This window comes from Neoarius graeffei, chromosome 2, assembly GCF_027579695.1.
Source record: "Neoarius graeffei isolate fNeoGra1 chromosome 2, fNeoGra1.pri, whole genome shotgun sequence".
In the NCBI taxonomy this organism is placed as follows: domain Eukaryota; kingdom Metazoa; phylum Chordata; class Actinopteri; order Siluriformes; family Ariidae; genus Neoarius; species Neoarius graeffei.
Window position 1 is genome coordinate 45895994 of NC_083570.1, and position 113091 is coordinate 46009084.

General features: G+C 43.1%; 2 protein-coding genes across 3 annotated transcripts; one reads left to right on the plus strand and one right to left on the minus strand.

Moving 5' to 3' along the window:
• The first annotated feature begins 277 nt into the window (after positions 1–277).
• Positions 278–51753, plus strand: tm7sf3 (transmembrane 7 superfamily member 3). Its single transcript, XM_060914318.1, has 12 exons — positions 278–551; positions 16630–16784; positions 21488–21638; positions 23044–23164; positions 24668–24839; positions 32924–33101; positions 34896–34982; positions 35375–35455; positions 42257–42409; positions 42532–42629; positions 47480–47642; positions 50087–51753. Exons 1-12 carry the CDS (start codon positions 476–478, stop codon positions 50338–50340), a joined length of 1689 nt encoding a protein of 562 aa, XP_060770301.1. The 5' UTR covers positions 278–475; the 3' UTR covers positions 50341–51753.
• An 8870-nt stretch (positions 51754–60623) lies between these two features.
• On the minus strand, positions 60624–79207 carry fgfr1op2 (FGFR1 oncogene partner 2). 2 transcript variants are annotated; one of them, XM_060914319.1, is made up of 6 exons: positions 79141–79207; positions 78633–78769; positions 66118–66235; positions 63174–63316; positions 62500–62613; positions 60624–61186 (listed from the first exon to the last, which is right to left on the minus strand). In XM_060914319.1, exons 2-6 carry the CDS (start codon positions 78765–78767, stop codon positions 61040–61042), a joined length of 657 nt encoding a protein of 218 aa, XP_060770302.1. In that variant the 5' UTR covers positions 78768–78769; positions 79141–79207; the 3' UTR covers positions 60624–61039. The 2 variants fall into 2 exon arrangements, with proteins under 2 accessions (XP_060770302.1, XP_060770303.1); XM_060914320.1 differs by lacking the exon at positions 62500–62613.
• Between the last annotated feature and the right edge of the window lie 33884 nt (positions 79208–113091).

Genomic DNA, 113091 nt, shown 5'->3' on the forward strand with positions numbered 1-113091 from the left:
GTCCAGGGTGTACCCCGCCTTTCACCCGTAGTCAGCTGGGATAGGCTCCAGCTTGCCTGCGACCCTGTAGAAGGATAAAGCGGCTACAGATGATGAGATGAGATGAGATGAATGGCAATGAGCCGTTTTGGGAATCGAAAGAGTCGACTCTGAATCGTGAACTGAGCGCCCCCTGCCGACCAGCCGTCAGTAATTAACACGCACCTCTCACGTGATGTTGCGCGGGCGAGTGAAGTCGTATAATGGGAAGTGTGTTGAGCGCATGCGCAGTGTACAGTACAGTGTTGTGCCGTGTGCTGCAGGCAATCTGTGGTCGGAGGTGTGAGAGAGAGAGAGAAAAAAAAATAGAGAAAGTGTGGCGCAGTGCAGCGGCTTCTGATGGATACAGTGTCAAAAAATCTGTAGCGAGGTGGAGGAGTGTTTACTTGCAAACTCGTGCAAGTGAAGGGAGGAAGGAGGGAAGGAAGATAGGAAGATGTGTGGTGTGTGGATGGCGTGTGCTGAGCTGGTCCTGCTGTGGTGCCTGGGTTTAGTTTGGGCGCAAAATGAAAGTAAGTTTCTGTTTGGGTTTTTGTTTACACGTTAAGCCTGTTATGAAAACAAACAGTCAAGGTGTTTACTTTATAAATGCATTAAAGTAACCATAATGTGAATTTGAGTCTTCACTAACAGTGTAATGGCTGTATTTCCATAAAACATGGACACTGAAATGTATTTGTTTGTTTTTGTTTGTTTCCTTCCACTGATATTGTATAGTAGTCTCTGATCTCCTCAACTTGAAAATCAACAATTTGTTACAAAACTTGCAGTTTAGTGTCTAATGTGGTTTAACACCACTCACAAACACCTGTTTTTAAATTTCACTTTTTTTTTTCTTCTTACACACGTGTTTTTTTATATATATATATATATATATATATATATATATATATATATATATCATTATCTGTAGCCGCTTTATCCTGTTCTACAGGGTCGCAGGCAAGCTGGAGCCTATCCCAGCTGACTACGGGCGAAAGGCGGGGTACACCCTGGACAAGTCGCCAGCTCATCACAGGGCTGACACATAGACACAGACAACCATTCACATTCACACCTACGGTCAATTTAGAGTCACCAGTTAACCTAACCTGCATGTCTTTGGACTGTGGGGGGAAACCGGAGCACCCGGAGGAAACCCACGCGCACACGGGGAGAACATGCAAACTCCACACAGAAAGGCCCTCGCCGGCCCCGGGGCTCGAACCCGGACCTTCTTGCTGTGAGGCGACAGCGCTAACCACTACACCACCGTGCCGCCCATATAAAAAAAAAAAAATTAAGGTGCATCAGTTGCCCTCACTTTCATAAAATCTGATGCATTTTTGTTCGGGTGTTCCTTTTCACCGATAAAGACATCCTGTAAAGTTTTTTTGACCATATTCAAAAGTGGCACCATGAGGTTCATTTTTTGCCAAAAAACGCTTATTTTATGTTTTCGTGTAAGGTTTGAATCACAATACTGGACTCCATTTATTGATTCCTTGTGAGCCAGAGATCATGTTAAGAACCTTTGCAAGGGATTGAGAAGCATTAATGTGATTCATAATACATTTTATATTGTTTAAAAGTAATTGAACAATGATTCAATGAACAGCTAAAACTCAAACTGTGCTTGATAATATATTTAGAATATGCACTAAAAATGTGTATCTAAGATATTTGGTATACTCTATAAGGTGCCATAATGTTTCATGAAAAGTGATTGAAATTTTGTCATAAAAGTCATAAAATAGCAGCTTTTTCCATAACTTTGAGCTCCTGGTGCCACCATTAAACTTTTGAATTTTGTCAAAATATTTCACCCAGTGTGTTTTCTTACCAAAAGGAACATAAAAACGAAAATGCATCATGATCGGAGGAACTTTTCATTTTTAGGGGGCAACTGATGCACCCTTATATATTGTGGTTCTGCAACCCAGGACGTTCCGCCACCCAACAAAACAGTCATATATTCATCAAATGTTCAAAGGTGATGTGCATGTTGCAAATGCCATGACTGCTTGATGGATGAGAGAGAGAGACAAAGACTGTGTGTGTGTTTCTGTGGTGTGAAAATGTACATTTATATATGTACAAAACTATACGTGTCTCCTCCTTATCTCTATCTCACGCTGTAATCTTAAGTCATCTTAGTTTTCCTGTGTGTGTACATGCAGAGTTTCCATATGTCTGCAACAAAATGCACAATGATGGTAGGTCACTATTATTGTGTGTGTGTGTGTGTCTGTCTGTCTGTTGCTAGGGCAACTCATGATCATGTCATTTTTGTACTGATCTAAGGGTTCTGAGTAAGATTCTAGCCATAAGTTCTAAAGAGTTTTTTTTTAATTAGAGGGCGCTATGAAGTCCCGGGGCCAAACGTCTGTGGCTGAGAAGCGGTTACAATGATTACTGTGTGTATCAAATTTCATGAGTTTTTGTGCATGGGAAATGCCTCAACATAAGCCAAACACGACAGAAAAATACAACCCCGATTCCAAAAAAGTTGGGACAAAGTATAAATTGTAAATAAAAACGGAATGCAATGATGTGGAAGTTTCAGAATTCCATATTTTATTCAGAACAGAACATAGATGACATATCAAATGTTTAAACTGAGAAAATGTCTCATTTGAAGAGAAAAATTAGGTGATTTTAAATTTTATGACAACACATCTCAAAGTTGGGACAAGGCCATGTTTGCCACTGTGAGACATCCCCTTTTCTCTTTACAACAGTCTGTAAACGTCTGGGGACTGAGGAGACAAGTTGCTCAAGTTTAGGGATAGGAATGTTAACCCATTCTTGTCTAACGTAGGATTCTAGTTGCTCAACTGTCTTAGGTCTTTTTTGTCGTATCTTGCGTTTTATGATGCGCCAAATGTTTTCTATGGGTGAAAGATCTGGACTGCAGGCTGGCCAGTTCAGTACCCGGACCCTTCTTCTACGCAGCCATGATGCTGTAATTGATGCAGTATGTGGTTTGGCATTGTCATGTTGGAAAATGCAAGGTCTTCCCTGAAAGAGACGTCGTCTGGATGGGAGCATATGTTGCTCTAGAATCTGGATATACCTTTCAGCATTGATGGTGCCTTTCCAGATGTGTAAGCTGCCCATGCCACACGCACTAATGCAACCCCATACCATCAGAGATGCAGGCTTCTGAACTGAGCGCTGATAACAACTTGGGTCGTCCTTCTCCTCTTCAGTCCAAATGACACGGCGTCCCTGATTTCCATAAAGAACTTCAAATTTTGATTCGTCTGACCACAGAACAGTTTTCCACTTTTGCCACAGTCCATTTTAAATGAGCCTTGGCCCAGAGAAGACGTCTGCGCTTCTGGATCATGTTTAGATACAGCTTCTTCTTTAAACTATAGAGTTTTAGCTGGCAACGGCGGCTGGCACAGTGAATTGTGTTCACAGATAATGTTCTCTGGAAATATTCCTGAGCCCATTTTGTGATTTCCAATACAGAAGCATGCCTGTATGTGATGCAGTGCCGTCTAAGGGCCCGAAGATCACGGGCACCCAGTATCGTTTTCCAGCCTTGACCCTTACACACAGAGATTCTTCCAGATTCTCTGAATCTTTTGATAATATTATGCACTGTAGATGATGATGATATGTTCAAACTCTTTGCAATTTTACACTGTCGAACTCCTTTCTGATATTGCTCCACTATTTGTGGGCGCAGAATTAGGGGGATTGGTGATCCTCTTCCCATCTTTACTTCTGAGAGCCACTGCCACTCCAAGATGTTCTTTTTATACCCAGTCATGTTAATGACCTATTGCCAATTGACCTAATGAGTTGCAATTTGGTCCTCCAGCTGTTCCTTTTTTGTACCTTTAACTTTTCCAGCCTCTTATTGCCCCTGTCCCAACTTTTTTGAGATGTTGCTGTCATGAAATTTCAAATGAGCCAATATTTGGCATGAAATTTCAAAATGTCTCACTTTCGACATTTGATATGTTGTCTATGTTCTATTGTGAATACAATATCAGTTTGAGATTTGTAAATTATTGCATTCCATTTTTATTTACAATTTGTACTTTGTCTCGTGTGTGTATGTGTGTGGGTCAAGAAGGCCTAGCCTATATATAGGCTGTGTCAAAAAGGTTCTGGGTTTGAACTGTGTGTGGAGTTTGCATTTTCCGGGTGCTCCGGTTTCCCCCACACATCCAAAGACGTGCAGTTAGGTTAACGTGGGGTGGTCTTGGGCTGAGGTGCCCTTGAGCAAGGCACCTAACCCCCGACTGCTCCCCGGGTGCTCTTGTGTGGCTGCCTACTGCTCTGGGTGTGTGCGCGTGTGTTCACTGCTTCAGATGGGTTGAATGCAGAGGATGAATCTCACTGTGCTTGAAGTGTGTATGTGACAAAGGTTTCTTCTTTTTTTTTTTTTTTAAAAGTTCATTTCAGCAGAACCTCAGTCTTCGCACACAGTGCTGTAACTCTCCAACACACTTGTGCTTGCTTATTGTTGTGGTTGGAAAAGTTGTGAAGGTTAAGCATAATGCGCAGCATTTCCTGAGAAACGTTACCTCTATCAGAGGTAAAACCAGTCAATATTTCAAAATGGTTGATGTAATACCTGTTGTCAGAATATGACATTTGTTTCATGGGCTTTTCGAGCTTCCTCATTTCATTGTTGCTGTTTTAAACAACAGAGATGTTGTTAATTTTTATATCCATCAGAGCTGGCCCAAGCCTTTACAGGGCTCTGAGCAGAACTTGATTTGGGGTCCTTCACTGCATTAGTGATGTTAATAATACTGACTCTTGTCAATGTTTTGAAAATTCACACACCTGGTCCAAATCTAACATGCTCATTATCGATTTTATTAGTTGTAGTATGATGTAAGCAACATAACTAATGTCAGACTGGCATGTTTTTATTCTTAAAAGGTAGCAAATATCACAAGACTGGTCTGGTGTTAATTTGCGCTTTAGTATTCAAGTTGATCTTGCATGTCAGTGAGTGGCAAGCCAAATCAGTTCCAGGGCTGGTTCGGGGCCAGTGCTGGTTCACAACTCGTTCAACTTGCGAGCCAGCGGAGAACCAGTTTGCTTTTCCATAGCTCGCGGTGCTAAGGGAAGCCACGTCATTACGTCGCTGTATACGTCAGTTACGTCGCTATGTTTGCATAAACCTTGGCGCGAATATCGAAGCAAAAACAACACGGAAGAAGCAGCAGCAACAACAATAATAATAATGGATGACTTCGCGTTTGTACAGCTGCTGCTTCTCGTTGCTTAAAAATGGCGATCTTTCGCTGTCTTATTGTTGTTGGTCTTAACAACTCCGCCCCCCCGCTGACGTAAGCGGTTCTTTCCTCTGGCCCAGCAGAGAGTTGGTGCTAGCCTGGAACCGGTTTTTCTGGCCCCAGAGCCAGTTCTTTGTCAGTGGAAACAGAAAACCCGGTTCCAAACTAAGCACTGGCCCCGAACCAGCTCTGGAACTGCTTTGGTGGAAAAGGGGCATTAGTCAGGTGTTGTCATCCCATTGACTGAAAATCAGGTATGATTTAGGCTACGTTTACATTAGACCGTATCTGTCTCGTTTTCTTCGCGGATGCACTGTCCGTTTACATTAAACCGCCTGGAAACGCCGGGAAACGGGAATCCGCCAGGGTCCACGTATTCAATCCAGATCGTGTCAGCTCCGGTGCTGTGTAAACATTCAGAATATGCGGATACGCTGTGCTGAGCTCTAGCTGGCATCTCATTGGACAACGTCACTGTGACATCCACCTTCCTGATTCGCTGGCGTTGGTCATGTGACGCGACTGCTGAAAAACGGCGCGGACTTCCGCCTTGTATCACCTTTCATTAAAGAGTATAAAAGTATGAAAATACTGCAAATACTGATTCAAATACTGCCCATTGTGTAGTTATGATTGTCTTTAGGCTTGCCATCCTTCCACTTGCAAGTGGTAAGTGATATGCGCTGGGATCTCACACACAGCGGCTCAGTCCCGAATCGTGGCTTGTGCACTTCACTCGCGCGCTCTGTGAGCTGCGCAGGGCCGGAGTGCGCAGTGTCCAGAGGGCACTCGCTGTTCAGGGCGGAGTGATTTGGAGCGCAGGATGCCTGCGGAGCCAAGCGTATCCGTGTATTGGTGTTGCTGTGTGCACACTAATTGCTTTAAAAACGTTAATCTGATGATCCGCTGATATGGTCTAATGTAAACATGGGCTAAGTGTCCTGTTTTTCTTTAAAGAACCGGGATCTCTTAATGTCTGATCTTCACAGCACGTTTGTGGAAATGCATCATGGTACGAATGAAGGAGATTTCTGATGACTCCTCCTTTTTTGAGTTGTTGATGCTCATCAGGCTGGAAAAGGCTACAAAACCATCTCTAAAGAGTTTGAAGGCTGTCAATCCACAGTCAGACAGATGGAGGAAATTCAAGATCACGGTTACCCTTCCTAGGAGTGGATGACTAACAAAGATCACTCCAAGAGCAGGGTTAGGGTTAGTTCACAAGGTCACAAAGGAACCCAGATTAACTTCTCAGCAACTAAAGGCTTCTCTCACATTGGCTGATGTTCATGTTAATGAGTTCACCATCAGGAGAACACTGAACAACAGTGGAGTGCATGGCAGGTTGCAAGGGGAAAGCTACTGCTCTCCACAAAGAACGTTGCTGCCTGATTACAGTTTACTAAAGATCATGTGGACAAGCCAGAAGGCTATTGGAAAAAGTTTGTGGACCGATGAAACCAAAATTGAACATCATGGGCAAGCCATGGCCTAATGGTTAGAGAAACAGTTTTGAGACCAAAAGGTTGCCAGTTTGGTTCCCTGGACCAGCAGGAATGGCTGACGTGCCCTTGAGCAAGGCAACTAACCCCCAACTGCTCCCCAGGCTGCTCTGGGTATGTTGCTAAATGTCATCATTAATGTAATGTAGTCATGTTTGGAGAAGGGGAAACCCTTCATTCCAGCATCGGACCCTTATCTCATCAGTGAAACATGGTGTTGGTAGTTTCATGGTTTGGGTCTGTTTCAGGAATGAGAATTTTCCGCGGATCTGCGGAATTCCGAGTTTTTCCCGCTGAAAATGTCTTTTTTTTTTTTTTTTTTTTTTTTGTGAAACGTGTAAATCCGTTGAGAGAATTTCGGGGGTTGGCGCGAGGCTTGTGGTGGCACAAGCAGGCAGGACTGCCCGCCCGCCCGCCAGCATCTTTCGGCAGCGCTCATCGCAAAATTAGTTGTAGCTATGATGATGGAAATCGTCATTGCCTTCTTCAATATTTATGCTAACGACAACTCACGACGATTTTTGGCGCTAGTTTCATCTCACTTCTACAATTCGCGGAGAAACAAGCTATACGTACACGGTTTTGATCACTTAAGTTCTAGTTATTTTGGTTAGTTTTCAAAGTTACTTCGCCAATATGGTGAAAGTTTTGGACCGCAAAAATGAGGATCGTGCCAGGGAAATTGATAAATCGAACGGGATAAAGAACTGTTTCCGATGGGCATGGCTCGATAGTAGCGTTACCGTGCAGATAGGGACACAAACTGTGACGACGTGCCTGACGGAACATATCCGAAAAGTGGACGTGCCGGGAAAGGTTCTGTGTATTCTGTGCTCAGATATGATCAATTATGGAAACAGAGGAGCTAGAAACATCCAGGAGCACATCAAAACAAAAAAAGCACAAAGGTACGTTTTACTTAAATTGTCAAAGATTCCTCCTGACTCTAATATATCGTTACGGTTACATCCATTATTGCTCTGTCTGTAAACGTTTTAAACCATCATTGAATTTGAAAACATATATATGTGGGAAAGTTGGCAGACATTTCAGAGTGTGGTGTTTTTTTTTTTTTTTTTTTTTTTTTAATGTCCCATTCTCATCCCTGCTGTTTTGCTGCCTTTGGGCCTGTTTTGCTGCCACTGGGCCCAGGATGGTTTGACATCATTGATGGAACAATGACTTCTGAATTATTCTACCAAAGATTGGTTATAGAAGAATACTGTGAATGTAAACGAATGGCCAAGTCAAAGTTCTGACCTTACTTAATCCAGTAGAAATGTTGTGTGAGCAGTTCATGTGAGGAAAAACACCGACATCCCAGAGTTGACACTGTTCTGTAGAGAGGAACGGGCTAAGATTCCTCCAAGCCGGTGTGTAGGACTGAGCAACAGTTACAGGAAGCTTTTGAGTAAAACATTTTGAGCACTCTTGGAAGGGAAGGGAGGGGAGGGGGGCTCTGGTGACCACAGGGGCCCTAAGCACATGCTTGGTTCCCTTATGGGTCAGGCCAGCCCTAATGTGCAATGCTCTTGACGTGTCTTGTCTCTGGAAAGAAGAAACGCTTCATTCTTGATGGTATGAAGGTGCTTGCCAAAACGATCAGCTTTTCTTGGTTTCAACAATGTAGAACTGATTTATTGTCTTTCCTGCAAAGGATGTAAACAACTCGTGCAGTAAAGTGCAACACCCCACACCCACGTGCGCGCGCACACACATCCTGTGCACACTGCAGCCTTAGATGCCTGTTCAGGAGTGGAAGCTGAATGGGGTCTTCTGCTGTTGTAGCCCATTGGCCTCATGGTTCAGCATGTGTCTTGAGATGCTTTTCTGCTCACCGCGTTTGTAAAGCGTGGTTCTTGGAGTTGTTACAGTCAGTCTGTCATCAATATGCCGTTTCCTGCTGTAGAACCCTCGCTCCCTGGATGGTTGTGGGTTGTTTTTTGGCAACATTTTGTGTGAACTCTAGAGACCGAAGAATCCCAGCAGTACTTGCAATAAATACCATTGTTGTATCTCCACCTTCCTTTGTGCTTTTCTTGCCTTATACACATCATGTCAGATGTACACCTTATGCACCCAAGTGTGTGATTGCAGTTAGAGCTACTGGTTCCATACACACCACTGTGGTCACAAACTGCTCACCACACCTGACCACCTGCTACCACTGTGACCACAGACACTGGTTTGTAGTGTGTATTTTGTGTAGCCATATTGTGCAATTACAAGTATAGAGAGAATCTGCATTTTTTTTTTCCCCCCCTATTAAACATAATGATCAAAGAGGGTGTCTTTTACTTTTTGTACTGTAGATCTGGGATCTAATTTCCATTCCAAACATGATCGGTGTAGTGAGACTGTGTGTGTTTTGAGTCGTGTATAAAAGAAGTATTTACTTACCTGTATAGTTTGATGTTTGGCTTCAGGTTGCTAACTGGGACTTTGCAAGTCGTCTTACATATTCAGTATTGATCATCTTTGGGAGCGCCTACAGACACCAACTGTAAAACACCACCACTACTGCGAGTGTAGTGAATGAACCAGGAACCAACGGAGTCCATAGCCAAGGATTTTCACCATGTGAACAATTATAAATAGTTCACTCGATAGACCACACCTCAGCCTGGTCATCCTCAACTTGTGTTCCAGTGTTCTCCAGCGGTCGTTCTGCCTTGGTAGCGCCAGCCTGGGGTGAGCTTCAGGTTCCTATTTCGCCTTTTCCGTAAATACAAAACTTGTTAATAAAGAGACTTCTGGCTAAGTGGGTTTCTCCTGCTATACGATGCATGTTCTTTAGTTTATGCTGTTAAAATAGCTGGATTTCTGTTAATGCAGAGCTCTGGGGCTTTTAATTGGTTTTCCTTCCACATAACCGATGACTTCTTTCACAATGTACTGAATGATTGATTTACCAGGTAGTGCTTACAAGACAAGCCACTGGAAGCTAAATATGGAGACTGGTTAAATTCTCATTTTCTATATTGAATACATTAAAGCAACTAACTGGGAAATTTGAGGTTACGAAGTTATGAAATGTCTTCACTATACGTTAGTACAAGATGTTCTAGATGGAAAAAAAAATTAAGCGGACTTGGCTTAAACATTTTTTAAGTTGTAACATCAGTCCGTTGGGCCATTTTCCCTGGGCGTGGTCATACTGGATTAGCAGATACATGGATGTACTAGGAGATGAAAGCGAGGGTGGTGGTGCGTGATGTGGGGTTCTGCATGACCGCATACCATATCATGCATCAAACAGATGGAAGATAAGCAAGTGAATATTTATTTAAAAATAAACTAGCCACTCTTTTATCCATACTGGCGAGTGGCCTAGTGGTTGGCATGTCCGCCTCTCGAGTGGGAGATCGTGAGTTCTGCTCACAGTTGGGTCATACCAAAGACCATCATAAAAATTGTGCCTTGCCAAATGGCAGTAGGCACCCTCACAATACAGATGGAAGTGGGGAGTCAAACTCTCGCGGTTACCAGACGACTAGCCCCCCAGTGTAACCCTAGCTATGTAATATAGGCGAGGCGCCGAGGGTTACAGAAACTGAGATCGGCGCTGCCAAACACACCATGAATGATGCAGGAAGGACTTTTATCTTGATTCCTTTTCTAATATTGCATTGCCATAATTTTGTGGCGAAATGCAAACAAATTGACTGAGAAGTCACACTAGACCATATTATACTATAGTCTAGTTGTCACAACAGAAGGACTCTCGGGAGCGCTTTGGACAGCGCGCACACCAGGAATGAGAGACCTGCATGGGATTAAGGCACAATCAGCATGCCTATATAAGGACTCTGAACGCAGACTGACTTTGCGAAGTATTGCATTGTTGTGACCGAGCCTTGTTTCCTGACCTGATTTCCTTGTTTTTGACCCTGCTTCTGTCTGCGATATCCTGTTTGTGCCTCGCTCAACCTTTTTGCCCGTTTTATCGTTCACGATGTATACCTGGTGATTTGGACTGTTTGCACTTTATAATAACGATCTTCCGCACTTGCATCTGTCTCCAACCATCGTTGACAGAATACGTCGCCCTGCTGACACTACAGCATGCACTTGTACACCTCCGCTATGCTCGTGGAAAATTACATCACGTACGATGGAGTTATGGTGGCCTCTCTGGCAAAAAATAGTCCCGTCTATTTTCATCATTTTGGTTGGTTCTGACCGGTGAGACCCTGACTGACTTATCAAATCAGACCTTTGCCACAAACACTTGCACTGAGGAAAAATCCCAATATAGTTAGTTGTGGCCATCGATGCCATATTTATTTTTGGTTCTTGTGTATGATTTAAAGCTCTGAATATGGTAGGAATGGCAGTAGAGCTCCTCTGGGCTTTTCCCAAGTGCAGACAGCATGACTGCATTGGAGTAAGGAAATAATTTTGGGATTAAAAAAAAACCCTTGGTATTTTGAAATCAGCACCCATCAGATGGTACACTGTGACTAATTGTTAAACAGTGACACCCTAACAACCCTGTATGGCTGCAGACATGACTCTGCTAAAATCGGTGATTCAGGAGATGAGATGGCACAGCCTGGAGGTTAATGTCTTCCAACTGACAAGCCTTCTCTGTCATCAGAGGAGCACAAAGACGTTGTGTTGAAAGCAGCACTCGGGAGATTGAAGCGTGCTGATAATGACCGCATAGCTGAGCCTTCATGTTCAAGCCCAGTCACAAGAATGTCTGAAGACAGGTCTGGATCCGCTATGAGCTCAAAGGCACTATGGAGAGACTTTAAAGTGCACATCACGGGTAAATTCAGGAGCAAGATCAATGTAATTCTCCTATTTTATATTAAACTTTGGTCAAATGTCTGTCACATTTTGTGCAATTTTTTTTTTTTTTTTTTACCTTGCGCAATGCCAGAAAAATCCAGTTGAAATCGAGCCATTTGAGGCGAATTGGTCCGCCTCTGAAAAAACTCGGCATTTGGATTTCCCGGCAAACATTGATTTTCGTGACGTCGCGTGCGGGACACCTCCTTCTGAATCCTACGTCGGCGCTGGTTTGTTTATGAGAAAACGACCTGGTGGTTTATGGAATCAATTTTGTGCCAAAATGTTCATACAATACTTTTGAAATGTCAAACAAAAATGACAAAATACAAAGAGTCAATTTTTTTAGACTGGCAAACAAATTATTCGTGTAATCGTGCAAAATATCAGTCTATTACTCTTCAGAAACCTTTTATTTTTGTTCTGTGTCTCAGTTTTGCTTGACGTAATTTATTTTGGTTGCGATTCCAGCTTTCTCGTTTGCGCTCCCTGACTCTTTGCTTGCAGTTTTGGCACAAACTTCACGTGTGGGTGGGTGGGCTGTCCAGGAAAGCATTCCCATTGGCTAACTTGTGTTTGACTGACAGCTACGCTCAGCCATCCCCCGGAGGCTGTTGCGGCCATTTCCTACTTGGATTCTGGCGGACTGTTTGACGAGTGACTGATCCATTGACGGTACACAAGGATCGAGTGACGACTATGATATTGAATTTACACTTTGTTGAATTAATTCAATATCATAGTCGCCACTGAAGTCCACTCGATCCTTGTTTACCGTCAATGGATCGGTCACTCGTCAAACAGTCCGCCAGAATCCGAGTAGGGAATGGCTGAGCGTAGCTGTCAGTCAAACACAAGTTAGCCAATGGGAATGCATTCCTGGACAGCCCACCCACACGTGAAGCTTGTGCCAAAACTGCAAGCAAAAAGTCAGGGAGTGCAAACGAGAAAGCTGGAATCGCAACCAAAACTGAGAGAGACGCAGAACAAAAATAAAAGGTTTCTGAAGAGTAATAGACTGATATTTTGCACGATTACACGAATAATTTGTTTGCCAGTCTAAAAAAATTGACTCTCTCTTTTTGTATTTTGATTTGTCGTTTTTGTTTATATTTCAAAAGTATTGTATGAACATTTTTGGCACAAAATTGATTCCATAGTGGTTTTCTGCAAATTTCTTCAACGTTATCGCATAATTATTAAAATGGTTAACAGATGTATCGTAGGAGGGTGTAGCAACACCAATCTTGATGGGATTAGTACTCATCGTTTCCCACATTGCGCTCGGGTGACAATTCTATATTTCAGTGCAAAATCGCTCGCTGCTAAACTTGGTCTACACAGGCTGTGCACTGAAACCATGCGAAGCTCTCGCAGCCTGCTGGCGCTTCCGCAGGTCATGTCACGAATCTGGCTCCAGACTCCCTTGGGGTTTTTCCAGACGCGTTTTATCTTATTTTTTTCTTCTGTAGACAGATGGCCTTGTGCAAAATTACCCTTCTGAATGAGTGTGTAAAGGGACATACTTTCATTTAAAACAAAAAAACCCCAATTTGGTCTGGGATGTACACTTTAAACTTGCCATCGTAGATGATCAGAATTGGCTGACATTTGCCACACAACGCCTGTTTAACTGTTTGGACTTTAATTTGCCAAGTTTTGACACATCTTGCACTTTATGTTAAAAATGCGTGTATGAATGTTCAATAAAGTAAGATATTCATCTTTGCTAATCACAAGATGCTGTAGCAGAGATGTTTTAACGGCTTTTCTCTCTCTGTAAAAAGTTTCCTTCTCTAGGAAAAGAGAGCCTCGGCTGTGCTCATGTATGGTCAATGGGCAGCTATTAGTGTTTGGGAATTCAGGCCAAATATCATTGTCCTGTGATTTAGGTCAGGAATTGTCTGGGTGGACAGACTTGTATAATCCAGCACATTCTTGGCCTGAGTGGAACTTCCTTTTAGCTGTGGTTGTTAAACCGTTTAGCAACGTCACCCTACAGTTCAGTTTTGGCCAAAAGGTGATTGCAAAATAAGAGATTTGTTCTAGTTTGAACTAACTCCAGTGTACAATGTTGAACAATCTGGTCCGAGTTGTACTTGTATGACGGTGTAAAACGATAAAGAAATTCAGTACTTTCAGTATAATGATCCTCTGTACCATACCAACATAGATCAGGTCATAAGCAGTTTGGCACAACCCATATAATGTTTTTTAAAATTTTACAAGCGTGTTAGAGCTAATATACTGTCCATGGAGAAAACTAGGAATTTACAGGGAAACTAGGGACGTTTAGGAATTGCAGCTTTTTTTTAAAAAAAAAGTCCCTCCATTTTCACAGGCTCACAAGTAATCAGACAATTAAGCACCTTGATGGCCGGTTACGGCTCATTTTCTTCATTATTTCATGACTAATTAAGGAGAGAAAACGTGTAGAGTTGATTCCTAGTGTTTAATTTGCATTTGGCAGCTGTTGATGGGAACGCTTAACATGCAGCTTTTACAAAGACAAACTGAGCTCTGTCCGTCTCAGTTGGTCGGACGGATTCCAGGCCATGTTGGCCTCGCTGGTAATGAGCAGGCAGATAATGTGGCCAAAAGAGCCTTCACCAAAGATGTCGCTGAAATGTAAAATCCTAGCCTTAGAACTTCGCTGGCTTCTTATATTTTAAGGAAGTGGCAGAATGAATTGGATCATGTCTTGAAAACAAATTGTACGAAATCAAACCAGACATGACCAAATCGCGTATATCAGGCATCGTATTGGTCGTTCAAGGCTCACACGTGGGGGTTAGATAAAGATGAAGGGTGGCACGGTGGTGTAGTGGTTGGTACTGTTGCCTCATGGCAAGAAGGTCCTGGGTTCGAGCTGAGTGGCTGACGAGGGCCTTTCTGTGTGGAGTTTGCATGTTCTCCCCGTGTCTGTATGGGTTTCCCACGCAGTCCAAAGACCTGCAGGTTAGGCTAATTGGAGGCTTGAAATCGACTGAAAGTGTGAATGGTTGTCTGTCTCTATTGGGGCTTTTCCACTACCAACGCGGCTGAGTCGGGCTGAGCCGTGCCGTGCTGAGTCGAGCTGTGTGGGGCTGTTGGGGTTGCATTTCAACTACAACCGCGCTGAACCGTGCTGGCTGGAAGTGGGTGGACACATTGGGTGGAGTTAGCGAAAGTGGGTGGACGTCACGTGATGTCGTTAGGCGGCGCAAACAGTGACATCAGTGACCTTTTAAGCGGTAGTCTCACGACCCGGATAGTAAACAATAAACTGGCTGGCCTTTCCTCACTTGGGTTGGTCTTCCATCTTCTAGTTTTCTGATCTTTGTCGTAATTCTTCTTCTTCCGGGTTTACGGTGTTTACAGATCCCGGCGTGCTCACGGGGCGTGTGTGGGCATGTGAGGACACTCCTCCTCATCAGTCAGTGCACAGGGGAATGTCTCCTCACGCCCCTAGCCCCACTCGGCTCGGTTGGGCTCACTTCAGCCCCACTCCAAAACCGTGCGAGTTTTGGGTGCTGAGTAAGGCTGAAGTGAGCTCAGTCGTGCTGCTCTGGGGTAGTCGAAATGCGAGCCATGTTGGGCTGAAGTGAGCTGAAAAAGGGTAGTGGAAAAGGCCCATATGTATCAGCCCTGTGATGATCTGGTGACTTGTCCAAGGTCTACCCTGCCTTTTGCCCATAGTCAGCTGGGATAGGCTCCAGCTCGCCTGCGACCCTGCACAGGATAAGTGGTTACGGATGATGGATGGATTAAAGATGAGCCACCATTATTCCATTACTATAGGACATCTCTGACAATCAAGCATATTTTACTGTATCTTGTTCTAAACACCACAAGGGAACAGTTTTATTCTCCAAGTACTTTGAGTGATGTTTTTAACAGTGTCACGACAAATTCTAGAATGTATTACATGCCTATCTGACACATCTCCATTGAATTATTTATGTAACTTTGTTTTATTTATGAAGGGTTTTTTTATTTATTTATTTATTTTTATTTTTTTAAATGCCCTCAATATGCAGTCCAAAGAGGTGTTGATTGCAAGTGAAGATTATTAGGCTGGAAAAATAAAACTGACCTTTTATGCCCCTTTTCCACCAAAGCAGTTCCAGGGCTGGTTCGGGGCCAGTGCTTAGTTTGGAACCGGGTTTTCTGTTTCCACTGACAAAGAACTGGCTCTGGGGCCAGAAAAACCGGTTCCAGGCTAGCACCAACTCTCTGCTGGGCCAGAGGAAAGAACCGCTTACGTCAGCGGGGGGGTGGAGTTGTTAAGACCAATAACAAGACCGCGAAAGATCGCCATTTTTAAGCACCGAGAAACAGCAGCTGTACAAACGCGAAGTCGTCCATTATTATTGTTGCTGCTGCTGCTTCTTCTGTGTTGTTTTTGCTTCGATATTTGCGCCAAGGTTTATGCAGGCGTAGCGACGTAACTGATGTATACAGCGATGTAATGACGTGACTTCCCTTAGCACCGTGAGCTATGGAAAAGCAAACTGGTTCTCAGCTGGCTCGCAAGTTGAACGAGTTGTGCACCAGCACCGGCCCCGAACCAGCCCTGGAACTGATTTGGTGGAAAAGGGGTATTAGAGAGAGCAGAAACTTTTTTAGGAGTGGCCAAGCCAACAGTTAAGAAATAAGGACTGCATTAGTGAACTCCAACACCAAAAGGCCTGGAAGACCACAGAAGACAGCTCAAGTGGATGATCGTGTAATCTTTTCCTGAGGGAAGGAAAAACCACTTTACAACATTTAGTCAAGTCAAGAATACGAGTTAGTTTTGAGTCCCTGAACATGGAGTGTTCCTGTCCATATAAATATTTATGGATCAAATTAATGTCTGTTTTTTAAGTAATGTACTGGAATTGGGTGATTTTGATGATAAAATGTTCATCTATCAAATTGTAAAAGGCTAAAATTTTCAATAATCTGTACGGTATATTTTGCAATTTAAAAATAAACACTACTGTAATGCTAAGTTTCTCACGTCTATAGCCTGATGCTACATGAGGGATTAAAAAAATGTCTCCCTGTCTCCCACCCAGACCCAGTGGTGTTTACTTTGGGAATGTTCCAGAATGTGAGCATACCAGTGAATGGAAGTGTGGAAGTGAACGTGTCCCAAATCCCAGCTGATGTGGCCTTCGTCACGTTGCAGTTTCACACTCAGCACACCAATGCCACCGTCTCGTACACAAGCGTAAGTGACCTACTCACTCACACATGTACATGCCCTGTTAAGGGTTGTTTTACAATCAGGGTCCGCAAGCTAAAAATCACATTTAACACTTCTTATCTTCAATATCAAAAGGCTCGACTAAACAAACTTGGTTGTTTATTGTAGCCCTGTGAGAGCTCTATTTACCATGCAAAAAAAAAATTGGTGATAACGTTATTTTTGGTGAATGTATGGCAATATATGTCATATTTAGCAAAATTACTCGTGTCATTTAGAAAAAGTGCTTTTTTTGACCACAGGTAGCTCCAAAAGGGATGCACTTACATCATTCTTTATACCATAAAACACATATTTGGTTCCATATCATTGGAAACATAGTTAAGTTTTAATGTTGAATGCCAGTAAGTTTTCAGACTATTTTGATCAAATTAGTATGTGATTGTGTCAAAAAAAATGTCCTCTCCGAGACGGCTAATTTTTCAATATAAAATAACATATCTAAAATGATTTTCATCCTAAAATGTGGTCAAGAGACAACTAACACAAAGCTTACAGCCTTATATTTAAAAGCACTATGGAAGTAGTGGATTCTGAATTGTCAAAAAAAATGTCCTCTCCGAGAATCACTTCATTTGTTTCTCCAATCTTATAGCAGATTACACAAAACTACCATACACACACGTCAAAAAATTACCTGAAATCTGTTCTTTAACTTGTCCTTCACTTAAAAACTGGTACAAGAACCAGTTTCAATCAATTTGAATTTTGGACCCCTGTGACACAAACTTTGTACCCTGATTGTAAAACAACCCTTAAACATTTAATATTATGCTTGCAGTGCACACACGTGTTAATGTTTGTCCAGTAGGAAATGATGAACATGTCCATGTAAACATTAACGGGTCTGTTGTTTCTTGGTTGATTTTATTACTTGCTGTAGTGAGATGTTAACTAGAATCCCGACCTCCATCTTGTAAGTACAAAGGAAAACCAAGTGACGTCAAATCAGCATGGCTGCTCACACTATGAACAATAAACACAGCAGCGATTCTTACTTTTCACTGATTTTTATGCTGTACGTATTTACAAGTACCGTATTTTCCGGACTATCCGTCGCTCCGGAGTTTAAGTCGCATCAGCCAAAAAATGCATTATGAAGACGAAAAAAACATATACGTCGCACCGGACTATAAGTCGCACTTTTTTGAAGGGTTATTCTATCCATAGAATCTGTGATTCTATCTGATAAGCGGCGCGTGGTTACTGCGCGACTGCATTGTTTATTTAATAAACGAACAGCTGAGCAGTGATAACGTGCCCTTTGCCCTGTAAGTAGCCTAGTCTGATTATTTTAAATATCTACTACTATCTTTAATACTATCACTATCGTTATTACTAATAGCCTATAGTATTATTATAACTAATATTAGTAGCCTATTACTGATGCATTAATCAGTTTGCTTTTAGAATATTTTTACCGGTAGGGCTTATTATCGCCCCATGGCTCTTTCATCTGTGTTATTAAAGCTGTAGTCATCATCGAGGAGAGTCATTCTTCATTTTTGTCGAATTTTATTTCATCAAATCGGAGGTCAAGTAGGCTATAGGTGTATCATCTCCAAAGACAGGTACGGTAGTAAAAACAACCGTCTAGTGAAAAAAAACAACAACAACCGCTTTTAAATCCCCTATTTAAATCCTTAAAATGAGTCATTTAACTCATGTCTTGTGTGATCTGATCTCCAATGGTGAAATAAACCGGTTGTGATGAGTACAGTCTGTTATTTTAGAAGATAAATGTAATATATAATTTAATATATAGACTAATAAAAATTAATATTTTATAATATAATATCACGACATATTACTGTCTGTAACTGTTTGTCACTAAAGTGTTTTCTAAGATCATAATGTCTGATATTATTATTATTATTTTACACACACAATAAGCGCATGTGCATAAAGTTATAGTAAACCATCCCCCGCCTTTTTTTTTTTTTTTTTGAGTCGCCGGACCCACCCACCTCTTGCGTTCTGGGACCTCCCACTTCACAAATTAAGCACTGCCTAAAATCACTACATAACTTATTTAAATAACTATAGGCCTATCATTAATAATAAAACACAGGTCAATCAAGTTTATCAAGCTGATGATTTCACTCCAAATCAGCAAATCCATTGAATTCCTCATCCTCGGTGTCGCTTCTGAACAATTCTGCCTCCAGCGGCAGATGAAGCGCCGTTTCCTCTTCTTCTGCGTGGCTGTCGTCAGACTCGGCATCAGCTCCAGTTATTCCGCAGTGGAAAAAAAAACAAAACAACATATATACGTCGCACCGGAGTATAAGTCGCATGGCCAGCCGAGCCATGAAAAAAAGTGCGACTTATAGTCCGAAAAATACGGTACTTTTGACGTAATTCCAAGCTCCGACAAGTTCTTCCAAGGTTCTGGATGACCTGTATCTTCTAGAAGCCCAGTTAAGTAATTCAGGTTCATGTTTCAGACCAGCAGTGCTTCGGCTCTTGGATAAACATGGATACCTAGAACAGTGTTTGCATGGATTTGCGACCTCCTGTATGAAAGTCCATGTGAATTATTTCTGCGTGAGTAGTGTTGAAATAACATGCAAGACAGGTCAGCTGTTCATCTTCACTCCGTAAAATTTATCACCACGACGTTGAATAAAATCGATATAATCATGTTACAAATCTAAATGTAAACACCTGTTGGAGTCGAGTTATATCAAGCATGAAATTATGCAGATGTTTCCTGTTGAGTGTGTCGCCATATTTTCATAACCTTGTGTGTTGAACTCGAACATGGCAGATGTTCTCAGAGTTCCTGACTAGGAATTCCAAGTCGAATGACTGTTCTGTTAGTTTTCAACATCTGAGGTTGGGTTTTCCGAATAAAACGGATTGCTATGAAAGTCGTTGTGATCAAAGCCCTTACCCGTGTTGTGATGTGATCTGCGTATTGGACTTTATTGTAAAACCTTAGATTTATTCCAGTGTTGTAGTTGTCACTAAACCCTGAGTCCAGTCTGGAGTCCCCAGTGTTCAAGTCCAAGTCATTAAAGAAAATTCCAGGTCCGAGAACAAGACTCCAACCACACCATTTGACTGTGGCTGTTGCTGCCTTTATGTGAAAGATATCTGTGAAGAATCTCAGTCATCCAGGTACATAGTAATCTGTGGTTGGTTGAAGATGGCTGCATTGTAGGTGGCTGATAAAAGATGTCTTAGACCCCCACCTCTGTTCAGTGATGGCCGTTCCACGTTGACAAAAATGAACGATCCTCTCTGGCTAAGATGTCTGCCAGTTTTCTGGAAGTCCTCTCATACTCCCGCACCAGTCGAAGGGATCTCATCCCGAAGTGCGTAGAAACATGTCTGTGAAGAATCTCAGTCATCCAGGTACATAGATTCTGATTCTATGATGATCCATGAGAGGATAAATACTGGATACTCCCTATTAGTCAGACAGAACTGAGGAAGCCTTTCGGATGAGAGGCGAAACGTTTTCAAGAATCTTCAAGCAAGTCCAGTTGCTCTCTTCAACCAACCACAGATCTTTACGTGAAAGCGTCTCTGCTACTGCGTTGGACTAATGTTACTTCTCGACTGCCTCATTTTAGTTGATGGGCAACAGATGAAAGTTTGTTCATCGCTCAGCAAGCCCCGCCCACTATCAACAGGGCAAATAAAGTGAGAGAGGGTTAACACTAGCTAGTTCATCGCTCAGCAAGCCCCACTATCAACAGGGCAATGAACATGGCATGTCACTTCCTTCTCTGGGTGGAGTCTTGCCAAATGACTATTGAAGTTGGAGGTCGTCTCCTCGATAGTTCTTCTACATATGGAACACACGCAGTGCATTTTTATTTATTTATTTATTTATTTATTTAATTTTTTTTTTAATTAATTTTTTTCCTCCACTGCACGAGAAGCCTGTATAAGCAAAGCGGACAATCCTAGGGACGTTCTCTCCAGGCATTTTAGCGCGGTTAACGTTAGTTTGTTCCTGAACATGACGTATGAACAGGTGAATGTCCATTCTTTTGCATGGAATTAGTATAAAAATTAATGTAGATATAAATATCTTATGCCAAATTATGGCATGTTACAAAAAAAAAATAAAGAAAAAAAAATCCAAGTACTCCTCTCCAATTTGAGTCCGAATGCAGTAATGCGAGAGTCAGTAATCAGTGCAGTCCGAGTCAAGTCACGAGTCGGAGTCCTGGACTCGAAAACGACAAGCCTGATTTACGTTTTCTCTATTGCCTTATGTCCCTACACTGACAGAAATAAGGGTACAGTAGGAGTCTCTTTCTGTCCTCCCCAAGGTACAATCTACACTAATGTACCCCCTAAGGCTCATTATTGGACCTCAAGGTAAATGTGTGTACTTTTTTTAGGGCCAAAAAGATCCATATATGTACCCAAGCAGTATATAAAGGGTACAAATAAGTACCTTAGAGGGTACTGCCCCAGTGACAAGCCATTGTACCGCTAAAGGTACAATAATATACTTATTTTCCGAGAATGTAAGCTGTGGACCTATACCTCCCTTCACCATTTAAATACTCAACTAAAAAAACCCATCTTGCTTTTGACATCTTATTGTGTCCCCTACAATTTCATGAGCTAACTGTTCTCGGTCAGAGTTTTATTTATAGACATTGTTGTTCATCTTTCTGGTGTCTGTGTGTGTTTTGATTCAGGTACTAGCGTATGGTTCTTCAGTGACCACAGTTGATTCCGGGCTACTGTTTCCTCTTTCGCCAGCTCAGTCGACAATCTCGTGCTTCCTGCTGGCTCCGAGCAGTGACTCAGTTGCTGGAATAGGAGTTATACTGCCCTACTCAAGCACTGGTATATATCAGCTCATTCTGCTCTCTAGTGTGGTAAACTTGTTACATTTGTGTAAGCATCAGTTTCACTGCAATGGGGTCAACATTTCATTACTTCATTCTCATTCATTCATTTATCTGTTGTGGGGAAGCTGGAGCCAATCCCAGGTGAGCGAGAGAGAGAGGGGGGTGGGGTGGGGTTCATCCTGGACAAGTCGCCAATCCGTCGCAGGGCTAACACAGAGATGAACAACTGTTCACACTCCGTTTCTTGGCTGAGGAGCCAGATTTTGATTTAAAATGTCCATGATGCCATGTACACTAACGAGGTTTCCAGGGCCTTTGGAGGAAAAACGGCCCCAAAACACCACAGAGCCTCCATCATATTTTACAGTTGGGATTGGATTATTTTCATTACAGAGCTCCTTCTTTTCACACCAAACCCACCTTGAGTGTTTATGGCCACAAAGCTCTGTTTTTGTTCCATCAGACCAGAGAACACGGTTCCAGTCAAAGTTGTAATAGTGTTTCACAAACTTCAGGTGCTTACACTTGTGGTTAACTGACAGAAAAGGTGCTCTCCCCCCCCCCCCCCCCCCCCGCTTCCTCCTGGCAAAACCTTCCAAATAAGCTGTTGGCATGGAGGTGGAGTCTGATGATTTGATTTTGTTTTGGAGATTTGGAAACCAAGATTTTACTTTTTCTAAAATTCACCAACAGTGATCCTTGATTTTATTTAATTATATAACCCCCACCCCCCACCCTCCTCACTGTACGTGGGGCAAAATCAACTCTGGTCCTCTTCCACACAAGTTTGTAACAGGTTCCAGTTGGTGTCCACTTTTTTTTTTTTTTTTTTTTTTTATTGCTCTAACAGTAGAAATGGACATTTTCAGATGAGTAGCTTTTTATATATATATATATATATATATATATATAACATTCCCTGACTTATGAAGGTCAACACACTTCTCCCTCATTTTGGTTTGCGTGTCTCTGATCTTTCCCAGGTTGATGGATGACTAAGGGAATTTTGGCTTCTGTGTCACCTCGTATTTTTACCCCCAGTGAGTTAGGAAGTCCTGGATTACAGCTTGAAATTTCCTACACACTCCAATCAACTCAAACATGTACAATTTAAATTGTGTTCACGATAATTTCCAGGGGTGCCAATAATTTTTATTGAAAACAATTTCCTTGAGGGATTTGTTTTTCTCTTTTTAAATGTAAATGAAGCTTAAGGGGTGCCAATAATTGTGGAAGGGTGTGTGTGTGTGAGAGAGAGAGAGAATTTTCTTTCTCTCTCTCTCTCTCTCTCTCTCTCTCTCTCTCTTTCTCTCTCTCTCTCCCAGACTCTGTTTTTAGAAAAGAAAATGAGGATGTATTTGTCTTCACATATTACCAAGTTGTTGCTGTACTGTGTGCAGACCCTGTCCCTGGAGCCTGCAATCTGGAGTACCCAGTGGAGATCGACCCAAACATCTACTTGCTCTATAACCTTTACGAGACCACCATTCGCTTTGCTCCTGCTAACATCGGAAGTGCGAGGTATTAACCCTGGCCCCTCTCTCTCTCTCATATCATCTTTCAGAATGATTTTTGTGTATAGTTTGTCTGCATGGTCCCTTAAAAGCTTTAAAGGTACTATTTTCTAAATGTAAAACCATTTGTTTCATTTTACACCAACTTGAGTCGTTTTTGTGTCGTGTGTGTGTGTGCATTGTCGTGTCATTCCTGTTATTCAAGCCATACTCCGAGACGGAATTTTGATCCCAAGAATTATATGCAGTGACTTATGGATAACAGATGTTCCAGAAAAATAAAACAGATCCACAAAAATGATTGACAGATATAAAGTGAGAGAATAAAATGAGTATATTCTCAACCAGTCAACAACAAGCACCAGGGGGTGGGGCTTCGACCTGACGGGCTAGATAAGTTTAGGAAGCTTGTCGTGTTTGGGGAAATTAAAGGAGAACTGAAGTCATTTTTAATTTGCTTTATTTCTTAATACATTATTCAATTACGTTTTCAGTTTTGGTAACCTTATATTGTGACTAGTATTGGCAACTAATTGCAATTAAATATCGGCCGATTCGATTTTTAGCCATGTTGCCTTTAGTTCGGCGGTACGGTGTTGTAGTGGTTAGCGCTGTCGCCTCACAGCAAGAAGGTCCTGGTTTGAGCCCCGTGGCCGGCGAGGGCCTTTCTGTGCGGAGTTTGCATGTTCTCCCCGTGTCCGCGTGGGTTTCCTCCGGGTGCTCCGGTTTCCCCCACAGTCCAAAGACATGCAGGTTAGGTTAACTGGTAACTCTAAATTGACCGTAGGTGTGAATGTGAGTGTGAATGGTTGTCTGTGTCTGTGTCAGCCCTGTGATGACCCGGCGACTTGTCCAGGGTGTACCCCGCCTTTTGCCCGTAGTCAGCTGGGATAGGCTCCAGCTTGCCTGCGACCCTGTAGAACAGGATAAAGCGGCTAGAGATGATGGATGCATTTAGTTCGTTTGGTCCACGGCAGGCATCGCTTATCCGTGCAATCTTCACGAGACTTGTGTGAGACTTATAAAATACGTATGTGCTCGGAAACTTGTTACAAAAACCTGTGCATCTCATTTTTTGTTCGTGGACCTCATTTTATATTTCTGAATCCTGTCCTGTTTTATATGTGGAGCTTGTTTTATTTTTATGGACCTCGATTGACTTAAATGATTCATTGAATATACCCCCATAGAATTATGGTGCAAAATATAAACAATATACAGGCTGTGTATCCAGAAATACAAGCACAAATGGAGTGGCTTGAAATGAAAATGTGATGAGCTGCTGATGGTCACTTTACACCTAAGAAAAAGTCAGGCTACTATATTACGTGTTGTATTCAGTGTTGCGTCTTTGCCGAACTGTAAATAACAGCATTTATCTTTTCACCTCGTCTTATTCTGATCGTTGTCTCTTCTACCTGTTAATCTCTCTCTCTCTCTCTCTCTCTCTCTCTCTCTCTCTCTCTCTCTCTCCCCCCCACCTTTTTGTTCCTTTCTGCTCTGGGATCAGAGGAGCCTCTCCCCCGGCGTGTGATGTGGAAACGGATTTAAATAATCGGTGGCGTTTAGAGTATGACGTGTACCAGTTCTTCCTTCCTGAGAACGACCTCTCGGAGCAGAGTCTCATCAGTGGCATCAAGACGGTTGCCTGGGTGACAAACATGGTGGAAAATGGTAGGAAGGTCAGTGGCGTGACAATCTTAAGCTCTTCTCGAGTACACACCTCAGGAACAGCACTGAATTGGCACACTTCTTTTTAATTCTGGATGCAACCATAACAATTTTACACATGGTCATATAATATGGGGCGAAACCGTGGCTGAATGGTTATGGAAGCAGCTTTTGGGACCCAAAGGTTGCTGGTTTGATTTCTTGGACCAGTAGGAATGGCTGAAGTGCCCTTGAGCAAGACATCTAATCCCTAACTGCTCTGGGTATCTTGTGCATTGCTCTGGATAAGAGCGTCTGCTAAATGCCATTATTATTCTAAATATCTTATCTTGATTTCGGATAAAAAAAAAAAAAATTAATAATAGCTAATTGTTGACACTTGAGAATTTCAATGAAAGTTAATTTCACTCGAGTTAAATTGAGCATCTAATTTTATTCTAGCTCAGTCACAGAACAGTCCACTGTGTTTTTACAGTGCTGAGCATAAATGAGTGCACCCCCTTGTAAAAGTAACATTTTAAACAATATCTCAAACACAATTTCCAAAATGTTGACAAGACAAAGTTTAATATAACATCTGTTTAACTTATAACGGGAAAGTAAGGCTAATAATATAACTTGGATTACACATTTTTCAGTTTTACTCAAATTAGGGTGGTGAAAAAATGAGTGCACCCCCACAACAAAAACTACTCAATCTAGTGCTTTGTATGGCCTCCATGATTTTTAATGATGGCACCAAGTCTTCTAGGCATGGAATGAACAAGTTGGCGACATTTTGCAACATCAGTCTTTTTCCATTCTTCAGCAATGACCTCTTTTAGGCTACGTTCACACTGCAGGCTGAAGTGACTCAAATCCGATCTTTTTGCCCATATGCGACCTGTATCCAATCTTTTATTGACAATATGAACGACACAGATCCGATTTTTTCAAATCCGACCCAGGCCGTTTGGATATGTGGTGCTAATTCCGATTCCTATCCGCTCTTTTCATATGCGACTTCAGTCTGAACCGCCAGGTCGCATTCATCCGACTTACACGTCATCAACAAGCCACAAACGTCACTATTCTGCGCTGAAGTAGGCGGCAGGTCTCTCAAAAAAAGTTACAACAACATGGCGCATAATCACGGGCGCAGATAGAGGGTGGGACGAGTCATATTTAAATTCACCTCGTTCGGTCCCCCCTACTTATAGGGAGGAAAAAACGTCTATGCTGTCTTTCTTTGCATAAGGCAAACCTCACGGAAAAATCAAAAGACTAATTACCATTCGGTTTATTGAGTGTATACATATAGTTGCAACAACTCACATAAAACAAAGACTGATATTCGGTTGGTTGAGCTGCGCAGACTGCACAGGTTGCGAGCTCGAGCTTGGTTGCTATGGTTACTAACAACAAGTTTGACAGGCATATCGGGGTTGGGGTTGGTTTGCTGGCAGCTTTGTCCCCCCCAGTTCAAAAAACGTATCTGCGCCCCTGCGCATGACATCAATGCGAGGGACGCTTCGGGCTGTGAAGGTTCTGAATCTTCTCAATGGAAGGACGCAGAGGTTAGGGAGCTGATTTCCATTTGGGGGGATGCAGCTATTCAAGCTAGATTGGATGGGTCATACCGCAACCGGGCGGTTTTACTTCCATAAACACTGGCCATGCTCACTGCGTGTGACGTCGTCGTATCCTGCAGTGCGCATGCGGAACACTTTTAGGTCGCTTTTCGTTCATACTGAGGATCACATACAAGTCGCATATATTTGTTAATGTGAACGACCTCACAAAAAAATCGGATTTCACAAAAAAATCGGAATTGAGCATTAAGCCTTGCAGTGTGAACGTAGCGTTAGTGACTGGATGCTGGATGGAGAGTGATGCTCAACTCGTCTCTTCAGAATTCCCCAAAGAAAATAATTTCTTTCCACCACAAAGGTGAAGGCTACAAGAAGATCAGCAAAGCTTTACTTATCAGTCAGAATACTGTCGCAAAAGTGGTAGAAAAATGTAAGAAAGACGGAACTGCAACCATCTCACAGAGACGTCCAGGTCGTTCAGGGAAGTTAACACCTCAACAGGAGCGTCTTCTGATGAGAAGGGTTGAAGAAAATCGGCATGCAAGTTCACTGCAGTTATCTAAAGAAGCAGAAAGCCAAACTGGGGTGACTATTTCCCGTGACACAATACGGCGTATACTGCAGAGGAATGGCATGCGTGGATGCCGTCCACGAAAGAAGCCTCTCCTAAAGCCCAGGCACAAAAAAGCCCGCCTAGAGTTTGCCAGGGCCCGTGCTGACAAAGATGAAGACTACTGGGACTCTATACTCTGGAGTGATGAGACCAAGATAAAGGTTTTTGGAACCGATGGCTTCAAAACTGTACGGCATCGCAAAGGTGAGGAATATGAAGAAAACTGCCTGGTGCCTACAGTGAAACATGGTGGTGGCAGTGTCCTTATGTGGGGCTGCATGAGTGCTGCTGGTGTCGGGGAGCTGCATTTCATTGATGGCATCATGAATTCGCAGATGTATTGCTCTATACTGAAAGAGAAGATGCTACCATCACTCCGTGCCCGTGGTCGTCGTGCACTTTTCCAACATGACAATGATCCTAAACACACATCTAAGGCCACTGTTGGATTTCTGAAGAAGAACAGGGTGAAAGTGATTCAGTGGCCAAGTACGTCTCCTGATCTGAACCCAGTCGAACACCTATGGGGAATTCTGAAGAGACAAGTTGAGCATCACTCTCCATCCTAGCCTAATAAACTAGACCCACCCGCCTAGCAGCCAAAAATATTTTTGCCTAGCAAGTGGGTCTAGCCTCGCGCCATATAAACAAAAACACCCCAGGCATCAAATCGTGCCCGCCAATCACAACGCAAGGTTTTTGTTTGGATTCTTTGGGCGGGCTTTTGCAGGAGTGACGACAAAGCTGCGCGACGCTGGAGAAAGCACAACAGGAAAGATGGCTACGGCTATTGAACAGCGCGCGTTTGACTCCGCTTTGGAATCAGTTTTAGAAGAATTAGACTTGGAGTTTTCGTTGAAACATGAGCAGGAAGAGGCTCTCCGCTCATTCCTTTTCAAGAAGGACGTTTTCACTGTTTTGCCGACCGGCTGTGGCAAAAGTCTGATCTACCAGCTGGCTCCGCTCGTAGCCAAAAGGATGGGGCTAGTTTGTGCAGTACGAAGAATTAATAAACAGCTTTGAAACATTACTTTTTGATTGTTTCTTATTTTCCCGTTATTTTAAATTTAAGGGAAATGATTTCACCAAACACCACTAAATAAAAACTCTCAAAAACAGTTTAAGCAAACCCTTGAAAAACACTTGGAAAATGTGTATGTTAAATATGTGGTACAGACTCCAAACTTGTGGTCATTATCTCCAAACTTCTTAATATCTAGAACCTGTTTATTAATTAATACGCATTTTGAAAAATTATTTATTTCAAGGCCTCCCCCACTGCTTTCTGTCGCTCTGACTATGTCACAGTCACTGTTGCGCTGATTGGTCAGAGCGTTGGCCTATACGCACAGAGACAGTTTGAAAGACAGCGGGTTGTTCCTCCCACACCCCCGTCGGAAATGTCTACGGATCGAGGCCAGACTAAATATTCACATTTAGTCTGGCTTGCCAGGCTATCTCCATCCAGCATCCAAAAGAGGTCGTTGTTGAAGAATGGAAAAAGATTGATGTTGCAAAATGTTGTCAACTTGTTCATTCCATGCCTAGAAGACTTGGTGCCATCATTAAAAATCATGGAGGCCATACAAAGCACTAGATGGAGTAGTTTTTGTTGTGGGGTGCACTCATTTTTGCACCACCCTAATTTGAGTAAAACTGAAAAATGTGTAATCTAAGTTATATTATTAACCTTACTTTCCCGTTATAAGTTAAACAGATGTTATATTAAACTTTGTCTTGTCGACATTTTGGAAATTGTTTGTGTTCATTGAGATATTGTTTAAAATGTTACTTTTCAAAGCGGGTGCACTCATTTACGCTCAGCACTGTATAAACTGTAATTATTGAACTCGTGTTAAAAGCTTTTCTTTTTGACAGTGTAAACTGTAAGTGAATTTGAATGTTGATGATCTCATTAATGACTAACAGTTGTTTATTGACTCCATTAGTATAGAAGAGTTCTGTGTGATTGCTGCTGCTTTTTGTTAAGTTTTATTTCAGGGCTGTCGACGTTCACGTGTTTAATGCAAATTCCTTTTCATGGCACTTTTTTTTTTTTTTTCTCTCTCTCTCTCTTTGGACACACAATTAATGCATGCACGTTCTGTGCCCCTCCCCTATAGTTTGGGAAAGTGGGAAGTGACGTGCTGTGAGTAGCTGGTCTGTGTAAGTCGTGATTTTAAAATGCACTTGTGTCCAGAATCACAGAGGTGGATAGTAACAAAGTACATTTACTTGGGGGGGGGGGGTTTGGAAACTTATGACTAACTTCACTACATTTGAAAGACAAAAATCATACGTTTTACTCCACTACATTTCTATCAAGGTCCTCGTTACTATGAAACAGCTTTGAAAGTGGCTTTTTTTTTGTTTGTTTTTTCTTTCTTTCTTTTCAAAAACGTGATTGTGTTTTTCGCAGGTGACACTGAGACAATCAGTAATCACTAGGGTCACGTCCACAGACCTGTATAAAATCAAGCTCAATTTCTCAGCAGTATTATTCGAACTCGATCAGTTGATGGCAGAATGGAAGGAGGCGGTTCTTCTGGGGAATGCACGCACTCATGGCTATAGCTAGAACCCATGTTTCAGTTTTCTGAAAGGATTAAAGATTCGTTTTAAATGTTTGCTTTGTTTGCCAAAAACAAACCACATCACGCTGTACAAAAACTCGCCGTCCAACCTGCGGAAGCATATTGAGGGGGATAAACGTTTTATTCCAAGAGAAAGCTTGCAAAGAAGTTGTCTGTGCTTGTAGAGTGAGCGATAACATTGCAATAGCTATGCAGTCTGGTTAGTCAAACGACTTTCTATCGATTTGCCCACCAAGTTGCCGTCGCCTTGTCCGCGGTTAACGTTAACACATAGCTAGTTAACTCGGGCACTGTTAGTTCAGGGATCCCAGACGTCCGCTATTTAGCGGAATTCCGCCATTTTTCTAGCCAAAGTGGTGTGGTTTTTTTTTTTTTTTTTTTTTTTATAAAGTCTCTTGTATATCCGTTAAAAATATGTTTAAGTAAAATGACCAGCAGAATACGTTCTGATTTGGTTTGCTTGTTTAGCGATGTTTTTGTCAGCTTCGTTTGTTCTCGTTGACATTCGGGAACACTCGGAAGTTAAATTGATGTAAATACCGCAAGACTGTACGCAATAGAACGAGAAAACAATATGGCTGCGCCCATTTGCTAGAAAATGTGTTTTAACTCCGTTCGTGTTTTTGTTTCTAATGCGTTGAACTTCATTCAGTATGTCATGGAAAAAAGATATCGTCTATAAAAGAGATAGCGGAACAGTGTCCAGGTTAGAAGAAGTATATTCTTCAAAGCTACATTTTCATCTAATTTTTATAAATAACAATTTTTTTGCCACTTATGTCATTGATTACAAAATATGGCATCAAATAGATACACATTATTGTTAAATTCTGTTGCTTTTCTATGTTAAATCTATGTAAAAAAATGTGTTCTATAGCATCTTTAAATGTTAAAATCTCAACAGCTTCAGGGGGCTTGCAGCGCCCTTGACCCCTGCTGATAGTTTCTTACATTCCTCTATTTTTTTTAAATTACTGCTGGGATCCCTGTTAGTTGGCATGTAAAAACGGAGTTACGCTAACATGAATAACGTTAACTTATCTGAAGTCCTTTCAGAAATGTTTTAGCATAATCTTGTCAAATAAACAATGTAGAAATCTCTCTTTTCTAGTAACGTTAACTACCCAGTATGATTTCAAGTTTGAAAAGCGTTTGCTAGCATGTCAGGTGGAGTTTCAGCTCTACAGGTTCAACAAGTTGGTCAGTTGCTTCAGAGGCATTAGGGTTTTGTAAGCATTGTGGCAATAATGCAACGATGCATTGACAGAAAATATACTTAAGTATTTTTAAAAGCAAGTACTTCAGTACTTTCAGTAAAAATTTGACTGGACAACTTTCACTTGTATCAGAGTAATATTTAACCAGTGGGATCTGTACTTTGACTTAAGTAATGAACTTGGGTACTTTGTCCACCTGTGCAGAATCAACCTGTATTCTGAGTGTTTACATAAAACGTGTATTTTTATATGCTTTTGATGGTCCAGAGGGGAGAAAAGGTGTGCGTGTGTGTGTGTGTGTGTGTGTGTGTGAGAGAGAAAGAGAGAACGGGCTGCACACTGGAGTGAGTTTGTTTTATTCCTAAGAAATCTCATCTCATTACCTGTAGCCGCTTTATCCTGTTCTACAGGGTTGCAGGCAAGCTGGAGCCTATCCCAGCTGATTACGGGTGAAAGGCGGGGTACACCCTGGACAAGTCGCCAGGTCATCACAGGGCTGACACACAGACAACCATTCACACTCACATTCACACCTACGGTCAATTTAGAGTCACCAGTTAACCTAACCTGCATGTCTTTGGACTGTGGGGGAAACCGGAGCACCCGGAGGAAACCCACGCGGACACGGGGAGAACATGCAAACTCCACACAGAAAGGCCCTCGCCGGCCACGGGGCTCGAACCCGGACCTTCTTGCTGTGAGGCGACAGCGCTAACCACTACACCACCGTACCGCCTCCTAAGAAATCTGAGTGATGTAAAAGTGTTCATCAATGCAGTTTTTGCTCATGAGTGTACTGTATATTTACCAGCGAGTTATTGCATTTTACTGGAAAACATATTTTATGAGCTGTGTGCCTTAACAAATGTTTATTTGGTTTGAGGCTAGAAGTGAAATACAGAACTTGAGGTTAAGATTACATTTTGTTATTTCCACCACCACCACCACAAAGTGCACAGAGGGATTTAGGAATGGAGTCCGTCTGTTTCAATCTGGACAAGTTTTCTCAAAAGCTACATTTTAATGAAACTTTGCGTGCTCATATTACTATTCACGATCAAAGTTAAGTTTGAGAATCTTTTATGAGAAATAATTTTCAGAGTTATGGCCCTTGACAACCCTTTTGTTACTGGACTTTGTAGAAGTGGACTCGGTATGGACAAGTTTTCTCAGAAAGCTGCGTCAATGAAACTTTGCGTGCTCATACGACTGAAAAAAGCTGGGTAGTGTTTTATGAAGGTGTCCTAGCACCTATGACCTCATAAGCCAATATTAAAGCAATGGACTTATAAGGGTGTAAGTGTTAAGAGGTCTTCATAAAATGCTCGTGGCAGGGGATAGTGATGACCATGTCGTCTTGTTCACACTGAATTTGGGTTAAACCCTAAATTATAAATTTAATGCTGCTTTATTTTTTTTTTAATGGAGTGGGGGAATAAAATACCCACAAAAAATAAATTTTCCTGTGTCTACCTTTATTCTTCCTGACCTGGTTACATACGTTTGCATAAAGCGAGCAGATTTGTCCACGCCCACTCCCCAAAAGCATGGAAAAAAAAATCCCTTTAAGGTACATTTTAGAGCAGATTTAATTTAAATTAAAAATAAAAATTAATTTGCAGTTAACTCTGGATAATAATGCGATTTTTTTAATTGCAATTAAATGTTTTTACTGGGCGGCACTGTCGCCTCACAGCAAGAAGGTCCGGGTTCGAGCCCCGTGGCCGGCGAGGGCCTTTCTGTGCGGAGTTTGCATGTTCTCCCCGTGTCCGCGTGGGTTTCCTCCGGGTGCTCCAGTTTCCCCCACAGTCCAAAGACATGCAGGTTAGGTTAACTGGTGACTCTAAATTGAGCGTAGGTGTGAATGTGAGTGTGGATGGTTGTCTGTGTCTATGTGTCGGCCCTGTGATGACCTGGCGACTTGTCCAGGGTGTACCCCGCCTTTCGCCCGTAGTCAGCTGGGATAGGCTCCAGCTTGCCTGCGACCCTGTAGAACAGGATAAAGCGGCTACAGATAATGAGATGAAATCCTGACTTAACATTCAGTTTTCTTGTGGTGCTCTGGTTCTTAAATCTCCTCCTCTCTCCTTTTTGTTCTAGGTGATGACATTATCCTCTCAAGATAAAACTGCGGTGTCCTTTAACTCCATCCCGGGACAGGGTGTAATCTTCTCCATCGTCGTGAGAGACCCCGTCTACAACAGCTCCGCTTCATACGTGCCCGTGCACACCTACGCCTGCAGCTTCACGTCCACGTTAGACAGCTGCAACACGCTAGGTGATTAGTCAGTTCTTCTTGATTTGGACTGCTCGAACACTTGGTACATTTTAATATTTCCTATTAATATACAGCATGGAAGTGATTTTAGAAACCAAAGGGGTATTCCTTGCACCTGCTTGACTTACTGGTGTTATGGGGAACTGATCCATGAAGCACAGGAGCCTGGTTTCTATTTGCTGCATGATGTGTAGCAGCCGTGCAATCGCAGCACGTCACGTGTATATTTTGGACATCCGAAAGATTTTTTTAAAAGGTTACATTCACTAGACTGTCCATAGAATGATTAGTGATGTCATACGCTGCAACGTTAAATACTCTGAAGCTTTGTCTCTCAAACTTTCCACCGTCGTCATGATTGTCATGTGCTGCATCTTAAATCGAAAACGCTGACCTTTTTGTTAAACGTATAGAAAATCCAGAAGGTTGATGGACCTTTCAGGAGGTTTGAAATCGCATGAGAGGGTTTTAAAATTCATACACTAGCTATAATAGAAAAGCCGGCTAGTGGTGCCACTCAATGGTAGCTATGTCAGATAGTTTGCTTGGTGGAGATGGATGGACAGGGAAATTTGTGTTGTGGGCCTTTTTTTTTTTTTTTTAAATTGCAGAATTCCTCCTCTAATTCAGTATGTCGGGACAGAATAAAAGACTAAAGTAACATGTGGACTCCTTCATTTAAGTGTCTTGACTGAATGAACTCCTTAGCACCCAGAATCTGTCTTCAGTGTTTGTTTCTAATATTAATTGGATGAAGCAAAAGATGGAGACTGTGAGCTGCTCTTGTGATTTGTGAACCAGATAACCTTACACTGGGTGTCAACTAGAGGTCTGCGCGGGACAGAATTTTCAGTCCCGCTCCCGCAAAGAATTATGATTTTCAGTCCCACCCGCGCCTGCCATATTTTATCCCGCTCCCGCCCGCAAATCCTGCATAATGTAGACGTTGGCGTTATTTCTCACGAAAGTTCGTCATTGGCTTGGGGAATTAAACATGCTGAGCTCTCCACTGACCGATCCTTCACCTAGCGCACGTAGCGAGGGTGCGCGTTGCCAGGCGGCATGCGCAGCTGAGGCTTTACAGAGATACCCAACACACCTACCAAAATCTACAGTGGATATTAAGAATATTGCACATTGCACATAGCTTATGTCACTCCTCACATTTACATTCTAGGAAATACAAGTAGGCCTATAAGAAATTAATATAATTTAAAGACACAGCGTGATGGTGCCCCGCCCCCTACTTTGAGTGGATTTGAGCATAAATATCTACAGCTCACGTTCAGGGGTGCGTTTCAAGCAATGTACCTCTTTTTAAAGCAGCACTTACTTCTGAAGCACTGTGAGCTTCACTAGAGGAGCTCTGCTCTTCTGCCGTGATCGGAGATCTCAAACACGGAAGAGCGGAAAGGAATCGGAAACGTACGCGAGATTAGACCACAGCCGCAAATTTAGGCGTCTTAAAATGTTTTTATTAATGCCAAATAAAATATCCAGCACAAATTATATATGATAGACACAAATTAATAATTTATAAATTTTATTTTAAACACGTTTTTAGTTAGCGGGACTGCAGCTTATCACCTCTCCCGCATTGTGCACTGCCGCACTGCTTTGCATCGGGTCCCGCGGGAGCGCAGGGCTCTAGTGTCGACCCCTAGTTTGGGAACAATTAACTATCCTAAAATGTTTTCTGACCCAGATTATCATAAACCAGCTTTGTCTTTTGCCTACATTTTCTCTTCTAAAGTTTTATGTTGGTTCCTTTTTTTTGTTGTTGTTGTTCCTCAGGGAGAATTTCCACCAAGGTATTTTTCACCATTACAGGACTTGCGGGACTTTTTGTATGTTTCTTAGGGCATCGTTTTTTCAAATGTGGTAAGTGTAAGTCTTTAATTTGTTAACATTTGAGAAACTTTTTGTTTGTTTGTTTGTTTGTTTGTTTGTTTGTTTTTCCCCCAGCTCAGGGCTGACCCAAAAAAGAAAAAAAAAGTTGAGTTTAAATCTAAAGTCTGTACTGCATTTTTGTTATTTAGAGTGTGGGAATAGCCTGCTGTCGTCGTATCATGTTAGAGATTGAAATTAAAGTCTTTCTGAGCTGTTTCTGGGTCTTTATGTCCCGCGACAACTGTAATTATGCAGAACTTTCTTCAAGCACATGTTCAGTAATCGCATTTAATTCTGATACAGTTGACCTCAAAGAAGTTAATGCACCATTCTCTTTGTACTTGAATTACTGTTCCAGTTTCAAAATCCGTTTTTCCCCTCAGAGCTCTTCTGTTTGGGCTTTGGCTTTGGAGCCTTTTTCTTCTTTGTGCTGATCACGAGAACCACCACATTGGATTATGACAGTAAGTTCATATCAAAGCACTGCTGAATGGCAGCTTTGTCGATTTTCGTGGCACTTTGATGAATTAGTACAACAAATGAGGTCAAAGGTTCAGTGTATCTATTGGAATAGAATTGGGGAAAATACGAATAGTGTGGTCGGATGGTTTTGTCAAATTTTAGCTTTTGTTTTCAGGAGTCCCAGTTAGAACATGGGTGAAAATGGTTTAATAAAACAAATGGGTTGCCCAAGCTGGTAATCGTATGTCAGTGCAATCAAGTAGTATTTATGGACCAAATCCTCTATCAATCCATGAGTAAGGATTACTTCTTCAAATAAGTTTCACTGAAGTGAGAAATGAAGACCGAAACATTTGTGTTCTGTTTGTGTTTTCTTCCTTGTGCCAGTTGAGTCACGAGTCCGATGAGTCAATGTCAGTTCACAGGCATGAGTGCAGATTAGTGGAGTTTGCTAATGGGTTGGGTCCTGCTGGTTTCCTCTCGTGTTGTTCAGAGACTCAGGGGAACTGATTTACACACACTCCTCCTCCAAAAGTATTGGAACAACAAGCCCAGTTCTGTTTTTGCAAAATGCTGAAGACATGTGGGTTTGAGAGGAAAATATGAATGAGACAATTGTTCAGAATTACAGCCTTCATTCCCTGATATTTGCATCTAGATGTATTAGAACAACTTGGAGTCTCTGGTGTCAGATAACCTAATTTTTGAACAACAAATGTATTGGAACAGATAATTTTAAAGTAAAGAACACGTATATTATTCTGTCCACATTCACTGGATATGATCAGTCGTGTGCTCCGATTGGCTACTCTACTACTTAGGATATCGGCTCATACACTGTGAGTAGAGAAAAACAAAATGGTGGCATGTGTTGCTGAACCTACTGAGGATGAAGAAAAAAGCCCAGAAACTAGTATTTAAAAGAAATGGAGCCAAGAGTGTGTGTGGGGTTTTTTTTGGGGGGGCGGACGGGGGACAAAAAAAGCAACAAAATATTTGATTGTAGCTTTTAAATTTATTTTTCAAGAATTATTACAGCAGCAGCCCTGTGATGACCTGGCGACTTGTCCAGGGCGTACCCCGCCTTTCGCCCGTAGTCAGCTGGGATAGGCTCCAGCTTGCCTGCGACCCTGTAGAACAGGATAAAGCGGCTAGAGAGAATGAGATGAGATTACAGCAGCATTTCTCACAAATTGCTACTGTCATTTCATGGGTTTGTTTACATTCTAGGTGGAAATGACTGTCAGACGTTTTGTATAAAGTTTTTCTTTATCGAGTTTGCAAAAAATAAAAATGCTCCGTTTCTCAAAATATAGTGAATGTGGATAGAATAAAAGTTATTCCACTCAATCTCATCGTACGTGGCTTATAACCGACTTGGTGCGCTGCGCCTCGTCAGCTATGAGCTTGTGTACAACTCAATTTCGTGGAATAACTGTTAAATATTTAGTTGCATATCCTTCACATGCAGTAACTGCATATCAAGCCAGCGACCCACTGACTTCAACTATTGCGTTCTTCTTTTGTGATGCTTTTCCAGGCTTGTACTGCAGCTGTACTCTTGATGGCGTTTGGCATTTTTCAGAGATTCACCCAGAAAGGAAAATCGCTTCACGTTTTTAGAAATCAATCATTTATGTACATATGAAGTGAGGAGGTTCAGTCAACTGACGTGATCGATATATTAATTCTTAAGATTGCCTAAATGAACGTGCCTCGAAGACTTGCTGAAGTTTAAATGAGTTTTTACGCTAGACTTGAGTGGAAACCTTGGAGAACCTATTAACAAATTGTGAAATGTGATGAGCAGGGTTGTGCTCCCCCCCCCCCCCCCCCCCCCCCCAAAAAAAAAAAAAAAAGTGTTTTGAATTTCATAAAACTTCTAGCCAGAATGGTACAACCCCAATTCCCAAAAAGTTTGGACACTGTATAAAACAAATAAAACCAGAATGTGAAGATTTGCAAATCATGGAAACCCTATATTTCATTGAAAATGGTTACAAATACATGTCAAATGTCTCTTATTATCTGTAGCTGCTTGATCCTGTTCTACAGAGTCGCAGGCAAGCTGGAGCCTATCCCAGCTGACTATGGGCGAAAGGCGGGGTACATCCTGGACAAGTCGCCAGGTCATCACAGGGCTGCACATAGACACAGACAACCATTCACACTCACATTCACACCTACGGTCAATTTAGTCATCAGTTGAGTTTGCATGTTCTCCCTGTGTCCGCGTAGGTTTCCTCCGGATGCTCTGGTTTCCCCCACAGTCCAAAGACATGTCAAATGTTGAAACTGAAATTTTGTTTTTTTGAAAAAAATATGCTCATTTTGAATTTGGTGCCAGCAACATGTTTCAAAAAAAGTTGGGACAGGGACAACAAAAGACTAGAAATGTTGGATAATGTTTTTAAAAAAATAATCTGATTAATTAGCAACAGGTCAGTAACATGATTGGGTATAAAATGAGCATCCCAGAGAGGTTGTCTCTCTAAAGTAAAGATGGGGAGGGGTTCACGGCTCTGAAAGACTGTGTGGGCAAACAGTGCGACAATTTAAGAATGTGCATTGTTTTTATTATTATTTACATTCCTCAATGTAAAACTGCAAAGAATTTGGGCATCACATCATCTAGGGTCCATAACATTTAAAAGATTTAGAGAATCTGGAGAAATCTGTGTGCAAGAGATGAGGCTGAAAACTGACATTGGATGCCTGTCATCTTCAGGCCCTCAGGAAACATTGCATTAAAAGCAGACGCATTCTTTCAGCAAGACAATGCCAAACCGCTTTCTCCACATATTAAAACTGCATGGCTCTGTATTAAGAGTCCAGGTGCTAAACTGGCCTGCCTGCAGTCCAGGCCTGTCTCCCATTTAAAACGAGGGTTATGTATATAACCGCGGTTCTATGAGTTTCGGATGACCGCCAGAGGCGGTGCTTTCAGCACATGGATATCCATCACACGAACGTGCAGGTCGAGTAATAGTAACAACAAAGTCACGTGTGACCTGGGTGACGTGACCCCGGCATAAAAGACCGGTAAACCCAGGAAGTGACCTCTTGGCAAATCTTCTCGTGTACACTCCGAGTGACTGCCAAGCTCTGGCGGTCATCCGAAACTCATAGAACCGCGGTTATATACATAACCCTCGTTCTATTTCGTTTCTACTGACCGCCAGAGGCGGTGCTTTCAGCACATGGATGACTAATACCAACCAGGTCATGAGGAGTGCCTACCCGTACCCAGTGCTGCTGCGACGGGCCTGGAATGACAGCCGTCGCCACAGGATTATGTGGGACGACATTAAGACGGTAAAACCTGGTGAAGGTGCAGCTGGAAGCCCAGGAGGCTGCGCTGCATATGTCTGAAAGGGGCACGCCCTTCAGTGATGCCCATGAGGCTACCACGCCCCGTGCAGAGTGCGCCCTGGCAGCCGGAGGAATCGGGAAGCCACTGTGCCTGTAGGCATGTAATATGGCCTCGACTATCCACTTGGATAGCCTCTGCTTAGAGAGCGCCAGACCCCTCGACGGTCCTGTGTGGCACAGAAACAGGGCGTCACTCCTACGGAAGCCCTCTGTACGCGACACGTACACCCTGAGGGCGCGAACTGGGCACAAAAGTTCCGACCTCTCACCATGGCCCGCCTCGACCGCCGCAAGGCTAAGGGCTGGTTGACGAAGGTAGCAGAGAGGGTCTTTGGGAGGAAAGAGGGGTTAGGCCACAGGGTGACCCCACTGTCGCCGGAGTGCCACTGCAGGCACTCCCCACTGACTGACAGCGCGTGTAGTTCCCCGACGCGCCTCGTCGATGTAATAGCCAGAAGAAAAGCAGTCTTCAGGGAGAGCCATGAAATGTCTGCCGTGAGCAGGGGCTCAGAACGGTGCGTCGCAGAGAGCCTGCAGCACCAATGAAGGTCCCATGTGGGTACCCGGCTCCGTCGGGGGGGGTCTCAACCGGAGAGCACCCTTCAAGAAACGTGCCACCAAGGCGTGGGACCCCACGGTCCTTCCCCCAACTCTGGCATGCTGAGCAGAGATGGCAGCTGCATAGACCTTGATGGTGGCAGGGGTAAGACCCTTATCAAAAGCAGAGACTGGCGGAACAGTCAAATGGTCGGCAGGGGGCAGCATGTAGGCTCCTCCCCCCGAGTTAAGCACCAGTTGGAGAAAAGCCTCCATCTGTTGGCATAGAGGGCATTGGTGGGGGGTGCCCGAGAGCTTGCAATGGTATTGACCACTGCCGGCTCACAAGGACCTCGCAGGGGGTCCGGCCCTTCAGCGGCCATACCCAGAGCTGCAGACGGGCTGGATCCGGGTGCCAGATCTGCCCTCCCAGCTGTGATAGCAGGTCAGTCCTCACTGGCAGGCACCAGGGGTCGCCGTTCAGAAGTTGCAGCAACTTGGGAACCACACTCTGCCCGGCCACCGGGGGGGGCGACAAGCAGCAGCCCGTGGTGGTCCATCGCAACCCTGTGTAGGGTTGGCACGATCAGCAGCAGAGGGGGGGAGGCATACAGCAGTTGCCTCGGCCAAGCATGCGCCAGCGCATCCTGGCCCAGGGGACTGGGCCGTGGAGGCTGAACCACAGAGGGCAGTGTGTCGACTCCCGGCAGGCAAAGAGGTCCACCTCTGCCCTGCCAAAATGTTCCCAGATGGCGAGAACCACCGCTGGGTTGAGTCTCCATTCCCCGGGATCGGGGTCCTGGCGGGACAGCAGATCTGCTGCCCTGTTGGCAGTGCCTGGCAAGTACATGGCACGCAGGCTCAAGAGATGTCGATGGGCCCACCGCAGAAGTTGGCCAGCCACTTCCAAGCACTGGAGGGACTTTGTGCCTCCCTGGTGGTTGATGTAGTACACTACCGTAGCGTTGTCCGTCCGCACCAGAACGTGTCTGCCGGTCAGGCCTAGGAGGAAGTGCTGTAGGCCGAGGAACACAGCCCGTAGCTCCAGCACGTTGATGTGCTGCGCCCGTGCAGCACCGGGTGGAGGTGGAGACCGTTGAACCACCTCTGAAGCGGCATAAGTCCAGAAGTCCCAGCGGGACCAGAGAGGAGGCTGCCGTAAGCATGCCCAGCAGGCGCTGAAAGGTCTTCAGGGCGAGTGACCTACCCCGTCCGAAGCGGCCAAGCAGTAGGCGGATGTTGTGGATCCTTGTCTGGGAGGGAGTTACCATCAACGACCTCGAATCCAGGTGCACGCCCAAGAAAGTCGTCTCCCGGCTGGGCACCAGCGAGCTCTTCTTGTAATTCACCCTGAGCCCCAGCTCTACGACATGCGAGAGCACAGTCGCGATGTTGGTGCGGGCCTGAGCTGCTGACCGTGAACAGACAAGCCAGTCGTCCAGGTAGGGCAGGACACGCAAACCCCTTGCCTGAAGTAGTGCCGATGCCGCTGCCGCACACCCGGTGAACACACGGGGTGCCAGCGATATCCCAAAGGGCAGAACATTGAACTCGAAAGCCTGGCCCTCGAAGGCAAACCGCAGGAACTGCCTGTGGTGTGGCACAATGGGAACATGGAAGTAGGCGTCTTTCAGGCCAAGGTGACAACCAGTCGCCCGCCTGGATGTGGTGTAAGACATCCACTGTACGCAGCATGCGGAATCTCATGGTCCTCAAGTGGGAATTGAGGGACCTCAGGTCGAGGATCGGGCGGATACCGCCGTCCTTCGGAACCAGAAAATACCTGGAGTAGAACCCACCTTGCTGTCTCTGCCTGTCGACGGGAGAGACTGCTCCTTTCTCCAGGAGGGTGGCGATTTCCTGCCGGGGGACGAGGGACTTCCCCGGATGGCTCACGGTGGTGTTGACCCCATGAAACGTGGTGGACGGCGGCAGAACTGGATGCGGTAACCCTCGGTGAGGGTCACCAGCACCCAGGGGTCAACGCTCTCCAGCTTTGGAGCTGTTCGCTGGAAAAGCGGCCGAAAACAAGCCGGCCTCCAGCGGTGAGGACACCGCCCCGGAGGGCTAATCAGCTAACTCCACCGAGCGAGAGCGCTCAGCTTACGGAGTAATAAATCAATATAACGACAAGAAGAAAAGAGTTGGTGGACTTAGCGCAGTTTCTTGGAGGGTGCATAAGCACAGCCCCAACCCTACGGGTAACGAAACTACCACAGCGCTTTGTCCAAATTTCAATCCAACTCGCAACCTGCAAACGCGAGATGATGTAAGAGGTCACTTCCTGGGTTTACCGGTCTTTTATGCCGGGGTCACGGGGTGACGTCACCCAGGTCACACGTGACTTTGTTGTTACTATTACTCGACCTGCACGTTCGTGTGATGGATATCCATGTGCTGAAAGCACCGCCTCTGGCGGTCAGTAGAAACGAAATAGAACATTTGGTGCATTATGAAGTGCAAAATACGATAAAGGAGACCCTGAACTGTTGAGCAACTGAAATTGTGTATCAGGCAAGAATGGGACAACACTTCTCTTTCAAAACTACAGCAATTGGTCTCCTCAGTTCCCAAACGTTTACAGTGTTGTTAAAAGTAGAGGTGATGCAACACAGTGGTAAACATGCCGCTGTCCCAAGTTTTCTGAAACATGTTTCTGACATCAAATTCAAAATGAGCATATGTTTTTCAAAAAACAATTTCTCAGTTTCAACGTTTGATATGTTGTCTTTGTACTATTTTCAGTGAAAATATAGGGTTTCTATGATTTTGCAAATTATCGTATTCTGTTTTTATTCACAATTTACACAGTGTCCCAACTTTTTTGGAATTGGGGATGGACGTGGACGGGGTTGTACAAGAAGTCATTTTGTGCCTTCTATCTGTCCTTGCAGTCCGATTGGCTCTGACGGCTCTAATAGGCGTTGTAGGTGGGGTGGTCCTGGTGATGACTTGGTGGCGGTTCGGCTCGGTGATGGCCTGCGTTGGCGTTGCTGGCCTCATTCTCGGCTTTCTCATCTCCTCCATCATCTTTTTCACGCCACTTGGTACGAAGAGACAAACAACAAACCATAGTTAATTGATGACCTTTGTATGAAATGGTTTTCTCTTCTGCATGATGCATGTATGCTACGCTAATGTCCTCCTTACTCTCATTCCCTCCCCCTAGGTGACCTCCCTGTGTTTCGTCACGGTAATGTGTTCTGGGTGACGTTTAGCTGCATTGTGCTGGTCGTGCCTCTGTTCTTCATCAGATGGCCAAGAGAGGTACTGATCAACATCCCACATACCTTGTAAACGTTTTCTCAAGGGCTCGCTCAGGGTAGTTATTTTATTTGTACTGCAGTATTGGGTCATAAATTTTAGAAAAAGTTGACTTTTACATCTTTGTTCTAGTAGTTCACGTTTAAGATTTTTATGCATGTTTTTTTCTGGGAAAAAAAAAAGAAATTAACATGCAAATTTTACGCAAGTTAATAAAAATAAGCACTACAAATTAAGATGTACAACAACCCATTCGGGAATAATTAAGAAGCAAATAATTTAAAAAAAAAAAAAACACGTGTGTAAGAGAGAGGCATATAGCTGGAATATGAAGTACAATCCAAAAGAACGTAGCAGGTGAAAATATCTTGCACACCAGAAAAAGTTGAGATGGTATGTTGACATTTAAAACTGAAACTGATTTTATGAGTCTCTCACCTGTATTGCTCTTAAAACAATACAATGGCACATCATTTGGGGTTTGTTTGTTTTTTTTCACCTCTCCCCTCTTCCCCTCAAAATGGTTATTTTGATTCTTGCAATACATTTAAAAAAAAAAAAAGTTGGGACGGTAAAGCATTTACCGCTTTTATAATGGTGCCATTCCTTCTCACAACACTTAAGATGTCTAGGGACTGGAAACTTCAAGTGTTTCAGGTGTTTTGTCCTGTTCTTCCTGCAAACATGTCTTAAAGCAATAGTTCGGGATTTTTGACATGAATCTGTATGGCATCCCCGTCAACAGTGTCGTGCAAACACACTGACTTACCCCCGACAGCATCCCGTGAGTCCAGTTCTTGTCTAGTTTTGGTCCAGACGAAAGTAGTCCGGCAAGTTTGTTGGGGTCACGAAAGTAAAACGTTTTTCTTCTCAAAACAGTATGTGTTCAAAAGAGTGATATATTTGCATCACAAAACCGTTGCCAAATAAAAAGTCAGACCTCGCAATTATTTGGCGCTATATTTTGTCTCCCTCGGTATCACTGCGCGCTGTCATGTTGACATCTGCGCAGGAATCAACACCTTTCCCATTGTTTGGCAGTGATTAGGAGTTCAGATCAGCGGCGCTAACAAGCTGCGGCTCCAGCTTCACCTTCTTCCACTTCTCTGGTGGGGTTTACATTAGACCGTATCAGCGGATCATCAGATTAACGTTTTTAAAAACGATTAGCATGCACACAGCAACGCCAATACACGGATGCGCTAATCACATGACTAGCACGTAAGTTCTCATCTCATTATCACTAGCCGCTTTATCCTGTTCTACAGGGTCGCAGGCAAGCTGGAGCCTATCCCAGCTGACTACGGGCGAAAGGCGGGGTACACCCTGGACAAGTCGCCAGGTCATCACAGGGCTGACACATAGACACAGACAACCATTCACACTCACATTCACACCTACGCTCAATTTAGAGTCACCAGTTAACCTAACCTGCGTGTCTTTGGACTGTGGGGGAAACCGGAACACCCGGAGGAAACCCACGCGGACACGGGGAGAACATGCAAACTCTGCACAGAAAGGCCCTCGCCGGCCACGGGGCTCGAACCCGGACCTTCTTGCTGTGAGGCGACAGCGCTAACCACTACACCACCGTGCCGCCCGGCACGTAAGTTGAAATGTGTAATGTGTAAATTTCTCCTCAGCGGGTCGGCTCCGCAGGCATCCTGCGCTCCAAATCACTCCGCCCTGAACAGCGAGTGCCCTCTGGAGGGTGCGCACTCCGGCCCTGCGCAGCTCACAGAGCGCGCGAGTGAAGCGCACGAGCAGTGATTCGGGACTGAGCCGCTGTGTGTGAGATCCCAGTGCATATCGGACATGCGCGTCACTTGCCACTTGCAAGTGGAAGGATGGCAAGCCTAAAGACAATCATAACTACACAATGGGCAGTATTTGCAGTATTTTCATACTTTTTATACTCTTTAATGAAAGGTGATACAAGGCGGAAGTCCGTGCCGTTTTTCAGCAGTTGCGTCACATGACCAGCGCCAGCTAGAGCTGTCCACCCTCTCTCTCTCTGCCCGTTCTAACTCCATCTGGCGAATTTCTTCATCTGTATATTCGGGTTCATAAAGAGATCCCTTTGGCTGTGAGATGAAGTCAATGTTTTCAACGTCGCTGTCGTAGTCAGACATGTTGTCGCTAACTTTGCTAGCAGTAAACAATGAATGAAACAGCCGTGGCTGTCACCTGGCGGCAGCGCGCAGTGATAAGAAGGGAGAGAAAATAGTGCCAAGCGATTTCGAGGTCTGACTTTTTATTTGGCAACGGTTTTGTGATGCAAATATATCACTCTTTTGAACACATACTGTTTTGACACGAAAAACGTTTTACTTTCGTGACCCCAACAAACTTGCCGGACTACTTTCGTCTGGACCAAAACTGGACAAGAACTGGACTCACAGGATGCTGTCGGGGGTAAGTCAGTGTGTTTGCACGACACTATTGATGGGGATGCCATACAGATTCATGTCAAAAATCCCGAACTATCACTTTAAGTTGTGCAACAGTACGGGGTCAACTTTGTCTTTTTTTTTTTTGTTTTGTTTTTGTTTCAAAATTCACCACACATTCTCTGTTGGGGACAGAGAGGACAGACACCCTCTCCTTCCACAGCCCTGCCTTTGTCATGTGTGCAGAATGTGGCTCTGCATTGTCTTGTTGAAATCTCCCTGGGAAAGATGTCGTTTTGAAGGCAGCACATGTTGCTCCAAAATCTTGGTGTACTTCCCTGCATTAATGCTGCCATCACAGAAGTGAAAGTTACCTTTTGCCAAGGGTACGGAGGCAACCCCATGCCATGACAGACCCTGGCTTTTGGACTTGTTGCTGGTAACAGTTTGGATGGTCCTTTTCATCTTTTGGTCTGGAGCACACAGCGTCCATTTCTTCCAAAAAAAAAAAAAAGACCTGGAATACTGATTTGTCGGACCACGAGACGCGTTTCCACTGTGTGATGGTCCGTCCTGGATGTCTCTGAGCTCAGAGAAGTCAATGGCACTTCTGGACACAGTTTAATATAAGGCTTCCCTTTTGGACAGTAAAGTTTTAACTGGCATTTGTAGATGTAACTGTGTATTGTGCTTCATAAAGGTTTGCCAAAGTAATCCCGAGCCCATGTGGTTATATCAGCTATAGATGAATGATAGTTCTTGATGCAGTGCTGTCGGAGGGATCAGAGATCACAGGTATTCAGCTTAGGCTTGTGCCCTTTCCCTTTACATGCTGAAATTCCTCCAGATACCTTGAATTGTTTTGTTTTAATGAGATTATGCAGTGTAGAGGGTGAAATATCCAAATCACTTCCCATCTTGCTTTGAGGAACGTTTTTTTTTTTTTTCTTTTCAACATTTTCAATAATTTTCGTACACATTTGTTGACAAACTGGAGATCCTTGGCCCATCATTGCTCCTCAAAGACTAGGACTTTCCCGGACACTGATTTTATACCAAATCATGATTACAATCGCCTGTTGACATCCCCAGTTTCAAATCACATCGTTTATTTAATTGTTTGACCTCATTACTAGCCTTAAATTGCCCCATCCCAACTTTTTTTTTTTTTGGAATGTGTTGCAGGAATGGATGTATATTAACAAATGAAATGAAGTTGACTAGACAAAACGCACAATATTTTGGGTTCATTCTGTCTGCAATGAAATACAAGTCAACATTCCCCCCCCCCCCCCCCCCAATCACTTGTTTTTAATCTGCATTTTACATACCATCCCAAATTTTTCTTATACGTAAGTAATTGGATTAAGCAAATATATACCGTATTTATCCTAATAAACGCGCCCGGGCGCGATGCAAAACATGAAGGGGGAGCGTCAATTTCGACCCTTAAATGACAAAAATCGAACATGACAAAATCATCGGAATTTAAAACATTTATTTTGAAACACATGAAAATACAGTTATATGTCCAAAAAGTCAGTTAAACAATGTCCAGCTCGCTTATAAGGATAACATTGGTAAGTAAACTATTTGTAGTGACGTCACAATTCACGTCATCGTCGATGTTTATGAGCTCTCAAAACAAAATGTCGTCCTCAAAACGATCCTTCGCCGCTAGTTTTAAGTTAAAGGTTGTAGAACTGGCAGAGCAGAAAGGCAAACACTTAGCTGCAAAAACATTTAATGTTCACCGTAAACGTGTACAAGAGTGGTGCAAACAAAAGGTACGTCTCCACCCGTATTGATATCCGCAGCGGAGTGAATGTCCGTATTTTATACTGTCCATGTTTACTAACGCGATTTCCGGTAAAAAAAATCAGCGGTGAAATTGAACGTCTCTGTTGTGGTTTGTTGGATTTAAACTTTGTTAAATGAGGAAAATGGTTGGTAAATACTATTCTAGCTCTGAAAATCGTGGAGGCGCGTCAAATAGGGAGGGCGCTTCTATAAGGATAAATACGGTAATTGTTAAACCAATCATTTCAAACTTGAAAGTCTTGTTCTTTTGGCAAAATAGAAGTAATATAATTTTAAGTTTAAGCACTTTCTTGTATTCACTGCCAACTGAATAAAAAAAAAAAAAAGTAAAGCTTTAAATTAGTAAAATCATAGGCTTAATTTTATTTGGTTTATTGTAACTTTTTTTTAATAGTAAAATATAAACTCATTTGACTAGATTTAAGATCTTTTTCACTTGTCGTTTTTTTCTGGAGTGTTACTAAAGGAGTTTTGAATCTACATGTTAAAATTGAAAGCATTTCTAATGATTGTTTGTATTGGGGGAACTCTCCCACTCAGACAAAAGTCTTCAGAAATTCTGTTTAAAAACCAGAGCATGCAGGATTCTACCGTAATATACGGGATGAGCTGAAGTGTGTGTGTGTGTGTGTGTGTTTTTAGGGTAATATATTAACATGCGGGGTGGTGGGAGCATACATGGTAGTGCTGGCTGTGAACTCCTACACCTACACCAGCCTGTCCTACATCACGCTGGACGTCCTCAAACGCTTCCTCAATGACGACTTCAGCAGAGCTTTCATATCCGTACCGCTGCAGAACATCGGTGAGATGATTTACACCCCACACACCGGCTCTCGCAGCTCCACTGTGCATGAAAACCTATAGTGTGCGATTCAATGGTGAGCCGTTACTGTTAGAGCTGGGACTTGAGCTCTGCCAAAACTTGGCCAGACACCAGCAAAGCAACAGGGCAAGGGATTAGCAGCAGGCTGTCAGGTAGCGCTGTTGTTCATTTTTAAAGTAACTAGGTAAATTACACAGGGAAATTAATACTTGCACTGTGTTCCAAATTATTATGCAAATCAGATTTTCCTAAATTATCTATATTAATGGCAGTCATCATGATTTTCCAGTCATCAACCATTAGAGTACAATTCAAATGTTTTTGAATGAACCTCCCAATGATAACAGTAAATTTTTAAGAAATAAAAAACACAAATGCACCCAAAATGCATGTTCCAAATTATTACGCACAACTGAGTTTCCAAACATTTTGTCATAAAGAACAAAAAATGGTCATGTGTGAAATTAGAAACATTAGCAGGTCATGACTAACTGAAATCAAACACTATTTAAATCAAAACATTATCACAAGTGAAGTCACATCTGAACATAGGACCCCTTGTTGAAAAGGACCTTCTCAAGTCTTCCATCCATTGAATTTCAGTTTTTGGATAGTATCTGCTGGAACTGCCTCACATGAGGACAGAATAGCCTCCCAGAGCTGTTGTTGAGATGTGAACTGCCTCCCACCATCATAAACACTTCTCTTGATGATGCTCCAAAGGTTCTCAATAGGGTTGAGGTCAGGGGAGGATGGGGGCCACACCATAAGTTTGTCTCCTTTGATGCCCATTGCAGCCAATGATGCAGATGTATTCTTTGCAGCATGACATGGTGCATTATCAGTGTTGCCAGATATTGCTAACATTTTCCACCCCAAAATATGTTCAAAACCAGCCAAAAAGCACCTAAACCTGCCCAATCTGGCAACACTGATTTGTCATGCATGAAAATGATCTTGTTTCGAAAAGCACGATTCTTCCTTTTGAACCATGGCAGGAAGTGTTCTTTGAGGAACTCCACATACGTTATGGATGGCATCTTCACGCCGTCAGGGATCCTAAAAGGGCCGACAATCTCTCTCCCCATGATTCCAGCCCAAAACATCACTCCACCACCTCCTTGTTGGCGCCGTAGCCTTGTTTGCATGGGGTGGCCGTCAACCAACCATCCACTACTCCATCCATCTGGACCATCGAGGGTTGCACGACATTAATCAGTGAACAGAACAGTTTTGAAGTCAGTCTTCATGTATTGCCTGGCCCACTGGAGCCGTTTCTGCTTGTGGATAGGGGAGGTCGAAACGATGGCTTACGCACCACTGCAAACCCCTGGAGGACCCTGCATCTTGTTGGAGGCACCAGCAGCTTCAAAAACTTGTCTGCTGCTATGACGGGGCATTTTTACAGCTGCTCTTTTGATCCAACGTATTTGCCTGTAGGAAAGAGTCCTGGATTTTCCATTATCAGCACGCACACGTGTGTGCTCTGAATCAGCTACATACTTCTTGATCGTGTGATGATTGCGATGAAGTCTCTTGGCAATTTTGATTGTTGCCATGCCTTGACCCAAACATTCAACTATTTGTTGCTTTTCAGCAGCCAACAGGTCCTTTTTCTTGCCCATTTTGGTTGAAAATGGTAGCCTGCTTAATAATGTGGGACAACCTTCTTTAGTAGTTTCCCCTTTAATTGGACTCACCTGCCAAACTAATTAGCACAGGTGTCTTCAATTGGTTTCAGTGATGTATAGAGCCCTGATACACATCACCATTCATGAGTTTAACTGACAAACAAAAAATATCTTACCTTACCACTCAAACACTTGTTGCATAATAATTTGGAACACAGTGTAAGTCTGAGTGGAAAAATAGTGCGTGGAAGAAGAAATCTTAGTTTCTCGGTCGTTAATCTGTGCTAATTGCTCTCGGTAGCACTCTCTTGACCACTTCATTAGCATTCGTTAACCCTACTGATGAACGCTACACTAACTGGAAGGTGACTTCACTGCTGTACTGACTCGCGATTAAGCTAGTGTTGATCTTCGAGAAAGCCTAGGGTGATTCTTAAAATTTTTGGTCCCTCACGCTATAAATCAAAATCTGACTTGGCTAATTCATCGGTCACTTCCTACATAAACATACACTGCCATGGCCTTCTGTCCCGGTAATGACGTCCTATCCAGTGATTGAGCCAGCTCGAAACTCTTCTCAGCCTGGACACGCCAGTCAATCTCCTTTGGATAACTTGATTTTAATGTTTTCAGGACCGTGACCCTTTCATTTCTGAAGCAGGTCTGATATTAAATGAGGCCGAAGAGAATTATAATGAAAGATTAAATATAACATTTGAAATGCTGATATGTTTTTTTTTTTTTTTTTAATGTATAGTTGAAATGTCTGATGCTGATTTTCTGTCTGTTTAGACTTCATCCTGATCAGCGTGTGGGCGATCCTGGCGGTGCTGGGCATCGCGCTGCAGCTGTACAGAGAGCGCTCGCGGCCGTTCTTCCCTCCAAGCCCATACATTCTGTGGCGCCAGGAGCGTGAACGCCGCAAGACTAACGTGTTAGACCCGAGCCACCACACGCCATCTCTGCCCGCCCGCCTGCTCGCCCGCGTCCGCCAGCTCACTCGCCATCAAGAGCCTGCTGGAGAGCGTACTCCCCTGCTCCTCTGACCAGTGTGACTCCGTCCTGCTGCGATTATTCACAGTGGGGGGTGGCTTTACAGATACAGAATAGGACACAGACTCAGGGCCCACTGTATGTGATTTATTTACACACTTTACCAACTCCTCAGACTTTTCAGCTACAGATTATAGATCTCTAGCAGGTGATGACAGTATGATTTTTGGTTAACAGCTCTTGAATGTAGACAGTGATCTTGATCATATGATGTGATTTAAGTTACTTAAAGACTCGTTTATAACGTGGTAAATACAGGACTGATCTGACCCTAAACGAAGGTCTTCGGTCATCTGAATGAACTGATACGAGATCTCGATCATAACCCAGAGCTGACCATTTTAAGTCCGATTGAAATGTGAGTTGGAGTTAAATTTTTTTTTTTTTTTAAGCCTGTCTTTCACATTCATTATAAATGATTCCCTAAAGACCTTAATATGACGACAAGCTTGAGCAATTTTTAAAACTTTGTTTACATATAAAGTCAAAGTGCAACGTTTAAGTATTTTAAAGCATTGGGTGACTTAACCAAAAGCAAAAATCTCACTGAGAAGACGAAAGAGGAACCATCACTTTATTTCATGCACTCTGTTCAGAGATATGAATGCTGCCAGGCTTTTAGGAAATCAAGTTTAAGACTACTGAATTTCAGGGGGGGAAAAGCCTGAGCAAGCCAAATTCAAGGAAGATGAAAACGTCCAATTTCCTTTAAAAAAAAAAGTAACCCCAAACCTCTGCAGACCAACTTTTCTTCATGACTCGCACATCTGTTTTCTCAACCCAGCTCTCCCTTCCATTAACCATCACCAATACCAGTTCAACCAGTAATTTATTAATTTTTGTTTCTGACGGTTTTTTTGTTTTCCGAACAGAAAGATGTAGCATTTTACTCTGAAGGTACCACGGTGTGTGTGTTTTTGGGACTCTTTTTTATTATTATTATTATTATTTTTTTTTTTTAAATAATTAGGAGGATGGTATCTTATGGGTTTGGTTTTCATGACTATGTTCTCACTACCTGAGCACCTATTTAAAGAAAACACTGATTGGTTAATGCTGAAACGGTTTCTCTGTTCCCTTCCGGTCCTCATGTGGGTGGTTTATAAATCCCCCAGACGCGAGTCCTGTGAGAGGATTGGGGTCATGGAACAATATCCGATATAAAGTTTGGGTGCCAATTTCTTGTCTCAGGGCTTTTGGAATAACGCCCCTTAGCGAGGTGGCCTACTGTGAGCACGTGTTTGTCTGCAGTGTTTATAGTTTCTTATACAAGTTGCAATAATATCTATAATTATATTTTAAAACTGCTTACATGTTATGGCTGTTATTTATGGTTGTTTTTTCGCAAAATATTGGATATGAAACTTTTGTAATAGCTAAAGATAATAAAGTTTTTTGTGCAATGATATTGGGTAATTTGGATTAATCACTTTCTACTGCAGGACTCGTTTGAAACAGGACGTGGCCCATACGTTAATCTCACTGTAAGACTGTAATAAGTGATGCCTGTATTATTAATCTTCCTGTCGCTCTAAGTGACGAAGCTTAATTAGGGTTCTTACTCCAACACACACTTGTCAGAACTGCACTCCCCCCTTCTTTTACACTTTTTTTTTTTTCGTAAGGCCCTGGCAACCACCTGGAACACCATTTGGTTTGGTTGTGATCAAACGTACAGCTTTTTAACTAAGTTTTTGAATTTTTATAATAAACGCCCATCCTCTGTCACTTTACCACCTCTTCATCTCCATTCTTTTCTTTACGCTTCCTTATTTTACGCTTTCTTTACTGTATTTCATTTAGTAAGGCACTCGCAACCACCACCTCAAATACCATAACCTCACAACTCTAGCAACCATCTGGATTACGCCCAGGTCAGACAGCAGGCTGCAACTAGTTTAACTACAACCCCGATTCCAAAAAAGTTGGGACAAAGTACAAATTGTAAATAAAAACGGAATGCAATAATTTACAAATCTCAAAAACTGATATTGTATTCACAATAGAACATAGACAACATATCAAATGTCGAAAGTGAGACATTTTGAAATTTCATGCCAAATATTGGCTCATTTGAAATTTCACGACGGCAACACATCTCAAAAAAAGTTGGGACAGGGGCAATAAGAGGCTGGAAAAGTTAAAGGTACAAAAAAGGAACAGCTGGAGGACCAAATTGCAACTCATTAGGTCAATTGGCAATAGGTCATTAACATGACTGGGTATAAAAAGAGCATCTTGGAGTGGCAGCGGCTCTCAGAAGTAAAGATGGGAAGAGGATCACCAATCCCCCTAATTCTGCGCCCACAAATAGTGGAGCAATATCAGAAAGGAGTTCGACAGTGTAAAATTGCAAAGAGTTTGAACATATCATCATCTACAGTGCATAATATCATCAAAAGATTCAGAGAATCTGGAAGAATCTCTGTGCGTAAGGGTCAAGGCCGGAAAACCATACTGGGTGCCCGTGATCTTCGGGCCCTTAGACAGCACTGCATCACATACAGGCATGCTTCTGTATTGGAAATCACAAAATGGGCTCAGGAATATTTCCAGAGAACATTATCTGTGAACACAATTCACCGTGCCATCCGCCGTTGCCAGCTAAAACTCTATAGTTCAAAGAAGAAGCCGTATCTAAACATGATCCAGGAGCGCAGACGTCTTCTCTGGGCCAAGGCTCATTTAAAATGGACTGTGGCAAAGTGGAAAACTGTTCTGTGGTCAGACGAATCAAAATTTGAAGTTCTTTATGAAGAAGAAACCTTTATTCATCGCATGCACACTTCAAGCACAGTGAAATTCATCCTCTGCATTTAACCCATCTGAAGCAGTGAACACACGCACACAGCCAGAGCAGTGGGCAGCCCAGAGCACCCGGGGAGCAGTCAGGGGTCAGGTACCTTGCTCAAGGGCACCTCAGCCCAAGGCTGCCCCATGTCAACCTAACTGCATGTCTTTGGACTGTGGGGGAAACCGGAGCACCCGGAGGAAACCCACGCAGACACGGGGAGAACATGCAAACTCCACACAGAAAGGCCCTCACCGGCCGCTGGGTTCAAACCCGGAACCTTCTTGCTGTGAGGCGACAGCGCTAACCACTACGCCACCATGCTGCCCGGTTTTATGGAAATCAGGGACGCCGTGTCATTCGGACTAAAGAGGAGAAGGACGACCCGAGTTGTTATCAGCGCTCAGTTCAGAAGCCTGCATCTCTGATGGTATGGGGTTGCATTAGTGCGTGTGGCATGGGCAGCTTACACATCTGGAAAGACACCATCAATGCTGAAAGGTATATCCAGGTTCTAGAGCAACATATGCTCCCATCCAGACGACGTCTCTTTCAGGGAAGACCTTGCATTTTCAAGTTCAAGTCAACTTTATTGTCAAATATGCTATACATGCTCGACATACAGCACAGATGAAATATCAGTCCTCTCTGACCCACGGTGCAAACTGGCAATGCAATAAATAAAAATAGAATAATTGAAAAAAAAAACAATATAAACAGTATAAACACTCTAGATAGGAACTAGACAGACTAAACACTCAAACAATATAAACAGTATAAACACTCTAGATATGAACTAGACTAAACACTCATACACACACATAAATTGGTACAAATAACCAAACAGTCAAGGGCACTTGAGGTATAGCAGGTAAACATGAAACATGAAATAAGCAGAATAAACAAACTAGCAGCTGTTAAGATGAGGTAGTGCGGAATAGTGCAAATGAGCGAGGTAAAGTGAGATGTGCGGTCCCTGAGTTCAGTGTGTTAATGAACGATGAGATGTGTGTGTGTGACAATGCCAAACCACATGCTGCATCAATTACAGCATTATGGCTGTGTAGAAGAAGGGTCCGGGTACTGAACTGGCCAGCCTGCAGTCCAGATCTTTCACCCATAGAAAACATTTGGCGCATCATAAAACGGAAGATACGACAAAAAAGACCTAAGACAGTTGAGCAACTAGAATCCTACATTAGACAAGAATGGGTTAACATTCCTATCTCTAAACTTGAGCAACTTGTCTCCTCAGTCCCCAGACGTTTACAGACTGTTGTAAAGAGAAAAGGGGATGTCTCACAGTGGCAAACATGGCCTTGTCCCAACTTTTTTGAGATGTGGTGTTGTCATGAAATTTAAAATCACCTAATTTTTCTCTTTAAATGATACATTTTCTCAGTTTAAACATTTGATATGTCATCTATGTTCTATTCTGAATAAAATATGGAATTTTGAAACTTCCACATCATTGCATTCCGTTTTTATTTACAATTTGTACTTTGTCCCAACTTTTTTGGAATCGGGGTTGTACATGTCTACCTGTGATAGCTAACAAAATCGCAGGTAGATGCAAGACTGGTCTTACGATGACGCAGAGGGTCTTTAGTAGAGGCAATGGATCACGATCTGTTCGCATTTCAGCTGCGATTCGCTTCCAATCGGTGCAGGTTGATGCATGTAGAGACAGGCGGTCGTGCAACGCTTGAGCGACCAATCGCAGGTTGAAGCAGGGGAAGACAAGTCTTTAGAGATGGCTGTGATGCATCACAGGTAGACACAGACTGCACCTGTAAATAGTTTACAACAACCTGCGAGCAGTCTTGTGGCTTTTTATTTTTTTTAAAGGTTTTCTGTGCACTGCGTCAACCTGCGTCTGCTTCCAACTGGTTGATTTCAGCTTAAAAACTCTGCGTCTTGCAATACGTCTGACCACAATGAAGGATTTGATGCAAAATGCCTGCGTCCACCTGCGATCAGTCACCACCGCAGCATGCATCTTTCTGCTGTCTAACTTGGGCATTACCAAAAGCAACAGACAAGCCATTTTTTGCTTTTTATTACAACCTCTGACTAAAAATATGGACTCGCTGCTCTTGCATGCATGTTCAGCTCTTTTTAATCACTTTTATTTTAAGACTGAGGGCTTGCAGAGCTTATCGAGCTGCTCTAGCCGATTGAAAGGAAACATGGCCCCAACAACAGAGTGGTCAGTCAAAATAACTGATGATAAAACTCCCTCGAGAATGTAATTCAGTACAGAGTGTGGCAAAAAGATGTTGGTTGTTCCCAATCAGCTGTGTCTCAAATTTTTGGAGCAAGTACAAACAAAACGGGAAGGTTTGTAATAGGAAAGCATCAGGACAGAAAACTCAAAGCGATCGTGTCTTAAATACAACAAAAACAGACAGAAACAGGAGTCAGTGTTATGACTGAACTGTAAGAAATTGGCTGAAGGAAATGGGATTTACATCCAGAAACGCCAAACGGAAACCATCACCGCCTAAACAGAAGAAAACGAGGTTGCAGTTGGCTGAAGAGAAGCCGTCATCACACTGCAAAAAAAAAAAAAAATCTTAGGAAGTTTATTTGTCTATTTTCAAGTCAAAACATCTAGCCACCCTTATTATAAGACATAGTTGCCCAACAAGCAAAACCTCATTTAGCTAGAAAGGCTAGTTTTTAGACAGTCCATCTTGAAACTCTTGAATAGACAAAATGTCTTGAAAAAGTCTTATTTGGAGCACCTTTGAAAATAAAACAAGTTTTTTTTAAAACAAGTACGAACATTTTGGACATTTGTCAAATGCGGTTCAGCGTTTCAAGAAAAAAAAAAGTATGCTTGTTTTGGGAATAAATGAACTTTACTGAAATCTTTGAATCTTTCATTACAATTCAATTCCACCTTACAGATCCTACGTTTACTGCGACTGTTTTCTCAGTCATTCAGAGTGAGCTCCTTCTAGATGCTGTACAGACTCTAGACCAGACAAGTGCCTTCAGAAAGGCTATGAGTGAGTGGAGGGCGTTTTAGTGAGGGCTTTTTGGAATGCTGCGAGTTAAGTTCAGTGTTTTGTTTTTTTGTGCCTGATCTTGTAAACCCCTCGTACACATGAATAGTCAGTGCCCCCAAAATGCACTGCTGCTTTGGCGTTGTGTAAGCACTGCAAGTCAAAATGCGTAGACTTTTTTTTTTGGTGCCTGAGGTCCTGGGGAAGTGGAATCTTAAGAGATGTTTTAATATTTGAATGTTGAAATGGGAAAAAAAATAAACTTGTTGCAATGCTACACGTGTCGTCAACTTGATTCAAGACAGTCTCTGGTCTCGTATCTAGAGTATTTTACAAAAGGAGAATCTTTTAAGCGAGCAATGCTTAGTTGTAGAATTTAACAATCCTAATATTAGTATATTTATCTTAAATTCAGTTTTTACTGCTAAGACTTTGTCATGAATTTAAGTGAAATACCCTTAAAATGAAATAAATAAAAATGACTTGAATGGCTAAATGTAAGAAGTACGATCTTGTTATAAGAACTATTTTGAGTTAATCAGATCTCGAATAATAAGTTCCCCAATCTTATTTTGGAATTATTTCATCTAAAAACAGGTTAGATTTTTCATCTTACTTTAAGAAATCTTACCAAGTCAAATTTGACTAGTTCCACTGGCAGATTTTTTTTCACCTGATTCAAGCAAATATGCTTTGTTTTAATCTTTTATTTCTTATTTTTGAAAGGCCATTTTTTGCAGTGCATGGACTGGGGATGAAAGTGATGAATCACGAATCTGCACTGGTTGAGGAGACGGTGCTGGAGCTTTCGTCTGGTGGTGTTCCAACGAAACCTATAAAGATGACCGTCTGAAGAAAATAAGCACGTTTGTGTAATCATTGACGTGGAGTTGCAAGTCGTTTATTTTTATAGTGCTTTTAACATTGTCGCAAAGCAGCTTTACAGAAAGTTAAAGACTTTAAACCTGAGCTGATTTTATCCCTAATCTATCCCCAATGAGCGCGCCTGTGGCGACGGTGGCAAGGAAAAACTCCCTCAGACGACATGAAGAAACCTCGAGATGTCAGGTAAAGGAGCAGGGGAGATGGCAGTCGTTAGCACTACAGGCAGGGGCACCGCCAGAAATTTTGGGCCCCCCAACTTTGCCCACCCTCATCACAATTGCACTATTGTCATTATTTGACTTTTGATAGCCCATGGACCTTGAGTTTGTGACTTTGTTATTACATTTTATGTATTAACCTACCAGGGACTAGATGAAAACTGGTCAGTGACTAATTCTGGTGCATTTACAACCACAAATGAAAATTCAAGATTTTGCCACATGCCTTCTTGTGCTAGGACAATTGGTAGTGAAATGTGTGATGTGACTGCTAATAAATCATAGAAAAAGCCTCATCAGGCTGCTGCATCATGACCTGATGAGGGGCCTGGCTCTGTTATCAGCAATGCATGCAAGTTAGTTAATGCATGAAAAAGTTTGATGCATTCAAGTTTGATGCATTTAAATGAACTCCATACTCAGTAGCCTTACAAATGTTACCCATAAAAGACAGGAGACATCTTATTATAAATTTATTTCAAAGTGACACGGAGTGACATTTCAATTTGATCAATTACGTACGTATTTCTTCATATGTTGTAACCTCTAGCCCTCTTTGATGTGTGCTGCGCTTTCTCCAGCTCCTCAATTTGAAACCAATGGTTTAGAACATGTGAACATTCCACACACGTAACCATGTCAAACACTTGACTGGTGTCCGTTATTAGCAACACTTTAATCTAACAAACTGTATCATTAAAATCTTCAATCCTAAAGCATTTATGGTTTGTATTGCTGCTTACCTCCTTCTCCAAAGGGGGGTTCAGTGGTTTGGTTGGGCGGAGGTCCCCCTGAGGCTGAATCTGTGCATATTTAGGGCACCCCATTAGATATGAAACTGGTTATTAGCACCAGCATAACGTAATATTTCATCTTATCACACAAGTCAGTTCAGTTATTAAAATGGAAAAAATGTCACTGTACAAACTGTCAAAGTGTTCTCTTGATAGGCTAATCCAACCACGTTCATACTGTTCATTTACCATTCGCTAATATTTTGAACACACGTGAGCGATAGGGCGGCACGTGGTGTAGTGGTTAGCGCTGTCGCCTCACAGCAAGAAGGTCTGGGTTCAAGCCCCGTGGCCGGCGAGGGCCTTTCTGTGCGGAGTTTGCATGTTCTCCCCGTGTCCGCGTGGGTTTCCTCCGGGTGCTCCGGTTTCCCCCACAGTCCAAAGACATGCAGGTTAGGTTAACTGGTGACTCTAAATTGACCGTAGGTGTGAATGTGAGTGTGAATGGTTGTCTGTGTCTATGTGTCAGCCCTGCGATGACCTGGCGACTTGTCCAGGGTGTACCCCGCCTTTCGCCCGTAGTCAGCTGGGATTGACTCCAGCTCGTCTGCGACCCTGTAGAACAGGATAAAGCGGCTACAGATAATGAGATGAGATGTGAGCGATAGCTACCTTTCTTTGGGAAAAACTGAGTGACCAGTTGCCTGCCTCTCCAGTCCCTCTCAGCTTTCAGCTGCCTTTCTTTACGTTTTTGACAGCCACTCTTCATATTTAGCGATCATAGACTGTACGCACTCCACTGCTGGCTGGCTGGCTGCTGCACCGCGACACAGCAGCAAGTAGCGTTGCACTGATCAGCACACAGATTTAACACGTCGCGCTTCTATCAGAACTGGACCGTACCATTTCGCAAAAGGGGGAGGGTTAAATGACAATATGTTGAAGAACTCAAGAAATAGACAACCTTGTTCAATTAGCTCATTTTACCAGATGGAATATTGCATTGTTGTTATTTCAAAAGTCTTATTAAAATCATTAAAAGCATATTATCAGCCCCTTAAAGGGCCCCATGGCAGTGCTGGGCCCCTAGAATTGTTCTAACCTTTCCCCCCCTGGCGGCACCCATGACTACAGGGGTACAGTGAAAGTAGGTTTGGTGATGTAGTTATTTTTCAGGATGATTAATTTTGCCACAGAGCAAAAAGCGTTAACTTTTTTTTTCTTCAGGAAAGGCAGATCAGCTCAGTGACATGGCCAGCAAACAGCTTGGATCTCAATCCGGTTGAAAATTTATGGTGGAAATTGGAGAAAAAAAAAAAAGCTCCATCAAAGCTGATCAATCAACCGCGATCCGAGAAATCTGGAGCCTGAGTGATGGAGAATATTGTTTTTCATTAGTGAAGTCCAGGCCTCAGAGAATCCAAGCGGTCATGAAATCCTGAAGAGGTACAACAAAGTACTAGTTGTGATCGATTTATCGCTTTCTTTTTTTAAATTTAATCAATCATTGACGTGGAGTTGCACGTCGGGTAAAGGAGCAGGGAAGATGGCAGTTGTTACCTCGACAGGAAACGCGCAGGAGTACAGAGACATTGGAATTTTTTGTCCCCCCCCCCTCATTCCATCAGTAGAAAGTAGGTTTGGTGGTGATTATTTTTCAGGATGATGATGAATCTTGCCACAGAGCAAAAAGCGTTAAAACTTTTTTTCTTCAGGAAAGGCAGATCAGCTCAGTGACTGTCTGGATCTCAATCTGATTGGGGGGGGAAAAAAAAAGCTCCATGATGAGGCCCCATCATGCAAAGCTGATCCATCAACCGTGATACAAGAAAGCTGGAGTCTGAGTGATGGAGAATATATATTTTTTTTAATTAGCGAAGTCCAGGCGTGAAAGAATTCAAGCTGTCGTGAAATCCCAAGGAGGTGCAACAAAGTATTAATTGTGGTTTATTTGTCGATTCCATAATTTTCTTCCTATGTTTGAGATGTTTCACAAAGCCAGAACCTCATCTCATTATCTGTAGCCGCTTTATCCTGTTCTACAGGGTCGCAGGCAAGCTGGAGCCTATCCCAGCTGACTACGGGCGAAAGGCGGGGTACACCCTGGACAAGTCGCCAGGTCATCACAGGGCTGACACATAGACACAGACAACCATTCACACTCACATTCACACCTACGGTCAATTTAGAGTCACCAGTTAACCTAACCTGCATGTCTTTGGACTGTGGGGGAAACCGGAGCACCCGGAGGAAACCCACGCGGACACGGGGAGAACATGCAAACTCCACACAGAAAGGCCCTCGCCGGCCACGGGGCTCGAACCCGGACCTTCTTGCTGTGAGGTGACAGCGCTAACCACTACACCACTGTGCCGCCTAAATATTTCTCATATCTTTTTTTTTTTTGTGACAAATTAATACCACCATATTTTTTGCCAGGGGTTGCATTCTTTCCTTTAAAAAAAAAAAAAAAGTTTTCTGTAGCTTTAATCTTGAACACTGCCTCATTCAGTCCAATCCTCCTTCACGTGCTGCACTGCAGGTTCCTGATTAGTTTGAGTAAATCTCACGAATTGGTTCCGAATCGTAAAACACACACAGTCTTACGTAATAACAGTAAGAGATCAAAAGGCCGACTGTGTATCAGTGCCATTTTTATTCGTTTTAATAAATCTGTCACGCACTCAACATTTCAAAGTACCATATCTCAAGGCAACCTTAAAAACAAACAAGAGATTTGAAAATGAATTACATCATGTAGCCATTAACTGCGATATATATATTTACAGCGCTTAAACAAAGTGCTCATTATTTACAGTGCTGGAGAAATGATTATGTACATTCACTTTATAACTCCAGTCTCCACATTCGACAGTTCTAGGTGCAGTAATGATACCTGATGTCCGTGTGGTTATTAAATAAGCTGCACAGATTTACTGAGATATGCGGGAACGCGAACAGGCCGTGCTGGGAGTCTCTTTGCGGAGGAGGTTCAGTGTGCGAAATCAGTGTTAGGCAAAGTCTGTTGTTCAGGGAAGAAGGAAACACTCCGTCTAGCTCTTCCTCAAGCTCAGGTCGCTGCTGGTCACGAGTGGAGACAGGGAGGTGCTGTCAGACGCGTCGTCTCGCTCTTCTCTCCTCAGCACCAGGAAGGCCTCTCGACTAATCCCCAATAACTCCCTCAGGCCTCTGTTCTCCAACTACAGACACACAAGCAAAGATCACGGTCAGGATTCAGACAACACGAGGGATGTGTTTTAGCAGGTCTCTGATGTGTAATGAATAAAACACTTGGGAGCGTGCTGCTATTGATGATAAACTGATGCATTAGTCCTGACATCTGTGTTGAGCAGGATTCGAGACTGGCTACTTGACTCATGTTTGCTTGTGAACACCAAAAAGACCGTGCGTATGTTTTGTTTTCCCCAAGAAGTCAGTAGAAGCAGTCAGATCCAATGTGTTTTTAGGGAGTGAGGAGCTTGAACTAGTAAAACAGTTTAAGTACCTCGGGGTCACGTTGGACCCAACCCTAACACTTAAAACTCACATCAAGGAGGTTTCAAATACCATCAAGTTTCATCTGCAGAATTTTAAACAAATTAGACCTTTCTTGCCGCCAAGGCGTACTTGCATCGTAAGATCTTCTCATCTCATTATCTGTAGCCGCTTTATCCTGTTCTACAGGGTCGCAGGCAAGCTGGAGCCTATCCCAGCTGACTACGGGCGAAAGGCGGGGTACACCCTGGACAAGTCGCCAGGTCATCACAGGGCTGACACATAGACACAAACAACCATTCACACTCACATTCACACCTACGGCCAATTTAGAGTCACCAGTTAACCTAACCTGCATGTCTTTGGACTGTGGGGGAAACCGGAGCACCCGGAGGAAACCCACGCGGACACGGGGAGAACATGCAAACTCCACACAGAAAGGCCCTCGCCGGCCACGGGGCTCGAACCCGGACCTTCTTGCTGTGAGGCGACAGCGCTAACCACTACACCACCGTGCCGCCCAGATGTGTCTTTAAAGTGTATATTAAATGAATTATATTTTAATAAAGTGTGAAAATTGGTTGTTTCAGGTTTTGTTCATAGACTAGCAGTACAACCTAACTGTACTAAGTACAAACATTGTAGGATCTTCCCTTGAAGCATTTTTATTTTCCATAATGTCTCTCGAAGACGCTGAATGAGATGAGACAGGATAAGACTGATTTATTTTGCTAGCGTACAAACAGTACACATGAACTAATTGCAGGTAAAAGTTATGAGAAGCAGAGACAGAGAAAAAAAATAAATCATCTGAGCCAATCGTTCAGTTGTGGGTTTCCTAAGAGCATCTTAACTAGGACCAAGAGTGTTCATTGTGCTGCTCGCGCGACCATTTAAGAATTCTCTTTGTACTACGATGCTTTTAGGAAATTCTGCACAGATTTGTTGCTGGTGTGAACGCAGGCTTAACCCGCTTTCTGGCTTTGGCGTGCATGTATGTGGTGTATACAAGTGCAACCTCCAGCTGTTTGATCCGCTCCTCATCTTCACACGCACGGCCTTCGTCTACTTCGATGGCCTTCTTCATCACTGTGGCCATCTCGTTTATCTTGTCTATGTGCGCCTGCATCTCCTACAACACACGTACATCACGTTGATGCACCACATGCATAGTGACACAAAAAAAAAAAACACAGCCAAAAGTATATGGACACCTGACTATCACACGCGTCCTTGTTGAACATCCTGTTCCAGATTTATTCCCCTTTCCTGTTAACAAGCTCCACTCTTCTGCGAAGGCTTTCCACTAGATTTTACGGCATGTCTGGGGGGGGAATTTGTGTTCATTCAGCTACAAGCAAATTAGTAAGACCAGGTACTGATATTGGGGTGCACTCGGTGTTCCAGTTCATCCCAAGTGTTCAGTAGGGTTGGGGTCGAGGTCAGGGCTCTGCGCCGGACACTCGAGTTCTTCCACTCCAACCTTAACACGCCATGTCTTCACAGAACTCGCTTTGTGCATGGTCGTGCTGGAACAGGTTTGGACCTCTTGGTTCCAGTTAAGGGAAATAGTAAATGCTACATTTTATACAACTGTGTGCTTCAAACTTTGCGGTGACAGTTTGAAGAAAGAGTCAGGTGTCGACAAACTTTTAGCCATATAGCGAATGTGGAAAATGGTGTAGTACTCACGTTAGTGTGCTGCTCTTTGAGCTGCGTGACGATCGCCGGGTCGTCTCTCTTGCTGGCCATGAGGAGGCGGAACACCTGCTCTCTGTACTTGCTCATGATTAGCTCCAGCGCTGACTGGTGCTCTTCTAAAGATGTACGCAACTCTGAAAACACGTTGAGAAAGATAGGTTTAGGGCGGAGGCTTAAAATCTAAAATTATAGAATTTATGATACAACCCCAAATCAGAAAAAAAAAAAAAGTTGGGACGGTATGTTGAAATTAAAACTGAAAACAATGATTTGTAAATCATCTTTGACCTGTATTCCACTCAAAACGATACAACAGCATATTATTTGACGCTTTACCTCAGGAATTTTATTATTTTTTATTAAAATAATGACTTCAATTTTGATTCTTACAACACATTTCAAAGAAAAAAAAAAACGTTAGGACAGTAAAGCATTTACGACTTTGGAATGATGCCATTCCTTCTCACAACACTTAAAAAGATGTTTAAGGACTGAAGACACCAAATGAAGTGTTTCAGGTGTGATTTTGTCCCGTTCTTCTTGCAAACACGTCTTGAGGTGTGAGACAATACGTGGTCGTCGTAGTCATTTTTTCATTTAAAAAAAAAAAATTTCACCACACATTCTCTGTTGGGGACAGAGAGGACAGACACCCTCTCCTTCCAAACTGTTGCCGCAAAGTTCTCCTCTCCGTGCTTCCACGGAAGGCGGTCGCATTTTCTGCTCTCCCTCTCCCTCCTTTTTTCCCTGCTTGTGCTTCTGTGTCTTGTCTCGTCTGCTGTACTTTTTGAAGAGACTCTTCCTGCATTACTTTCTAAACTAAAAAAAGCATGGAATTGATAAACTGGTCTCCTAACGACATTGACAGTTTTCTTGATGAGAAGTTTGGGTTCGGGGGAACCCGTTTGTCCTGCCGGAACGTTTGCGGCTGGTTACACGATGGACACGTGGGAGCGGTGGTGGGTCGTGTGCCTGGCAATTCTTTCTGTGGAGGACATTGAAGATATCTATCTATTCGGAACCATGATTACAGGACTTTTGCTGATTGGATTAGGCATTGCCCTGGTATATCGAGGAAATCAGACAACGGTGACAGCTGTTCAAAGCCCCACAAAGCTGCCCGATATGATTGGAGTGGTGGGCAAAGCTGTTGGCACTCGGACTGTGGACATTCAGAACTTTAACCACAAAATGGTTATCTCGGAGCAGCTTTGCAAGGAATACGTTTTTCAGAGATCAATTTGAATAGAATGGACAGAATGGACAGATATGGACGAGCGGTGTGGACGTGCAAAGACTGTGTCTGGAAAGACCGAACAATTCATATCTTATCGACATTCGGCGCCCTGAGACAGCACCGGCCTTGGTTCAGGCCGTTGCTGAGGAAACATTTCCCCCTGAAGGTCACTGCCAGGAGACACACTCATTCCTTGCATTCCTCTCTAACTCTCCGCGGTCGCCATTTTTACCTCCAGTGTGACAAGCGGGTGCGTGACCAGCACCTTCATGGCTGCAGGAGCGGATGGCTGCTTGCTTGCGCTGGATTACCTCCTCCCCACTCCTGATTCCCCCCCTCAAGTCCTGTGTTTAAAGTGTACTTGTGTTGCTGTGTGCTTATGCAAAGGTTTTTTAAATGTTCCCACACTGTACTCCTGACAGGAGCATGGGGGGGCATGGGGGGGGGTTGTTTCTTTTTTTTTCCTTATCTCTCCTCATGTTGTGTTTCCTTTTTATCTTTATCCCCGTCTTCCTGTCCTGTCTACCCTATGTCAATTGTATGTTGTATATGTACGGACAGGTTGACGGCTAATTTCGCTGGTACATGTGACTAGTGACAAAGGGCATCATCATCATCATCACAGCCCTGCCTTTGTCATGTGTGCAGAATGTGGTTCTGCATTGTCTTGTTGAAATCTCCCTGGGAAAGATGTCGTCTTGAAGGTAGCACGTTGCTCCAAAATCTCAGTGTACTTTTCTGCATTACTGCTGCCATCACAGAAGTGTCAGGTACCGTTGCCAAGGGCACTGACACAACCCCATACCATGACAGAACCTGGCTTTTGGACTTATTGTTGAGAACAGTCTGGATGGTCCTTTTCATCTTTGATCCGGAGCACATAGCGTCCATTTCTTACAAAAAAGACCTGGAATACGGAGTCTTCTGACCGCAATACTCTGCGTCACTGTGCGATGGTCCGTCCCAGACACCTCCGAGCCCAGAGTCAAGTGAACAGTGTTTCTGGACACAGTTAGTATTTGGCTTCCTTTTTGCACAGTAAAGTTGTGGACGCAACTCTGTATTTTTGTGCTTGACAAGGGTTTGCCAAAGTAACCCCGAGCCCATGTGGTTATATCAGCTATAGATGAATGACAGTTCTTGACACGGTGCCGTCTGAGGGATCGGAGATCACGGGTGTTCAGATTAGGCTTGCGCCCTTGCCCTTTACGCACCAAAATTCCTTGAATCGTTTAATGATGATATGCACTGTAGAGGGTGAAATATCCAAATGCCTTCCTATATCTCTTTGATGAACGCTGTTTTTAAACATTTCAATAATTTTCTCATGTATTTGTTGACAAACTGGAGCGCCTCAGCCCATCTTTGCTCCTTAAAGACTAGGCCTTTCCTGGACACTGATTTTGTACCAAATCATGATTCCAGTCACCTGTTGACGTCACCTCTTTCAAATCGTATCATTATTTAACTATTGTACCTCATTACTAGCCCTAAATTTCTCCCATTCCAACTTTTTTTGGAATGTGTTGCAGGTCTGAAATGCAGGAATGTATATTAGCGAATGAAATTAAGTTGATACCAACTTTCCATACCGTCCCAACTTTTTCTGATTTGGGGTTGTACTTGAGCTTCATAAACACAAACTTGCACGCACACTCTCTCTCACACACACACACACACACACACACACACACACACCTTTGTTCTCCTGCTGCAGTTCCCGTATTTGCCGGTTCTCCTGCTGAATACCCATTACCAGAGTAGATCGGGGACGATGCCTCGCCACCTGGTTAAGTGCCTCGATCTCTTCCTGATACTACAGTGTGTCCAGCAAGGTTAACATGTCAAGCAAAAATAAATACATTAAATAAAAGGCCAAATCACACAATCACAACATTGGCAACAAGGAAAGTGACTGATGAATGAAGAAGTGAGAAACAAGAAGAGATAGAGGAAGTGCCTAGTTATTATTGTGAGAGTGAAAATACTATGGGGAGGGAGACGGGTGGTGAGCTGTCATTTGGAGGAAAAGAGACAAGAAGAGATTTCACACAGGCTCTGTGGAAGTCAACTGCAAAAGCTTAAGTGCCGCCACCACAGGTTTAAAAAAAAAATGTTATTTAACAAAGACGATGGTATAACCCTCGACATGCTAAGAGATGCTTATAGAAGGCATCTCAGGGGTCAACGCTTTGCCACAGGAGATGGAGGACTTTGCGGCTTCTCTGCAACATGTTTATTTTCATCTGAACTTCAAGAGAAAGAGAAAAATAGAGGCTGTTAACAAAGCAACTGTTTATAGCTACTATAACATAAGTGAGAGCAGGAAGTAGCTTGTCTCGTCATTATTTTAAAACTGTGATCACTGTCATTCATTCAGTAGATATCTTTACTTGCATACTATTGGACGTAAAGTTAAAGCTCAAATGAAGTTTAAAAAAAAAAAACCTGCCCTGATACGCGTACTGAAGATCCACTCAACCCACTCAGTACGGTTTGACTGGAGAGCATACAGCTGTGGATGAGTAATGACTCCTAAATCACACTATGGTTCCTCTCAAGGTTTTGACCTCATATCATCTCAGGGAGTTTATTCAGGAAGAATCCAAATAGACACCACATGGCCAAAAGTATGTGGACACCTGACAACCACACCCATATGTCTTGGTTGAACATCTCATTCCAGATTTATTCCCCCTCTGCTGTTATAATAATAAGCGCCACTCTTCTGGGAAGGCTTTCCACTAGATTTAGTTCTTCTACTCCAGCCTTGGCACACCGCAGAAGTTTCAGTACAAATATCCCCAAATGGACATTATAATCGCTTGCGCTGATTTACAGTCTAATTAAGAAGAAGAAGCTGTTTTTATTTGTCACATGTACACTCGAGCACAGCGAAATTCCTCCTCTGCATTTAACCCATCTGAAGCAGTGAACACACACACACACACACACACACACACACACACACACACACACACATCCTGAGCAGTAGGCAGCTATACTACAGCACCCAGGGAGCAGTTAGGGGTTAGGTGCCCTGCTCAAGGGCACTTCAGCCATGATACAGAGGGAGGGGAAAGTGCTGCTCATTCACTCAACCCCCCCCTTACATTTTTCATGCAGGTCCTGAGAATCGAACCGACAACCCTTTTGGGCCCAAGGCTGCTTCTCTAACCTACAGGCCATGGCTGCCCCATGGAAATTGAAAGCGTTCTGAAAACGCCACATCAGAACGGTGAGATTCGACCCGACACGAAGTAGAGGAGTCCAGTTTATATGCGCCGCATGATTGTGTGTGTGTGGTGTGGATGCAGAAGCAGCAGTAATGCGACTGGTATTATTTCACACACTCAATTCGTATCGTTTGTACATCCGGAAGATTTTTAAAGTGACATCCGTGCGACGGCATGTCAAACCTCAAACATCCTGTTCTTCAGGTTTCCAAGTCAAACTGTAAGATTTTTCATACACCGCGACAACAACGCACTTTTTGAACCGTCTGCTGTCGTTGTGATTGTTGTCATGATCTCCAAATCAAACTGAAATCTCTGAACTTACATCTAAAAATGTTTACGTGTCTAAAAATTCCAAAAGGCCGGTACACAAAACAAATCTTTGGTAGGTTTGAAGGTGACATTAAGTAAAGGATTTTAAAAATACAAACACGAACTGGAATAGAAAAACTGGTTAGTCTTATTACTCAATCACAGTCTAGAGTTGTATACGAGTAGGCAATTTGAGGCAACACTTGTTGGTTTAGTGGAGGCAGATGGGGAAATATGTCCATTTTTTTCTCCAAGCTACGCCAGTGCAGTGTATCAGGACTGTGAACAACACTAAAACACTCATTATAATATTAAATATCAATTTTAATAAATTATAGGCTCGTATTCAGAGCGACATACAACAGGACCCTGACATACCCACAGCAGTGGGCAGCCTGGGGAGCAGTCAGGGGTTAGGTGCCTTGCTCAAGGGCACTTCAGCCGTTCCTGCTGGTCCAGGGAATTGAACTGCCAACCTTTTGGCGCCAAAGCTGCTTGTCTAACCATTAGGCCATGGCTTCCCCTAAATACTGAAACAAAAATACTAACCGATTTCTAATACTAATCTGAAAAATTACTGAATGAGACAAATGAGATTCTCTTGTGACCCCACTTGTAAATAAAGTGACCCAGCCACACATGGGGTCACAATCCCTAGCTTGGAGAATATCATGTCTTCATGGAGCTCGCTTTGTGCACAGGGGCATTGTCATGCTGGAACAGGTTTGGGCTTCAGATACCCCTGTGTTTGTGACTAATCTTCAACCAGTTCTTCACGCTTTGACAGCCTCAGAACCAGCTCTTGGCCAGGAAAACTGATTCAAGAGCGACACAAACACTTTGCTGGTCGAGAAACAACAACAAAACATCAGGGGCTGATTGTGACCAACAAGACCAACTTCGTGACCTCCACTTAAAAAAAAAAAAAAGTGTAGTGTCTGTTTCATCCAAATAATAATAATACTTTTTTTTTTTAAACTAGGAGTAACACTTGTAGAGACGACGTAGTCTGTAGTTGGTACTAGGAGTTGCTAGTGAAGATGTATACAGTGATGTAATGACGTGGCCCGATGGTGCCTTTCTAGCCTGTGGAAAAGCAATCTGGTTCTTTGAACCAACTCCGAACCGGCGTTAGCACCAACCCAGAACTAGCACTTAGTTTGTGTTAATGGAGAAGGGGGTGGGAAATTGTAATTCTACAGCAAAGACCTTCTAGGCAACTGATCCCCCTCTTTGATCAACAGGGAACGGGTTCTTAAACCGGTTCCGCTCAGGATTCTTTAAACCTTGGTGCCAACTAGCAAACCAGCCCATGTTTTCACCAGAACCGCTGTAATCAAGGATGCATCATGAACGGAGGGTGTTGCACAATTCACACTGGGAGTAAACAGTAGTCGTAAGATGGCGGTGCCTATCGATTACCGCCGATCTTTTGTTCTGTTATTGAAGATATTTGTTTTCCATCCTTTTTTTTCTGAAGATGTATCCTTTTCCACTGCTGTTCTTTGCTTCCTCTCCAAACTAACGACACACACACTGATGTCATCACCGTTCACACAGAAAAACCAGCTATATTTTGGCTCCAGCTGGAAACCCACTTTTCAGGTTCCAAACCAATTTATTTTTGGTTGAAATACTCTGAACGATTCAAAATTCAGTGCACAAACAAGAACAGAATCCGTTCCCTGTTGGTCAAAAGGAGGCGTGTGTACTTCCAATTTTGTGGAACCAGTCTAGAAGAAGAACCACATATGGGTGATTTGATAACCTTATAGAGCATGTCCATACACAAATGACATGACCATGTCCTGTTGTATTTGAGACAGGTCTTGGTCTCAAGACCACTTTTTGAAGGTCTTGGTCTTGTCTTGGAATCAACCAAATTTTTACTCGGTCTTGTTTCGGTCATATACCCCTTTTCCACCAAATCAGTTCCAGGGCTGGTTCGGGGCCGGTGCTGGTTCACAACTCGTTCAACTTGCGAGCCAGCTGAGAACCAGTTTGCTTTTCCATAGCTCGTGGTGCTAAGGGAAGCCACGTCATTACGTCACTGTATACGTCAGTTACGTCGTTGTATATGTCAGTTACATCGCTACGTTTGCATAAACTTTGGCGTGAATATCGAAGCAAAAACAACACGGAAGAAGCAGCAGCAACAACAACAATAATGGTTGACTTCACGTTTGTACAGCTGCTGCTTCTCGTCGCTTAAAAACGGCGATCTTTCGCGGTCTTGTTATTGTTGTTGGTCTTAACAACTCCGCCCCCCGCTGACGTAAGCGGTTCTTTCCTCTGGCCCAGCAGAGAGTTGGTGCTAGCCTGGAACCGGTTTTTCTGGCCCCAGAGCCAGTTCTTTGTCAGTGGAAACAGAAAACCCGGTTCCAAACTAAGCACTGGCCCCCAACCAGCCCTGGAACTGCTTTGGTGGAAAAGGGGCAATAGAGACTTGGAATTTTATTTCAAGACCGGTTAAGACCACAATTGTGTGTATTTCACTAAATTGCCTGTGTGTTGTCTGATTTATTTGATCACATCATTACTGTGAATGGATGTAAAACTTCCTGCTTCAAATGCGACCAATAATATCACTCATTGCTACTTCAAAATTTTCATTGCTCTTAATGGCCATCACCTCTCCACTGCCTCCTTCACACACACACTGGTCTGGTCCTGATCTTGACTCCATCTCATCCTGCCCTGGTCTTGACTTGATCTCAACCCTTCAAAGTCTTTGGTCTTGTCTTCGGTCTTGATAAACTCTGGTCTTGGTCATGACTTGATCTCAGTTTAGGTGGTCTTGACTAGAACACTAACGTCCACTATTAAAAGCACTATAAATAAAATATCGATTGGGTGAAGAGTGTGTTCAGGACAGGAGTACAGCTGTACCAACACATGTAAGACACGCCCTGTGTTCAACACACATTAAAACTCGATGGCCTTTCGAGTTCATAAAATCGGTGAAATTTAGTTCCCTCTGAAATTTGGCCATTGTGATATATGTTTATTTCTATAATATCTTTAAAAAAACAAACAAACAAAGAAAATCATTCTGTGGCTGGGAAGTTATGTAATTTGAGGGGATTCCTGAGCAAATAACGTGCATGAAATCACTCGCTTTGCACAGACAGAGGAAGTCCGTGTGCACGTGCACGTTTACCTGCGGCGACGACGACAACTTCACCACCACGTTTTGTTTTACGGCAGCTGCCATCCACAGTGTTGCGTTACTGCCTTCTACAGGTTTACCTTTGACGGTGCACTGACAGTTCCATCATTCTGTCGCTAAACGAACAGCTGATCACACCGAGGTGCTCGCTGACCGCCGATATTTATTAGTTTGGTCCTGCGTTTCCTTTCCTTCGCAACATAACGTCTTTGCTTATCGCTTTCACGTTTCATTCACACACTCACATCCTCCATTTTTCTCTCTCCTGTTTCAAATTTGCATCCCACAATGCCTGGTGCGAACGGGGAAAGGCCCCACCACATGACGTAGTATCTTGAATTGGTGAAGCAGGAAAAAATGGCAGAGAATTTAGGGCCACGTGGAGATAAATTCATTAAGTGTTCTTTTTTTTTTTTTAATAATAAAATTGGAAGTCTGTGATTCGAATTCAGTAGCTTTCGGTCCACTAAACAAAAATAATTCATACTTGCCAACCCTCCCGATTTCGGCGGAAGGCTCCCGATTTTAGCCTCCGTCTCTCGATCGTATTTGTTAAAAACTGGATAATCTCCCGGTTTTGGGAAATCCCTACCGCCAAGTTAAAAACACTCCCGATTACGTCCAATCAGAATCGTATGAGAAACACTGCTGACGTCAACTGATTTTTAACCAACCAACGAACAGAACGACAGTCACTTCCATAATGTAGGATTCACCCAGGCTGGCCGACATTTTTTACAAGCATCAATTCATCATGGCCACTAAACCCAATACCAAACGGCAAAAATATGAACGCAAATACCAGGTTGCATGGGAGAATGAATTTCCATGGATAAGCAAATGTTCGACCAGCCAGACCAACGCATTCTGCAAGGTAAGACTACAAAGCGATTCATTTATCCCAATTATTCAAATGCAATTCAATTATCCCAATCTTATGGTGGGGTAAAAGCAGGTAAATTACATTCTTCAAAACTACAATACGTCATTCACACCCTTTTATGTAAATTCTTCATGTTATCTTATTTTTTAATTAAAAATAGTTGATCATTTGTAAGGGCGGCACGGTGGTGTAGTGGTTAGCACTGTCGCCTCACAGCAAGAAGGTCCGGGTTCGAGCCCCGTGGCCGGCGAGGGCCTTTCTGTGCGGAGTTTGCATGTTCTCCCCGTGTCCGCGTGGGTTTCCTCCGGGTGCTCCGGTTTCCCCCACAGTCCAAAGACATGCAGGTTAGGTTAACTGGTGACTCTAAATTGACCGTAGGTGTGAATGTGAGTGTGAATGGTTGTCTATGTGTCAGCCCTGTGATGACCTGGCGACTTGTCCAGGGTGTACCCCGCCTTTCGCCCGTAGTCAGCTGGGATAGGCTCCAGCTTGCCTGCGACCCTGTAGAACAGGATAAAGCGGCTACAGATAATGAGATGAGATGATTATTTGTACGTGTATGTAACAAGTACTTATGAGACATTAAAATTTATATTATGTTTTGTAGTAAGAAGTATAATTAAACTGCATATACAGTAGGATCTGCACCTCTGTATAAACGAAATATATTTATCGTATTGAAATGTTTTTAACTCTTGAGAACTTCTTTTTGCAGTTGTGTCACAGAAATTTTAGCATCAGCCATCCATGGTGGAAAAAACGATGCCAAAAATGACACCATTTCAGAAACAAACTGTACAACTTCTATGACAGAATTTGTTTGATGAGTGTATTTGAATAGTGTGGTAGTGTCTTAGTGCTATTTTGAATTTATGTTTGAAAGTTTTAAGTGAAATTATAAACATTCTTCTAAAGCATCACTTGTGCTATTTTCTGTGTATGTATACCAGCGTTTCTCAACCCTTTTTTCAGTCATGGCACCCTTCAGAAGTATGCAAATTCTCAAGGCACCCCACTGGAGTCGCTCTATATGTAGACGACACAAAACTTTTTCGCACTATCCTGACATCCGAAGACAGCGAGCAATTACAGCGCGATCTAGCCAATGCCGAGGGGTGGAGTTGTGAATCGAACATGCAGTATAATGCCAACAAGTGCAAAATATTGACCGTCACGCGGGAAAAAACCTCCAATCATTCACGACTACCACCTGGGCAGCACGTGCCTTCAACGAGTTGATGAAGAAAAAGACCTTGGCGTGGTTATTTCAAGTAATTTAAAATGGGATTTGCACGTCTGCTCAATAGTCAACAAGGCTAACCGGATGCTTGGCTTTCTAAAAAGATCCTGTCCCTTGCTGACGGATATTCAAGTGAGGAGGACTTTATATTTGTCGCTCGTCAAGTCACAGCTCTGTTACGCGTCTGAAGTATGGTCCCCTGCTAGTGTCAACCTTAGAAGCCTGTTAGAGAGAGTCCAACGACATGCAATGCGCTGGATACTACAACAGCGTATTGGGGATGCTACTTACTCAGACAGACTCAGAAGCCTGCACTTGCTTCCTCTGACTTATGATCGGGAGATTAGAGACTTAGTCTTTGTATATAAATGCATTAATGGCCAAACAGATTTGAACATAAACCTCTACGTGTCTTTTGTAACTCATGACCGGTCTAGGGCCCAAAACCCGAAATTAATTTTAAAACCTACTCACTGCAGAACTTCAACTTATCAGGTCTCATTCTTCAATAGGATTGTTAAACCATGGAACTATGTATGTAAATATTTTTCCCCAGATAAATTCCGTAGCCTCCCTGTTTTCAAATCATCCCTGTTAGAGCTCTACTTTGAATTACTGACCTCCATCTATAATACGGACTTTTCATGTACTTGGTCTGTGTACCGTGACTGTGGTTGCCACAGATCATCTTATCTCATTATCTGTAGCCGCTTTATCCTGTTCTACAGGGTCGCAGGCAAGCTGGAGCCTATCCCAGCTGACTACGGGTGAAAGGCGGGGTACACCCTGGACAAGTCGCCAGGTCATCACAGGGTCGACACATAGACACAGACAACCATTCACACTCACACCTACGCTCAATTTAGAGTCACCAGTTAACCTAACCTGCATGTCTTTGGACTGTGGGGGAAACCGGAGCACCCGGAGGAAACCCACGCGGACACGGCGAGAACATGCAAACTCCACACAGAAAGGCCCTCGCCGGCCACGGGGCTCGAACCCGGACCTTCTTGCTGTGAGGCGACAGCACTAACCACTACACCACCGTGCCGCCCTGCCACAGATCAATTTAGTCTAATTTTAATTGTATGATTTTTCTCTTTTATACCTTTCCGGGAAACGCCTTGCATGGGTCGCCCGTTCGCGTTCTCCCCTTTGGGCTGACTTACTTTATTATGTTTATTTTTTATGCTTAATTCTTTTTTTTATGTTTATTTTGTAACAGTCCAATAAAGTTGGTAAAATAAATAAAATAAAAAATATATATAAAATATACGCAGTCACGCTGACCCTGGTTGTGACATGGGAAAGGGGGCCGTGAGACAAATTTTGATGATGCATGAGGCGGCGATGATCTGCATTAGTGTAACTATTGTTTTTTGGAATTTTAATTCATTTTATTTATTTCAATGTTAGAATATATAATTTTTTGATGGCACCCCTAACGAAGCCAGACGGCACCCCGGTTGAGAAAGGCTGATGTATACAATATTCAGGCATGAGAGTTTTCAGCTAAAAATCTGATTTAAGACTTCCCTTTCATTGTTGTTATATTAAAACTCAAGACAAGAGTATTATTTCAGATTTTTCACTCTGAGCTCTCACATGCCTGATACATGAATCCCATAACCTATAGTAATAATTCTTCTTCTTTCGGCTGCTCCCGATTAGGGGTCGCCACAGAGGATCTTTCGTCTCCATTGCTCCCTGTCTTCCGCATCCTTCTCTACCACACCTGCCACTTTCATGTCCTCTCTCACCACATCCATGTATCTCCTCTTTGGCCTTCCTCGTTTTCGTGTGCCTGGCAGCTCCATCCTCAACATTCTCCTTCCAACATGCTCTGCATCTCTTCTCAGGATGTGCCCAGACCATCTCAGCCTCATCTCTCTTAGCTTCATTCCCAAGCTCTCCACATGTGCTGTCCCTCTGATAGGGCAGTGTGATATATCGAATATACTCGATACATCTCCGAAAATTCTGTGTGAGATACATAAAATTATTATATCGTAACTATCGAGTATTTTATGGTCATCTGCCGACTTGCGTTTGTTTTGTGTTTAAAACCTTTCCCGGTGGTTTTCTCCCTGTCCCTCAGGCAGTACCGTGAAAGGCTGCCTAAAGGTAAAAAAAACCAATAACATCACACACTCGCCAACCAATCCTGGGCGACATCTCGGTGCTGAAAGGAACTTGCGGGAAGATTTTCTAGTTTCGGTTTACAGCACTGACTCAGTTCGTGCAATCGCTGGTGCTGCATAGGCTACTGTGTAAGCTCTGCCAATTTCAGCGACAAATTAAAAATGGAAGCGGACGAATTGGTTCCTAAAAGAACTAGTAAGGGGTCAGTCATCTGGCATTTTCTTGGATATCGCGAGGAGGACGTGGAACAGCAAATGCCAATTTGTAAAGTGTGCAAAAAAAAAAAACTGTCATCACGAAAGGCAGCAGCACTACAAATTGTTGAATAAAAATAGTCTTATTTCAATTCAATTGTGATTAATCACTAACATGAAAATTTTAAATGTGTTGTTGAAAACCACCTGTAAAGTTAACCAAGAATGTCATTTAATCTGCAGGGATTGTAGTGAAAACAGTAAAGAGTAAAAGTTAGATTTCATGGGGTCCTTTAGAGGAGATTTCAATATATATCGTATATCATGAAATGGAGAAAATGTATCGGGATATTCTTTTTTTTTTCTCCATATCGCACAGCCCTACCCTCTGATGTGCTCGTTCCTTATCCTGTCCAACCTCCCATCACAACTCCGCCACCTCCAACTTTGCCTCCTGTCTCTTCGTTAAGGGTACGGTCTCCAATCCATACACCACAGCTGCTCTCACTACTGTCTTATACATCTTACCTTTCACTTTTGCTGGGACTTTCCTATCACAAATGACTCCCGAAATCCTTCTCCAACTGCTCCACCCTGCCTGCACTCTCTTTCTCACCTCACTATTGCAGCCCCCATTTTCCTGCACAGTTGACCCCAGGTACTTGAATTCACCCATAACCTATAGTAATTGATAGAACAAAATCAACAATTCAAAAACTCTTTAATTGTATAAATCTGAAATAGTTTGCAATTAATTGGGATCCACTGTTTTTATGGTTTCAACCGCGCATCATACCCTCATCCAATTGAAAATGTCGTTCACGCACTTTTCTCCCCCATGAGAATTTTGAAAAGTTGGCAAGTATGATAATTGGGTGTCGGGGAAAATTCTTTTTATGACCTGAACTTGAAAAATCTGAAAGGCAGTCTAGCGTTAATTAGTGAGTAGAGGGATTAGAGGATGTATGTGGGTTTGAGGGTGATTGTGATGGTGAGGGTGATCAGGGTGAAGGTGATTGTGATCAGGGTGAAGGTGATCAGGGAGAGGGTGATTGTGATGGTGATCAGGGTGAAGGTGATCAGGGAGAGGGTGATCGTGATGGTGATCAGGGTGAAGGTGATCAGGGTGAGGGTGATCGTGATGGTGATCAGGGTGAGGGTGATCGTGATGGTGATCAGGGTGAAGGTGATCGTGATGGTGATCAGGGTGAAGGTGATCGTGATGATCAGGGTGAAGGTGATCAGGGTGAGGGTGATCGTGATGGTGATCAGGGTGAAGGTGATCAGGGTGAGGGTGATCGTGATGGTGATCAGGGTGAAGGTGATCAGGGTGAGGGTGATCGTGATGGTGATCAGAGTGAAGGTGATCAGGGTGAAGGGGATCGTGATGATGATCAGGGTGAAGGTGATCAGGGTGAGGGTGATCGTGATGATGATCAGGGTGAAGGTGATCAGGGTGAGGGTGATCGTGATGGTGATCAGGGTGAAGGTGATCGTGATGGTGATCAGGGTGAAGGTGATCAGGGTGAGAGTGATCGTGATGGTGATCAGGGTGAAGGTGATCAGGGTGAGGGTGATCGTGATGGTGATCAGGGTGAAGGTGATCAGGGTGAGGGTGATCGTGATGGTGATCAGGGTGAAGGTGATCAGGGTGAAGGGGATCGTGATGATGATCAGGGTGAAGGTGATCAGGGTGAGGGTGATCTCAGGGTGATGTGATCAGGGTGAGGGTGATCAGGGTGAGGACGATTGTGAGGGTGATCAGGGTGATGGTGATTGGGATGGTGATCAGGGTGAGGGTGATCATGATGGTGATCAGGGTGAGGGTGATTGGGATGGTGATCAGGGTGAGGGTGATCGGGATGGTGATCAGGGTGAGGGTGATCATGATGGTGATTAGGGTGAGGGTGATTGGGATGGTGATCAGGGTGAGGGTGATTGGGATGGTGATCAGGGTGAGGGTGATCATGATGGTGATCAGGGTGAGGGTGATTGGGATGGTGATCAGGGTGAGGGTGATCGGGATGGTGATCAGGGTGAGGGTGATCGGGATGGTGATCAGGGTGAGGGTGATCGGGATGGTGATCAGGGTGAGGGTGATCGGGATGGTGATCAGGGTGAGGGTGATCGGGATGGTGATCAGGGTGAGGGTGATCGGGATGGTGATCAGGGTGAGGGTGATCGGGATGGTGATCAGGGTGAGGGTGATCATGATGGTGATCAGGGTGAGGGTGATCGGGATGGTGATCAGGGTGAGGGTGATCGGGATGGTGATCAGGGTGAGGGTGATCGGGATGGTGATCAGGGTGAGGGTGATCGGGATGGTGATCAGGGTGAGGGTGATCGGGATGGTGATCAGGGTGAGGGTGATCGGGATGGTGATCAGGGTGAGGGTGATCGGGATGGTGATCAGGGTGAGGGTGATCGGGATGGTGATCAGGGTGAGGGTGATCGGGATGGTGATCAGGGTGAGGGTGATCGGGATGGTGATCAGGGTGAGGGTGATCGGGATGGTGATCAGGGTGAGGGTGATCGGGATGGTGATCAGGGTGAGGGTGATCGGGATGGTGATCAGGGTGAGGGTGATCGGGATGGTGATCAGGGTGAGGGTGATCGGGATGGTGATCAGGGTGAGGGTGATCGGGATGGTGATCAGGGTGAGGGTGATCGGGATGGTGATCAGGGTGAGGGTGATCGGGATGGTGATCAGGGTGAGGGTGATCGGGATGGTGATCAGGGTGAGGGTGATCGGGATGGTGATCAGGGTGAGGGTGATCGGGATGGTGATCAGGGTGAGGGTGATCGGGATGGTGATCAGGGTGAGGGTGATCGGGATGGTGATCAGGGTGAGGGTGATCGGGATGGTGATCAGGGTGAGGGTGATCGGGATGGTGATCAGGGTGAGGGTGATCGGGATGGTGATCAGGGTGAGGGTGATTGGGATGGTGATCAGGGTGAGGGTGATTGGGATGGTGATCAGGGTGAGGGTGATTGGGATGGTGATCAGGGTGAGGGTGATTGTGATGCGATGGTGAACCTGCTTCATGGCCTCCACACGTTTGTTCAGTACAGTGGTTTGCTCGATCAGGATCTCGGCGGCGTTGTCGTGATCTCGGAGCCGCTCCACCAGAGACCTGGCGTCTGTCAGCACCTTCTCCAGCGAGCAGCTCATCTCTAACCAGGCAGCGAGCCACATCATCACACTCAATTACATTCTAATAATATCATCATCATCATCATCATTATTATTATTATTATTATTATTATTATTATTTTAAACGCGTCTAAAACAGACTGAAATTCTTGTTGACTACGTGCTGCTACTGAAACTGTTTATTTATATTTATTTATTTGAAAACACAGCTATAAACTAGCTAGTTATGTTAGCTAGCTCCTCAGCTACGAACTAGCTAGTTATGTTAGCTAACTCCTCAGCTATGAACTAAAACAAACACAAAACTGGCTAAAATACCACTGTGTCATTTACTAACTATATATTACAACATACTGGAATTAAAATAAATTATAAAATGTAATATGCCTACCTTAGCCGCAACCAAAAGGCTAACTTGGACAAATAAATTTACACTTCCTGTTCCGGTATCGGTGACGTTGATAAGCTAAGCATTATGGGTAACGTAGGAAATATATATGCATTTTCGTTGCAACGGCTGATTTCCTCATGAGGGAGCTCGTGTGCAAAACATCACTCAGACATGTTCGTCTTTCATTAGCAATCAACAGAGATGGACACAGCGCCCAACTTCATTACTTCAGTCAAAGTACAGATCCCACTGGTCAAATGTTACTCCCATACCAGTGAAAGTTCATCTCATCTCGAAAGGCGGGGTACACCCTGGACAAGTCGCCAGGTCATCACAGGGCTGACACAGACACAGACAACCATTCACACTCACATTCACACCTACGCTCAATTTAGAGTCACCAGTTAACCTAACCTGCATGTCTTTGGACTGTGGGGGAAACCGGAGCACCCGGAGGAAACCCACGCGGACACGGGGAGAACATGCAAACTCCACACAGAAAGGCCCTCGCCGGCCCCGGGGCTCGAACCCGGACCTTCTTGCTGTGAGGCGACAGCACTAACCACTACACCACCGTGCCGCCCACAAGTGAAAGTTGTCCAGTCAAATTTTTACTTAAAGTACTCGCTTTTAAAAATACTTAAGTACTAAAAGTACATTTTCTGTCAACGCATCGTTGCCACAACGCTTGCAAAACCTAATGCCGTTACCAAAGACAGAAATGTGAATTCACAAAATAAACACATGCTGTGCATCATGGTGGTTTAACGTTAAGCTAGCTAGTCAGTGACGCTCCACCTGACATGCTAGCAAACGCTTTTCAAACTCAAAATCATATTGGGTAGCTAACGCTACTAGAAAAGAGATTTCTACATTCTGTTTATTTGACAAGATTATGCTAAAACATATTTCTGAAAGGACTTCGGATAAGTTAACGTTATTCATGTTAGCGTAACTCTGTTTTTACATGCTAACTAACAGTGTCCAAGTTAACTAGCTATGTGTTAACGTTAGCCGTGGACAAGGCGACGGCAACTTGGCGGGCAAAGCCATAGAAAGTCATTTGACTAACGAGACTGCAAAGCTATTACAGCGTTATCGCTAGCTCTACAAGCACAGACAACTTCATTGCAAGCTTTCTCTTGGAATAAAGCGTTTATATCCCTCAATATGCTTCCGCAGGTTGGATGGCAAGTTTTTGTACAGCATGATGTGGTTCATTTTCGGCAAACAAAGCAAACATTTAAAACAAAGCAAATCTTTAATCCTTTCAGAAAACTGAAACATGGGTTCTAGGTATAGCCGTAGGTGTGCGTGTGCATTCTCCAGAAGAACCGCCTCCTTCCATTCTGCCATCAACTGATCGAGTTCGAATAATACTGCTGTGAAATCACTGAACTTGATTTTATACAGTCTATGGACATGACGTGACCCTAGTGATTACTGATAAGCACTCAGTGTCACCTGTGAAAAAAAACAATCACGTTTTAGAAAAGAAAAGGAAAAAAATCCACTTTCAAAGCTGCTTCATAGTAACAAGTAACAAGGACCCTGACAGAAATGTAGTGGAGTAAAAAGTACGATATTTGTCTTTCAAATGTAGTGAAGTTCTTTATGAGGTATAGGGAGGAGGAATTACAATAACATTCTATTGATGATAGGTATGGGTACGTATGGATATATATATTTATATAATGAGTATTTTGTGTGTGTGTGTGTATATATATATATATATATATATACACAACCCCGATTCCAAAAAAGTTGGGACAAAGTACAAATTGTAAATAAAAACGGAATGCAATGATGTGGAAGTTTCAAAATTCCATATTTTATTCAGAATAGAACATAGATGACATATCAAATGTTTAAACTGAGAAAATGTATCATTTAAAGAGAAAAATTAGGTGATTTTAAATTTCATGACAACAACACATCTCAAAAAAGTTGGGACAAGGCCATGTTTCCCACTGTGAGACATCCCCTTTTCTCTTTACAACAATCTGTAAACGTCTGGGGACTGAGGAGACAAGTTGCTCAAGTTTAGGGATAGGAATGTTAACCCATTCTTGTCTAGTGTAGGATTCTAGTTACTCAACTCTCTTAGGTCTTTTTTGTCATATCTTCCGTTTGATGATGTGCCAAATGTTTTCTATGGGTGAAAGATCTGGACTGCAGGCTGGCCAGCTCAGTACTCAGACCCTTCTTCTACGCAGCCATGATGCTGTAATTGATGCAGTATGTGGTTTGGCATTGTCATGTTGGAAAATGCAAGGTCTTCCCTGAAAGAGACGTCGTCTGGATGGGAGCATATGTTGCTCTAGAACCTGGATATACCTTTCACCATTGATGGTGTCTTTCCAGATGTGTAAGCTGCCCATGCCACATGCACTAATGCAACCCCATACCATCAGAGATGCAGGCTTCTGAACTGAGCGCTGATAACAACTTGGGTCGTCCTTCTCCTCTTTAGTCCGAATGACACGGCGTCCCTGATTTCCATAAAGAACTTCAAATTTTGATTCGTCTGACCACAGAACAGTTTTCCACTTTGCCACAGTCCATTTTAAATGAGCCTTGGCCCAGAGAAGACGTCTGCGCTTCTGGATCATGTTTAGATACGCTTCTTCTTTGAACTATCGAGTTTTTGCTGGCAACGGCGGATGGCACGGTGAATTGTGTTCACAGATAATGTTCTCTGGAAATATTCCTGAGCCCATTTTGTGATTTCCAATACAGAAGCATGCCTGTATGTGATGCAGTGCCATCTAAGGGCCCGAAGATCACGGGCACCCAGTATGATTTTCCGGCCTTGACCCTTACGCACAGAGATTCTTCCAGATATCTGTGACGAATCTCAGTCATCCAGGTACATAGTAATCTGTGGTTGGTTGAAGAGAGCAACTGGACTTGTTTGAAGATTCTTGAAAATGTTTCGCCTCTCATCCGAAAGGCTTCCTCAGTTCTGTCTGACTAATAGGGCGTATCCAGTATTTATCCTCTCATGGATCATCATAGAATCCGAATGCTGATGGCTGCATTGTAGGTGGCTGATAAAAGATGTCATAGACACCCACCTCTGTTCAATGATGGTCGTTCCAGGTTGACAAAAATGAACGATCCTCTCTGGCTAAGATGTCTGCCAGTTTTCTTCAACTAACCACAGATTACTTTGTACCTGGTTGACTGAGATTCGTCACAGATATGTTTCTCCGCACTTTGGGATGAGATCCCTATGAGAGGACTTCCAGAAAACTGGCAGACATCTTAGCCAGAGAGGATCGTTCATTTTTGTCAACCTGGAACGACCATCATTGAACAGAGGTGGGGGTCTATGACATCTTTTATCAGCCACCTACAATGCAGCCATCAGCATTCTGATTCAGATTCTATGATGATCCATGAGAGGATAAATACCTGATACTCCCTATTAATCAGACAGAACTGAGGATGCCTTTAGGATGAGAGGTGAAACGTTTTCAAGAATCTTCAAACAAGTCCAGTTGCTCTCTTCTACCAACCACAGATTCTTCCAGATTCTCTGAATCTTTTGATGATATTATGCACTGTAGATGATGATATGTTCAAACTCTTTGCAATTTTACACTGTCGAACTCCTTTCTGATATTGCTCCACTATTTGTCGGTGCAGAATTAGGGGGATTGGTGATCCTCTTCCCATCTTTACTTCTGAGAGCCGCTGCCACTCCAAGATGCTCTTTTTATACCCAGTCATTTTAATGACCTATTGCCAATTGACCTAATGAGTTGCAATTTGGTCCTCCAGACGTTCCTTTTTTGTACCTTTAACTTTTCCAGCCTCTTATTGCCCCTGTCCCAACTTTTTTGATATGCGTTGCTGTCATGAAATTTCAAATGAGCCAATATTTGGCATGAAATTTCAAAATGTCTCACTTTCGACATTTGATATGTTGTCTATGTTCTATTGTGAATACAATATCAGTTTTTGAGATTTGTAAATTATTGCATTCCGTTTTTATTTACAATTTGTACTTTGTCCCAACTTTTTTGGAATCGGGGTTGTATATATATGCATATGCATAATTGTATATAATATATATGTATAATATGCATAATTATGATATTATGGGTGTCTGTGTACGTATGGATATGTGTATAGTTATAGGTATGTGTATATGTGCATATGTATGTACTGTATATATGTATTGTATGTGTGTATATATGTATAACATAAGTATCTGTATATATGATTTGATTTGGTCGATATTATACTCTGTTGGTATGTCTTGGTATGTTGGTATGCTTTCTTTTTTGTTTGTTGCTTTTGTTTTCTTTTGTATATATAGTTTATTATGGCGGAAAGTGACATTTGATTAGCGGTGGTATAGAGGGTTAAGATTTGATAAGTTATTTACTTCTTCCTAATCCTTTCTGAACATTATTATGTTACTGCCTTGTGGCTATGCTATTCTGTTTGTTTATGACAATGTTTTGATTATTGCATTTTTTATTTTTTTTATATCTTTCTTCTTTACTGTTCAGAATCAATCAATCAATCAATCAATCAATCAATCAATCAATCAATCAATCAATCAATCAATCAATCAAAAAAAAGTTAGTCATAAGTTTCCCCCACCCAAAAAAATACTCAAGTAATGTACAGATACTCAAAAAGTGTACTTAAATACAATACTCAAGTAAATGTACTTTGTTACTGTCCACCTCTGGCAATAAACTAGCCAAGCTAATAGTGCACTTTAGAGTCAGTGTTATAAATTTAAAAAGCGAATATCTGTATGTTGATTAAGCTAAAGCTAATACTTGCAGTATAACTCATTTAAAAATAAGAAGTGCTGCTGTGTTCATTGTTGATGCTGTGAACGGCCATGTTGATTTGGCGTCACTCCCTGAACTCAGGGTTGAGGAAGTCACATGTACAGTAGCTATATAACCTCAAATGTTGAATAAAATAATATAAACTAGAGCGGCGGCTACAATTATCAACACCTTAATGATCTTTTGGCCGTTGCAAAAGTAGAAAAGACTTTCAATACGTAAATTGTGCATAAATCATTACTCAAACTTCCACTGGAAAAAAAATGAATTGATTCCCGATTACTTAGCGTATCAGATGACGTGATGCTGTTCCACATGTATTGACACCTTTGTCCACAGTTATCGACACCATTCCACAATTATCGACAGCCAGATGATTATTTATTTAAAAAATATCTAACCGCTATGTGGTATTAAGTTAACAAAACATAGTTTTTTATTTAAAATTTGTTTTACATAGACTTATATTTAGTACAAAATATCTTTTATATAAATGTACGGATGTCTGTGTTTACGTAAATGAGGAAGTAATTCTAATGTTTGTAAGCAAATGAACTGATAATGTTTAACCTGACAGAAAATCTTTTTGTTCCACTTTCTACCCACTTTCTAAGTGTTTGCGTAGATCACATTTTGTTAATCATTCGTTGTTGTTTGTATTAATTTCTAGTTTTGTAGTTTACCAAGAAATGTCAACAGGAAATTGATATTGTAAAAGCATGAAAATCCAGGTCAAAGGTTGCACGTCATTCCTCGAACCAAAATATAAAATGTTTACTGATATTGTAATATGTGATAGATATTTACAACAAACTGCAAAAAAAAAAATCTGAATGGAATAGAAAAATCTGAATATTTCACGCCTGTCATTTTTTATATGCTAGGAATTTCATTCTGGTTGAATTCTGTTTATTGCAGTCGGATTCCAAATACTCTATAAACATTCTGTTCTGAATCAGAAAAAAAAAAATATAAATCACAGCACTTTTATTTTTTTAAAATTACTTCATCTACTTCAACAATGTTACACAAAGATCGATCCGTAACAGTTGTAAATGTCCCTTAATTCCACAGGGTGTCGATAATGGTGGACACTGGTGAAAGCGATCACTATTATCGACACCTCACGTGACTTCTCAAACGCGCGTTTAGATACAAAACAGCAACTGTCAAATGAAAGAGTAAGAAACAAAGCAGGTTTCGACAAGGAGATCATGAAATATGGGTGAATTTGATCAGTAAAAACACGTCCATGATCTTTCCACCATGCTTACCTGCGATGATAACGTCCGGGTTTTCCTCAAATTGCTGATCGTGCTGAAAAAATTCCATCTCAGGTAACGAGCTGCGTCATCAGACGACAAGATCGAAGGTTGAGGGGGTCTTCCGGTTGATTCAGTTTTTCAGAGTCAGAATTACAACCTTTATTTTCAGTTTCCACAAAAGATTTCTCTCTAAACTGGCATGTGGCCTTTCAAACATAGAAAGGCAAATATGAGTGATCTTATTTAAAACTAGAAAAGCACTCGGACAGCGCAGACCTCCGCCAAGAATCCTTTAAAAAATTCCAGGATCCAGATGGTGATCCGGATCACCGCCAAAATTTAATGGATTGTTACTTGTGCCCAGTCACACCTCTGGAAAAAATTTCAGAGCAATCCGTTCATAACTTTTTTTATAATGTTGCTAACAGACAAACCAACAAACCAACGCTACCGAAAACATAACCTCCTTGGAGGAGGTAAAAAAAAAAGTAGAAACTCTAAATTAAGTTTCTTGTACATGACTAATGTTCTTGTATGGCTCTGCAAGCAATGAGCAACTCCTTTGTGTTGAACCTAGAAATTTTATTTGGGGTGGGAAGGAGTGGTGAGTTGTACGGGAGTGTTTTTAAATGTTTGTTATATTCAGTTCAATACAATTTCATTGATGTAGTGGTTTTAACATTGGACATTGTCACAAACTTTTACAGAAATTAGGATATAGATATATTTTTAGATTTATACCTAATGAGCATTTCGGATACAAGCGGCCGAAATGAGTTTCCTTCGCAGGGTGGCTGGGCGCTCCCTTAGAGATAGGGTGAGAAGCACAGTCACTCGGGAGGAGCTCGGAGTAGAGCCGCTGCTCCTCCACATCGAGAGGAATCAGCTGAGGTGGCTCGGGCATCTCTTTCGGATGCCTCCTGGACGCCTCCCTGGGGAGGTGTTCCAGGCATGTCCCCCCGGGAGGAGGCCCCGGGGAAGACCCAGGACACGCTGGAGGGACTATGTCTCTCGGCTGGCCTGGGAACGCCTCGGTGTTCTTCCCGAGGAGCTGGCCGAGGTGTCTGGGGAGAGGGAAGTTTGTGCTTCCATGCTCAGACTGCTGCCTCCGCGACCCGGCTCCGGATAAGCGGATGAAGATGAGATGAGATGAGATGAGATGAGATGAGACCTAATGAGCAAGGCAGAGATGGCAGTGGCAAGGAAAAGCTCCCCAAGACGACATGAGGAAGAAATCTCAAGAAAAACAGACTCAAATGGAAAAGCCATGCTCATCTGGGTGACTGTAGATAGTGCCATTATAAATTGTTACTCTTCTATAATTGTATATACTATAGAGTCAAGCAGTGCTAAGCATGTTGAAAAGATCTTCAATACAAACATCAATCATTTTATACACACACACACACACACACACACACACACACACACACACACCGGCCACTTTATTACCCAGATAGCAATTGGATCTGAGCCGGATCAGCACCAGATGTACCCCAAAGTCTGGTCTGAATACAGCAAACGGATCTGTCCCACATAACTTTTGCTCTCCGCCCCGTATCTGGCACAGATACAATTTTTGGATCTGGAACGGATGTGGGCCAGGTCCGGCACGGATCACTAAAAACACGTGTCTGTTGAAACTGTTGAAGAAATTGTTAGTGTCTGTTGAAACTGTTGAAGAGCGCGCCTGCACGGTCCCGCCCCATGGGTGTATAAACCTATCACTGTGTGTATCATTCTGCTCACATCCGACGCTGACCCGGGGAAAGGGTTGGCCTGCCAGACAGAGCCAATGCGGACCTTAGAACATCAACCGCGGACTGGAATGCTATCTGGGTAGGTACACCCATCCACCTGCTGTTTTATGCAGTTCTCTAATCAGCCGATCCCTTGACAGCAGCACAATGCATAAAATCATGCAGATACAAATCAAGAGCTTCAGTTAATGTTCACTTCAAACATCAGAATGGGAACATTTGTGATCTCAAAATGTGACTTTTACTGTGGCATGGGTGTCGGTGCCAGATGGACTGGTTTGAGTGTTTCAGAAACTGCTGATCTCCTGGGGTTTTTACACACTACAGTCTCTAGAGTTGACACAGAATGGTGCGAAAAACAAAAAAACATTGAGTGAGCGATAGTTCTGTGGGTGGAAACAAACGCCTTGTTGATAAGAGAGATCAAAGGAAAATGGCCAGCGATGGGTTTCCCAAGAGCCTCTTAATGCTAAGAACATCTTAACTAGGAGAGCAAGTGTTCATTGTGCTGTTCGCTCGACCATTTAAAGACGATCTTTGTGCTACGATGTTTATGGGGAACTCAGAACAGATTGGTTCGAGCTGCCAGGAAGGATATAGTAACTCATAGCAACTCTTTACAACCGTGGTGAGCAGAAAAGCATCTCAGCATGCAATAGCAGAAGACCCCATTGGGTTCCACTCCTGCCAGCCAAGAACAGGAATCTTAGAATCAAGAACAAGTTCCTATTAAAGTGGCCTCTGTGTGTGTGTATAGTATACACACACACATACAGTAGATTTAGCTTGGGCGGCACGGTGGTGTAGTGGTTAGCACTGCTGCCTCACAGCAAGAAGGTTCTGGGTTTGAGTCCAGTGGCTGACAGGGGCCTTTCTGTGTGGAGTTTGCATGTTCTCCCCGTGTCTGCGTGGGTTTCTTCCGGGTGCTCCGGTTTCCCCCACAGTCCAAAGACATGCAGGTTAGGCTAATTGGTGGCTCTAAATTGACCGTAGGTGTGAATGTGAGTGTGAATGGTTGTTTGTCTCTATGTGTCAGCCTTGCGATGACCTGGCGACTTGTCCAGGGTGTACCCCGCCTCTCGTCCATAGTCAGCTGGGATAGGCTTGCCCGCGACCCTGCACAGAATAAGCGGCTACAAATAATGGATGGATAGATTTAGCTTCAATGTTGAAGGCAGCTTTTAGTTTTGCCGCCCAGTAAAGATTAAGGTTACAAACAAAAATCCAAATAATATCTTGTAAGGATCTATCCTTGTTCAGTCTCTCAACAACAGCTCTGTATTATATATGAAACATCAATTTTTTTCCCTGTGGCTTATGAATAAATGGATCTGCATCTTATTTTAGAGGAAATGATGATGGGGATCTGCCCCTGCACAATACGTATTCTCAGCCATAAATTCATCCTCACCTGCTGGTAAGACAGCTGGCTAACAAGGAGGCTTAAATAGATCTAATGGACTTAAGGCTGGCCTAATCTAATTTGTGTAGTGGTTTGATGCTAGCACAAACAGAGATCAGTTGAGTTAAAAGATGACAATGAGGCTCTTGTTTAAACTCAACAACTGACATTTACCTCGGATTATGAGACTGATGTGGATGATGCTGATAATGACAAAGAGAACTCATTTCCTATTGTGAACTTATGTATAATTCTACAGAATTTGGCAGTCATGTCTCTCCATTCATAGTTAAGGTTATACAGTGGGGCAAAAAAGTATTTAGTCAGTCAGCAATTGTGCAAGTTCTCCCACTTAAAAAGATGAGAGAGGCCTATAATTTTCAATATAGGTATACCTCAACTATGAGAGACAGAATGAGAAAAAAAAATCCAGAAAATCACACTGTCTGATTTTTAAATAATTTATTTGCAAATTATGGTGGAAAATAAGTATTTGGTCAATAACAAAAGTTCATCTCAATACTTTGTTATATACCCTTTGTTGGCAATGACAGAGGTCAAACGTTTTCTGTAAGTCTTCACAAGGTTTTCACACACTGTTGCTGGTATTTTGGCCTATTCCTCCATGCAGATCTCCTCTAGAGCAGTGATGTTTTGGGGCTGTCGCTGGGCAACACGGACTTTCAACTCCCTCCAAAGATTTTCTATGGGGTTGAGATCTGGAGACTGGCTAGGCCACTCCAGGACCTTGAAATGCTTCTTACGAAGCCACTCCTTCATTGCCCGGGCGGTGTGTTTGGAATCATTGTCATGCTGAAAGACCCAGCCACGTTTCATCTTCAATGCCCTTGCTGATGGAAGGAGGTTTTCACTCAAAATCTCACGATACATGGCCCCATTCATTCTTTCCTTTACACGGATCAGTCGTCCTGGTCCCTTTGCAGAAAAACAGCCCCAAAGCATGATGTTTCCACCCCCATGCTTCACAGTAGGTATGGTGTTCTTTGGATGCAACTCAGCATTCTTTCTCCTCCGAACACGACAAGTTGAGTTTTTACCAAAAAATTCTATTTTGGTTTCATCTGACCATATGACATTCTCCCAATCCTCTTCTGGATCATCCAAATGCTCTCTAGCAAACTTCAGACGGGCCTGGACATGTACTGGCTTAAGCAGGGGGACACGTCTGGCACTGCAGGATTTGAGTCCCTGGCGGCGTAGTGTGTTACTGATGGTAGCCTTTGTTACTTTGGTCCCAGCTCTCTGCAGGTCATTCACTAGGTCCCCCCATGTGGTTCTGGGATTTTTGCTCACCGTTCTTGTGATCATTTTGACCCCACAGGGTGAGGTCTTGTGTGGAGCCCCAGATCGAGGGAGATTATCAGTGGTCTTGTATGTCTTCCATTTTCTAATAATTGCTCCCACAGTTGATTTCTTCACACCAAGCTGTTTACCTATTGCAGATTCAGTCTTCCCAGCCTGGTGCAGGTCTACAATTTTGTTTCTGGTGTCCTTTGACAGCTCTTTGGTCTTGGCCATAGTGGAGTTTGGAGTGTGACTGTTTGAGGTTGTGGACAGGTGTCTTTTATACTGATAACGAGTTCAAACAGGTGCCATTAATCCAGGTAACGAGTGGAGGACAGAGGAGCCTCTTAAAGAAGTTGTTACAGGTCTGTGAGAGCCAGAAATCTTGCTTGTTTGTAGGTGACCAAAAACTTATTTTACCGAGGAATTTACCAATTAATTCATTAAAAATCCTACAATGTGATTTCCTGGATTCTTTCCCCCCATTCTGTCTCTCATAGTTGAAGTGTACCTATGATGAAAATTACAGGCCTCTCTCATCTTTTTAAGTGGGAGAACTTGCACAATTGGTGGCTGACTAAATACTTTTTTGCCCCACTGTAAATGAGTTTCAGGTTGAGTGAGTGTGTTCTTTGGCTTTTTGTGGTTGGAGTTTGAGAATTAAAAGTTGCAACCTTGAGTTGAACGTGGCAAAAGCTCCTCCCCTGGAACTCATGGTGGTTTACCTAGAGTTAGCATTAGCAAGAACAGTCATGACATCACTATATAATACACAAAATAAACACACAAAATTCAGCACAACATGATTTATTAAGGTGTTCATGTGAACAAAAATAAAAAATGATGATTACACCATTAAACTACAAGCTACATAAACAGTCCTACATTTACAGTGTTTAAAGCAAAGGCATGTAGTCGCCTACTTGTTGAACAAGATTTACCTCCAGACTGGAACGTGGCTGTGGGGATTTGTGTTCATTCAGCTACAAGAGTGAGGTTAGGCACTGATGTTGGGTGAGGAGGTCTGGGGTGCAGTGTGTGTTCCAGTTCATCCCAAAGGTGTTCAGAGGGGTTGAGGTTGAGGTCAGGGTTCTGTGCAGGACACTTGAGTTCTTCCACTCCAACCTTCACACACCATGTCTTCATGGAGCTTGCTTTGTGCACAGGGGCATTGTCGTGCTGGAACAGGTTTGGGCCTCTTAGTTCCAGTGAAGGCAAACTGTAATGCTACAGCAAACAGAGACATTCTCTACAATTGTGTGATTAAAACTTTGTGGCAGCAGTTTGGGGAAGAACCACATACTGGTTCTTGGGGTGCACATACTTTTGCCCATATAGTGTATTTACTGATTTATTTCTTTACCGCCTTACTGTATTTCAATTATATTCAATTTCAACGTGAAATTGAAGTTATTTTGTCAACGTAGTTATATTTAAATTCTTTTGACCAAAGGTGGGGAGGGAAGGGGCTGAGGAGGGGCGTGGGGTGGGGAGGAAGGGTCTGTATGTGTGAGGTACTGTAGGAGGTCTTCAGTGAGACCTGATCAGGATATATTTCAAAATGACAACAGTTTCACAGACTCAAACACAAGGGTGGGGGCTAACCAGCTCTGGTTAGAGCTCATTAACACTCTTTTTTTTTTTCATGACATAGAGAAGCCCAAAACGTTCAACTCTACATCAGCATCGGCCATGCAAGTTTCAGGATAATTTAAACCAGTACATGGAGCCATTTTGAGCCCTTTTCAACCTATTAAAAGATGATTTTATTAAACATAGTGTATATATTTTTTCAATATAAACACCAGCATTGATGTGCTTCATTACAGTACAGCTACAGAGGCTTTGCACTGTCATGTGACCCCCCCATAGCAACGGTAACTATGCCATCATGACAGGAGTCAGCTTGTAGTGCTTCATTCAGCTGAGTTAGTTGTTACTGATTGGTATGGGAAGGTTTTGTTGTGTTTTTAGACATGCAAATCATTCTGAACAAAACAAAGACATCAGATTTTTAAATTTATGAAAAGTAAGTCATCATCCAGGGGAAAAACTGGAGAGATTTCTAAACGTAGATGGGAAAAATGGCTTGCAAACATTCGGTGCGACTATGTGTCGAACAGAGAGGTCCAAAACCCTATGGCATGCTCACTTCATTTCCACAAAGTTAAGAATGAAAAAAATAATTTTAGAACTGCACAAGGTGCTTGGCGGCACGGTGGTGTAGTGGTTAGCGCTGTCACCTCACAGCAAGAAGGTCCGGGTTCGAGCCCCGTGGCCGGCGAGGGCCTTTCTGTGCGGAGTTTGCATGTTCTCCCCGTGTCCGCGTGGGTTTCCCCCACAGTCCAAAGACATGCAGGATAGGTTAACTGGTGACTCTAAAGTGAGTGTGAATGGTCGTGTCTATGGCCCTGTCCACACGGCAACGGATTCAGGTGAATCCGATAAAATTTTTTATCATTTCGGCCCGGTGTCCACACGGCACCGGCGTTTTGGGTGCCCCAAAACGATATTTTTTGAGAACGGTTTCCAGAGTGGAAAAATCTGGCAACGGCGCCGTTGCAAAGTCATCTGGATGAGTAGAACAGATTTGTTTACGATGACGTCACAACTACATGACGAGAACAAGTCATCACGTCGAGTAGAAGAAGGGGTTTATGCGCGTGCGTCTTACTTCTTCTATTGTTCTGGTGTCTCCGATGGGACCGTCTTACAGCGCACGTAGAGGTGTGGCATGTGTATTGCATTGTTTTCAGCAAGCATTGCGTTGCCATATGGACCTGATATTTTACTGATCCGTTGCCCATGTGGGCGCGATATTTTTTTTACCCGCTAAAAAAAAAATCTCGTTGCCGTTGTCGTGTGGATGCAGCCTATGTGTCAGCCCTGTGATGACCTGGCGACTTGTCCAGGGTGTACCCCGCCTTTTGCCCGTAGTCAGCTGGGATAGGCTCCAGCTTGCCTGCGACCCTGTAGAACAGGATAAAGTGGCTAGAGATAATGAGATGAGATGAGATGAGATGAGCAAGGTGCTCATTCTTATCCAGAGAAGTGAACTTGAGCATAAGAGACAAAGTGCAGCGAGGTGCTCAAGCTCATGTTCACATCAATGTATAAGAATAAGTACCTCGCTGCACTTTGTATGTTTGTGAGCCACTTTTCCCTTCTACATTGAGAAATATTTCTAGGTTTTTCCCCTAATAGTGAATTACTTTTGGTAAATTAAAAAAATCTGATGTCTTTGTTTCGTTCAGAATGATTTGCACATCCAAAAACGTAGCGAAACCTTTCCATAATGATCAATAACAAATAACTCATCTGAATGAAGCACTACAAGCGTGCCCCGTCATGGTGGTGTAGTTACCGTTGCTATGGGGTCACTTGATGGTGCTATTCTTCATGTGCACATGACGTCACACTTATTTTCCAAACCAGAAGTCCACCATATTGGATGATAACAACAACCAAGATAGCGACGCTTTAGGTGTGAGCTGCTGCAATGCTTCGTGATTTTCTTTTGTTTCATTGCCTTTGAAGAAAGACAATGCCTACTTGGTGTGCGGTATATAATTGCGATAATAGTGTTACTCATGACAAAGACAAACAGTTCTTCAGAATTCCCAAAATAATTAAAAACGGCGACAAAACAGATGAAGAACTGTCCAGAGAATGTCGTGCGTACGCTGTGGTTCAAAAACGTACAGTGCAAGGACTTAACTGAGGAAAAAACTAATTACACCCACATGTGTGGTGACCACTTTATATCTGGTAAGAGTTCATTGCTAATTAAAGCTGTGTTTTCTGCTGATTAAATTGAACTTTTGAGCTTTAGCGCGAACACTCTGCTTCTCACCTACGCAATAAAACAAATCCAGATTGGGCACCCACACTCAAATTAGGACACGATAAGATCAAGATGAAAACTCGTCTCGCAGTATCGAGAAGCAACAGGAGAAATGAAAGCTCTGCCAAGAAAGCCAGATTAGAAGCAGCACAAACCTTAGCGAGTTTGAATACACAAGGAGAACAACATGGGTCAACTTTGCCAGGTGAGATATTAGCGATGCCATTCCAGTAACCCAGTAACTTTGGTTTACTTATGCACCTTCTTTTTGTTTTGTAGAACGAGAGAGGTCACACTATCAGGGTATTCAATTGCTGGTAATGAGGCTAAATCCTCTGTATAATCGGACGGCTCTAACATATATATGGGTCAAAGCCACAAATATCAACCTTTCCTCTGAATCTTGACTTGGCAGAGGGCTCCAGAGAATCATAATACTTCGAGAAAGTCGGAGATACATCACAATTATTGCTCGCACAAGACGACATTCTGGATTTGTATATCATCCAACATGGCGGCGGGTGCATAGGTCACACTATTTTGTCACGTGGTTGCACACACAAAAAAAACACTTTTGGACACTACTCCGCTGCGCTGGTATTTACGTCATTACTGTCGCACAATTAAAACGTGCCAGATCAGTCGGCTGGTGGGTTTTCAAAATAATAAATACATGCATGTTTTTTGTGATAAATCCATATTATACTGAGCGCATTTCCCACATTAATAAACACAAAGTACTTTGTGTCTGCTGCATCTTTCAGTTCTTTTAAATCAAGGCTGAATACTTTCTTTCTTTGCCGCTGCCTTTTATTCGTGGACTATATAGTGAGTTCGCCATTTTGTAGTGCTGTCCAAATGTATAGTGAGAATTATTACACCCTATATAGTGGACTCCTAGAGTCCTACAATGCACTGCAAAATGTAGTGTACAACCAATGGTCACTAACCAAGCAATATATACCATCATGCATTGCGGTCACGCTGAAAGGAAAAAAAAGCGTGTTGGGGGTGAACGGACGGAGGAAGAAACACATTATAAATGAACATTCAAGTGCAATTAAAAATAGTAAGAGAATAGAAAAAAAGCTAAAATAGAAAAAGACAGATAAAATACAAGAATAAAAGTTCCAGTGCAGAGCGAGGAATTAATCAAAAGCCTCAAATTTGATTTAATAAAAGGCAGCGGCAAAGATGAAAGAAAGTATTCAGCCTTGATTTAAAGCTAGACTCCCTTTCAGATTTCTCAAATTTAGGCCAAAAAAGAATTTTCCCCAACACTCAATTATTTTTTTTTAGTTGACCAAAAGCTACTGAATCCGAATCACAGACTTCGGATTTTATTATTATTTTTCCCTAAAAGAACAATTAATTAATTTAGAGCCTCGTGGCCCTAAATTCTCCACCAGTTTTTTCTTGCCTCGCCGTGACCTAAACCAAGATACTACGTCATGTATGACGTGGGGGGTTTTCCCCATTCGCAACGCATTGTGGGATACAAATTTGCAACCTGAGAGAACAATGGAGCACGTAAGCATGCGCATGAAAGACGGAAGACCGACTACAGTAACGGAAAGTGAGAAGAAAAGGCCCTGTATCGCGAAAGAAAGGAAACGCAGGACCAAATTAATAAGTATCAGCGATCGGAGATTATATATCTATATCCTATCACTCCTTCAATCAAGCTTTAGAGATTTTTTTTCTCTCTTCAGGCTCATGTCTGAAACGGTTGGGTTATACAGGAAATTCACAAGGTTATGTTAAAGTCGAGTTTAGAAAAGTCTACAACCCTGATTCCAAAAAAAGTTGGGACAAAGTCTCATCTCTAGCCGCTTTATCCTTCTACAGGGTCGCAGGCAAGCTGGAGCCTATCCCAGCTGACTACGGGTGAAAGGCGGGGTACACCCTGGACAAGTCGCCAGGTCATCACAGGGCTGACACATAGACACAGACAACCATTCACACCTACGCTCAATTTAGAGTCACCAGTTAACCTAACCTGCATGTCTTTGGACTGTGGGGGAAACTGGAGCACCCGGAGGAAACCCACGCGGACAACATGCAAACTCCACACAGAAAGGCCCTCACCAGACCCGGGGTTCGAACCCAGGACCTTCTTGCTGTGAGGCGACAGCGCTAACCACTACACCACCGTGACACCCTGGGACAAAGTACAAATTGTAAATAAAAACGGAATGCAATGATGTGGAAGTTTCAAAATTCCATATTTTATTCAGAATAGAACATAGATGACATATCAAATGTTTAAACTGAGAAAATGTATCATTTAAAGAGAAAAATTAGGTGATTTTAAATTTCATGACAACAACACATCTCAAAAAAGTTGGGACAAGGCCATGTTTACCACCGTGAGACATCCCCTTTTCTCTTTACAACAGTCTGTAAACGTCTGGGGACTGAGGAGACAAGTTGCTCAAGTTTAGGGATAGGAATGTTAACCCATTCTTGTCTAATGTAGGATTCGAGTTGCTCAACTGTCTTAGGTCTTTTTTGTCGTATCTTCCGTTTTATGATGCGCCAAATGTTTTCTATGGGTGAAAGATCTGGACTGCAGGCTGGCCAGTTCAGTACCCGGACCCTTCTTCTACGCAGCCATGATGCTGTAATTGATGCAGTATGTGGTTTGGCATTGTCATGTTGGAAAATGCAAGGTCTTCCCTGAAAGAGACGTCGTCTGGATGGGAGCATATGTTGCTCTAAAACCTGGCTCTAGAACCTTTCAGCATTGATGGTGTCTTTCCAGATGTGTAAGCTGCCCATGCCACACGCACTAATGCAACCCCATACCATCAGAGATGCAGGCTTCTGAACTGAGCGCTGATAACAACTTGGGTCATCCTTCTCCTCTTTAGTCCGAATGACACGGCGTCCCTGATTTCCATAAAGAACTTCAAATTTTGATTCGTCTGACCACAGAACAGTTTTCCACTTTGCCACAGTCCATTTTAAATGAGCCTTGGCCCAGAGAAGACGTCTGCGCTTCTGGATCATGTTTAGATACGGCTTCTTCTTTGAACTATAGAGTTTTAGCTGGCAACGGCGGATGGCACGGTGAATTGTGTTCACAGATAATGTTCTCTGGAAATATTCCTGAGTGGGGCGGCACGGTGGTGTAGTGGTTAGCGCTGTTGCCTCACAGCAAAAAGGTCCAGGTTTGAGCCCCGTGGCCGGCGAGGGCCTTTCTGTGTGGAGTTTGCATGTTCTCCCCGTGTCCGCGTGGGTTTCCTCCGGGTGCTCCGGTTTCCCCCACAGTCCAAAGACATGCAGGTTAGGTTAACTGGTGACTCTAAATTGAGCGTAGGTGTGAATGTGAGTGTGAATGGTTGTCTGTGTCTATGTGTCAGCCCTGTGATGACCTGGCAACTTGTCCAGGGTGTACCCCGCCTTTTGCCCGTAGTCAACTGGGATAGGCTCCAGCTTGCCTGCGACTCTGTAGAAGGATAAAGCGGCTACAGATAATGAGAATGGGATGAGGGGATGGGATCCATTGGCTTGGTCATATTTTCTGTCACAGCTTCAGTACTGAACTTGCAATGCGAATGTCATGATTAGCTCCTCGTCTCGTGGCAACATGACGTAACTGGGTCAGTGCACGGTCAATGAAAACTTCCGAATGCGCACACAGACTTCCTCTGTCTGCTTGACTGCGCAAAGCGAGCGATTTCATGCACATTATTTGCTCAGGAATCCCCTCAAAATAAATAACTTCCCAGCCATAGTGTGGCCTGTTGTTGTTTTTTTTAGATATTACAGAAATAAACATATGACAATGACCAAATTTCAGAGGGAACTAAATTTCACTGATTTTATGAAATCGAAAGGCCGTCTAGCTTTAAAAGAACTGAAAGATGCAGCAGACACAAAGTACTTTATATTTATTAATGTGGGAAATACGCACAGTATAATATGGATTTATCACAAAAATACTGTACATACATGTATTTATTATTTTGAAAACCCACCAGCTGACTGATCTGCCATGTTTTAATTGTGCAACAGTAATGACGTAAATAACGGCGCGGCGAAGTAGTGTCTGAAAGTGTCCCCCCACCCCCCCCCCCCCCACCCCACCCATTTTACCAATGAGCTCACTATCCTTGGCTTGCAAATGACGTCAAAGCAAAATAGAAACTCGGATGTCGGCCATGTTGGTGGATATCCGAATGCATTCCATACAAAACATATTCATGTGTGTACTACTCTCTTTGTTTTTCCACTGCTTTAAGCTTACTTTTAGCTATGCCATATCTTTGTGCTGTATATGGTTGTAGTCACAACAGTACTCGTGACCGTGGCACGTTTCCGATTTTTTAGAATTCCATCCGTGATTCAGAAAGAGGGCGAGGAAACTATGAGGCTTAGTACGGAGAGGAGACGAGCACGGATGAACAACATCGGCAGGGCTGATCTAACAGAGGCTAAAACCAAAACAGCTCGTGTTTGCAGTAATCATTTTATCTCAGGTGAGATTCAAAAGCTCTCTTGATAATATCATGGAAGAATTTTATTTCCTGTTGCTAGAATTTTGCTATAAAATTAGTGTTCTTTTGTCGTGGTTCACTTGGTTGTTGTTATAATTTGAATACGTGCATTACCATTTCGCTTCTAGGAGCGCCAGCAAAATTATACGATAGAAACAATCCAGACTGGACGCCCACTCAGAACATGGACTATGTTTTGTCCAAGGTCAGACTTGATTCTTCGGCAGCCAAACCAGATAGAACGTGATATCTGGGTATTCGATGGTCAGTAGAAGCATCTTATCTTCAGAAAAGTCTGACTTTTTTAAATATTATGGGTCAAAAGCACACATATCTGTCTTCTCTTTGTATCAAATCTTTGATCGAGCATTCAAATCGTGGTAATACTGAGAAAATTCAGCATTGTTTACAGACACGCTTTCAGCGGCTGCCATCCTACAGTAGTTGCTTTGTATCTCCACCATCATGGCGGACGCTAATGACGTAGCACATTTTGATCACGTGGTTGCAAGTCATCTATATAGTCCTCTATCCTTGACTTGCAAGTGACGTCAAAGCAAAATAGAAACCCGGATGTCGGCCATGTTGGTGGATATACAAATGCGGGGTCAAGCGACATTCCATACAAAACATAGTCGCGCGTGCGCAACTCTCTTTGTTTTTCCGCTGCTTTAAGCATTCTTTTAGCTATGTCATATCTTTGTGCTGTATATGGTTGTGGTCACAACAGTACTCGTGACCGTGGCACGTTCCGTTTTTTAGAATTGCATCCGTGATTCGGAAAGAGGGCGAGGAAACTCTGAGGCTTAGTACGGAGAGGAGATAAGGGGATCAGGACACTTCGTCCAATGACCATTTCATCCAATAGTTAAGACATTTAATTCAAAGCCTTTTTCATACACACTATCAATTATTTTATATTTCAGGTGTTCCAGTGTTTGCGAATGAAAGCCCCGCGAGAGCGCTGCTCGGCGCCTAAAGATTTAATATGATCCAGCCAGCTTTAAAAATGAATAACTCAGCCAACAGAGCTTATAGTGAAGCCAAATTTGGCAGGCACCTCCCTCTAAGCCTCCCCCTTGGAAAGAGCATAGTCTTGGATCGATAGAACCAAGCCTTGGCCTGGGATTCGTGAATGAAGCCCCCGCAAGAGCGTTGCTCGGCACTTAAAGATTTAACATGATCCAGCCGGCTTTAAAAATTAATAACTCAGCCAATGGAGCTCACAGAGAAGCCAAATTTGGCAGGCACCTCCCTCTAAGCCTTCCCCTTTGAAAGCGCACGGTCTCGAGTCGGTAGGACTGTGCCTTGGCCCGGGATTTGCGAACGGATCCCCTACAAGATCGTTGCTTGGTGCCTAAAGATTTAATATGATCCTTACTATGGCACTCATTTGCTTTCCAAAAATGTTTTTGCTTCGGTCAAATTCCATTGAGAATTCCTCCTGTTTTCGAACAAACAAATACCTGAAATATAAAATAACTGATAGTGCGTATGAAAAAGGCTTTGGATGAAATGGTCATGGGATGAAATGACCTGTATTCATACTCGATGGTCGGTAGAAGCGTCTTATTTTCAGAAAAGCCTGACTTTTTAAAAAATAATATGGGTCAACGCCACACGCATCTATCTTCTCTCGACCGTTCAAATCATGGTAATACTGAGAAAATTCAGCATTTTTTACAGACACGCTTTCAGCAGCTGCCATCCTAGTTGCTTTGTATATCCACCATCATGGCGGACACTCATGATGTAGCACATTTTGATCACGTGGTTGCAAGTCATCTATATAGAATTCCATAGATAGTAGGGAGTAGTGAATGAATGAGTGATTTTCGGATGCAGCATTAGTTTCCAGCTTAAAAAAACACATTTAGTGTGGATTTTTTTTTTATTGATGCATATCACAAAACATGTAACAACACCACAAGGACGACACAGCAAAAGCACAATAATACATCATTACAATTTACAGACATGGGGGGGAGAGGAAATACAATTATCTTTGTAGCACGGGCGATTGTTCTAAGACAACGAGGGAGGCTCAGCCTCCTCTAAAAATGACGAACATCGTGTAGGATGAATTGCACTAGGCTTATGTTATAGCCAACCTTATAACATTGCTATTTCAGATCCAGAATCATAGAAATATATGTGCTCAACCCAACTACAGTGCGAAATCATTCCCTTATAACTTTCCCCAGTTCGCCTAATGTGTGCGTGAGTTTTTCCCCCTCGTGACAGCGCGATGCAGCCCAGCCTCAGTGGACTTCAATGGCATTTGGGAGCTATGCGCTTTCAATCTCAAAATGCAAGACGATTATTGGACAAATATTGCGAAAACGCCCGCCCACGGAGTCTCACAGACTCCCAGCCTCAGTGGACTTCAATGGCATTTGGGAGCTCTGCGCTTTTCAATCTCAAAATGCAAGACGGTTATTGGACAAATACTGCGAAAATGCCCGCCCACGGACTCCGAGCCTCACAGTGGGAGGGACATGGCAGTTTCTGTGAGGAGACTGGTGATTGGTGAAAGCGGACGGATATTTTCTTTGATTGACAGCTCGTTTCAACTATAGACAGGCAGCGATGAATTGCAGTTCAGTCCCATGTGGATTCGCAAGTGCTGTGGTGTATTGTAAGAGATCAGCTTACATTTCGATTTCATTCATTACATACGGTTTCTACCAGCTTTTTTAGTTTGTATATATTTTCATTGTAAATAAAGTGTAAATATAGTGTTGTCAAGTTTGCTATCTTAGTTCCAGAAATTTTGTTTATTTGAGTGACTGAACTTGAACTTGAGGGGGCTAGTCAGCTAGCAAGAAAGCTGCGCATGGATGCCAAGCATTGCTGATTTAATTTTGGCGAAGCCATTTGCCAGTCTTCCTTTCGAGGAAAAAATTAAAATTAAAGAGCAGGGTAGACCAACGCCTCAAATTGACTTGGTGAAAAAGGTAGGGAATAATACTCGTTCCTTTCAGCTCTCCTGGTACGAGAAAGTGAATTGGCTAACAGCAAGTGACCCACATCAACAACAGTAAATAGGCTACTTTAGTAATATGTCATGGATGGACCAAAAATATAGAATCTATTTAAAATGTTTATGCTGAGTATATTATATTGGAATATATATTTTTCTGGATATGAATTAAACACAGCTACAATTTGGAAAACATTTTTAAACAAAAACACAGCCGAGAACATTTCACACTACAGACCTGGATTAAAAGTGAAGGGTTATCAAAATTGTCAATAAAACATTTCTCAGTCAAAATAAGTAAAATATAGGGAAAGTGTCATTGAATGAAATGTGTGTCACCCAGCTCTATGTTTGGCTCCCCAAGGTCAGTGCTTGTGCCTATTCCAGAACACTCTGCTGTTACTGCTGAGGTTCCTGACAAAGAGCTGCTTTCAATAATGATCAATTTTTAAACAACATGCCACAATTTTAAAATATAAAATGTTAAAATATACCCCCCAACACCACCATCATGTATATTGGACAGTAGGCTAATGGGCCAAAAGAACCTGTTATTTCACAGTTTGTGACCCTGCCAACAATCAGCCAGATCAGAGGCAAGAGTATGGGCAAAATTGATGTGTTTTTTCTTTTTTCTTTTAAAATCTGGAAATATCGTAACCGACCAGCCTCCCCTGTTTTAAAGACTACCAGCCGCCGCTGCTTTGTAGATATATACAGTTATCTTTTTAGAGGTGTTCCATCAATGGTCCTTACGTCGCTTGCTCAACATCAAGTGGTGGCATCACATCACGAACACTGAGATCCTCAGACGTGCAAAATCAACCACTGTAGAGACGATCATCCGAGGCAATAGGCTCCACTGGTTGGGCCATGTCTGCAGAATGGATTACACCTGGATGCCGAAGCAACTTCTCTTTGGTGAGTTAGCGCAGGGTTCAAGGCCAAGGGGTCAACTGAAGAAACGCTGGAAAGACTGCGTGAAAGATGACTTGAAGGCTTTCGGCTTCGACAAAGACTGGCATGATATTGCCCTTGAGAGAGAGTCCTGGCGCTCCAACATCTGTCGTGGAAAAGAGCTCTCAGAACGCAACCTTGAAGATCGCCGGCAGGCCAGACGGGCGAGATGGCATAGGGGGGACCCCAATTGTCAAACCTGACATGGATTATACAAGGACGATGACAACAATGATCTTTTTAGGACTGCGTGGAAGAGGCACGGTAGCCTGTCATTAATTAATTAATTAATTAATTAATTAATTAATTTGTTATTTCTTACAACACGGAGAGAGTTGAGGAGCGAGTCTAACTCCAAAATAAACTCACAGAAGGAAGGTTGTGTTTTTTGCCTTTTTTTAAAATGAAGTAAACATTTTGCCTTCAAAATAAAGTTGTTCACCACATATTCCAGTGATTTGTTTGTGGGATTTTCATAATAAAAAAAAAATCTTTATCACTAAGGGAGTAGTGTCTCAAGATGGCTAAAGAGGATATTGTTTAGAATCTGTTTAGATTGTTTTGAGCAGCAGATAGTAAGCTCAGCAGGCAGGATTCTTCAGGACCCTTCACATGTCCTGTTCCCTGCATTTGAGTGACTCCCCTCAGGATGCTGGCTCTGTTGTCCGAGCTGCCAAGCACAGAGGAGAAGAGTGACCTTTGTCCCCAGAGCGGTTCAACCATCCTTGTCCCTCTACTCACCCCTCCAGCCTTTTCCCCCTTCTTCAGATGCACTCTAACCTGTCTGGTGCACTAACCAGCCCTTCTGAACACACATAGACTCTGCTGCTATTGATCCTTCTACATCATAAACAAATTGCACCACACAATATTTTTGTATTTACTGTTTTCTATCCATCCATTATCTGTAGCTGCTTATCCTGTTCTACAGGGTCGGAGGCAAGCTGGAGCCTATCCCAGCTGACTATGGGAAAGAGGTGAAGTACACCCTGGACAAGTCGTCAGATCATCACAGGGCTGACACACAGAGACAAACAGCCATTCACACTCACATTCACACCAATTTAGAGCTACCAATTAGCCTAACCTGCATGTCTTTGGGGGAAACCGGAGCACCTGGAGGAAACCCACACAGACACAGGGAGAACATGCAAACTCCACACAGAAAGTCCCTTGCCGGCCGCTGGGCTCGAACCCAGGACCTTCTTGCTGTGAGGCAACAGTGCTAACCACTACACCACCGTATATACTGTTTTTTTAAATTATCATATTTATACATTTTGTACCATCCATCATCTGTAGCCGCTTATCCTGTTCTACAGGGTCGCAGGCAAGCTGGAGCCTATCCCAGCTGACTATGGGCGAGAGGTGGGGTACACCCTGGACAAGTCGCCAGGTCATCACAGGGCTGACACACAGAGACAAACAACCATTCACACCTCCGGTTAATTTAGACCCACCAATTAGCCTAACCTGCATGTCTTTGGACTGTGGGGGAAACCGGAGCACCTGGAGGAAACCAGACACAGGGAGAACTCCACACAGAAAGGCCCTCACCGGCTGCTGGGCTCGAACCCAAAACCTTCTTGCTGTGAGGCGACAGTGCTAACCACTACACCACCATGCCACTTTATATACTGTTTTTTTAAATTATCATATTTATACATATTGTACCATTGTACAGTTATTTATCCTCATATAGACACCTTGCACACTGTCATAAGATAAGATAAGATAAGATAAGATAAGATAAGATAAGATAAGATAAGATAAGATAAGATAGCCTTTTATTATCCCACAAGGGGAAATTTGCATTGTTACAGCAGCAAAATATATAAAGAGAAAAAGATAAGGCAGTGAAGGAGTAGTGCAAAAGAACTAAGTACACAAAAAAGGATATATATAAAAGAAATAAACTACAAATTTAGAGATAAAAAATTAACAAATTTGCATAAATTAACAGGTTTGCAGGGCGGCACGGTGGTGTAGTGGTTAGCGCTGTCGCCTCACAGCAAGAAGGTCCTGGGTTCGAGCCCCATGGCCGGCAAGGGCCTTTCTGTGTGGAGTTTGCATGTTCTCCCCGTGTCCGCGTGGGTTTCCTCCGGGTGCTCCGGTTTCCCCCACAGTCCAAAGACATGCAGGTTAGGTTAACTGGTGACTCTAAATTGACCATAGGTGTGAATGTGAGTGTGAATGGTTGTCTGTGTCTATGTGTCAGCCCTGTGATGACCTGGCGACTTGTCCAGGGTGTACCCCGCCTTTCGCCTGTAGTCAGCTGGGATAGGCTCCAGCTTGCCTGCGACCCTGTAGAAGGATAAAGCGGCTAGAGATAATGAGATGAGATGAACAGGTTTGCAGATATACAGTTAACATAAGTTTATTACAAAGATGGAATTGCACGTGTAAGTATTGCACAGGTACAACCCCGATTCCAAAAAAGTTGGGACAAAGTACAAATTGTAAATAAAAACGGAATGCAATGATGTGGAAGTTTCAAAATTCCATATTTTATTCAGAATAGAACATAGATGACATATCAAATGTTTAAACTGAGAAAATGTATCATTTAAAGAGAAAAATTAGGTGATTTTAAATTTCATGACAACACATCTCAAAGTTGGGACAAGGCCATGTTTACCACTGTGAGACATCCCCTTTTCTCTTTACAACAGTCTGTAAACGTCTGTGGACTGAGGAGACAAGTTGCTCAAGTTTAGGGATAGGAATGTTAACCCATTCTTGTCTAATGTAGGATTCTAGTTGCTCAACTGTCTTAGGTCTTTTTTCTCTAGAACCTGGATATACCTTTCAGCATTGATGGTGTCTTTCCAGATGTATAAGCTGCCCATGCCACACACACTAATGCAACCCCATACCATCAGAGATGCAGGCTTCTGAACTGAGCGCTGATAACAACTTGGGTCGTCCTTCTCCTCTTTAGTCCGAATGATACGGCGTCCCTGATTTCCATAAAGAACTTCAAATTTTGATTCGTCTGACCACAGAACAGTTTTCCACTTTGCCACAGTCCATTTTAAATGAGCCTTGGCCCAGAGAAGACGTCTGCGCTTCTGGATCATGTTTAGATATGGCTTCTTCTTTGAACTATAGAGTTTTAGCTGGCAACGGCGGATGGCACGGTGAATTGTGTTCACAGATAATGTTCTCTGGAAATATTCCTGAGCCCATTTTGTGATTTCCAATACAGAAGCATGCCTGTATGTGATGCAGTGCCGTCTAAGGGCCCGAAGATCACGGGCACCCAGTATGGTTTTCCGGCCTTGACCCTTACGCACAGAGATTCTTTCAGATTCTCTGAATCTTTTGATGATATTATGCACTGTAGATGATGATATGTTCAAACTCTTTGCAATTTTACACTGTCGAACTCCTTTCTGATATTGCTCCACTATTTGTTGGCGCAGAATTAGGGGGATTGGTGATCCTCTTCCCATCTTTACTTCTGACCCTTACGAAAATTAACCATGGTTTTACTATGAAAACTAACCATGGTTTTACCATGGTTTATAGTTATTCATGGTTTTCATGGTTTTTTGGGTAACCATGAAAACCATGGTGCATTTTACCTCAATGTTCACTTAAATTTTTAGGTTCTAAGTAAATGTTCCTGGATCTGGGCTGTTAATCAAGATCCTTCTCTACAGCATTGACTGTTGGATGAAAGCATGGTAATACTACAGTTAGTGCATCCTTTTAAAAACCATACTATCCCTTTTTAAACTAATTTCGTAGTTACTATGACCTATTACACATACAACTATGATGCTACCACAGCTACTGCAGTACTATGGATAAACCACAGTAATGCTATGGTTGGTTCATAGTACTTAGAATCACCATGAAATACCATAGTAGAACCATGGTTACTACCATGGATGAACCGTAGTATAATACTGTGGTTGGTTCATTAGAATAACCATGAGATACCATGGTAGAATCATGGTTACTACATAAAAACCGTGGTAAAACCATAGTAAACCATGGTAGATTTTCAAGATGCTCTTTTTATACCCAGTCATGTTAATGACCTATTGCTAATTGATCTAATGAGTTGCAATTTGGTCCTCCAGCTGTTCCTTTTTTGTACCTTTAACTTTTCCAGCCTCTTATTGCCCCTGTCCCAACTTTTTTGAGATGTGTTGCTGTCATGAAATTTCAAATGAGCCAATATTTGGCATGAAATTTCAAAATGTCTAACTTTCGACATTTGATATGTTGTCTATGTTCTATTGTGAATACAATATCAGTTTTTGAGATTTGTAAATTATTGCATTCCGTTTTTATTTACAATTTGTACTTTGTCCCAACTTTTTTGGAATTGGGGTTGTAGTATTACCAGTATTACCCAGGTAGTATTGCACAAGTAAATATGTATATTGCACAAGAGCCATTTTAACCATGTGTAGCTAGCAGTTTGCTGTAAAGTCCTGATGCTGATAGTCAGTGCACACAGTATACGTTCAGACGAGTTTCTATGGATGTAGAAGTGATCTGGACAGTATTGTTCATTATTGTGAGGAGTGTCTGGTCCTGTGCTTCGTGAGGTGCCTGTTGTACAGTCTCACAGCAGTAGGGAGGAAGGAGCTGCTATATCTCTCCTTAACACACCGCAGTTGGAGGAGCCGGTCACTGAAGGAGCTGCCCAGTGCTGCTACTGTCTCCTGCAGTGGATGGGAGGTGTTCGCCATTAAGGATGACAACTCGGCCAACATCCTCCTCTCCCCCACTACGTCCACTGAGTCTAGTGCACAGCCCAGGACAGAGCCTGCCTTCCTAATCAGCTTGTTAAGTTTTTTCCTCTCTGCTGTTGTGATACTACTTCCCCAACAGACAACTCCATAGAATATGGCTGATGCCACCACAGAGTCATAAAAAGAGTTCAGAAGTGGACCCTGAACTCCAAAGGCCCTGAGCCTCCTCAGCAGGTGGAGTCTGTTCTGGCCTTTCTTGTACAGGGTGTGTGTGATCAGTCCAGTCCAGTTTATTGTTCAGATGAACACCCAGGTACTTATAGCTCCTAACGATCTCAATATCCTTTCCCTGAATGTTCACTGGGGTAGGTGAAGAGAACCTCGTCCTGCGGAAATCCACCACCAGTTCTTTGGTTTTACTTGTATTGATCTGGAGAGAGTTCCGTTGGCATCAGTCCACAAAGTTCCTTGTCAGTTCTCTGTACTCGCTATCATCGCCATCTAAGATATAGCCCACAATAGCAGAGTCATCAGAGAACGTCTGTAGATGACAGGTAGTTGTATTGTATCTAAAGTCCGCAGTGTAAAGTGTGAACAGAAATGGGGCCAGGACTGTCCCCTGTGGAGCCCCTATGTTGCCAAGAATGGTGTCTGACATACAGTCCTTCAGTCTCACATACTGTGGTCTGTTTGTGAGATAGGCCATAGTCCATGAGGTAAGATGATGGTCCACCCCTGCGCTCTCCGTCTTACTCCTCAGAAGAGTTGGCTGGATGGTGTTGAAGGCACTAGATAGATCAAAGAACATGATTCTAACAGTGCTTCTTGCCTTTTCAAGATGGGAGAAAGCTCTATGAAGCAGGCAGATGACTGCATTTTCCACCCCGATGCCTGGCTGGTAGGCAAACTGCAGAGGATCCATAGCTGGCCCCACCAGTGTGTGGAGATGTGCCAGAACAAGTCTTTCCAGAGCCTTCATCAGGTGAGAGGTCAGCGCCACTGGTCTGTATCCATTTAAATCAGTGAGGTGTGCAGTTTTTGGTATCAGAACTACACACGATTTCTTCCAAAGGACCGACACTCTTTCCTGTTCCAGGCTCAGCTTGAAAATGTCCCGCACTATTCCACACAGCTGGTCAGCACAATGCCTCAGGAGCCCGGGGTTGATGCCATCAGGACCTGCAGCCTTTCTCGCCTTCATCTTATTCAGTTCCTTCTTGACTTGTTCTCTGTCGAAGGACAAAGAAGAGCACAGCTGAGTGCTCGGTGTAAAGCACAGAGGTGTGAAGCACTGAGCTGGAGGTATGAAGGTTGAGGGGTGCTGAGAGGGTGAGAAGGAGGTCTGTGAGCTGGGTGACGATGACCAGGAAGAGACAGTAGCAGTAACAGTGGGCTGATCTGGGGGGACGGCCGGTACTTGATCAAATCTGTTAAAGACGTTGTTCAGATTGTTTGCCCATTGCAACTCACTTCTAAAGCTGCCTATTGGACTCCTTAAGCCCTGAGATGGTTTTAAGGCCCCTCCAGACTCTACTCACATTGCTCTGCTGCAGCTGATCCTCCATCCTCCTCCTGTAGCGGTCTTTGCCTTCCCTGATCTTTCTTCTCAGTTCCTTCTGTACCCTCCTCAATTCCTCTCTGTTTCCTGATCTGAATACTCTCTTCTCATTCAGGAGAGCCTTCAGCTCAGGAGTGACCCAGGGTTTGTTGTTTGAGAAGCACCATACTGTTTTAGTGGGCACAGTGTTCTCCACACAGAAGTTTATGTAGTCCGTGATGCAGCTCGTGAGGCTGTCTATGTCCTCATGGGGCTCATGGAGAACATCCCAGTCTGTAGTGCCAAAGCAGTCCTTCAAAGCCTCATAAGCCTCATCAGTCCAGCTTCTCACCTGTTGTGTATTGACTGGGTGTCTGTGAACAATAGGTCTGTAGACTGGCAGGAGATGCACCAAGTTGTGATCAGATTTGCCTGGGGGGGGGAAGGGTGATGTACTATATGCTTCCTTGGTGGTGGCATAAAACAGATCCAGTGTCTTATTGCCTCTTGTGCTGCATGTTACGTACTGTTTGAAGTTGGGGAGAGTGGAGGACAGGGAAGCATGGTTAAAATCCCCAGAGATCAGGATGAGGGCCTGTTTAACACAAGTTAACATTAGTTCAACACAAGTTCTACCCTTTTTACCCTTGCTCTTACTTTGATAACCATAGGCAAAAAAGTTGGTAGCCAAATGCAGCTGAGTGGAAATCATTAGCAGGCTATTTGGTCTATAATAAACAAATGGGAGTTTGTTTTACAGTTCAAGCTATTATCATGTACCGCTATGGCTCAAAAGCAGAAAATAGTCCACCTCAGCTATTCTTCAAACTGCATGTTCTAACTTAAATCTGTCCTGTCATCTTAACTTCTTTATTAACATATGGCTCCAACTCTTATACGTATACAAAGTGTCGCGAACACACTCGGGAAGTACTTCTGACGATAAAATGATCTCTCCTGATCTTAAAGTGCATATCACAGGTAAATTCAGGAGCAAGATCAATGTAATTCTCCTATTTTATATTAAACTTTGGTCAAATATCTGTCACATTTTGCATTTTGTGCAATTTTTTTTACCTTGCGCAATACCAGAAAAATTCAGTTGAAATCGAGCCATTTGAGGCGAATTGGTCCGCCTCTGAAAAAACTTGCCATTTGGATTTTCTGGCAAACATTGATTTTCCTGACGTCGCGTGCGGGACGCCTCCTTCTGAATCCTACGTCAGCGCTGGTTTGTTTATGAGAAAACAACCTGGTGGTTTTCTGCAAATTTCTTCAATGTTATCACGTAATTATTAAAATGGTTAACAGATGTATCATAGGAGGCTGTAGCAACACCAATCTTGGTGGGATTAGTACTCATCGTTTTCCAAAAGACCGGACAATGAGAGAGAAATGGGAGCGCTTGGTCTACACAGGCTGTGCACTGAAACTGTGCAAAGCTCGCGTAGCCTGCTGGCGCTTCCGCAGGTGATGTCACGAATCTGGCTCCAGACTCCCTTGGGATTTTTCCAGACTCGTTTTATTTTATTTTTTTCTGCTGTAGACAGATGGCCTCGTGCAAAATTACCCTTCTAGATGAGTGTGTAAAGGGACATACTTTCATATAAAAAACATGAAATTGGTCCAGAATATGCGCTTTGACAACCCACTGTTTCTGCAATTCTGAGTCATTTGAAAAGGTGTGGAAGCTCAGGTAAGAATTGGACCTAGTTGATGCTGTGCAGAATGGCATACAGCAGTGGTGGTGGTTAGACCTGCTGTCTGCATGTTGTTGAAAGGATAATTTTGTCCATTTACATGTCATGTAGAGATGGGTCTGAAATATGGGAGAAACCTGGAAAAAACGGTTGTGTTGGCAGCTATGGACAGCACAGTGAGCTTTTTTATTTTCTCTCCTTTTTTTATTCTAATTTTTTTTCTTTTTTCTGTGTTTGATGTTTGTTTGAGTCCGCCGGTTGTGGTGTCGCTCCGGACCCAGTTTTGGGCGTCGGTTCCCTCCAGGCCTTGGTTCGCCTTGGGTGATGCCTGTGCTCCCAGCTATGGACTGCAGTGAGCTCGTTGCTCATTTTAACATCGTGGGTGTCCAGCTCTCTGTGCTTTAACGCTTGGCGTGATGTTCTGAGCGATGTTGCTCAGTGGTGTCGCGGCGGCTGTGCAGGCGGTTTGGGACGTACCAGTGGTCTGCGTGGCGGTGCTTCTGTGCTCGCTTTGTGGATCCATGGCGTGGCGTTCGAGCAATGTTGCTGGTGGCGTCACAGCGGCGGTGCTGGAGATGTGGGACTTGTTTTCATGCGCCTTTTGGTGGGACTGTGGCCGCTACACCACTGGAATGATATCCTGACCTCTATTTGGTGGACTTTTTTTTTTATGCCTCCGCCACCGTAAGGTGCAGGAGGCATTATGTTTTTTTCGGATTGTCCGTCTGTCCGTGCATCCGTCCGTCCGTGCATCCATCCATCCGTCCGTGCGTGTGTGCGTCTGTGCGTCCGTCCATCCCGAAACCTTGTGAATGCGATATCTCAAAGGCCAATGAAAGGAATTTCACCAAACTTTCACCATTTGTGCGCTTTGGGACAAACATGAACTGATTAGATTTTGAGATCAAAAGGTCTAAGGTCAAGGTCACTGTGAGGTCAAATGTCTGTCCGAAAACCTTGTGAACACAATATCTCCAAGGCAGATGAAAGGAATTTCACCAAACTTTCACCATTTGTGCATTTGGGGACAAAGATAAACTGATTAGATTTTGAGATCAAAAGGTCTAAGGTCAAGGTCACTGTGAGGTCAAATGTCTGTCCGAAAACCTTGTGAACACAATATCTCCAAGGCTAATACAAGTAATTTCACCAGGTCAAGATTACCATGAGGTCAAATGTCCATCCCCAAATCACAACTTAATAAGGTGTGTAGTCTACCAGGCGGAGGCATCCCCATCGACACTGTTGGCGTCGAGTCCTATCTAGTTCTGTCTATTATTGTAAAGTGACCTTGGGTTTTGAGAAAGGCGCTATATGAATTGAACATATTATTATTATTATTATTATTTTTGCGATCAAATTTTTATTTTCATTTCCATTAAGTCCAACAGAAATATTTCAGGGGATACAATATTATGGGAAAGAACACAGTGAAAGTATTGATAATAATAATAATAATAAATAAAAAAAGGTGGCACGGTGGTGTAGTGGTTAGCGCTGTCGCCTCATAGCAAGAAGGTCCGGGTTCGAGCCCCGTAGCCGGCGAGGGCCTTTCTGTGCGGAGTTTGCATGTTCTCCCCGTGTCCGTGTGGGTTTCCTCTGGGTGCTCCGGTTTCCCCCACAGTCCAAAGACATGCAGGTTAGGTTAACTGGTGACTCTAAATTGACCGTAGGTGTGAATGTGAGTGTAAATGGTTGTCTGTGTCTATGTGTCAGCCCTGCGATGACCTGCCGACTTGTCCAGGGTGTACCCCGCCTTTCGCCCGTAGTCAGCTGGGATAGGCTCCAGCTTGCCTGCGACCCTGTAGAACAGGATAAAGCGGCTACAGATAATGAGATGAGATGAGATGAGACCTACAAAAATACAGTGGTGCTTGAAAGTTTGTGAATCCTTTAGAATGTTCTATATTTCTGCATAAATATGACCTAAAACATCATCAGATTTTCACACAAGTCCTAAAAGTAGATCAAGAGAACCCAGTTAAACAAATGAGACAAAAATATTATACTTGGTCATTTATTTATTGAGGAAAATGATCCAATATTACATATCTGTGAGTGGCAAAAGTATGTGGACCTCTAGGATTAGCAGTTAATTTGAAGGTGAAACTAGAGTCAGGTGTTTTCAATCAATGGGATGACAATCAGGTGTGAGTGGGCACCCGGTTTTATTTAAAGAACAGGGATCTATCAAAGTCTGAGCTTCACAACACATGTTTGTGGAAGTGTATCATGGCACAAACAAAGGAGATTTCTGAGGACCTCAGAAAAAGCGTTGTTGATGCTCATCAGGCTGGAAAAGGTTACAAAACCATCTCTAAAGAGTTTGGACTCCACCAATCCACAGTCAGACAGATTGTGTACAAATGGAAGAAATTCAAGACCATTGTTACCCTCCCCAGGAGTGGTCGACCAACAAAGATCACTCCAAGATCAAAGCGTGTAATAGTCGACGAGGTCACAAAGGACCCCAGGGTAACTTTTAAGCAACTGAAGACCTCTCTCACATTGGCTAATGTTAATGTTCATGAGTCCACCATCAGGAGAACACTGAACAACAATGGTGTGCATGGCAGGGTTGCAAGGAGAAAGCCACTGCTCTCCAAAAAGAACATTGCTGCTCATCTGCAGTTTGCTAAAGATCATGTGGACAAGCCAGAAGGCTATTGGAAAAATGTTTGTGGATGGATGAGACCAAACTAGAACTTTTTGGTTTAAATGAGACGCGTTATATTTGGAGAAAGAAAACCACTGCATTCCAACATAAGAACCTATCTGTGAAACATGGTGGTGGTAGTATCATGGTTTGGGCCTGTTTTGTTGCATCTGGGCCAGGACGGCTTGCCACCATTGATGGAACAATGAATTCTGAATTATACCAGCAAATTCTAAAGGAAAATGTCAGGACATCTGTCCATGAACTGAATCTCAAGAGAAGGTGGGTCATGCAGCAAGACAACGACCCTAAGCACACAAGTCGTTCTACCAAAGAATGGTTAAAGAAGAATAAAGTTAATGTTTTGGAATGGCCAAGTCAAAGTCCTGACCTTAATCCAATCGAAATGTTGTGGAAGGACCTGAAGTGAGCAGTTCACGTGAGGAAACCCACCAACATCCCAGAGTTGAAGCTGTTCTGTACGGAGGAACGGGCTAAAATTCCTCCAAGC

Excerpts from the sequence above, each read along its gene's own strand:
- tm7sf3 (XM_060914318.1), top strand. The coding sequence starts at position 476 with ATGTGTGGTGTGTGGATGGCGTGTGCTGAGCTGGTCCTGCTGTGGTGC. Across the intron at positions 552-16,629 it reads AGTTTGGGCGCAAAATGAAA|ACCCAGTGGTGTTTACTTTG; the intron begins GTAAGTTTCTGT and ends TCTCCCACCCAG. Across the intron at positions 47,643-50,086 it reads CGTACCGCTGCAGAACATCG|ACTTCATCCTGATCAGCGTG; the intron begins GTGAGATGATTT and ends CTGTCTGTTTAG.
- fgfr1op2 (XM_060914319.1), bottom strand. The coding sequence starts at position 78,767 with ATGAGCTGCTCGCTGGAGAAGGTGCTGACAGACGCCAGGTCTCTGGTG. Across the intron at positions 63,317-66,117 it reads ACTGCAGCAGGAGAACAAAG|AGTTGCGTACATCTTTAGAA; the intron begins GTGTGTGTGTGT and ends ACGTGTTTTCAG. Across the intron at positions 61,187-62,499 it reads AGCGGATCAAACAGCTGGAG|TTGGAGAACAGAGGCCTGAG; the intron begins GTTGCACTTGTA and ends GTGTGTCTGTAG.